Source organism: Lathyrus oleraceus, chromosome 5 (genome assembly GCF_024323335.1).
Source record: "Lathyrus oleraceus cultivar Zhongwan6 chromosome 5, CAAS_Psat_ZW6_1.0, whole genome shotgun sequence".
Lineage (NCBI taxonomy): Eukaryota > Viridiplantae > Streptophyta > Magnoliopsida > Fabales > Fabaceae > Lathyrus > Lathyrus oleraceus.
This window is the reverse complement of record NC_066583.1, coordinates 490,668,599-490,812,777: the sequence shown is the minus strand read 5'-3', so window position 1 is coordinate 490,812,777 and position 144,179 is coordinate 490,668,599. Positions and strand designations below refer to the sequence as shown.

Sequence of the window (144,179 nt, the reverse complement as noted above, 5' to 3'; positions counted from 1 at the left end):
AAATCCAAATGATGCCAAATTTGAGTCCAAATTGATTGTCTTGAAAATATCTACAACTGTTATGTTGAAGGTTTTGTCATTTGGAGCTTGCATCATCCAAACAGAAGGGCTTGAAGTTGGTCCATTTTGGAAAATTTCACATGCACATGTTTTGCACCTTGAACTTTATGACCAATTTTCATTAATTTCCCAATTACAAATGGAGTTTTGTTCAACATAACAATTGATCCTCATGTCAAGACCTTTCCAACCATTACCCACAAGGCCATGTTTCACTTTAGTAAGAGGTAGTTTCGAAGAGGAGAAGATTCATGTGCATTTTTAGAAACCATTTAAAAGCCTTATGCACACTCATTTGCAATCATATATGCACGTCCATTTCAGATTAATATGACTTAAGCTTGCATTTCCAATTGGATTTGGGCCCTCCATGCGCCTGTACAGGCCCATGCATGGAGGCCCTCATCATTCATGCACATGAAATTCCCATGCTTCCATTGCCTTTTGCTATAAATAGAGCTGCATACCTTCATCAGAAATAAACCTTAAGGCGCCTCATATGTTGCAGAAATCAATCCAAACCTCACTCTAAAGGAATTGTGCAATTTCACTTTCATTTTTCAGATCCAATTTTCAACTTCATTGGTTGATTATTGGACTTAAAATTCCTTGGCCTTACTTCATCTTCATCTCAAGAGCAAACTGCAATCAAGAATTGTGAAGGATCGTGCTCTATAGATCTACATTTCAGAGGTGGATGTTCAAACTTTTTTCAATCAAAAGTCACTGATTCTTGATTATTTCTTGTGTTTATTGGCTTGGCTGAAGTCCTCTCATAAGAGGCATTTGAACTGTGTTCTTAATTTTGCAAATCCATGAAGTTCAAATTGAACACCATGATTTTCTCTCTCTAATTTTGTTGATTCTAAGTCTTGGCAGCAATTTTGGTAAAACAAAGAGTGTTCACAAGATGTTATATGTGATGTCTTAACATGAGATATCCTATGTACCTGCTGGAGTTCAAGAACATGTGCATGCAGGATTGTTTCAGATGACATACACAAGGTCATGGCATCTGATATGGTTGTACCTGCTGGAGCTTAAATGAAAGACATGTTCATGCAGGATTGTTTCAGATGACATACATAAGGTCATGGCAGCTGATATGGTTGTACCTGCTGGAAGTTATAAAAGGAATTATTGGATTATGCAGGATTTTTCCAGGATGTCAGACCTGATGTCATGACATCCTGTACACAGAACATTCAGTGTGAATGTCTGGTGTTTTGTGATTGCACAATTAATGGCAATCTTTTATGATTGAAGATCTGATTAGCTGGCGCATTCAATCATGGATTACAACCTGATTTACTTATTTTCCAAGGAGATCTAACCAGCTGTTATAAAAAGATTTAATTGGAAAATAGATTTAGGGTTTTCAAGATGTCCAAGCCCAGCTAAAAGCTTCTATAAAAAGGGACTTAGAAAACCTGTTTGTACACACAACCAATACTGAGCGAAATATAGAGAGAGAGCTAGGGTTTGTGTCTGTTTAGTCGTGAGACTTATAGGTCATTCAAGTCATCCATTGATGATTGAATTGGACTGATTTGTGGTTATAATTTGTCACTCTAAAGCTATTAAGCAAGAGTGTGTGTCTTCTTGATCAAAGCTCTGAAGCAAGATCAAGAGTGTGTCTTCTTGATTGAAACTGTGAAGTAAAATCAAGAGTGTGTAATTGAAAAGCATTTTCTTTTCTCAAGGGATTGTTGTTTAAAATCACAGGTGTGATTATAGGGAAGTGAGTGGGTTCTCATATCTAAGAGTGCTTAGGTAGAAATTGCACGGGTAGAGATTAGGTGAGAAAGTTTATAACTTGTTGAAGTGTATAAAGAGTCTTTGAACTAATTCTATTTTAGTGAATTTCCTTCCTGGCTTGGTAGCCTCCAGACGTAGGTGAGTTGCACCGAACTGGGTTAACAATTACTTGTGTCATTTGCTTTACCATTCTGTATCTTTATCCTATTTGTGTTAACAGATATTAGTGTCGTGACATTACCTTCGACATCTTATATCTGATACCAGAATTTCAATTGGTATCAGAGCAAGCATCCTGCTCTGTTTCTGGGTGAGATCTAGGGACAATACTTTCTGGTACAATGGAGAGAGATGGAGGATCTGTTCATAGGCCCCCAATTTTGGATGGTTCTAACTATGACTATTGGAAACCTAGAATGGTAGCATTTTTAAAATCTCTTGATAACAAAGCTTGGAAGGTTGTGTTGACAGGCTGGGTGCACCCTGTAGTTACTAAAGAAGGAGAAGCCACTGTTGAGAAAAAGCCTGAAGAACAATGGTCCAAGGAGGAGGACGACCTAGCCCTTGGAAATTCTAAAGCATTGAATGCCATCTTCAATGGACTGGACAAGAACATCTTCAGATTAGTAAACACCTGTGAAGTAGCTAAAGATGCTTGGGACATTCTCAAAACCACTCATGAAGGTACCTCTAGAGTGAAAATGTCTAGACTACAGCTGCTCACCACCAAGTTTGAAAACTTAAGGATGAAAGAAGATGAGAATATTCATGAATTCTAAATGAGTATCCTTGAAATTGCCAATGCCTCTGGAGCTTTGGGTGAGAAGATGTCAGATGAAAAGTTAGTAAGAAAAATACTCAGATCACTCCCCAAGAGATTTGCTATGAAAGTAACAGCCATAGAAGAATCTCAAGACATATCAAATATGAGAGTTGATGAGATAATTGGATCCCTCCAAACATTTAAGATGGGCATATATGATGGAGCTGAAAAGAAAGCCAAGAGCATAGCATTTATGTCAAACACTGAAGAGGAAGATAAGGAAGGTGGTCAAGATATTGATGAAGACCTGGCAAATGAGATAACAATGTTGGGAAGACAGTTCAACAGACTGATGAAAAAGGTAGATGTGAGAGCAAAGGGAAATGTCAAGAACATCACATCCGACATCAGTAAATCCAACAGCTTTGGCAAGAAAACAAAGTCTGAAGAAAAGCCCAAAGAAGTTCAGTGCTATGAGTGTAATGGGTATGGTCATATTAAAACTGAATGTGGGACCTACCTCAAGAAACAAAAGAGGAGTCTTGTGGCCTCTTGGTCTGATGGAAGTGAAACAGAAGAAGCTACAAACCATGTAACTGCATTGACAGGAAGATGGGAGTCTGAGGAAGAGTTAATTGATGATGAAAGAACCTTTAAAGAGATGTGTCACAGAAGTGCAGGAGTGTGCAGACAAGTTGAAAGCCAGAAGAAAGTGATAGCTCAGCTGGAAAATGAAAAGGAAGAGTTTGTGGAAACCATCTCAAAATTGAAGACTAAAGCTGTATTCTTGAATTCCAAACTAGATGAGATGACTAAGTATGTAAGAATGCTTAACAATGGATCTGCCATCCTAGACAAGATTCTCCAGACTGGCCAAATAACAGGAAACAAATCTGGCATTGGATTCAAGGCTGAGTGCAGTTACACTAGTTGCAAACCAAAATCCAAATCTAAGTACAGCCATGTTAAAAGCAAACCTGAGATGTCACATCAGATGTCACAACAGCAAAAAGGGAAGCATCAAAGATGGAAATGCCAATACTGTGGAAAATTTGGCCACCTGAAGCCCTTCTGCTATAAGCTATGTGGCTATCCGAGCCCTGTTCAGTCTCAATACCAATCAAGGACCAAGAATCACAAGACTGTCAACAAAAAGCAATGGGTTCCTAAGACAAAGATCACAAGTCTAATAGCTCACACTTCCCTCAGAGTATCAGCCAAAGAAGATTGGTATTTTGACAATGGTTGCTCCAGACATATGACTGGGAACAAAAATCTGATAACTGAACTTCATCCTCATGCCATGAGTTATGTTACCTTTGGTGATGGTGCAAAGGGTGAAATCAAGGGAATGGGTAGGTTGGATTGCCCTGGAGTTCCTGACCTTGATGATGTCCTACTGGTTAAAGGATTAACTGCTAATCTTATAAGCATTAGTCAACTGTGTGATCAAGGTCTGAATGTAAACTTCACCAGAACTGAATGTCTGATTACTAACAAAGAAAATAAAGTAATCATGAAGGGAGTTAGGTCCAAAGACAACTGCTACATGTGGAGCTCTCAAGAAACTGGATACTCTTCGATGTGTACCTTAGCCAAAGAAGAAGAAGTGAAGATATGGCATCAAAGATTGGGCCATCTGCACCTTAAAGGTATGAAGAGGATCATATCAGTTGAAGCTGTTAGAGGAATTCCCAACTTAAAGATTGATGAGGGAAAAATCTATGGAGAATGTCAGATTGTAAAACAAACAAGGATGTCACATCAAAGGCTCAGACATGACACAACTACCAAAGTTCTGGAACTCCTTCATATGGACTTGATGGGACCCATGCAAGTAGAAAGCCTTGGTGGGAAGAAATATGCATATGTGGTGGTAGATGATTTCTCCTGATACACCTGGATCAATTTTATAAGAGAAAAATCTGATGTATTTGAAGTCTTTAAGGAGCTTTGTCTGAAACTTCAAAGGGAAAAAGACAGTGATGTTGTCAAAATTAGAAGTGATCATGGGAAGGAGTTTGAGAACAACAAATTTGCTGAATTCTGCTCTTCAGAAGGAATTCATCATGAGTTCTCATCTCCCATCACTCCCCAGCAAAATGGTGTGGTGGAAAGAAAAAATAGGACTCTTCAAGAATCAGCCAGAGCTATGATTCATGCTAAGAAATTGCCCTATCATTTTTGGGCTGAAGCCATGAACACAGCCTGCTATGTTCACAACATGGTGACATTAAAGAAAGGGACTCCCACAACCCTTTATGAAGTTTGGAAAGGAAGAAAACCTACAGTAAAATACTTCCATGTCTTTGGTAGCAAATGCTATATCCTGGCTGATCGTGAGCAAAGAAGGAAGATGGATCCCAAAAGTGATGAAGGAATATTTCTGGGCTATTCAACAAACAGCAGAGCTTACAGGGTCTTTAATTCCAGAACTAATGTATTGATGGAATCCATTAATGTTGTGGTTGATGACCAATAGACGGATGTCACAGACGATATCGAGACATCTCTGAATGATTCTTCAGCTGACTTCTCAGACAAAAATAAGGAAGAAGAACCTCCTCAAACTGAACCTGAAGATGACAAAATCAACAAGGGACCCTCTATCAGAATTCAGAAGGATCATCCCAAAGATCTTATCATAGGAGATCCAGATAAAGGAGTCACTACTAGATCAAGGGAAGTGATCTCACATGGCTGCTTTGTGTCAAAAATTGAACCCAGAAATATCAAGGAAGCCTTGACTGATGAGTTCTGGATCAATGCCATGCAAGAGGAGTTAGGCCAATTCAAGAGAAATGAAGTATGGGAATTGGTTCCTAGACCTGAAGGAGTAAATGTCATAGGAACAAAGTGGGTATATAAGAATAAATCTGATGAACAAGGGGTTGTTACTAAAAACAAAGCTAGATTAGTAGCTCAAGGATATACTCAAGTTGAAGGCATAGACTTTGATGAAACATTTGCTCCTGTAGCTCGCCTTGAGTCCATTAGACTATTGCTTGGAGTAGCATGTATTCTGAAATTCAAGCTGTTTCAAATGGATGTAAAAAGTGCCTTCCTGAATGGCTACTTAAATGAAGAAGTACATGTTGAACAACCTAAAGGATTCACAGATCCAAATCTTCCACAACATGTGTACAGATTAAAGAAAGCCCTCTATGGGGCGAAGCAGGCTCCCAGGGCTTGGTATGAGAGATTCACAGTGTTCCTCACTGATAATGGATACAGGAAAGAAGGTATTGACAAAACTCTGTTTGTGAAGAATGAAGGAGGAAATCTCATGGTGGCACAAATATATGTAGATGACATTGTATTTGGTGGGATGTCAGAACAGATGGTTGAACATTTTGTTAGACAAATGCAATCTGACTTTGAGATGAGCCTTGTTGGAGAACTGACCTACTTTCCTGGGCTACAAGTCAAACAGATGGAAGAATCTATCTTTCTATCTCAAAGAAAGTATGCCAAGAACATTTTGAAGAAGTTTGGGATGGAAAGTGCAAGCCATAAAAGGACGCCTGCTCCTACTCATGTGAAAATCTCCAAAGACGAAAATGGTGTCAGTGTAGATCAAAGTCTATACAGAAGCATGATAGGAAGTCTGCTATATCTCACATCAAGCAGACCTAACATTGCATTTGCTGTAGGTGTTTGTGCTAGGTATCAAGCTGAACCAAAAGTCAGTCACATAAACCAAGTGAAGAGAATACTGAAATATGTCAATGGCACCAGTGGCTATAGGATGCCGTATACTCATGGATCTGAATCCATGTTGACTGGTTACTGTGATGGTGACTGGGCTGGAAGTGCTGATAATAGGAAAAGCACATCTGGGGGATGCTTCTTTTTGGTGAACAATCTGATTTCATGGTTTAGCAAGAAACAAAATTGTGTATCTCTATCCATTGCTGAAGCTGAATACATAGCAGCTGGGAGTAGCTGTTCTCAACTGGTCTGGATGAAGCAGATGTTGTCTGAATACAATGTGACACAAGAAGTCATGACATTATATTGTGATAACCTGAGTGCCATAAATATTTCCAAAAATCCTATTCAACATAGCAGGACAAAGCACATTGACATTCGTCATCACTTCATCAGAGAACTTGTAGAAGAGAAGATCATAACTCTAGAGCATGTTACTACTGAAAAGCAATTAGCAGACATTTTCACTAAAGCTTTGGATGCCAATCAATTTGAATGTTTAAGGGGGAAGTTGGGGATCTGTGTTTATGAGAACCTATGAAAAGTAAAGGAGTTTATGGTTATCCTAGAGGATATTTCTGACTAGGTAAACTGTGTTATGGCGAGAACTAGACTGTGTGGCTGGAAGCTATTCTGATGCTGATGTTTGAAATATTGAAGTTCTATTAATTTTTGAAAAAGGTCACCTTTGGTCAATTTTGACTAAAAATGGGGAGAAGTGTTGATATGGAAGTTGTTGTGGAAGTTGTGAGATGTATATAGCTGGAGGATAACTATTATTAAAAGAAGTGCATAGGTGTTAAAACAGAATGTTGTTCTGTTTACAGATGTCAAAGAAGATGTCTGATATAGTGCACATGTGTTGTTGTTGAAGCAGATGTCAGAATGACATTCTGGCTGGTACAGGTGTTGGAGTTACAGTAGCTGTTATGTTCATGGAGACTGTTTGTTGTGTGCACAGAGTTAGGGGGAGAAGGAGTACCCTTGTGCATTTGTTTGTCTTATTAGTTGCATCCATAACTAGTAATTCTGTTTTGTTGCACAGTTTTAGGGGGAGGAGAAGTACCCTTGTTCATGTGTGTATTACTAGTAGCCATAGCTAGTAATTGTTTGTGCTTCAGTTGCTGATTAAACCAATGTTAAGTTGTTTAACTGTTGATAGTTTAACTTGTGAACAAAAAGGACAAATCTATGTTTTAGCCAAAATTTGCCAAAGGGGGAGTTTGTTGGTTCTAAGTGTTGGCAACAATTTTGGTAAAACAAAGAGTGTTCACAAGATGTTATGTGTGATGTCTTAACATGAGATATCCTATGTACCTGCTGGAGTTCAAGAACATGTGCATGCAGGATTGTTTCAGATGACATACACAAGGTCATGGCATCTGATATGGCTGTACCTGCTGGAGCTTAAATGAAAGACATGTTCATGCAGGATTGTTTCAGATGACATACACAAGGTCATGGCATCTGATATGGTTGCACCTGCTGAAAGTTATAAAAGGAATTATTGGATTATGCAGGATTTTTCCAGAATGTCAGACCCGATGTCATGACATCTTGTACACAGAATATTCAGTGTGAATGTCTGGTGTTTTGTGATTGCACAATTAATGGAAATCTTTGTATGATTGAAGATCTGATTAGCTGGCGCATTCAATCATGGATTACAACCAGATTTACTTATTTTCCAAGGAGATCTAACCAGCTGTTATAAAAAGATTTAATTAGAAAATAGATTTAGGGTTTTCAAGATGTCCAAGCCCAGCTGAAAGCTTCTATAAAAAGAGACTTAGAAAACCTGTTTGTACACACAACCAATACTGAGCAAAATATAGAGAGAGAGCTAGGGTTTGTGTCTGTTTAGTCGTGAGACTTGTAGGTCATTCAAGTCATCCATTAATGATTGAATTGGACTGATTTGTGGTTGTAATTTGTCACTCTAAAGCTGTTAAGCAAGAGTCTGTGTCTTCTTGATCAAAGCTGTGAAGCAAGATCAAGAGTGTGTCTTCTTGATTGAAACTGTGAAGTAAAATCACGAGTGTGTAATTGAAAAGTATTTTCTTTTCTCAAGGGATTGTTGTTTAAAATCACAGGTGTGATTGTAGGGAAGTGAGTGGGTTCTCATATCTAAGAGTGCTTAGGTAGAAATTGCATGGGTAGATATTAGGTGAGAAAGACTGTAACTTGTTGAAGTGTACGGAGAGTCTTTGAACTAATTCTATTTTAGTGAATTTCCTTCCTTGCTCGGTAGCCCCCAGACGTAGGTGAGTTGCACCGAACTGGGTTAACAATTACTTGTGTCATTTGCTTTACCATTATGTATCTTTATCCTATTTGTGTTAACAGATATTAGTGTCGTGACATTACCTTCGACATCTTATATCTGATACCAGAATTTCAGATTCCTCTCTCTATGAGGATCTAGAGGAGAAACCAATGGTACAGGGGTGATGTACATCACCCCAGCTTTCCAATGATATGAGGATTGGTTCATTTGGTTAAGTTTCCATACCTGCAACTTCCACCGGCGCTGGTGAACTCGCCGGAGAAGACGGTGGTGTACACCACCGTCTCTTTTCCAGATTAAATGTGAGCCATTGGATTGTGTCTCCAGATCTAATCTCCACCTTTCCTTGTTATGACTTTTAATAAATCCTGGTGTTACTCAGTTGACTCATGCCTTTAGGGAGCACGCGCCTGTAAGCCACTTGATGTGCTAGGTCATTTAATGAGATTCAATCCAACGCGCGTGGTTTTTTTCTTATTTCTGAATTAATTCATTTTATTTTCTTAATTCCAATTTATTTCAAAAATTATATCTCTCTCATTTTAATTCCAAAAAATATGGGACCAATTGCATTATTTCTCTTTTTAATTCTAGTTTCTGAAAATGATTTTTAATATTTTTTTATTTTGTCATTTGATATTTTTTGTGAATTTTCTCTTTTTTGGTTATTTTTAATTCATTTTAAATAGTTTCCAATATTAAAAAAATGCAAAAATATTTTCTTAACCTCTTTGAATGATGATGGATCTATGAAAAATATTCTCATCAATTTATTAATTGATTTGAGATTTATTTGAGATTTTAGTACAATTAGGTTATTTTTTATTCATTTTTAATTGTTTAAAAATAGTTTCTGGTTTCTAAAAATGCTGAATATTTTTGTCAAACTTTGTTTGACCTTGTTGAACTTAGGATGATCCATTTGGACTTTTCAAAGTTGATTTGAAATGGATTTGAAGTTTGACCTTTAATTGTTTATTTTAATTCAAGTATTATTTTAATTTTTAAAAATACCAAAAATATTTTATTTGTTTCTTGACTTCTAAGTTTCATTTTGCTTTTGTTTACTATTGTTTGACCTTGATCCCATTCATCTTTGGTCAATGTACTTTGCTTATTTCATTTGAAGTTCAATTCATGTACATTCTTATCCATCTTCTTCTTCATCTTTTTTCTTTTCGATCAATGAGTTAAAGATTGGTGGTTAGCCTTGATATATGGGAGGTTTAACCTTTCTTGATTCAAATCTAATTCATCTTGATCAAAGATCAAGTGAATGACTTTGCATTAAGGATGGGTTGCTTCTTGATCAAGCAAAAAACCTAAATCAATACAAGATCATTCTTCTTTTCTTTTGGCATGGCAAGTTGTAGGAGCTTGGCTTACTAGTCAAGGTCTCTAACTTGTGTTTGTTGCCTATATTTTTATTGACCGACCTCAGATAGGTGTGACTACTACATTAGTCCACTTACGATTGCTTAACATAACGCTAAATTGCCTTATGGCACACTAACACTAACTATTGACCATTAACTTTTAATTCAAGTCATTTAATTCTTGCACTTTACATTAATGCAATTTAATATTCTTATACATTATTCATTTGCTTTTACCCTTTGCTCATTTGAGATCATGTTTATGTTAATGCAATTTTACTTTTGCTCACTTGAGCACATAATTGTGTATATATTATTGTGCTTGTTTTGTTTTGATTGTTGTGAACCAATTGCAAATGGACAAAAGGACTTAGACTTTAGGATATTCCTTATGCAAAGTGGAGTCAAAGAGCAACTAGGCCTCATGCCTTTAGAGTGCTATAAATGTCAAAGAGCAACTAGGCATCATGCCTTTAGAATGCTTAATGTTGAAGATGAATTGAAAGGACCTAATCCCTAAACTCACTCTTGTCCATTCTTTGTTTGCATTTTGGAACTTTTTGATGTGTGTGTTCTTGTGCTAAGGGATCTTAACTTGAGCAAAATAGAAGAACCATTGTCATGGGAATCCAAAGTGAGAGATACAAAAGCCATTGGAAGATTCCTAGGAGCTTGTTTGATTGTGTGCTTGATTTCTTGAGTATTTGCTTATTTGCTTGCTTATTCCAAAGGATAGGAGCTACTTGGATCATCACTATGATCTCAAGAAGGGAACTCCATTTGTGGTTTTGTTTCTCTTCCTTCATCTTTGTTTGCTTAGGACCTAGCCATTCTTCTTCTTCCCTCCACTCTAACCCAAGCCAAAACTTTGGTGCAAACATTAACATTTATTTTCAAAATTAGAAACCTAAGCACTATGCTTTTGATTTTCAAACTTTCTTTTCATAACACTTATTTTGAATTGAATCCTAAGTCAACTTTGACCATATTTTGGAAATACTTTTCATTGGTAAATATAACTCACTCAATTGTTTTTGTGGTTTCAATGGCCACTTTTGCCAAAGCTTTTCATAAACATTAGCTATTAGGTTTGAGTTATCCTTGAGGTTGATATAATACTCACCTATATCCTTAGTGATGGACAATGAGTCTTCCATGCTTATTATAGGGTTAACACCTCACTAGCATGTTGAAGCTATCCTCACATGTTGGATTTGTGGTTTTAGGTTGAGTTTTCTCCCTTTGATAACAAAAGACCTTAAGGATTTTAGACCAATCAATTCACCAACTTGTTTTGAGATTTTTACCCCGAACTACGAGGTTTTGATCCTACCTTTTTAAGATGGCACTTAGGCAATGGGTTTATCCATTCAAACACAAAATTGTAAATAATTTGTACATTCTTCTCTCATCCCCCCAATCATGTTTGCACAAATAATTTCTCACAAATACCAACCTACTTTACAACATTGTGAAAAGGGCTCCCTAGGAGTACCTAGGATGTTTTGGGTGCTTAAAACCTTCCCATTGCATAACCTACCCCCTTACCCAGATCTCTGACATTTTTATTAGTTTTTGATTTGATAAAGCTTCTCGGTTTTTGTTCGCTTTCTAACCTTTCCTTTGGATAAATAGAAGTGCGGTGGTGACTCGAATTGTATGATTTACTTTTGATTTAGTCCATAAATCTAAAGGTAACGATACCCCGCTACAGAAAAGTGGCAACTCTGCTGGGGATTTTTGCCTAGTGGGTTTTGCCTACTTTTCATATTTGTTGTATTGTATGTTTATATTATTTGTGACATATTTTTGTGCAAATTTGGGATTACTGTATTGTTTGTAATGTATGAATTGCTTGATATATCAATTGCTTGTGTGCTTCGTGGTCTCTTGTGAGATGAGTTCTATACCCGAACTCGAGTGCACTTATGATAGGAGAATGGCATAGTCTTGTTGACTTGGGTGGAGTTATTCCTTAGCAAGTTGACTTGCAAGCCCATTCACTTGGTGGAGGTCATGTTGGGATCAATAATGTCACACGAGTAGTCGTGGTTAGGCATTACTCTTTCTAATATAGACCTTAGAAGCCAAGGACCTTAGTTTACCAAGCCCATCTTGGCCTATTTTTAGGACGTAGTGCGAAGGTAGTTCAAGTGTAAGATTTGATACGATTGTTATGCGATACTACACTCATAAGAGTCTCTCTTGAGAATATTTTTGGAATATGAGTAGTCGTTTATCCGATAATATCCGAAAGATGGGATGATGACTATGGGAACCTCTTGTAGAACATGATTGGCAGGTTTAACCCTAGTACACTCCCTTTTGGGTGGTTCTTAACCGAGACTCCATGCTCGTGACTTGCAACAAACCCTTGATTCATGGTTGATCCGTTCTTGTATATCCTTAATATCAATGGAACTTGGGTGTTGATAAGGTGTAAACCATAATCCACCAAAATGGATGATTGATATTAAGGATGAATTGATCCATCAACAATGAGAAAATTTTCAAGGAACTTAAGAGGTCTATTTGCAAATTTTAAGACATGGATAGGCAAAGAAGGAATACGAAGAAGTACAGTTTCAGACAACCCGACTTGAAAGAGTTAAGGAGTTTGACATCCTATGTATTAGATCCCTTAGAGTTCAAGGCTCGTCATGGGAAGCTTCTGTCTATTCTTGTTACTCGGGTGGATGAAGGTCTGATGAGCGTGTTGGTACAGTTCAATGATCCCTTGTACTGTTGCTTCACATTTCCGGATTTCCAGCTTTTGCCTACGCTTGAGGAGTATGCCTATCTTGTGGGTATACCTATTCTAGATCAGTTGTCGTTCAGTGGCTTGGAGAGGGTTCCTACTCCTCAAGAGATTGTTGATCTGTTGCATATAGATGAATCTCTGGTTGGTACTTATATGACTACCAAAGGTGGAATTCAAGGTCTCCCATCTGATTTCCTCATTGCTCAATCTACTATGTATGGGAAGGACATGAGTGAGGACGCCTTTGAGGCCATATTTGTACTTCTCATATATGGGCTAGTGTTATTCCCCAACGTCGATAAGTTTGTGGATGTGACCGCTATTAGGATTTTCTCTACTCTTAATCTCGTTCTGACTCTGTTGGGTGACACTTATTTCTCTTTGCATATGAGGAATGCAAAGGGTGGTGGTACCATTGTGTGCTGTTTGCCTCTATTATACAAGTGGTTTATTTCGCACTTGCCACAGACGGTCGCCTTCAAGGAGAACAAAGGATGTCTACGGTGGTCCACGAGACTTATGTATCTCACTAATGATGATATCTTTTGGTACAACCGTGTATATGATGGTGTGCAGATTATCGACTCTTGTGGTGAATTCTCCAATGTGCCTCTTCTTGGTACATGTGGTGGGATTAACTACAACCCTATTTTAGCACGTCGTCAGATTGGGTTCCCCTTAAAGGATAAACCTATTAACATTTTGTTAGAAGGTGTGTTCTTTCAAGAGGGTAAAGATCCCCAAGGCTTGAAGGGCAGGATGGTCCGTGCTTGGCGCAAGATTCATAGGAAGGGAAGGAAAGAGCTTGGTCTGAAGAATTGTATTGCTTTGGAACCCTATACCTCGTGGGTTAGGAGGAGAGCTTCTGAGTACCTTATGCCTTATGACTATCCAAGACTTACACCTTTGGTTATGGCTGGGCCTTCAACCCTCCCTGACCAAGGAGTAGAGGCGTTGAGAGACGAAGACCGTTCACGTGCTTGGATTCGTGAGTGAGAGAAGCTACTTCAACAGCTTAGAGATAAGGATGCATTGATAGATTTCTTGAGCATCAGGTTATCGACAAGCCTGATGATGTGGTGACTTCTCTTCTTCCTCGGTCTTCCAAGTTTTGGAAGAGGAAGTACGATCGACTCGCCAAAGAGAAGGAGGATATGGAGGCAGCCTATGAGAGAGAGGTGAAGAGGCTTCGTGCAGTTTACCTTCCGGTCTCGAGAGCTTTGGATGATTGTTTCTAGGGTTCCATAGGATGTTCACTTTCCTTCTCTCTTGTATTATTTTGTTACCAAGATTGTACTTCTTTGGTGTAAAAATTTTTCCAGATATTATTGATGTGATATTTCCATATATGTCTAAATGATTAATATTCCCAATATTTGCGAATAGGACTCTAAAGTTCCTCTTATTAAAAAAAATAATCATATGCACAAGCATTGCATGCATCATGTGCATAAGCAGGTCTTTGTTCTAGGGCTTCTTGTCCAATGGTCTAACTCTGTGTTCTTCATTTATTTTGAAGACAAGCTGACGCACCGGTACTACACCAGAGCCAACTCTTCAAGACTAATGGATCACCTAGAACAAGAGAACAGAGAGCTGAAGGAGGAAGTGGCCAGATTGACTGCCCTGATGGAGTCTTTCATGGCCGCCCAAAGCTAGTCATCTCCAACGCCTTCAAGTCCTCCCTAGAGGACAGTCATTTCTGAGATCGCCTCTTCAACAGTGCTTGCTGCCAGTACCCATTTCGTGCCTACTGCTATGCCAGCCGGGTTTCCCTGGGGGATGCCCGCGAATTTTGTTCCTGAGGGTCTTGCCCCAACGTTTGCTTCTCTGCCGGCATCTAGCCTGGTCCTTGCTATGCCACCTCCGATCGTGCATACTATGCCGAGAGTAGATGACACCATTTATCACTCTGAGCCATCTGAGGGCCCAAACGTGTATAAAAAGATGGATGCTATGAATGATCAATTCCTTGAGCTTCGCAATGAACTCAAAACTCTCAGAGGGAAAAACCTCTTTGGCAAGTCTGCTGCTGAGCTTTGCCTGGTTCCAAACGTCAAGATTCCTGTAAAATTCAAAGTGCCTGACTTTGAAAAGTACAAGGGAAACACTTGCCCACTCAGCCACTTGGTTATGTATGCACGTAAAATGTCGACTCAGACCGACAATGATCAGCTCCTAATTCATTATTTCCAGGACAGCCTGTCTGGTGCCGCCCTGAGATGGTACATGGGTTTGGACAACGCGAACATCCGCTCCTTCAACGAACTTGGCGAAGCCTTCGTCAAGAAATACAAATATAACATGGATATGGCTCCCGATAGGGATAAATTGAGGGCCATGTCCTAGAAGGACAAGGAAACTTTTAAGGAGTACACCTAAAGGTGGCGAGAATTAGCTGCACAGATTATGCCTCCGCTGGAAGAGAAAGAGATGACACAGATCTTTCTGAAGACCTTGAGTTCATTCTATTATGAGCGGATGATTGTCAGCGCTCCTTCAGACTTCACCGAGATGGTGAATATGGGGATACGTCTGGAAGAAGGAGTCAGGGAAGGGCGCCTGACTAGAGAAGAAGGCTCTTCTAACGTTATAGGGCGTTTGCGAAGAAGAAAGATGGTGAGGCACATGATGTGACCTCCCATGTCAAATCCATAAGACCCTATGTGAAGAGGAAGACCGTGTGTCCCGCCGGTAATCAGCACCAGGTGGCTCATATAGCACCTGTTTTCAGAGAAAATCAGCAATATCAGCATCACAACCAGAACCAACAACAACAACATCAACAGTATCAGCAACAACAGCATCGTCCTCAACAGCAGGCCTACCATCCTCAAAACAATAATCAGACCAGTACAAGCTATGATAGGAAAATGGTCACTTTTGATCCTATCCCCATGACCTATGCAGATCTATATCCTTCTTTAATAGAAAGGAAACTGATCACTCCACGTGACCCACCTGCTATACCTACCAACCCTCATTGGTGGTATAAGCCTAAGCTTCATTGTGTTTATCATTCAGATGCTCCCGGACATGATGTGGAGAACTGCTACCCGTTGAAGACCAAGGTTCAAGACCTTGTGAGACGCGGTATTCTGTTTTTCGAGGACGTGGGTCCTAACGTCAAAAAGAACCCATTGCCCGAGCATGGGAAATCTGCTGTCAACATGGTCCAGGGTTGCCCTGGAAAATATAAGGTCCGATATGTCAGCCATATCCGACAATCTTTGGTCAAGATGCACAGATTGTTGTGTGAATACAGTCATTATGAGCATGACTATGACAGTTGACGTGTTTGCACAGTCAATGAGAGGGGATGTCGTCAAGTTAGAAAAGACATCCAAGAAATGCTGGATCAAGGTGTAATAGAGATACTTCAGAATCGCGATGAGGATGATGAAGTGAATGTGATATCACCAGTATTCAGGATTCCTGAGCTTGTCGTTGTCCGATATGATGGAAGCAAGCAGAAGGCTTCTCTTACTCTCATAATCAAACCATCCGGCCCTGTGCCATATTCTTCTGACAAAGCTGTTCCCTATCATTATAATGTTGTGGCATTGGAAGATGGGAAGGAGGTGCCCCTACCCTCCACCTCTGTTGTTAATATTGCTGATGTCAGTGGTCTGACCCGTAGTGGTCGTGTTTTCTCGGCGCCGCCGAAACCCCAAGCTGACACCAGAAGGGATGATATTGCTGATAGTGTCGTTCGTCCGGTTGGGAATTCTGTTGTTTCTCCGAATCTGGCACTTGCTGTTAATAGACCTGCCACAGCTATTAAAACTCATGTCCCTGCTGGCCAGAATGGAATGATGAAAGACGACTGTGATGAGATGCTGATGCTCATCAAGAGGAGTGAATACAACGTTGTAGATCAGCTTCTACAAACTCCTTCAAAGATATTTTTGCTATCTTTGTTAATGAACTCTGAGCCACACCGAGAAGCTCTGCAAAAGGTGTTAGACGTGGCGTATGTAGATCATGATGTCATAATAGAGCAATTTGATAGTATTGTTGTAAACATTACTGCTTGTAACAATCTGAGTTTCTGTGATGCTGATCTCCCTGAGGAGGGAAGAGACCATAATTTGGCACTTCACATCTCCATGAACTGCAAGAATGATGCCATGTCTAATGTGTTGGTAGACACTGGATCATCACTGAATGTATTACCAAAGTCCACTCTGTCAAGATTGTCATACCAGGGGCCTCCCATGAGGAAGAGTGGAGTGGTCGTCAAAGCTTTTGATGGATCCCGCAAGACTGTGATTGGTGAGGTTGAACTCCCAGTCAAGATAGGACCTAGTGATTTCCATATCACTTTTCAGGTCATGGATATCCACCCATCATATAGTTGTTTGTTGGGCAGACCATGGATTCACGAGGCAGGCGCCGTGACATCCACCCTACACCAAAAGTTGAAGTTCGTTAAGAATAAAAAGTTGGTGGTAGTAGGGGGAGAGAATGCTCTCCTAGTTAGCCATCTGTCTTCCTTTTCTTACATAGATGTTGAGGACGAGGTTGGGATGCCGTTCCAAGCTTTGTCTATTGCTGAGCCTTCTAAGAAAGGAACTTCTTCATTTGCATCCTACAATGATGCTAAGTTGGCCATTGAGCATGGCACAACTACAGGTTTGGGACAAATGATCAAGATGGAAGACAATAAATCCCGGGCTGGCATAGGGTATTCTTCTGGCACTTTCAACAAGCATGGGTTGTTTCAGAATGGTGGGTTCATTCACACCGTCGAAGACGAGGAAGTTGCTGTTGTTGTGGGAGATGATGCAGAGGAATATTCTGGCAACTTTGTCATCCCTGGAGGGGTCTGTAATAATTGGGTCGTTGTTGATGTTCCAACAGTTGTCCATAAGTCAACGTAATGTTCATTTTTGTTTAAAAACCCTTCTCCCATGCCAAAAGGAGAAGTGATGACATTGTTGGCCCTTAAATACAATGATATTCATTCAATAAATTCATGTTAAATGTTTGTTTTTCCAAATTATTTTCACTTTTTGCTTTTTGCATGAAATTGGTGATCACATAAAACCCTAAAAAGAGAATAAAATCAATATTTTCATCTGCATAATGGTTTACCTTGTTTGAATTCTAAAATCTCTTTTATATCCAAAATCATTATGCAAATTGATCAAACCCATTGAACATAATGATCCAACACCATCTCCCAACTTTGAGTTCCCTGTATTCGAAGCCGAAGAAGATGATGTTGAAGAGATTCCTGACGAGATTACCCGTATACTTGAGCACGAAGAGAAGATCATTCAGCCACATCTTAAGAATCTGGAAACAGTTAACTTGGGGTCTGAAGATTGTGTTCGTGAGGTGAAGATTGGGGCACTCCTAGAAGAATCTGTAAAGAAGAGGTTGATTGAGTTGCTACGAGAATATGTCGACGTCTTTGCCTGGTCATATGAAGACATGCCTGGTCTGGATACTGATATCGTGCAACATTTTCTGCATTTGAAGCCTGAGTGCATGTCTGTGAAGCAGAAGCTCAGAAGAACTCATCCTGATATGGTAGTGAAGATTAAAGAAGAAGTTCAGAAGAAAATTGATGTGGGGTTTTTGGTGACTTCTACATATCCTCAATGGGTGGCTAATATTGTGCCCGTGCCTAAGAAAGATGGAAAAGTCCGAATGTGTGTGGACTATAGAGACTTGAATAAAGCTAGTCTGAAAGATGATTTTCCTCTACCACATATTGATATGTTGGTAGATAATACAGCTAAATTCAATGTCTTCTCATTTATGGACGGATTTTCCGGATATAATCAGATCAAAATGGCACCCGAGGATATGGAGAAGACAACATTCATCACACCTTGGGGAACATTCTGTTATCGAGTGATGCCCTTCAGTTTGAAGAACTCTGGAGCCACGTATCAACGTGCTATGACTACCTTGTTTCACGATATGATGCACAAGGAGATCGAGGTGTATGTTGACGATATGACTGCAAAGTCAAGAACGGAAGTTGAACATGTTGAGCACTTGTTGAAACTTTTTCAGCATTTGAGGAAGTATAAGCTTCGTCTGATTCCTAACAAGTGTACATTTGGAGTCCGTTCCGGCAAGTGTACATGTGCGCCAATATTCAAGCTCCTCCAGAAAGATCAGCGTCATGATTGGACCGAGGATTTCCAAAAAGCCTTTGACAGTATTAAAGAGTATATGTCAGAGCCTCCGATTCTGTCTCCGCCTGTGGAAGGGAGACCCTTAATTAGGTATCTGACAGTTCTTGAAGACTCTATGCGTTGTGTCCTTGGTCAGGAAGATGAAACAGGGAAGAAAGAATATGCTATCTACTACCTGAGTAAGAAGTTCACTGATTGTGAGTCTCGATACTCAATACTTGAGAAAACATGTGCTTTGGCTTGGGCTTCTAAGCGCTTACTGTAACAACCCAATTTTTAGTATTGAATTATTATACTATTATTATTATAATTTTAATTTAATTATGTGGAGTGTTAATAAATTAATTAGCTTGGTTGCATAGTGAGTGGTAATTATTTGAATTTAAATAGAGATATTTAAATATTAGGTATTATTGGACCTAGTGATTAAATTAGATGAGTTAAGCCCAACTAGAATACTATTATAAATACTAAAGGCAATAGAGTAAGAGGAGAGGAAAAGTAAAGAGGAGTCAAGGTTTTCATCAGAGTTACAAGGTAAGGGGGGAAATCCTTATTATTATGGGCTAAAACTATGAATGAATATATATTTGGATGAGTCATAATTTTTTGAACGTGTAGCTTTTTACGGAATTGAAATCGGAGGTCCGGAAGTCCTCCAACGATGAAAAATGCGGAGAATTCTGCATTCTGTTTCGTTGTTAGCGCAGGAACAGCTTTCTGTTTGTTACTTTTCTATCTGTACAGAATTTGTCACCAGTGGGGTTCGAACCCAGGACCTCCCTAAAACTGTACATTCCTTACCATTAGGCTAGAGAGGTTGTTGTTGAATACTTATGCAATGAATAAATATTAATCTAAATCTTGATTAAGATAGATTAATGAATTAATTGAGCATTATAGCTCCGTTTTGGATGCGGACGGATGCATTAGCAAGATAATGAAAAAGGCTATTATTATGATATCATATTATAGTGTATTATGCGTCGTACAAATTCTATGAATTTTATTTTGATGGGTGTTAAACATGGTTGATATGTTTGATTGTGAAAGAACATGACTAAAGATAACGTAAAGGATTATTATTATTGTTCCATGTTATAAAATATTATGTGATTTATAAATGCCATGAATTTTATCATGATGAAAATAAAATATTGTATGAATGTGTATGTATACCATTATTGGATTGTGAATGATTTATGGTTATGGATGTGCATATGTAATCGTAATTGATGAGTTGTGATGAATGTGTATATGTACCAATTGTGAGTCATGGTGATATGTGGGATGTTAAGACGGCATAGAAGGTCTTAATTGCATATGCGTTGGTATGTGTGCATTCATTCATAGCATGGTTGACTTCATTGTGGAAGTGGTGAAACTGTGGGTTCACATGAGCAGACATTGATTCTCAAATTTAATCAGGCGTAGTATTAAGCGGTGATCCTTCATTGGAAACAGACGTAGCAGACGTTAATCCTTAATTGGGATTAGGCGTAGTTTTAAGCGGTGATCCTTCATTGGAAACAGACGTAGGGCTTTGGTCTTGTTCGGATCGGAAGTGTGGCTTGGATTCTAGATATTGAATCGGAAAGCGGTGAAACTTTGAGTTCACATTGAGGTACCACATGCATGGGGTCACATTGTCTTGCATAGAGTCGTCTATAGTTATGTGATCATTGAATGCATGTATTGATGTGAGTGTGATGTACATTTGAAATATGTGGAATGATTGTCTGTTAATATCATTGATATAATAATACAAAGTGTAATGAATTCTTTAATTGTATTTTAATTCATTGTGCCTTATTATGCTATTTCATAATGATTTGGAATTCTCACCCTTTCTGTTTGAATGTTACCTTTACATGGGTATCGTGCAGATACTACAGAGTAGTATTGCTGGAGTAGGTGGACGGTAGCTCGCTCAAGAATAGCTGGAGAGTTTCCGTATTTAGTTTTAAATTGGGTAACGAGTCAATGCTCTGGGCATGTAACACTGGGTAGATTAGTGGTATTGAACTCGTATCTTATTTGGATGTGCTTTATGTTATTAATTGTTTTATTTTATTTGATCATGGTATGGGACATGGATCATCTTATGAAATACATGAGTATTCTTTATTTTCCGCTGCGAACGCATATTGCTTGAATATTCATGATGAGTAAAATGTGTTATTTTGAATGACCAGGTGTATTGTTGGTTTTTGAAAGTTTTAAGTTTCGAAAACGTCGATGTGACGCCCTTTTCTTTATATGCGTGCTTATTTACTCTGATTATATGCTAATAATTTGGGGTAGAAAAAGGGGTGTTACATTAGTGGTATCAGAGCATGGTCGACCAGTTGGTCAATAGTAGTAGGTTTCCCGTAGTATTTGATTTGTGTATCTGACACGATCGATATTGTTGTTTGATGTTTCGGGTTGTTCAGGACAATGGTTGCAGGCAGGAATGACGATGCCATTGCTGAGGCGCTGAGGATGCTGGCGGAATCCATGGGTCAGATCCATCAAGCGAATGCCAATCAAGCGAATGCGAATGCCGGTAACCACAAGGGAGATGATGATGAGTTCCGTGCTTTGGGGAGATTCCAGTGGAACAATCCTCCTATCTTTGAGGGTGAGCATGCACCTGAGAAAGCTCAAGCTTGGCTGAAAGCAATTGAGAAGATCTTCAGAGTCATGAACTGTACGGATGCTCAGAAAGTGCAGTTTGGTACCCATATGCTTGAGAAGGAAGCTGAAGATTGGTGGAATAACACTCTTTAGAGGTTCGAAGAAGACAACATTGAAGTTACTTGGACTCTTTTCCGTGATACCTTCTTGGAGAACTATTTCCCAGAAGATTTTCATGGGAAGAAGGAGGTGGAGTTCCTTGAATTGAAGCAAGGAAATGGTACCATTGCTGATTATGCGGCTAGATTTCAGGAGCTTATCAAGTATTGCCCTCATTACAATACTGCTAATGCTGAGAGATCTAAATGTTTGAAGTTTGTGAATGGCTTGAGACATGATATCAAGAAGGCCATTAGTTACCAACAAATTACTCGTTTTACAGAATTGGTTAACAAGACCCGAATTTATGACGAAGATAGTAGGGAGAGTGCTTCTGTCTACAAGAGTCTGAAGGGGAAAAACCAAGATCGGGGAAAACCATATGATGACAAGAGGAGACAATCTAGTGTTGGTAAGAAGCCAAGTGGGGGAGTATCTTCTAATCCACTTAAGTGCTTCAAATGTGGTGTGGAAGGCCATCGTGCTACGGAGTGTAGCAGAGATTCTGGGAAGTGTTTCAATTGTGGCAGGATGGGTCACAGAGCAAACCAGTGTAGGGCGAACGTAACTTGTTTCAACTGTGGTGAGAAAGGTCACATTAGTCCGCAATGTGATAAGCCGAAGAAGGAGCAAGTGAAGGGAAAGGTATTTGCATTGTCTGGTGCGGAGACCACTATCGATGATAGACTAATCCAATGTACGTGCTTTATTAATGGTACACCTTTGATTGCCATTATTGATACCGGTGCAACACATTCTTTCATTTCTTTGGATTGTGCTAAGGAGCTGAATCTCACATTATCTGATATGCGTAGAAGTATGATTAGTGATACACCTGCTATGGGTTCTGTTTCTACTTCCTATGTGTGTTTGAATTGTCCGTTGAGTATATTTGGTAGGGATTTTGGAATTGATTTAGTTTGTCTTCCGTTAGAGCAACTCGACGTGATTTTGGGTATGAATTGGTTAAAAGTTAACCGGGTGTATATCAACTGTTTCGAGAAGACGGTTAATTTTCCTGAGGTTGATGCTAAGGAAGATTGGGGTGTGTCTGCTAAGCAAGTTGATGAATCGGTGCAAGATGGTGCCGAGTTGTTTATATTGTTGGCAACTTTGGATATTCGGGAGAAGAGGACGATCGAAGAACTGCCAATAGTTTGTGAATTTGCGGAAGTATTTCCGGAAGATATAAGTGATTTACCGCCGGAACGAGAGGTCGAGTTTTTGATTGATTTAGTTCCTGGAACTAGTCCTATATCGATGGCTCCCTATCGAATGTCCGCTTCTGAGTTGAAAGAGTTGAAGAGTCAACTTGAAGACTTACTCGAGAAGAAGTTTATTCGTCCTAGTGTGTCGCCGTGGGGTGCACCTGTGCTATTGGTCAAGAAGAAAGAAGGTTCTATGAGATTATGTGTTGATTATAGACAACTGAATAAAGTGACGATTAAGAACAAGTATCCACTCCCAAGGATTGACGATCTGATGGATCAGCTGGTTGGAGCTTTTGTGTTTAGCAAAATTGATTTGAGATCTGGGTATCATCAGATTCGTGTAAAGGCTGAGGATATTCAGAAGACTGCTTTTAGGACAAGGTACGGTCACTACGAGTACTCCGTGATGCCTTTTGGGGTGACGAATGCACCTGGTGTGTTTATGGAGTATATGAATAGGATCTTTCATGATTATCTGGATAAGTTTGTAGTTGTGTTCATCGATGATATATTGATTTATTCCAAGGGCAAAGAGGATCATGCAGAGCATTTGAAGGTTGTGTTATCGGTGTTGAAAGAGAGGAAGTTGTTCGCTAAACTCTCTAAATGCGAATTTTGGTTGAGCGAAGTAAGTTTTCTTGGACATGTGATTTCGAGCGGTGGGATTTCTGTGGATCCTACGAAGATCGAAGTTGTATCTCAATGGGAAGCTCCTAAGTCTGTTGCTGAGATTCGAAGTTTCCTTGGTTTGGCTGGTTGTTATAGGAAGTTCATTGAGGGATTTTCTAAGTTGTCATTACCGTTGACGCAGTTGACTAGGAAGGGTCAAGCTTTCATTTGGACTTCGCAGTGTGAAGCGAATTTTCAAGAACTTAAGAGGAGATTGACTACGGCTCCTATTTTGATTTTACCGGATCCGTTAGAAACCTTCGTTGTGTATTGTGATGCTTCTTTGTTGGGTTTGGGAGGTGTTCTGATGCAAAAACGGCAAGTGGTAGCTTATGCTTCAAGGCAACTCAAGGTTCATGAGAAGAATTATCCGACGCATGATTTAGAGTTGGCCGCCGTTGTGTTTGTGTTGAAGCTTTGGAGACATTACTTGTTTGGATCGAGGTTTGATGTGTTTAGTGATCACAAGAGTTTGAAGTACTTGTTCGATCAGAAAGAATTGAATATGAGGCAAAGGAGATGGTTGGAATTCTTGAAGGATTATGATTTTGGTTTGAATTATCATCCTGGGAAGGCGAATGTTGTAGCCGATGCATTGAGTAGGAAGTCATTGCATATGTCTATGTTGATGATGCGAGAGTTTGAATTGTTGGAGCAATTTAGAGATTTGAGTTTGGTTTGTGAAGCGAAATCTTCGTGTGTTAAGCTTGGGATGTTGAAGGTTACGTGTGACATTCTTGACGAGATTAGAGAAGGTCAGAAGTCAGATTTGAAGTTAGTCGATGTTATGACATTGATTAACCAAGGTAAAGGTGGTGACTTTCGGATTGATGAGAATGGTATCATGAGGTGTCGTGATCGAGTGTGTGTTCCAGATGTTATGGATTTGAGAAAGAGGATTCTGGAGGAAGGGCATAGAAGTGGCCTGAGTATTCATCCTGGTGCTACTAAGATGTATCAAGACTTGAGGAAGATGTTTTGGTGGCAAGGTATGAAGAAGGATGTAGCGGAATTTGTGTTTTCATGTTTGACTTGTCAAAAGTCAAAGATTGAACATCAAAAGCCGTCTGGTTTGATGCAATCGTTATCTATTCCCGAGTGGAAGTGGGATAGTATCTCTATGGATTTTGTTTCGGGCTTACCAAGAACATCGAGTAATTGTGAGGCGATTTGGGTCGTGGTGGACAGACTGACGAAGTGTGCTCATTTTATTCCGATGAGAAGGATTATTCGATGGAGAGACTTGCTATGTTGTACATCGAGAGGATTGTGTGTTTGCATGGTATACCGTCGAGTATTGTTTCGGATAGAGATCCGAGGTTCACTTCGAGATTTTGGGAAGGTTTGCAAAGTGCTTTGGGTACGAAGTTGCGTTTGAGTTCGGCATATCATCCGCAAACTGATGGGAAAACGGAGAGGACTATTCAGTCACTTGAAGATCTTTTGAGGTCTTGTGTTTTGGAACAAGGAGGAAATTGGGATTGTTTCTTGCCTTTAATCGAGTTTACCTATAATAACAGTTTCCATTCGAGTATTGGAATGGCACCGTTTGAGGCCCTTTATGGCAGGAAGTGTAGAACTCCTTTATGTTGGTACGAATCGGGAGAGAGTGTTGTGGTTGGACCCGAGTTGATTCAAGAGACTACAGATAAGATTAAGATGATTCAGGGAAGATGAAGGCTTCTCAGAGTCGTCAAAAGAGTTACCATGATAAGAGAAGGAAAGCTCTTGAGTTTGAGAAGGGCAAGCATGTGTTTCTTCGAGTTACGCCAATAACGGGTGTTGGTAGAGCTTTGAAGTCGCGTAAGTTGACGCCGCGTTTCATTGGTCCTTATCAGATTTCCGAGAGGATAGGTGAAGTGGCATATCGGATTGCATTACCACCATCACTTTCTAATCTTCATGATGTATTCCATATGTCTCAATTGAGGAAGTACATTGCGGATCCGTCGCATGTTGTTCCATTAGATGATGTGCAAGTACGGGATAATTTGACGGTTGATACATCACCTGTGCGGATTGAAGATCGAGAAGTGAAGAAGCTTCATGGTAAGGAGATTGCATTGGTAAAAGTGATATGGGATGGAGTCGCCAATGGAAATATTACATGGGAACTCGAGGATAAGATGAGGGAATCATATCCGGAGTTGTTCGTTTGAGGTAAATTTTCGAGGACGAAAATCTTTTAAGTGGGGGAGAGTTGTAACAACCCAATTTTTAGTATTGAATTATTATACTATTATTATTATAATTTTAATTTAATTATGTGGAGTGGTAATTATTTGAATTTAAATAGAGATATTTAAATATTAAGTATTATTGGACCTAGTGATTAAATTAGATGAGTTAAGCCCAACTAGAATACTATTATAAATAGTAAGAGGTGAAGGGTGTGAGAAATATAATTCACCGGAGCACTAAAGGCAATAGAGAAAGAGGAGAGGAAAAGTAAAGAGGAGTCAGGGTTTTCTGCATTCTATTTCGTTGTTACAGAATTTGTCACCAGTGGGGTTCGAACCCAGGACCCCCCTAAAACTGTACATTCCTTACCACTAGGCTAGAGAGGTTGTTGTTGAATACTTATGCAATGAATAAATATTAATCTAAATCTTGATTAAGATAGATTAATGAATTAATTGAGCATTATAGCTCCGTTTTGGATGCGGACGGATGCATTAGCAAGATAATGAAAAAGGGTATTATTATGATATCATATTATAGTGTATTATGCGTCGTACAAATTCTATGAATTTTATTTTGATGGGTGTTAAACATGGTTGATATGTTTGATTGTGAAAGAACATGACTAAAGATAACGTAAAGGATTATTATTATTGTTCCATGTTATAAAATATTATGTGATTTATAAATGCCATGAATTTTATCATGATGAAAATAAAATATTGTATGAATGTGTATGTATACCATTATTGGATTGTGAATGATTTATGGTTATGGATGTGCATATGTAATCGTAATTGATGAGTTGTGATGAATGTGTATATGTAGCAATTGTGAGTCATGGTGATATGTGGGATGTTAAGACGGCATAAAAGGTCTTAATTGCATATGTGTTGGTATGTGTGCATTCATTCATAGCATGGTTTACTTCATTGTGGAAGTGGTGAAACTGTGGGTTCACATGAGCAGACGTTGATTCTCAATTGGAATCAGGCGTAGTATTAAGCGGCGATCCTTCATTGGAAACAGACGTAGCAGACGTTAATCCTTAATTAGGATTAGGCGTAGTTTTAAGCGGTGATCCTTCATTGGAAACAAACGTAGGGCTTTGGTCTTGTCCGGATCGGAAGCGTGGCATGGATTCTAGATATTGAATCGGAAAGCGGTGAAACTTTGAGTTCACATTGAGGTACCACATGCATGGGGTCACATTGTCTTGCATAGAGTCGTCTATAGTCATGTGATCATTGAATGCATGTATTGATGTGAGTGTGATGTAGATTTGAAATATGTGGAATGATTGTCTGTTAATATCATTGATATAATAATACAAAGTGTGATGAATTCTTTAATTGTATTTTAATTCATTGTGCCTTATTATGCTATTTCATAATGATTTGGAATTCTCACCCTTTCTGTTTGAATGTTACCTTTACATGGGTATCGTGCAGATACTACAGAGTAGTATTGCTGGAGTAGGTGGACGGTAGCTCGCTCAAGAATAGCTGGAGAGTTTCCGTATTTAGTTTTAAATTGGGTAACGAGTCAATGCTCTGGTCATGTAACACTGGGTAGATTAGTGGTATTGAACTCGTATCTTATTTGGATGTGTTTTATGTTATTAATTGTTTTATTTTATTTGATCATGGTATGGGACATGGATCATCTTATGAAATACATGAGTATTCTTTATTTTCCGCTGCGAACGCATATTGCTTGAATATTCATGATGAGTAAAATGTGTTATTTTGAATGACCAGGTGTATTGTTGGTTTTTGAAAGTTTTAAGTTTCGAAAACATCGATGTGACGCCCTTTTCTTTATATGCGTGCTTATTTACTCTGATTATCTGCTAATTATTTGGGGTAGAAAAAGGGGTGTTACACTTACGCCAGTATATGTTAAATCATACGACTTGGTTAACTGGGAGGATTGCCCATTGGCAAATGTTGTTGTATGAGTATGATATCGAGTATTGAGCTTAGAAGGCTATTAAAGGTAGTATCTAGGCTGACCACTTGGCACATCAACCAATTGAGGATTATCAGTCAGTTCAATACGACTTCCCAGATGAGAAGATTCTGTATTTGAAGATGAAAGATTGCGATGAGCCTACGCTCGATGAAGGGCCAGAGCCTGGTTCCTGATGGAGTATGGTGTTTGATGGCACTGTAAATCAATACGGAAATGGTATTAGGGCAGTGATTATTACTCCTCAGGGCACACATTTCCTTTTACAGCAAGGCTAACTTTCAAATGCACGAATAATATGGCGGAATATGAGGCTTGTATTATGGGTTTGGAAGAGTGTATTGATCTTAGGATCAAGCATCTCGATGTTTATTGTGATTCGGCCCTTGTTGTTAATCAGATTAAGGGTGAATGAGAGACGAATCAGCCCGCCTCATCCCATATAGAGACTATGCGAGGAGGATTTCAACGTTCTTTACTGAGGTTGACTTCTATCATATTCCTCGAGATGAGAATCGGATGGCAGATTCACTTGCTACACTTGCTTCAATGATCATGGTGAGACTCTGGAATGAGGTTCCCAATATCACTGTGATGCGCTTGGATAGACCAGCTCGTGTATTTGCAGTTGAAGAAGTGAAAGATGATAAGCCATGGTATTATGACATCAAATGTTTTCTTCAGAGTCAGATTTACCCGCCTGGGGCATCTGTTAAAGATAAGAAGACTTTGAGGAGATTATCTGGAAGTTTCTACCTCAATGGCGATGTGCTTTATAAGAGGAATTTTGACATGGTTTTGCTCATATGCGTGGATAGACACGAAGCAGACCTGTTGATGACTGAAGTCCGTGAGGGTTCATTTGGTACTCATTCCAATGGACATGCCATGGCTAGGAAGATGTTGAGAGCAGGCTACTATTGGCTAACAATGGAGTCTGACTGTTGCAAATATGTGAAGAAATGCCATAAGTGTCAGACTTATGCGGATAAGATTCATATTCCCCCGACACTTCTGAATGTGATTTCAGCACCATGGCCTTTCTCTATGTGGGGAATTGACATGATTAGCATGGTAGAGCCAAAGGCGTCCAACGGTCACAGGTTTATTCTCGTAGCAATTGATTACTTCACCAAGTGGGTTGAAGTGGCATCATATGCAAATGTGACCAGGCAGGTGGTTGTGAAGTTTATCAAGAATCAACTCATAAGCCGTTATGGTGTGCCAGATAAGATCATTACTGATAATGGATCTAACTTGAACAACAAGATGATGAAAGAGCTGTGTAGCGAGTTCAAGATAGCACATCATAATTCTTCTCCTTATAGACCCAAGATGAATGGGGTTGTTGAAGCTGCTAATAAGAACATCAAGAAGATTATCCAGAAGATGGTTGTTACGTACAAAGACTGGAATGAGATGCTGCCATTTGCTTTGCATGGTTATCGTACATCTGTCCGCACTTCAATAGAGGCAACCCCTTTCTCTCTTGTATATGGCATGGAGGTCGTACTCCTAGTAGAGGTGGAGATCCCATCAATGAGAGTCTTGATGGAAGCCAAGTTGACTGAGGCTGAATGGGTTCAGAGTCGTTATGACCAGCTGAATTTGATTGAAGAGAAGAGATTGACTGCCATGTGCCATGGTCATTTATATCAACAAAGGATGAATAAAGCCTTTGATAAGAAGGTCAAGCCTCGTGTGTTCCGAGAAGGTGACCTTGTGCTCAAGAAAGTTTTGTCTTTCGCGCCCGATTCCAGGGGCAAGTGGACTCTAAACTATGAAGGTCCATATGTTGTTAAGAGAGCCTATTCAGGCGGTGCTTTGATACTTACAACTATGGATGGGGAGGATTTCACTCGTCCTGTGAATTCAGATGCAGTCAAGAAATACTTCGCCTAAAATAAAAATAGAATAGCTCGCTAAGTTGAAAACCCGAAAGGGCGGCTTAGGCAAAAATGAGCGTCTCGGTGGATTGAAAACCCGAAAGGGCAATCCAGGCAAAAGTTAGAGAAATAAAAAATAAATATATATACCGTTAGATTGAGTACCTCACCTTGGGGAAATCTAGGCAAAAATTAGGGATTTGGCAAGTAACTGCATCCTGACAAGACTTTATTCTACAAGCCGTCTTCTGTCACAGAATTTTGCTCAGTCATCGTCAATTGAAGCTTCAAATACATCGGATTCAGAGTTGGTGGAGAAATGGTCATTATGTTCAATATAGCCCCTTTCTAAAATATATCACCAATTTCAAATTTCTAAAGATCCATGGAGTCTTGCCATTTGCAGACTACCATTCTATCAAATAAATTTGAGCCTTTATCCAGTTCTTTGCACTCTTATTTGTTTTTGTTCAACAAATATTTTGCATGTTTAATTGATAAATATCATTGTTTTAATAAAATTTTCGTAAATTGTTTTTAAACAAAGTGAACGTTCACAATGACAAAAAGGATAATTGGGACATCTTCACTGCTCTCCCAAGGATAGTATGATCTCCGAAAGGGTAAGACATTGGTTCATATTCCTAGCATACTTGTATCCTCTTCATCATCTTTCAAGTTGTCTCCTCCGCGAGCGCGAAAGAGGATTAAGCACCACCAAATCCCCAGAGAGTCTAGAGTTTGGTCTTAGTTTTCTAGCTCCCCAGTTGAGGTTGGATCTAGCATCTGTGTTATCAATTATATGGTTGTCATCCCTTGTGTGGATTGACTTAAAATCCCTTGTAGATTGATAAATTGACATGCTATCTTTTCGAGGAAGTTGGTCTTTCCTCATTCAGATTGGAATTCTCCCGCAGAGTGAACAGGAGATTCCCAGCATGAGTGGAATTCTCAACATTTGGTTTGTAGCTTGTCCCATGTGGACTCGTCTACATTAATCTCTAGTAGGTTTGGCTTTGTTCATCCTCAGTAGGGTTGATCCCATTTAACTCCCCAGTTCGGTCACCAGCAGTTTATCTCCAGCTGCTTTCCTACAGGTTGTTCCCGGTTCAGTCATCAGCAGTGTTTGCCCAATGGATTTGTCTGATCAGAGCCTGTTTGTTGATTCCTCCTAAGCAGAGCGGGTGATGAAAATGTTTATTTTCTACCCCCAGCGAAGTGGTGTTTCTCTTCTCCTCGACAAAGATGATTTGTCCAGCAGTACGAGGAAATATGTGGGTTTTGGAATTTTTGATTGATGGTTGTCCCCCACAGAGCTTCCTCTTTCTCCCTAATAATTTCCCCAGTAGAGTTACTTCTATAGTGGATCCTACTTGTATTAAGCTCCCTAGTGGTGTTTTAGTATATTCCCCAACTGAGACTTTGCCTGATTTCAGTTTGGCGTTGGAACTTTTGAGGAAGATGTTGATTCCTTCCTCATCAGAGTGACTGGTTCTCTTTCTCCTTAGCAAAGATATTTCCTTCCTTGAATAGAAGTGAATATTGTTGGATGTGCTTTTGTTTGGTGGTTGTCCCCCACAGGATTCTACATCACTTCTTGATAAGATCCCTAGTAGATTTCTTCTTTGACTGATCTTTGTCTCTGCATACTGTTGGAAGATCCCCAGCTTTGGTGATTGTGATCCCTTGCCTATCCCCAACAGTATTCTCTGATTCCCGGTGATCCTGCTTGTTTCCCTGGCAGTAGTCTTCGTCCCCTGCAGAGATCAGTGTTTCCTGGTAACTGTTGCCCCCATTAGATTGGGAGTTTCCCCAGTGGGCCTGGCTTTCTCTTTTGAGATGTAGTACTGGATGTTTGTCCATTGATCCTTGGACATGGTTGTGTTAGATATGTCTGTTTGTCAGCATCAATCATACATAAACCACGCATATACATGCATAATGATAACATTCAGATATTCATGTTGCATTCCTTGCCATATATCTTTGTTTGTTGTCTCCTTCTATTTGGTGGTATATATTTCCCCAAGCAGATGTTTGTGTCTGATTTCTCATTTTAGAGTCAGCCCTATAGGTAGAAAGTTGTAAGACCCCAATTTTGGGCCCTAAGATCCCTCATGGCCCATATCATTCATATCATAACCTCAAGGATCATTGCATGCCTTTGCTCCCCTCCTAGTGGGTAGATTGCCTTGTGGGTTGTTTCTTGATCACCAAGCATACTTTGCATTTGTATATCTTTGCTTTCATATGTTTATCATTCAAAAAGTACAAAAATATTGTCAGTCTAACCTTGTTGCTTGCAGTTGAAGCAATCATCAGCAATTAGGTCAAAGTCAGTCACAATCAATCAAAGCAATGGATGGTGGCCATTCTTGCAGAATTTGGGCATCATGATCAATAATCACAAGTTCATACATCTTGAGACATCATTTGAAGTCAAGTTCTCAAGGAATTAGGGTTTGGAATTCATCAGAAGTGGTCCAATCATCCAAAACCCTAGAAAAGTCAAACTTGGTCAACTGTTGATTTAATCAGTGATTTGATGGATAGAAGTGATCTGAAGGAGTTCATTCATGCTTGTACAAGCCTCATCTATCATGTCAAACCTCATCATGGAAGAATTTGAAGTAAAATCAGAAATTTTCCAGAAATAGAAAGTGGACCTGTAATTTCAACTGCCAAAAATGGAAACTTCTTGATCTTAAACTTACATCATGATACAAGCTTCAAATGAATTTTTGCCCAACATGAAAGTTGAAGATCTTGTTCTCCCATTTTCAAAAAGTCCAAGAACTCCCAAATCCCATGTGTGGTTGTCAAGATATGATCAAATCATTTTCACCAATTTTTGAACTTCAACAAGCCATATCTCTCAAACCATAAGGCCAAATTTGGTGGGGTTTTTTCCTACACACCACATTTTTCATCCTCTTTCCAAAAATATAAATTTCACTCATCAAAACCCTACCAATCAAAATGGCATTTTTGGACCTTTTTCATTTAAATTCAAAGTTTGACCAAACTTTGACTTTTTGAATTAGGACTTTTTTCACCATTTTGCCATTTGAGATTGCTTCCATACATCATTTGTGATTTGTCTAAAGCCTTAAACCATGTTCATTTCACCCTTATGCCATCATTTTTGGACCAAAATGCTAAAACTTGAAAATTGGCAATTGGCTTCAAATAAGTGAAAGCAAGTACAGCAGTCAAAAGCAACAACAAACAGCAGAGTTTTGGTCTGCTAGCAGCCTGATTGCAGGCCCATTCGACCAAGCATTGCACCTCCATTTTCCACATTTTCCAAATTGGCAAATTGTACAATCAGTTTCATTTAAGCAAGGCATTGTTAGTAGACCACAAACAGATGCAAAACAGCAAAAAAAACCTGGTCTGTGTACAGCCTGTCCAAGCCCAACTCGGGTACAGTTTTGCACCACCATTTTCATTTGTACACAATTAGCAAATTTGCAATTGGTCCATTTTAAACTAAGCTAGCTTACCATTTGATTAGTGGAGATTAAACAGCATATATAAAGTATTTTTCTGATGATTCACAACCCTAGCCACAACTTGGAAACCACAGAAAAACTGCATTCTCCTCATTCTTGCAATTTGGCATATTGGCATTTTCTGCTCGAAACACAAGAAACCCTTGAACAACTTGGATTGTTTCTTCACCTAGGCATCTTTGTGAGATCCTTGGAACCACTAAACCTCATCTGCACAGCCCTTTTCTTGGTCTGTTTTCAAAGAGCATAGCAATGGTGAAAGGAGATTTGGAGGGTTACAAGCTTTGCTGAGCTAAAGGGCCCCAAGGACTCATCATTCCAACACATTCTCTTCATCTGTTTGCATTCATAATCACCAAAACAACACTGCAGCTCGATTTTCTTCCAAAACAAGTAAGTAATCGACCTTCTCCTTGTTGCCTTGACTTTTTTCTTTCATCTTGGACCCTAGGCTAGTCCTAGTGGTCTTCTAAGCTTATGTTGAGTTCATCTGTTTCAGGTTAAGCACCAATGCCTTGAGGATCATTCAAATGTGTTTTAGTTTGATTGTTAAATGTGCTAACCTTTGTTTTGTAGGTGACTCATATGCTTGAGTCTTTGTGCCTTGCACAATTGGTCCCTCTGTGGTTGACTATTGGGTTATTTCCTTTTGATTTTGACTGTTGAGCTGTTTACTAATTGGTCTGACTTTTGCAGGTACTTTAGTTGCTTAAGTTCTCTGAACTTGCTTGCTTTGCTTTTTAGCATTTGCTTTGAGGTATAAATACTTCTTCTTCATGTAGTCTGGAGACCCGGTCTGTTATTTGACCGGGCAAACTGTCTGAAGTCCTCCTTAAGAGGCAATGCTTGTGTGTGTTTAAAATTGTCCCAAGCAGGAAAAGTCCTTCAAATAAGGCAATTGGTGGAAGGTAGGGATAAGCAATCTATCCCCCACTATTCAGTGTGTCCTCTCTTTGCTCCCATTACATGGTTGAAGCAATGAGATAAATACCCAAGATCTAATCGAGTCAATAATGTGGAGAGAGTTCCTACTTTCTGAACTCCCACACTTTCTTTGATGCTCTCTCTGATCTGAGATAGAAGCAATGAGGCACACCCCTCATCTCCTTTTCATCTGCTTCACCTGAGCCCCTCAATGGCCAGGTTAAGAGCGACCTTCACCTATTACAGTGGACTTTCAAAGTCAAACCCTCTTGTGTGAGCCCCCATTGTTTGGCTATAGAGTGTGCTGTTTGATATTCATTGACTGATTGCTTCATATGCACTTGTTTGCTTATATGTTATGCATTTATTATCATCATCAATTGCCATTAGTGCATGACCATATCATTTGTCTGTGTGGCTTTTATTATTGTTGTTGTTTGCCCATGGAGGACAATTGTAAGTCCATTGCTTTGGCATTTGCTCCTATGATATGGAAGGATAGAGTGTAAGACCTCATTGGTCACTCATATCTTCTGTTTATCTGTTTGTATGTGAGGATACAGTTATAAGTCCCTGTAAGTTGGCATCTGTTGTCCTATGATCATAATTTGATCTGTTTGATTTGTATGTGAGGTTGCAGTTATAAGTCCCTGTAAGTTGGCATCTGCTTTCCTGTGATCATAGTTTGTTCATCTGTTTGTATGAGAGGTTGCAATTATAAGTCCCTGTAAGTTGGCATTTGCATTCCTGTGATCATATTGTTGCTTTTGTTCTTGTATGTGAGGATCCATTGTAAGCCCCTGTGATGTGGCATTGGATTTCCTAGGACCATACTGTGGAGTTAACCTAAGTCCAGATAGATTGGCAGTTGACTTCCATATTTCATTCTTTGTTTTTTCTTTTTGAGGAGATTGGTATAAGTCCATTGAGTGGCTTCTGATATCCTATTCTGTTTTAGGAGATTGGTATAAGACCATTGATTGGCATCCGGTATCCGCTTTTATTTCTTTGCCTGTGGAGATTAGTGTAAGACCATTGAGTGGCTTCTGACATCCCGTTTTGTTTTAGGAGATTGGTATAAGACCATTGATTGGCATCCGGTATCCGCCTTTCTGTGCTTTGTTTGTTTATTATTATCCATTGCATTCCAAAGGACACACTTGAATCATCTTCAATATGATCTCAAGAAGTGAACCTTCTAAGAAGTTTTACTATCCATCCTTCATCCATTCATCATTCATTATGTCCTAGACTTTTCACACTTTATCTTTTAAACTTGACATAAGTGTTGTGCAAACAGTCTCATGTTTTCTAATAAAAAACCTGGACTCAAGTCCTTGACCTTCTTTTTAAAACTCCATTTCATAATACTTCTTTGAATTGATCTTAATTATACTTTGACTCCATTTTCATAATCATAATCAGTAACTTCACTCATTCACTTGTTTTGGCTTTGTCCATTAATCTTTTCATACATGAGCTATAGGTTTGATTTATCTTAGTGGTTGATGTTAATCTCACCTTCTGTCTTTAGTGATTGAATTGTAAGTCTTCCTTGCCTATTATAGGGTTAACCCCTCCCTGGCAAGTTGAAGCTTTTCTCACATGGTGGACGTTGTTGTTTGTATAAGGTTGAGTTTTCTCCCGTGGATAACGTAAGACCTAGGGTTTGTGTTTAAAATTGAACCTAACCCACTTTTGGAAATCTTTTAGCCGAACTACGGCGTTCTGATCCTTACCTTTGATGGAAGGTACGTAGGCAACGGGTTCATCCGTTCGAACCCAATAATCCAATAACTAACTTGTATATTCTTTTCTCATCATCCCAATCATGTTTGCACAATGTTTATGTCATAACAAATAATAATTTTTACAACAAGTGTGAAAAGGGCTCCCTAGGAGTACCTAGGACGTAGTGGGTGCCTAACACCTTCCCATTGCGTAATTTACCCCTTACCCAGAATCTCTGATCTTTTTATTAGTTTTCTACGTGTAAAACTTCTTAGGCTTTTGTTCGCTTTTTAGCCAGTCCTTTGGATAAATAAAAGTGCGGTGGCGACTCGAAATTTCACGTATCTCTTAGCTTATGGTTTAATCGATAAATCATATAGCGACGAATACACCGCTACAGAAAAGTGGCGACTCTGCTGGGGAAATCTCACCAGAATCCTTGGTGGTATTGCCTACTTTTCACCTTTGTTGTGCTATATGTTATTATTTGTCATTTCTGACATATTTTTGTACAATTTGGGATGAATGTATTGATTGTAATGTGTGAATTGCTTGATATACATTTGCTGTTTGCTTTGGTGATCTGTGAGATGAGTTCTATACCCGAACTCGAGTGCTCTCTAGGATAGGAGAATGGCATAGTCTTGTCGACTGGTGTGGAGTAGTCCTTAGCCAGTTGACTTGCGAGTCCATTCACTTGGTGGAGGTCATGTTGAACTAATAATGTCACACAAGTTATTTGTGGTTAGGCATTATTCTTTCAATCATGTTCCGCAGAAGCCAAGGACCTTAGTTTACCAAACCCATCTTGGCCTATTTTTAGGACCGTAGTGCGGAGGTCGTTCAGATGTCAGTTCTGATACGATTGTTACGCGATACTACACTCATAAGAGTTTCTCTTGAGAATATTCTTGGAATACGAGTATTCGTTCCTCCGATAATATTCGAAAGATGGAACGATGACTATGGGAACCTCTGATAGAACATGTCTGGCAGGTTTAAACCCTAGTACACTCCCTTTGGGTGGTTCTTAACCGAGACTCCATGCTCGTGACTCTCAACAAACCCGTGATTCGTGGTTGAGTCGTTCAAACATTGTTAATATCAATGGATCCCGGATCAGGTGTAAAACCTAAAATCCACCAAAGCGGCTGGTTGATATTAAGAATGTCTGAACCGGTTCACGTACCGTTAATATCAATGGAACTTGGGTGTCGATAAGGTGAAAACCTAAATCCACCAAAATGGATGATTGATATTAGGGATACATAGAGCTTTCCCACGACCTTTGTTTGGTGTGCTTTGTTTGATCCTTGAGTGTGTTTGTTGCATTCATGCATTCATGCATTCATCCGCATACATGTCATCATCAGAAAAAGAAAATTTTCAAGGAACTTAAAGGGTTATTTGCAAAATTTTCAGACATGGAAAGACCGAAAAGGCATACAAAGAAGTACAGCTTCAAGCAGCCCGATGTCAAAGAGTTAAGGAATCTGACATCGTATGTATTAGATCCCTTGGGTTTCAAAGCTCGCTATGGGAAGCTTCTACCGTTGCTGACTACTCAGGTGGATGAGGGATTGATGAGCACTCTTGCTCAGTTCTATGATCCACTCTATCATTGCTTCTTATTTCCGGACTTCCAGCTATTGCCGACTTTGGAAGAATACTCTCACCTTATTGGGATTCCGATTCTGGATCAAGTGTCGTTCAGTGGCTTAGAGAGTATTCCATCTGCTCGAGAGATTGCAAGTCTGTTGCACATAGATGAAGATCTGATTAGAGCTAATCTGACTACCAAAGGCGGAATTCAGGGTTTTCCTTCCGAGTTCCTCATTGCCCAAGCTAACTTTTATGGGAAGGCCATGAGTGAGGATGCCTTTGAGGCTCTATTCGTATTACTCATCTATGGATTGGTGCTGTTTCCCAACTTCGACAAGTTCGTCGACATGAACGCCATTAGGATCTTTTCAGTTCTTAATCCGGTTCCGACCTTGTTGGGTGATGCATATGTCTCCATGCACTTGAGGAATATGAAGAATGGAGGAGTCATTGTCTGCTGTTTACCCCTGCTGTACAAGTGGTTTATTTCGCACTTGCCGCAGACAGTTGCTTTCAAGGAGAACAAGGGATGTCTACGGTGGTCTCAGAGACTCATGTCTCTCACCAATGATGATATCACCTGGTATGATCGCGTGTATGATACCGTCCAGATCATTAATTCTTGTGGTGAATTCCCCAATGTGCCTCTTCTTGGTACATGTGGTGGGATTACCTACAACCCTGCGCTTGCACGTCGTCAGCTTGGGTTCCCCCTAAAGGATAAACCCCATAACATTCTGTTAGAAGGTGTGTTCTTTCAGGAGGGTAAAGATCCCCAAGGCCTGAAAGCCAGATTTGTCCGCGCTTGGCGCAATATTCGCATAAAGAGTAGGAATGAATTGGGTCCAAAGAACTGCATTGCTTTGGAGCCATACACCTCTTGGGTCAGACAGAGGGCTGCTACCTACCTGATGCCGTATGATCATCCGAGACCTACACTGTTGGATGTGGCTGGGCCTTCAACCCTCCCTACCCAACGTGTAGAGGAGTTGAGAGAAGAAGACCTTTCGCGTGCCTGGATCCGCGAGAGAGAGGAATTGCTGCAGCAGCTCAAGGAGAAGGATGCCATGATTGAATTTCTCGAGCACCGAGTGATCGACGATCCGAACGACACTTGGACTTCTCTGCTTCCTCAGTCTTCCAAATTCTGGAAGAGGAAGTATGATCGACTTGCAAAGGAGAAAGCTGATATGGAGGCTGCCTATGAGAGAGAGATCAAGAAGTTGTGCACTTCTCGTCTTCCAGCATCCCGAGCTGTTAGGGATCCATAGGATGTCATTTACCTTTTCTCTTTGTAATAATTGAATCAAAAATGCTGTACTTCTTTGTTTTGATATATTTTGAATGAAATATTTTCCATGAACAATTAAATTGTTTAAATATTCAAAATATTGCAAACAATACCCTAAGGGTTCCTTGAAAATCAAAGCATTTGCACAAGCATTTCATGCATCATTCCTGCATAAACAGGTACCCATTTTTCTGGTCTTCTGGTTCTAACCCTTTGATCTTCATTTATTTTGAAGACAAGCTGACTCACCGGTATTATACGAGGGTCAACTCTGCAAGGATTATGGAGCAGTTGGAACAAGAGAACCAGAGTTTGAGAGATGAAGTCGCCAGACTTGGCGCTCTGATGGAGCAACTCCTTGCTGCTCAGAATCAGCCTGCTCCTCAGCCAGCAACTCCGGTTCAGCGGACGGTTATCTCTGAAATAGCTACTTCATCGGTGCCTGTCAGTGCCCAGCAGCCAAACGCCATGCCTCCCGGTTTTCCTTGGGGGATGCCTCCAGGCTTTATGCCCGATCTGCCAGCTCCTACATTTGCTCAAATGCCGGCATCTAGCCCGGTCCCTATTCCTGTTCCTCCTGTCGTGCATACCATGCCTAGGGTAGACGACACCATCTATCACTCTGAGGCTTCTGAAGGCTCAGATGTTCATGAGAAGATGGACGCTATGAACGATCAATTCCTCGAGCTGAGAAAGGAATTGAGAACTCTTAGAGACAAAGATCTCTTCGGCAAGTCAGCAGCCGAACTTTGTCTAGTTCCCGGTGTGAAGATACCTGTTAAATTCAAGGTCCCAGACTTTGAAAAATATAAAGGGAACACTTGTCCTTTGGCACACTTGGTCATGTATGCCAGAAAGATGTCCACGCAGACCGACAACGATCAACTCTTGATCCACTATTTCCAAGACAGTTTGTCTGGTGCTGCCCTCCGTTGGTACATGAGCCTAGACAGCGTCAACATCCGCTCTTTCAATGATCTTGGCGAAGCTTTCGTCAAGCAATATAAATACAACGTTGACATGGCGCCTGACAGAGATCAACTCAGGTCTATGTCACAAAAGGACAAAGAGACGTTCAAGGAATACGCCCAGAGATGGCGTGAGCTGGCAGCTCAAATCACTCCACCATTAGAAGAGAAAGAGATGACCAAGATCTTTCTGAAGACTCTTGGGTCATTTTATTATGAGAGAATGGTGGCCAGCGCTCCCTCTGATTTCACCGAGATGGTGAACATGGGGATGCGTCTTGAAGAAGGTGTCCGCGAAGGACGGTTGGCAAAAGATGATGGTTCTTCCTCTAAACGATATGGAGCGTTTAAGAGGAAAGAAGGTGAAGCCCATGCCGTGCAGTCTCAGCCCAAGCATCGAAGACCCTCTGTTCAGAGGAAGCCTGCACATCGTGCCGGACATCAGCATCAGGTGGCTCATGTGGCACCTGTATTCAAGGATAATGCTCAACAGTATCAGCATCAGCAGCAATATCCACAACCGCAATACCAGCAACAGCAGCGTCCACAGCAACAAGCTTACCAGCCTCGTGGAAGTACAACCAATCAAGCAAATGTGAACTATGATAGGAAGAAGGTCAGTTTCGACCCAATTCCGATGTCATATGCTGAGCTTTATCCCTCTTTGTTGGAGAGGAAATTGGTTTCTCCCAGGGATCCTCCTGCTATTCCTGCCAATCCGCAATGGTGGTACAAACCAGACCAGCATTGTGTCTACCATTCCGGTGCTCCGGGCCACAACGTTGAGAATTGTTTCCCGCTGAAGAATAAGGTGCAAGACCTTATGAGAAGTGGAATTCTGAGTTTTGAGGACTCCAACCCAAATGTCACCAGGAACCCATTGCCTTCGCATGGGAAATCTGTAAACATGATTCAGGAGGACCTTGGGAAATACAAGGTGAAATACATCAGTCATATCCGGCAGTCGTTGGTTGGATTACATAAGATGCTGTGTCGGTGCAGCTATTTGGAGCATGACCACGATAAGTGCCGCGTCTGTTCTATTAACCGCTTGGGTTGTGATCAGGTTCGCCGAGAACTGCAGATGATGTTGAATGAAGGTACCATTGAGATTCTCCAGAATCGCAATGTTGATGTTGTCGAGCCCGAGGTGAGTGTCATCTCCCCGGTGTTCAAGCTTCCAGAGCCCGTTGTTATTCGGTACAATAGCAACAAACCAAAGGCTTCCTCTGCTTTGATCATCAAACCAGCCGGCCCTGTGCCGTATTCATCCGATAAAGCCGTACCTTTCCGGTACAATCCTGTTGCTATCCAGGATGGGGTTGAAGTACCTCTGCCGTCTACTTCCGTGACCACTATTGCTGATGTTAGTGGGTTGACCCGAAGCGGTCGTGTGTTTTCTGCACCTGCCAAAGCTCCTGCTGTTTCTTCTGAATCTGTTGAGCGCCCTGTAGGGAATGCTGTGAATGTTCAGAATCCGGCACTTGATGTTGCCAAACCCTCCTCCTCCGTACCAAAGACTCCCATTTCTTCAGTTGTTGGCCCGAGTGGCATTATTGATGAAGAATCTGATGAGATGCTGAGGCTCATCAGAAAGAGTGAGTACAACATTGTAGACCAGCTTCTACACACGCCCTCCAAGATCTCTATTCTTTCTCTATTGCTGAACTCAGAACCCCATCGGGAATCTCTTCAGAAAGTCTTGGACCTGGCATATGTCGATCACGACGTCACCCTGGAACAATTCGATAGCATTGTTGCAAACATTACCGCTTGCAACACTCTGAGCTTTTGTGACGCTGATCTCCCTGAGGAGGTAAGAGACCACAACATGGCCTTACATATATCCATGAACTGTAAATCTGATGCAATTTCCAATGTGTTGGTGGACACTGGATCGTCTCTTAATGTATTGCCAAAATCCACACTCTCACGTTTGTCATATCAAGGTCTTCCTATGAGGCAGAGTGGGGTTGTTGTTAAAGCTTTTGATGGGTCGCGCAAGACCGTGATTGGGGAAGTTGATCTCCCAATCAAGATTGGACCAAGTGATTTCCAGATCACTTTTCAAGTAATGGATATCCACCCATCTTACAGCTGTCTCTTAGGCAGACCATGGATTCACGAGGCTGGCGCCGTGACGTCTACCCTACACCAAAAGTTGAAGTTTGTGAAAAACAAGAAATTGGTTGTAGTAGGGGGAGAAAAGGCTCTACTGGTCAGTAACTTGTCTTCTTTCTCATACATTGATGCAGAGGATGAAGTTGGAACTCAGTTCCAAGCTTTATCTATTGATAAACCAATCGAGAAGAAGTCTCCTTCATTCACTTCCTACCGTGATGCGAAGCTGGCCATTGAATGTGGTGCAGTCGCTGGATTAGGGAAAGTGCTTGAACTTGAAGATAACCGATCCCGGGCTGGCATTGGCTATGGTTCTGGGGCATGCAACGAGCAAGGTCTGTTCACCAGTGGAGGATTCATCCATGCTGATCAACCTGCAGAAGAGGAAACTGCTGCTATCATCGAAGAAGAAGATGCAGAAGACTTGAACAATTTTGTTATTCCTGGTGGTGTCTGCCACAATTGGGTCGCTGTGGATGTTCCTACAGTTATCCATAGATCAGAGTAATTGTTCATTTTGTTTAAAACCCTTCTCCCATGCCAAAAGGAGAAGTGATGACATTGTTGGCAAAGCATATATACAATGATATTTTCATTCAATTTTTGCATTGTTAAACATTTGTTTTCCCTTTGTTTTCACTTTTTGCTTTTCTTTATGAAATCAGTGATCACAAAAAACCATAAAAACAAAAATAAAAGCTGTAAAAGCAACATTCTTTCATCTGCATAATGATTTGTTTGTTTAAATGCTGAATTTTTCTTAACCAAAATCATTATGCAGGTTGATCCTAAAACCCATTGAACATAATGATCCAACGCCATCTCCCAATTTTGAATTCCCTGTATTTGAGGCAGAGGAAGATGACGTTGAAGAGATTCCTGATGAGATCACCCGTCTCCTTGAGCACGAAGAGAAGATCATTCAGCCGCATCTCGAAGACTTGGAAACAGTCAACTTGGGATCTGAAGATTGTGTTCGCCTGGTGAAGATTGGGGCACTTCTTGAAGGGTCTGTTAAAGAAGATTTGATCAGCTTGCTACGAGAATATTCAGATATCTTTGCTTGGTCCTATCAAGACATGCCGGGTTTAGATACAGATATTGTGCAACATTTCCTGCCTTTGAAGCCTGAGTGCGTGCCTGTGAAGCAGAAGCTCAGAAGAACTCATCCAGATATGGCAGTGAAGATCAAAGAGGAAGTTCAGAAGCAAATTGATGCGGGGTTTCTGGTGACTTCTACATATCCTCAATGGGTGGCCAATATTGTGCCTGTTCCTAAGAAGGACGGAAAAGTCCGTATGTGCGTTGACTACAGAGATTTGAATAAAGCTAGCCCAAAAGATGATTTTCCTCTACCACACATTGACATGTTGGTAGACAATACAGCTAAATTCAAAGTCTTTTCCTTTATGGACGGATTTTCCGGATATAATCAAATCAAGATGGCACCAGAGGATATGGAGAAGACAACATTCATCACACCTTGGGGAACATTCTGTTATCGAGTGATGCCCTTCGGTTTGAAGAACGCCGGAGCCACGTATCAACGAGCTATGACTACCTTGTTTCATGATAATATGCACAAGGAGATATAAGTCTATGTTGATGATATGATTGCTAAGTCCCGAACGGAAGTTGAGCATATTGAGCATTTGTTGAAGCTTTTCCAGCGTTTGAGGAAGTTCCAGCTTCGTCTGAATCCGAACAAATGTACTTTTGGAGTCCGTTCCGGAAAGTTGTTGGGTTTTGTGGTAAGTGAAAGAGGTATTGAGGTTGATCCTGCAAAGGTCAAAGCAATACAAGAGATGCCCGCACCCAAAACTAAGAAGCAAGTCCGAGGTTTTCTTGGCCGCTTGAACTACATTTCCAGATTTATATCCCACATGACTGCCACATGTGCGCCGATATTCAAGCTCCTCCGGAAAGATCAGTCTCATGATTGGACCGAGGATTGCCAGAAAGCTTTCGACAGTATCAAGGATTATTTGTCTGAACCTCCGATTTTGTCTCCGCCTGTAGAAGGAAGACCTCTGATTATGTACTTAACAGTTCTTGAAGACTCGATGGGTTGTGTACTCGGTCAACAAGATGAATCAGGGAAGAAGGAGTTTGCTATTTACTACCTCAGTAAGAAGTTTACTGATTGTGAGTCTCGATACTCTATGCTTGAGAAGACGTGCTGTGCTTTAGCTTGGGCAGCTAAGCGTTTGCGCCAGTACATGATAAATCATACAACTTGGTTGATATCCAGAATGGATCCAATTAAGTATATCTTCGAGAAGCCTGCTTTAACTGGGAGGATTGCCCGTTGGCAGATGCTGTTGTCTGAGTATGATATCGAGTATCGAGCTCAGAAAGCTATCAAAGGTAGTATTTTGGCTGACCATCTAGCGCACCAGCCAATTGAAGATCATCAGTCTGTTCAGTATGACTTCCCTGACGAGGAAATTCTGTATTTGAAAATGAAAGATTGCGATGAGCCTATACTTGATGAAGGTCCAGAACCTGGTTCCAGATGGACGATGGTGTTTGATGGCGCTGTTAATCAATATGGAAATGGAATTGGGGCAGTGATTGTTAATCCCCAGGGATCGCACATTCCGTTTACAGCAAGGCTAACCTTCAAATGCACGAATAATATGGCGGAGTATGAAGCCTGTATAATGGGACTGGAAGAATGCATTGACTTAAGGATCAAATATCTTGATGTCTATGGTGATTCAGCTTTGGTTGTCAATCAGATCAAAGGTGAATGGGAGACAAATCAACCAGGTCTCATCCCATACAGAGATTATGCAAGGAGAATTTCAACTTTCTTCACAGAAGTTGAATTTTATCATATTCCTCGAGAGGATAATCGGATGGCAGATGCCCTTGCTACACTTGCTTCCATGATAGTAGTCAGATGGTGGAATGATGTCCCCAACATCACTGTGATGCGCTTGGACAGACCCGCTCACATATTTGCAATTGAAGACGTGAAAGATGACAAGCCTTGGTATTTTGATATCAAGAATTTCCTCCAGAACCAGGTCTACCCGCCTGGGGCATCTATGAAAGATAGGAAAACTTTGAGAAGGTTGTCAGGCAGTTTCTACCTCAGTGGTGAAGTGCTGTATAAAAGGAATTTTGATATGGTTTTGCTCAGATGCGTGGATAGACACGAAGCAAACCTATTGATGACTGAGGTCCATGAGGGTTCATTTGGTACTCATTCCAATGGACATGCCATGGCTAAGAAAATGTTGAGAGCAGGCTACTATTGGCTGACAATGGAGTCTGACTGTTGCAAGTATGTGAAAAAATGTCACAAGTGTCAAATTTATGCGGATAAGATTCATATTCCTCCGACACTCCTGAATGTGATTTCATCACCATGGCCTTTCTCCATGTGGGGAATCGACATGATCGGCATGATTGAGCCGAAAGCGTCCAACGGACATCGGTTTATTCTCGTAGCAATTGATTATTTCACCAAATGGGTTGAAGCCGCTTCGTACGCGAATGTAACCAGACAGGTGGTTGTGAAGTTTATCAAGAATCAGCTGATTTGTCGTTATGGTGTGCCAGAGAGGATCATTACTGATAATGGATCCAATCTGAACAACAAGATGATGGATGAGTTGTGCGCTGAATTCAAGATTGCACACCATAATTCCTCTCCTTACAGACCTAAGATGAATGGGGCTGTTGAAGCTGCTAACAAGAATATCAAGAGGATTATCCAGAAGATGACTGTCACCTACAAAGATTGGCATGAGATGCTGCCATTTGCTTTGCATGGATATCGTACGTCTGTACGCACTTCAACAGGGGCAACCCCTTTCTCTCTTGTTTATGGCATGGAAGCCGTTCTCCCAGTAGAGGTGGAGATCCCATCAATGCGAGTCTTGATGGAAGCCAAGTTGACTGATGCTGAATGGATTCAGAGTCGTTATGACCAGTTGAATTTGATTGAAGAGAAGCGATTAACTGCCATGTGCCATGGTCAGTTATATCAGCAGAGAATGAAGAAAGCATTCGACAAGAAGGTCAAGCCTCGCGTGTTCCGAGAAGGTGACCTTGTGCTCAAGAAAGTTTTGTCTTTCGCGCCTGATTCCAGGGGCAAGTGGACTCCAAACTACGAGGGTCCATATGTTGTTAAGAGAGCCTTTTCAGGCGGTGCTTTGATGCTTACAACAATGGATGGGGAGGATTTCACTCGTCCTGTGAATTCAGATGCCGTTAAGAGATACTTTGCCTAAAAAAAAAGTATATGCAAATAAAAAAACAGAATAGCTCGCTAAGTTGAAAACCCGAAAGGGCGGCTTAGGCAAAAATGAGCGTCTCGGTGGAGAACCCGCAAGGGTAATCCAGGCAAAAATTAGAGACTTGAAAAAAAGAGAATATTTGCATCCCGCTAGATTGAGTACCTCACTCTGGGGCAATCTAGGCAAAAATTAGGGATTTGGCAAATAACTGCATCCTGACAAGACTTTCTGGTTTATCAGCCGTCATTTCGTCAGAAGATTCTCGATTCGTCGTCAACTGAAGCTTCGGATACATCGAGATTCAAATTGGTAGAGAAAGGATCATTATGTTCAATGTAGCCCTCTTCCAATATATATCACTGATTTCAAATTTGTACAGATCTATGGAGTCTTGCCATTTGCAGACTACCATTCTATCAAATCAATTTGAGCTTTTTATCCAATTATTTGCACTCTTATTTGTTTCAATTCAACAAATGTTTTGCATGTTTTAAATTGATAAAAATGTCATTGTTTTAAACAAATCAAATTTTTCAAAATTTTTGTTTTAGACAAAGTGAACATTCACAAGATTGAAAGGATACTCAAGAATATCTCAGTGCTCTCCCGAGGGTGGCATGATTCCCAACAGGTAAGACATTGGTTCATATTCCTGGTTTGGTGGTATCTTCTTTCTTCAGATCTTTGTTGAGGTTGTTCCTCAAGCAAAGTTGTTGTTGGGACTGTTCCCCAGTACAGTCGCAAGTGATTTGTTGTTGAAGGCTTCGTCTCTCCAGCAGCAGTTTCCCCCATCATGGGTGTTTTATTGTGAAGTTTCGGCGGTTGATGTTTTGTCATCCTGGTGCCCCGTCACTTTATTCAGTGGGTCGTATGCCCCAGACTTTATTTGTCTCCTCAGCAGTCATGAGTATAACTGTTGATTGATACTCCCCTCGGAGTCGCGAGTAGAGCTGTTATTGATATCCCCACCAGGTTGGCAAGTGGAGTCGTTACCGCTTCTCCCCATGCAGTGTGCCAGCAGGATTGGTCTGTTCCCTCAGCATGATTTCTTTTTCTTTTGAAGACTCGGTAGGTCAGTGGTTTGATACCCGGTACTTTACCCTTTCCCCGACGAAGTCGTCTGTGGATTTGTTGCTATTTCTCCATCAGAGTTATTCTCTTCAGCAGAGCAGGATTTATTTTCCTACTCCGTGGTTGACTTGGGTTAACATCCCAGTATTGTAACCATCTTTTCCTCAGCATAGTCTGCAGAGTATTTGTTATGGCAGTTTTTGCCTGTTGATTGCTCTTTCAATCCCCGATATGGTCGGATGATGGCTCTAGCCTCCAGTGAACGGATTAATTTCCTGACTGTTTGTGATCCTCAGTAGAGTGGCTTGTATTGCAGAATCTACTTGTTGTGATCAGTTTGCTATGTGTATTTTCCTCAAGTAGAGTGGTTTGTTGCAGAATCTACTTGTTTGATCTGTCCTCCCTCAGTGGCTTGTTCCCAAGAGAGTAGCCGACAGTTTTCCCCAGTAGAGTTGCTTATGCGGTTAGATTCTATTTGGATGATATCATTCTCCCTCAGTGGGTTGTTCCCCCAACGGAGTTATGTGGAGTTGCTTCTACAGCAGTTCGTGCTTATGCTTATGCACCCTTTTGTTTCTCAGTTGACACTGGGATCCCCTGCAGATATACTTTGGGACCTCTCTTGTTCCCCTACAGATTTGTCTTGGTGGCTGTCTTGCCCGTTGTGACTTTCTGTACCCTGATTGGGTTGTTTCCCGATATCTCTGATTCTCTGCTTCTCCAGCAGTACTTGCAGATCTTTGCTTTACAGCATATAGATCTCCGCAGATTGGCTCTCCAGTTGGTTTTTTCCCCTGGAAGTATAATACCGGACGTTTGGGTTCCTGAACCTGTTTGTGTTAGAACTGTCTGTTTTGTCAGCATTCATCAAACATAAATCACGCATATTCATGCATATTCATAAACATTCAGATATTCATGTTGCATTTCTTGCCATATATCTTTTGTTTGTCGTGTCTCCTGCTATGGTGATATAGATCTCTTTACAGATCTCCCCAAGCAGATGTCGGGTGTTATAAATCTCTCCATATAAAGTCAACCCCATAAGCAGAAAATGTTGTCTTTCCTTCTGCAGTTCCCCACTGAGATATACCCTCGTGGATGACGGTTTCTTCCGTTTCCTCCCAACACATATATTGGGATGGATTTTCCTATTTGAGTTACATCCTCATTAGGACGTGTCTTGATTCAGTCCGTCTTTTCGGATCATTCCCGAATCGGCTATTTGTCAAATGTCTTATGTTTCCCAGTGGGTTGTTCCCCAGCGGAATGTTTTTGGGCCTCTACCCTCATACCCGGCAGTTGTAAGTCCTACTTTCCTGGCTTTCTTGACAGAATTTGTGGTTATACACCTTCTATTCTCCAGCCAGAGTTTTTGGTTTTCTACCTACTACCCGGTAGTTTTAAATCCTATTTTCCTGCTCTTCAGCAGTTTGTGGTTTGTTGTAAACCCTATTTTGGTTTCCCGTGCGGGTTTGTGATTTGTTCTATCCCCACGCGGAGTTGTTGGTCTTCTACCCCGTATTCGGTAGATGTAAACCCTAATTTTTGTGGTTATCTTCATCTAGTCTTTGATGATGATTTTCCTTTGCTTGTATAAGTTGCTCAGATCAGCACTTATGTCCTTAGCAAGTCTTTTGTGGATAATTGCCGTATGCTAGCAATTTTATCCCCAGTGGGTCTTTTCACCGTATGCTAGTGATTTGTTCCCCGGATCATTGGTTGTTTACCAGTGCATCCCCAGCTAGTCTTCTGCCGATAATTGCCGGATGCTTGCAATTTATCCTCAGCAGTTCGCCTTTCATTTACCCTTTCTGTTGGTAATGTCTGTTGCTCCTTTTGATTGGTTGTCATTATATACCTAATTTGGTATCCCGATGCCTTTCTTTTCGGTTGATTTATCCTTTATTAACCCAGTAACCGGTTGTGGATAATCTTCCATGCGAGTATATTATTCACGGTCTGCCGGTAATGAATAATATATCTCATGCACTCTTCAGTCGAAGCCTTTTGTGTTTCCCCAGTCGAGTAAGATCCGTTATTTCCCTTTGCGGAGTCGAATATTTCTTTGTTGTCGGATAATTGCCGGATGCTTGCAATTTATCCTTTGAGTTGTCTTTCGTTTACCCGTATGCTTGGTATCGATCGTCTCTCTGTTGTGGATAGTCACCTATTATATACCCAGTAACCGGTATCTCTGGTGTCTTTTCCTTTCGAGTGTATTATTCACGGTCTGCCGGTAATGAATGATATTTCTCATGCGCTCTTTAGTTGGAATCCTTTGTTGATTTTCCCCAACTGAGCAAGATTCGTATTCTTTGTAGAATCGAATATCCATCCTTTAACCAGTTTGTGTTTCGGATGATGAGTGTTTTGGAAGTGAAATCCAATTCACGTTTTCGGTAGATCACCTATTATATACCCAGTAACCGGTATCTCTGGTGTTTCTTACCATGCGAGTTTATTATCTACGTTCTGACGGTAATAGATAATATATCTCATGCGAGTTTCTTATCCACGGTCTGCCGGTAATGGATATTATATCTCATGCACTCTTTGGGTTTGTGTCCCCATTTGAGTAAGATTCGTTTTCCCGTTGGATTCGAATGTCCATCCTGTAAGTCGATTTGCTTTTTCAAGCCCTCCTTTCGGATGATGAGTGTTTTGGAAGTGAAAACCAATCCACGTCTTCGGATTTTATCCTATAAACAACCCAGTAACCGGTTCAGGATAATTTTCATTTCGAGTATATTATTCACGGTCTGCCGGTAATGAATAATATGTCTCATCTGAGTATTCTATCCACGTTCTGACGGTAATGGATATTATATCTCGTTCACTCTTGAGTCGATCTTTTGATTGTTTTCCCCTCAGAGTAAGATTCATATTCCTTGTGGAATTGAATATCCATCCTATAAACAAGTTTGCTTCTCTAGCTTTCTTCAGGATGATGAGTGTTTTGGAAGTGAAATCCAATTCACGCTTTGGTCGGTCACCTATTATATACCCAGTAACCGGTATCCTTGGTGTTCCCTCCTTTCTGCTCCCTATTATGACCTCGGTCCCCCTGTGGAGTCAGATTTTCCTGAGTTTGTTACCCGTATGCCTGGTAACATCTTGTTTTCTTTGTTACTTCCCTAGTGGAACCTTTTGTTGCTTCTCCTCAGGAGTCAGTTTGTGTCTCTCCAATGGATTTATTTTCCATTTGGAAATCTTTTACCAGTGTGAGTCCTTCACTCCCCAGTGAGTTCTCCAGTCTGTTTTTTCTGTTTTCCTTAATCAGAGTCGTGTTTTGTTCACGTTATGTCAGTTTTATCTTCCCCAGTCTGGAGTCGTGTCTTGTTCACACATCTCATTTCTTTTATTATCCCCATAGAGTCTTGTTAAAGTCTCTGTTCCTGGTGAGTGTATTACTCCGATGGATCGTCTTTTCTTCTGTGTGAATCATATTCCCCACAGAATTTGTGTCTTTTGCATGCATACATTTGCATCATGAGGTCTCTTAGGGACCAAAATTTGTCTCATTACTGTTATTTAAGTCCATTCTACCGCGTCGAGATGAAGATTTCTAAACTTCACTTCTCCGGCTAGAATGACCTTAAATAGGGGCATCTGTAAGACCCCAATTTTGGGCCCTAAGATCCCTCATGGCCCATATCATTCATATCATAACCTCAAGGATCATTGCATGCCTTTGCTCCCCTCCTAGTGGGTAGATTGCCTTGTGGGTTGTTTCTTGATCACCAAGCATACTTTGCATTTGTATATCTTTGCTTTCATATGTTTATCATTCAAAAAGTACAAAAATATTGTCAGTCTAACCTTGTTGCTTGCAGTTGAAGCAATCATCAGCAATTAGGTCAAAGTCAGTCACAGTCAATCAAAGCAATGGATGGTGGCCATTCTTGCAGAATTTGGGCATCATGATCAATAATCACAAGTTCATACATCTTGAGACATCATTTGAAGTCAAGTTCTCAAGGAATTAGGGTTTGGAATTCATCAGAAGTGGTCCAATCATCCAAAACCCTAGAAAAGTCAAACTTGGTCAACTGTTGATTTAATCAGTGATTTGATGGATAGAAGTGATCTGAAGGAGTTCATTCATGCTTGTACAAGCCTCATCTATCATGTCAAACCTCATCATGGAAGAATTTGAAGTAAAATCAGAAATTTTCCAGAAATAGAAAGTGGACCTGTAATTTCAACTGCCAAAAATGGAAACTTCTTGATCTTAAACTTACATCATGATACAAGCTTCAAATGATTTTTTGCCCAACATGAAAGTTGAAGATCTTGTTCTCCCATTTTCAAAAAGTCCAAGAACTCCCAAATCCCATGTGTGGTTGTCAAGATATGATCAAATCATTTTCACCAATTTTTGAACTTCAACAAGCCATATCTCTCAAACCATAAGGCCAAATTTGGTGGGGTTTTTCCTACACACCACATTTTTCATCCTCTTTCCAAAAATATAAATTTCACTCATCAAAACCCTACCAATCAAAATGGCATTTTTGGACCTTTTTCATTTAAATTCAAAGTTTGACCAAACTTTGACTTTTTGAATTAGGACTTTTTTCACCATTTTGCCATTTGAGATTGCTTCCATACATCATTTGTGATTTGTCTAAAGCCTTAAACCATGTTCATTTCACCCTTATGCCATCATTTTTGGACCAAAATGCTAAAACTTGAAAATTGGCAATTGGCTTCAAATAAGTGAAAGCAAGTACAGCAGTCAAAAGCAACAACAAACAGCAGAGTTTTGGTCTGCTAGCAGCCTGATTGCAGGCCCATTCGACCAAGCATTGCACCTCCATTTTCCACATTTTCCAAATTGGCAAATTGTACAATCAGTTTCATTTAAGCAAGGCATTGTTAGTAGACCACAAACAGATGCAAAACAGCAAAAAAAACCTGGTCTGTGTACAGCCTGTCCAAGCCCAACTCGGGTACAGTTTTGCACCACCATTTTCATTTGTACACAATTAGCAAATTTGCAATTGGTCCATTTTAAACTAAGCTAGCTTACCATTTGATTAGTGGAGATTAAACAGCATATATAAAGTATTTTTCTGATGATTCACAACCCTAGCCACAACTTGGAAACCACAGAAAAACTGCATTCTCCTCATTCTTGCAATTTGGCATATTGGCATTTTCTGCTCGAAACACAAGAAACCCTTGAACAACTTGGATTGTTTCTTCACCTAGGCATCTTTGTGAGATCCTTGGAACCACTAAACCTCATCTGCACAGCCCTTTTCTTGGTCTGTTTTCAAAGAGCATAGCAATGGTGAAAGGAGATTTGGAGGGTTACAAGCTTTGCTGAGCTAAAGGGCCCCAAGGACTCATCATTCCAACACATTCTCTTCATCTGTTTGCATTCATAATCACCAAAACAACACTGCAGCTCGATTTTCTTCCAAAACAAGTAAGTAATCGACCTTCTCCTTGTTGCCTTGACTTTTTTCTTTCATCTTGGACCCTAGGCTAGTCCTAGTGGTCTTCTAAGCTTATGTTGAGTTCATCTGTTTCAGGTTAAGCACCAATGCCTTGAGGATCATTCAAATGTGTTTTAGTTTGATTGTTAAATGTGCTAACCTTTGTTTTGTAGGTGACTCATATGCTTGAGTCTTTGTGCCTTGCACAATTGGTCCCTCTGTGGTTGACTATTGGGTTATTTCCTTTTGATTTTGACTGTTGAGCTGTTTACTAATTGGTCTGACTTTTGCAGGTACTTTAGTTGCTTAAGTTCTCTGAACTTGCTTGCTTTGCTTTTTAGCATTTGCTTTGAGGTATAAATACTTCTTCTTCATGTAGTCTGGAGACCCGGTCTGTTATTTGACCGGGCAAACTGTCTGAAGTCCTCCTTAAGAGGCAATGCCTGTGTGTGTTTAAAATTGTCCCAAGCAGGAAAAGTCCTTCAAATAAGGCAATTGGTGGAAGGTAGGGATAAGCAATCTATCCCCCACTATTCAGTGTGTCCTCTCTTTGCTCCCATTACATGGTTGAAGCAATGAGATAAATACCCAAGATCTAATCGAGTCAATAATGTGGAGAGAGTTCCTACTTTCTGAACTCCCACACTTTCTTTGATGCTCTCTCTGATCTGAGATAGAAGCAATGAGGCACACCCCTCATCTCCTTTTCATCTGCTTCACCTGAGCCCCTCAATGGCCAGGTTAAGAGCGACCTTCACCTATTACAGTGGACTTTCAAAGTCAACCCTCTTGTGTGAGCCCCCATTGTTTGGCTATAGAGTGTGCTGTTTGATATTCATTGACTGATTGCTTCATATGCACTTGTTTGCTTATATGTTATGCATTTATTATCATCATCAATTGCCATTAGTGCATGACCATATCATTTGTCTGTGTGGCTTTTATTATTGTTGTTGTTTGCCCATGGAGGACAATTGTAAGTCCATTGCTTTGGCATTTGCTCCTATGATATGGAAGGATAGAGTGTAAGACCTCATTGGTCACTCATATCTTCTGTTTATCTGTTTGTATGTGAGGATACAGTTATAAGTCCCTGTAAGTTGGCATCTGTTGTCCTATGATCATAATTTGATCTGTTTGATTTGTATGTGAGGTTGCAGTTATAAGTCCCTGTAAGTTGGCATCTGCTTTCCTGTGATCATAGTTTGTTCATCTGTTTGTATGAGAGGTTGCAATTATAAGTCCCTGTAAGTTGGCATTTGCATTCCTGTGATCATATTGTTGCTTTTGTTCTTGTATGTGAGGATCCATTGTAAGCCCCTGTGATGTGGCATTGGATTTCCTAGGACCATACTGTGGAGTTAACCTAAGTCCAGATAGATTGGCAGTTGACTTCCATATTTCATTCTTTGTTTTTTCTTTTTGAGGAGATTGGTATAAGTCCATTGAGTGGCTTCTGATATCCTATTCTGTTTTAGGAGATTGGTATAAGACCATTGATTGGCATCCGGTATCCGCTTTTATTTCTTTGCCTGTGGAGATTAGTGTAAGACCATTGAGTGGCTTCTGACATCCCGTTTTGTTTTAGGAGATTGGTATAAGACCATTGATTGGCATCCGGTATCCGCCTTTCTGTGCTTTGTTTGTTTATTATTATCCATTGCATTCCAAAGGACACACTTGAATCATCTTCAATATGATCTCAAGAAGTGAACCTTCTAAGAAGTTTTACTATCCATCCTTCATCCATTCATCATTCATTATGTCCTAGACTTTTCACACTTTATCTTTTAACTTGACATAAGTGTTGTGCAAACAGTCTCATGTTTTCTAATAAAAAACCTGGACTCAAGTCCTTGACCTTCTTTTTAAAACTCCATTTCATAATACTTCTTTGAATTGATCTTAATTATACTTTGACTCCATTTTCATAATCATAATCAGTAACTTCACTCATTCACTTGTTTTGGCTTTGTCCATTAATCTTTTCATACATGAGCTATAGGTTTGATTTATCTTAGTGGTTGATGTTAATCTCACCTTCTGTCTTTAGTGATTGAATTGTAAGTCTTCCTTGCCTATTATAGGGTTAACCCCTCCCTGGCAAGTTGAAGCTTTTCTCACATGGTGGACGTTGTTGTTTGTATAAGGTTGAGTTTTCTCCCGTGGATAACGTAAGACCTAGGGTTTGTGTTTAAAATTGAACCTAACCCACTTTTGGAAATCTTTTAGCCGAACTACGGCGTTCTGATCCTTACCTTTGATGGAAGGTACGTAGGCAACGGGTTCATCCGTTCGAACCCAATAATCCAATAACTAACTTGTATATTCTTTTCTCATCATCCCAATCATGTTTGCACAATGTTTATGTCATAACAAATAATAATTTTTACAACAAGTGTGAAAAGGGCTCCCTAGGAGTACCTAGGACGTAGTGGGTGCCTAACACCTTCCCATTGCGTAATTTACCCCTTACCCAGAATCTCTGATCTTTTTATTAGTTTTCTACGTGTAAAACTTCTTAGGCTTTTGTTCGCTTTTTAGCCAGTCCTTTGGATAAATAAAAGTGCGGTGGCGACTCGAAATTTCACGTATCTCTTAGCTTATGGTTTAATCGATAAATCATATAGCGACGAATACACCGCTACAAAAGTGTCCACCCTTTCTTCCATATTCCCCACTGAGTTATATCCTCGTGGATAATTGTTATTTCAGTTTCCTCCTAAAACTTATATTGGGATGGAATTACTCCCCTGAGTTATATCCTCATTGGGTTGTGTAAGACCCTAATTTTGACCCTAAGATCCCTCATGGCATCATATCATTGCACATTGCATTTGCCTCAAGGATCATAGCATCTTGGCTCCTTAACCCTAAGGTGGGAACTTTTGAGAGTTGGTTTGAGATCACCAAGCTTGCTTGAATTGTATATTATTTCTTTTCTTATATTGTTTACTAACCAAAAGCACAAAAAATATGTCACTAACATCTTTTGTTTGTAGCTTGAGCAGTCACAAGATCCAAAGCTTCTAGGAGATTCTATGCTCATTGATATGGCTAGGCGAAGATGAAAGCAAGAATGAAAATGGTTCCCAAAGCTCTCATCTATCCTATAGGCCTACCAAGTGTCTCAATTCATCATTTTGATCAAAGCAAACCAAGGGCTTGAGGATTGTTTCCCAAGGAAACCCTAATTCATTTGTTCATCAACTATGCCTTACTCATGAAGCAACCTCAACCCATGATCAAATACAATCAAGGGAAGTTCTTCCATTCATTATTTCATGCATATTTGAGCTTATTTTAGTGTCCTCAATCATCAATTCATCAAGATATGAGGTTTGGACTTGAGAAGTTGATCAGTCAATTCATCTGACTATTTTGAAGTACACTGAGACCTAACTTTTGATGTGTTTGTCAAATGAAGATGACCCCAAGAGCCAAAATGTTCTTAAGAACCATATGAAATACATGTGATAATGCAAAATATTATAGGTCACTTTAGACCAAAGGCATTGAAATGTGAAAAAGTCCAATTTCAAGTGCCCATAACTTCTTCATCAAAAATCCAAATGATGCAAGCGTTAAGTCGAAATTGATTGTCTTGAAAAGACCTACAACTTTGATGTTTAAGGTTTTATCATTTGGAGCTTTCATCATTGGAAAAGAAGGGCTTGAAGTTTGGCCATTTTTGAAATTTTCACATGTACATGTTTTGCACCTTACACTTCATGATCAATTTTCACCAATTCTCCATCTCCAAATGAAGTTTTGGTCAACATAACAATTGATCCTTATGCCAAGGGCTTTCCAACCATTACCCATAAGGCTATGGTTCACTTTTGGAAATACCATTTTCGAAGAGATAAACAATTTGGTGCATTTTTGGAAACCAAGTGAAATTGCATTGCATGAGCTCAGTACACATAATTTGCACGTCCATTTTGATTCTATTTGGTATCAGCTTGCAATTCCAAGTGGAATTGGGCCCTTCATGCGCCTGTACAGGCCCATGCATGGAGGCCCTTTCCATCCATGCACATGCTTTGATCATGCATACTAGCCATCCGTTGTTATAAATAAGTGCTCAATGCTTCTCATTTTCACAACCTAAGGGCACCTGTTATGCTGCATGAATCATTCCATAACCATACTCAAAGGAACTCACTCTTTCTTTCAAAAAAATTCAGATCTAAATTTCAATTTCCTTGATTGATTTTTAGATCTACAGTTCCTAAGCCTTGCTCACCTTGATCCATAGAATACACTGCAAGCATAAGCACCAAGAGATCGTGTTCTCAAGCTCCTCATTTCAGAGGTTTACATCCAAACTTGTTTTCTTCGAATCTCTTTGTATATAGCTTCTTTCTTATTGTTGTTGGGTTGTCTGAAGTCCTCTCCATAGAGGCAATCATTTTGTGCTTTGAATTTTTAAATTACATCAAGTTTCAGTTGAACACCGCGAAATTCAAGCTCTGATTTCTTTCTCCATGGAAGTCTAGAGTGAAATTGGTTGGTACAGGGGTGATGTACATCACCCCAGCTTTCATTTGGTACCTAGATCATGGCATTTGGTGGAGTTTTGATCTCTGCAACTTTTGGCCGGCGCCGGAAGTTTGGCCGGAGAAGACGGTGGTGTACACCACCGTCTGGTTCCCAGATTGAATCATGGTCGTGCATTCTTATTTCCAAATTAGATCTGTATCGTTCCATGTTATGACCTAATTAAAGGTTGTGTGTTATGCATTGACTGAAGTGCATGTTGGATGTGCGCATGTGGTCCATGAGATTTGCCAGCTCATTTAATGAGCTGAATCCAACGCTTCTCATTTTTTCGCATTTTTTAATTTCTGATTTCATTTTATTTTATTTCTTTTATTCTATTTCATTTCAAAAAATCATATCTCCTTCATTATTGATCCAAAAAATGTGAGACCAATTGCATTTTTCTTCTTTTAATTTCTAGTTTCTAAAAATGATTTTTAATATTTTTTATTTTATCATTTGATATTTTTTGTGAATTTTCTCTTTTCTGGTTATTTTTAATTCATTTTAAATAGTTTTTGATATTCAAAAAATATAAAAATATTTCCCAACCTCTTTGAATGGTGATGGATCTATGAAAAATATTCTCATCAATTTATTAATTGATTTGAGATTTATTTGAGATTTTAATTCAATTAGGTAATTTTTATGCATTTTTAATTGATTAAAAATAGTTTATGACTTCTAAAAATGCTGAAAATTTTTGTCAAACTTTGTTTGACCTTGTTGAACTTGGGATGATTCACTTGGACTTTTCAAAGTTGATTTGAAGTGAATTTGAAGTTTGACCTTTATTATTTTTATTCAAGTATGATTTTACTTTTGAAAAATACCAAAAAAAAATATTTATTTCTTGACTCATAATCTTCATTTTGCTTCTGTTTACTATTGTTTGACCTTGATCTCATCTATCCTTGGTCAATGCTTGTTGATTACCTCATTTCATCTCCATTAATGCACTTTAATATTCATCTTCTTCTTCTTCTCCTTCTTCTTCTTTTTCTTTTTTGATCAATGAGTTAAACATTGGTGGTTAGCCTTGATGTATGGGAGGTTTAACCTTCCTTGATTCAAATCTAATTCATCTTGATCATGGATCAAATGAATGGCTTTGCATTAAGGATAGGTTGCTTCCTAATCAAGCAAAGAACCTAAATCAATACAAGATCATTTCTCATCTTCTTTTGGCATGGCAAGTTGTAGGAGCTTGATTCACTAATCAAGATCTCTAACTTGTGTTGTTGCCTACATTTTATTGACCGGCCTCAAATAGTTGTGACTTCTACATAAGTCCAATTACGATTGCTTAACACAGCGCTAAATTGCCTTATGGCACACTAATACTAACACTAACCATTAACCTTTAACATTTAATTCTTGCACTTTACATTTATGCAATCTACTATTCTTGTACATATTATTCATTTGCTTTTGCCCTTTGCTCATTTGAGCACATGTTTATGTTAATGCAATTTGCCTTTTGCTCACTTGAGCACATAATTGTGTATATACTATTGTGCTTGTGTTTTTGTTTTGATTGTTGTGGAGCAAATGCAAAAATGGACAAAAAGGACTTAGATTCTAGGACATTCCCTATGCAAAATGGAGTAAAAAGGCCTTAGTGTTGAAGATGGATTAGAAGGACCCAATCTCTAAACTCACTCTTGTCCATTCTTGATTTGCTTCATGGAATTTTTTTGATGTGTGTGCTTTTTTGCTAGGGATTCCTATTTGAGCCAAATTGAAGAACCATTGTCATGTGCACCTAAAGTGAGAGATACAAGAGCCATTGGAAGATTCCTAAGAGCTTTGCTTGATTGATTGATTGCTTAAGTATACACTTATTTGCTTGCTTATTCCAAAGGATGGGAGCTACTTGGATCATCAATATGATCTCAAGAAAGGAACTCCATGTATGGTCTTATTTCTCCTCCTTCATCTCTTTGTATGATTAGGACTTAGCCATTCTTCTTCTTCTCTCCACTCTAACCCAAGCCAAAACTTTTGTGAAAACATTAACACTTGTTTTCAAACATTAGAAACCTAAGCATTATGCTTTTGATTTTCAAACATTCTTTTCATAACACTTATTTTGAATTGAATCTTTAAGTCAGCTTTGACCATATTTTGTAAATACTTTTCATTGGTAAACATAACTCATTCAAATGCTTTTGTGGTTTCAATTGCCACATTCTTATTAAAACTTTTCATAAACATTAGCTAATAGGTTTGAGTTATCCTTGAGGTTGATATAATACTCACCTATATCCTTAGTGATGGACAATGAGTCTTCCATGCTTATTATAGGGTTAACCCCTCACTAGCATGTTGAAGCTATCCTCATATGGTGGATTTATGGTTTTAGGTTGAGTTTTCTCCCTTTGATAACAAAAGACCTTAAGGCTTTTGGACCAATCAATTCACCAACTTGTTTTGAAATTTTTACCCCGAACTACGAGGTTTTGATCCTAATCTTTTTTAAGATGGTACGTAGGCAATGGGTTTATCCATTCAAACACAAAATTGTAAATAATTTGTACATTCTTCTCTCATCTCCCCAATCATGTTTGCACAAACAAATTTTCACAAAATACCAACCTTACAACAATTGTGAAAAGGGCTCCCTAGGAGTACCTAGGATGTTTTGGGTGCTTAAAACCTTCCCATTGCATAACCAACCCCCTTACCCAGATCTCTGACATTTTTATTAGTTTTTGATTCGATAAAACTTCTCGGTTTTTGTTCGCTTTCTAACCTTTCCTTTGGATAAATAGAAGTGCGGTGGCGACTCGACTTGTATGGTTTACTTTTGATTTAGTCAATAAATCTAAAGGTAACGAATACCCCGCTACAGGTTGAGTTATGTTCCGTTGTGTCTCTCTAGTTTGTTTCTAGATTGACTCTTATTGTTACTTCCCCTGCACTTCCTCGTAGTTTAGATGAATGATTGCTCATTAACCAGTAATTATCCCTTTTTTCCCCGGCGGAGTATTCCTGTGGCCTTCTACCCAGTAACCGGTAGTTATAAGTCCTATTTCTGTGGTTTTCTACCCTCATACCAGTAGTTGTAAACCCCATTTTATACCCTTGCAGAGTTAACCCTGGATTTTGTTCATCCTAACCGACGACGGTTACTCTCTTCTATGGTTTTCTACCTAGTATCTGGTAGATGTAATCCCCTATTTGTTGGTTATCTTTATCCAATATTCGGTATTGATATTCCTTCATCTTTTGAGTATATCTCCTAGTAACCGGTGATATATCTCCCGGATCATTGCTTTTGCCAATGTATCCCTAGCGAGTCATCTTTCATTTACCCTTGTTCGGTAATGATGGTTTCTCCCCTTTGGTTGGTCATCATTTTATACCCAGTAACCGGTATCCCGGTGTCCTTTCTTTTCGGTCGACTTATCCTTTATTAACCCAGTAACCAGTTGTGGATAATCTTCCATGCAAGTATGTTATCTACGTTCCGACGGTAATAGATAATATATCGCATGCGCTCTTCAGTCGAAGTCTTTTTTCTTCCCCAGTCGAGTAAGATTCTTACTTCCTTATGGAATCGAATGTCCATCCTGTAATTGAGTTTGCTTTTTCATCCCTCCTTTCGGATGATGAGTGTTTTGGAAATATTCCCCAATTCACGTTTGGTTGGTCACCTATTATATGCCCAGTAACTGGTATCCCTGGTGTTCCTTCCTTTTTGCTCCCTATTATGACTTGTTGTCCCCTGTGGAGTCAGATTTTCCTGAGTTGAAATATACCTTTTTAGGTCTTCTTCAGACGTTTTGGATGATTGATATATCTCACCCTTATACCAATCTTAGATATTCATTCTCCCCGAGCATGTTGTTCTCTCACCCTTATACCGGTGTTTGGATCACATGTCTCTTTGAGCTTATTACCCAATAGCCGGTAATACCTGTAAGACCCCAATTTTTTCCCTAAGATCCCTCATGGTTCATATCATATCATATCATGGCCTCAAGGATCATTGCATACCCTAGCTTCCCTCCTAGTGGGTGGGTTGTCTTGTGAGTGTGGTTCTTGATCACCAAGCATGTGTTGCATTTGTACATCATTGCTTTTCATATGTTTACTAACCAAAAGTACAAAAATATTGTCATCTAACCTTGTTGTTTGCAGATGAAGCAATCATCAGTTAATCAGTCAAAGGCAAGCCATTGAGCCATAGATGGTGGCCATTCTGAAGAATTTGGGCACCATGATCATCCATAAAGAGCTCATATAACTTGTGATGTCATTTGGAATAAAGATCTCATGTGAAAAAGGCTTGGAATTCATCAGAACATGGCCCAATCCACCAAAACCCTAGAAAAGTCAATTGTGGTCAACTGTGGTCAACTGTGCATTTAATCAGAAATTGGAAGGTGTGAGATGGTTAGAAAGACCTCATTCATGTCCATATAAGCCTCATTTGACATTTCAAAGATCAAGGTTGAAGGATTTGAAGTCAGACAAAAAGGTTTCCAAAAATGGAAATGACCTGTAATTCTCACCTGCCCAAAATGGAAAGTTTTTCTCCTCAAAATTACTTCATTATACAAGCTTCAAATGAAATTTTGTCCAACATGAAAGTTGAAGATCTTATTCTCACCTTTCCAAAAAGTCCAAGAACACTCAATTCCCATGTGTGGTTGGCAAGATATGGTCCAATCAATTTCAGAAAATGCCCGAATTCAAAGTGGCATAACTTGCACATGGAATGTCCAAATTGGATGGTTCTTCCTTGAGCAAACCACATTTGATATGTACTTTCATAATCCATCACCACATTTTGCCAAAAACCTTCACATAAAAAGGTCATTTTTCAAGTGCACTAATTAAAAACCAAGGGCAAAATGGTCCAAAACTCAAAGTACAAAGAATTTTGGCATGGGACCAATTCCAATAGCTTCTAAATGAAAATTATGACTTGTTTGAAGTGATAAATCACTGTTACATTGCATGGAACTCTCCAAGGGCAAAAATGCCAAATTGCTTACATGTGCTCATTTTGCTAATTATCATTTTTGTGCTAATCATGATTAGAGAGTGGATTAACTTGACATATAAAAGCTTAATGCTAACTGAATTCAAGAGAATAATCAATTTTTCAGATCTAAGATCAAAATCTCACAAATTCTCTCACTTTTTGACAATTTCACATAACCATTTTTTCACCATTTCATCAAAATTCATCATTGTTCTTGCAATTTCTTTGTCAATTCTTCATCTGCAGGTGTATTAGGATTGCTGTTTTTGGTAATTGAAGGGAGAAGCACGTGAAAAATCCAACTGTCCAAACCTTGAGCATCAATGGCAGTCGCGATTTCACACGGATTCAAGCACCTTTGAGCTGGAAAATCTTCATCATTCACCTTCCTAACTAGTATCCTTCATCTGTTTTCAACAATCAAGGCCAGAAATGCGAAGATTCCGCGGCTGCACTCCAAGAAGGTGAAATCTCGAAACCTTTAATTCTTGAAATCAATGCATGGCTTAGATAGATCGTTGAACATAGATCATTCTGCCGTTTGAATCGCGCGATTCCGTTAAGTATTGAGCTAGATATGTTGATCTGAATATTTGTGTGTGGATCTTCTTTCGATCGGTTCTTTTTGTACGTTAATCTTTAGACAAATTCGTTGACATATCCGTAACCTACATGGAGAGACGGTCACGACGGTATAGATTTTGCGCGATTTGGTGAAGAAATGCTCGTAACCGAAGCCGGCGGTGACGAGCTTGAAGAACGCGGATGAACGCTGGATTTCTGGAAAAATTTCTTCGTGTAGATCCATTTCCAGGCCGTGCCAATTTGAAATTCCGTTTCCCACCAAAAACTGTCCAATGAGGAGCCGCCACGGCATTAATGAAGCTGTACCACGTTTTGGAGTATTTACGAAAACGCCATTGCAGTTAATTAATTCATTTAACACATTAAATAAATATTTCAATAAATTTAACAATCTTAAAAAATTCATATAAAATCCAATATTAATCCAAATTAGGTGAGAGTTTTTTTGTTAGATCCCAAATTTTCTCTAGTTTGTTTTAGGCATAGTAGTGCATGTTGTGCCAGGTAGAATTTTGGATTGGTATATTGATCTTGATCATGTGTGCTATTTTCATATGTTTCACCATTTTGATCACCAAATAATCATGCTAGCTCCAAATTGAATGAAATTTCATATGATGATTATAGACTCATCCCTGGAGATTTTGGTATATGATTTGTAATTTTTGGACATCTGGTTTATTAGATATGATTTATTCTTTTTGAGTGTGACAATATGTGTCACACTATGCTATGCTGACTTCATGATTTATTTTTCCATGCTTCCCCTAGGCCTATGGCTCTGATTTTTTGCATGAGATGCCTTTTATATGTTAGGTTTCACCATGATTTTTTGTGGATTTAATTGATCCATTTTCTAGTTGATTTGGATTTTTGATTGCTGTTTAGCAATTTTGGGTTGTTTTATGAGTGACAAATGTACATGTGTTGTTAAATGCTCATCCCTTATCCTATGAATATGAAAATTGATGGAGTGCTTCCTAACATATTAAAATTTGATTTGGCTTTGGTCCCACTCATTTCTAATTTGATTTCACTGTTTTACAATGGATTGAAGTTGATACTCATGTTGTGACCTAGTTTTGGTTGTGTTTTTGCATGCCTTAACATGCTGATTTAATTGACATAGCTCCACTAGTCCAAATTGCATGAAAATTGATGTGTATCTCATTGAACATGTTCTGTTTAGGATATAATTTTTGTGGAATTTATTGTGCTGTTTTGATATTTTTTTGGATGTAATCATTCTGGTTATTCATATGTGATTCAACATTGCTTACTTTGCCTTAATTTGTGCATAAAATGAAATTAGTGCATAGTTTGGATATGAGGCCAATTGGGATCTCTTCTTATTGGAATTATCTTGACTTTGATCATGATTCACTTGCTGTTTCAAGTTTTTTCCTTCCTTTGGACCCTAGGCTTGGCCTAGTGGTCTTGTTACTTATGTTTGAGCTTGACTTTGACTTTTCAGGTTAAAAAGCTAATGCCTTAAGGAGGTGTATGCATATTTGAGTTGAATTCATTTGACTAATTGTTTGTTTTGTAGGATGCTTAGCTCATTTGAGCGTTGAGCCTTGTGCTTTGCACATGTTTGATTGTGATTGATTATTGGTTTATTACCTTGTCTGTTTGGTTTTGAATGGGTTGCTGATTATATTTGATTGATTTCAGGTACCCTTAGTTGCTCAGTTCTCTTAAGAACTTGCATTGCTTTGCTTGTATAGCATTTGCATTGAGGTCGACTCTCTTGTCTCCATGTAGTCTGGAAGACCTGGCTTGTTACTTAGCCAGGCAACTGTCTGAAGTCCTCCTTAAGAGGCGATGTTTGTGATTGTTTATGTTTGTCCCAAGCAGGAAAAGTCCTAATTTGAGGCAATTGGTGGATATAAGAGATATGTAGCCTATCTTCCACTATTCTGTGAGTCTTCTCCTTGCTCCCATTACATGGTTGTAGCATTAAGATCCTAACCCAAGATCTATCGAGTCTAATTTGTGGAGAGAGTTCCATCTTTCTGAACTCCCACACCTTCTGATATTCAATACTCTCCCTGACCAGGGATAAGAGTGATGAGGTACACCCCTCATATCCTTTCATCTGCTTCACCTTAGCCCCTCAATGGCAAGGTTAAGAGCGTCATTCACCTATTCCAGTGGACTTTTTAAGTCAAACCCTTCGATTGAGCCTCCTTGTTTGGTTATAGTGGGTGATAAATGACTTTGTTTGCTTAATTGATTGTTGCATTTGTACATGCTTACTTGCCATTGTGCATTCATCATTATTGATTGTTAATTCTTGTATGATCATTATTGTATACCCTTGTGGTTTGTTTGTGTACCCATTGAGGACAATTGTAAGACCATGTTCTTTGGCTTTTGTTCCCATGATATGGAAGGATAGAGTGTAAGACCTCATTGGTCACTCATATCTTCTTTGTTCTTGTTTGTTGTATGAGAGGATGCAATTGTAAGTCCCCGTGGTGTCGCATTTGTATTCCTATAACCATACTTTGGAGGTTGGTTTAAGTCCAGATAGATTGGCATCCGACTTCCAAGTTTTGTTTTACTTTAGGAGGTTGGTATAAACCCAGTTATTGGTATCCGACATCCGCTTTTTTTGCTTTTGTGAGATCGGTATAAGACCATTGATGGCATCCGGTATCATTGTTTTATTTTAGGAGGTTGGTGTAAACCCAGTTATTGGTATCTGACATCCGATTTTGTTGTGAGATTGGTATAAGACCATTGATGGCATCCGGTATCACCTTGCTTTTATGTTGCTTACTTATTTTGTTGCCTCACTCCTAAGGACACACTTGAATCATCTTCTATATGATTTCAAGAGGTGAACTTCTAGGAAGTTTTACACTTCACCCACACTTTTGTTTCAAAACCCCTTTCCACTTGTTAACTTTTAAGAACTTGTAAATGCTTGTTGTGCAAACATCTCACTCCTTTCAAATTAGAAACTTGGACCCTAAGTCCATGACTTTTCAAACTCTTTTCATAACACTTCTTTGAATCAATCTAATCATACTTTGACCATCCTTTTGTGAATAATCATAATCCATTAATCCAACTCACTCAATGATTTTGTGGCTTTGTCCATGCTTGTTAAGTTTTCATACATTAGCCATAGGTTTGATTTATCCTAGTTGGTTGATGTTAACCTCACCTATTTGTCCTTAGTTGATTGAATTGTAAGTCTTCCTCGCTTATTATAGGGTTAACCCCTCACTAGCGAGTGGAAGCTTTTCTCACATGGTGGACGTGTTGTTTCATAAGGTTGAGTTTTCTCCCGTGGATAACGTAAAGCCTTAGTGCTATTGTTTCAAAATAAACTCACAAATGTTTTGGAAATCTTTTAGCCGAACTACGGCGTTTTGATCCTTACCTTTGATGGAAGGTACGTAGGCAACGGGTTCATCCGTTCGAACACAAAAATAATTAACTTGTACATTCTTTTCTCATCATCCCATTCGTGTTTGCGCAATATGTCAAAACAAATAAACATTTTTTATACAACAAGTGTGAAAAGGGCTCCCTAGGAGTACCTAGGACGGGATGGGTGCCTAACACCTTCCCATTGCGTAATTTACCCCTTATCCAGACTCTCTGATCTTTTATTGGTTTTCTACGTGTAAAACTTCTTAGGTTTTTGTTCGCTTTTTAACCAGTCCTTAGGATAAATAAAAGTGCGGTGGCGAATCGAATTCATTGTATACATTGCTTATGATTTAACCAATAAATCATATAGCGACGAATACACCGCTACAGAAAAGTGGCGACTCTGCTGGGGATCATTAGACCTTCCCTGGCGGTATTGCCTACTTTTCACCCTTGTTGTATGATATTTGTTTATTTGTTATATGACATATTTTTGTACAATTTGGGATAACTGTATTGATTGTAATGCTTGAATTGCTTGATATACAATTGTTGTTTGCTTTGGTGATCTCTGTGAGATGAGTTCTATACCCGAACTTGAGTGCACTCTAGGATAGGAGAATGGCATAGTCTTGTTGACTGGTGTGGAGTATTCCTTAGCCAGTTGACTTGCGAGTCCATTCACTTGGTGGAGGTCATGTTGGATTGATAATGTCGCACAAGTTATTTGTGGTTAGGCATTATTCGTTCAATCATGTGCCTTAGAAGCCAAGGACCTTAGTTTACCAAACCCATCTTGGCCTATTTTTAGGACGTAGTGCGGAGGTTGTTCAGATGTAAGATCTGATGCGATTGTTACGTGATACTACACTCATAAGAGTCTCTCTCGAGAATATTCTTGGAATACGAGTATTCGTTCCTCCGATAATATCCGAGAGATGGGACGATGATTATGGGAACCTCTGGTAGAACATGTCTGGCAGGTTTAAACCCTAGTACACTCCCTTTGGGTGGTTCTTAACCAAGACTCCATGCTCGTGGCTCTCAGCAAACCCGTGATTCGTGGTTGAGTCGTTCAAACATCGTTAATATCAATGGAACTTGGGTATTGATAAGGTGTAAAACCTAAACCTACCAAAATGGATGATTGATATTAAGGATGTTAGAGCCGGTTCATGTACCGTTAATATCAATGGAACTTGGGTGTTGATAAGGTGAAAACCTAAATCCACCAAAATGGATGATTGATATTAGGGATACAATGAGCTTTTCCAAGACCTTTGTTCGGTGTGCTTTGCTTGATCCTTGAGTGTGATTGTTGCATTCATACATTCATGCATTCATCTGCATTTCATGTCATCAGAAAAAAGAAAATTTTCAAGGAACTTAAAAGGGTTTATTTGCAAAATTTTCAGACATGGAAAGACCAAAGAGGCATACGAAGAAGTACAGTTTCAAACAGCCCGATGTGAAAGAGTTAAGGAATCTGACATCTTATGTACTAGATCCCTTGGGTTTCAAAGCTCGCTCTGGGAAGCTTCTACCTCTGCTGACTACTCAGGTTGATGAGGGATTGATGAGCACTCTTGCTCAATTCTATGATCCGCTGTATCACTGCTTCTTATTTCCGGACTTCCAGCTGTTGCCTACCTTGGAAGAATACTCTTACCTCATTGGGATCCCGATTCTGGATCAGGTGTCGTTCAGTGGCTTAGAGAGTATTCCATCTACTCGAGAGATTGCTAGTCTGTTGCATATAGATGAAGATCTGATCAAAGCTAATCTGATTACCAAAGGGGGAATTCAAGGATTTTCTTCCGAGTTCCTCGTCGCTCAAGCTACCTTCTATGGAGAAGCCAGGAGTGAGGATGCCTTTGAGGCTCTGTTTGTATTGCTCATCTATGGGTTGGTTTTATTTCCCAACTTCGACAAATTCGTGGACATGAATGCTATTAGGATCTTCTCGGTTCTTAATCCCGTCCCGACTTTGTTGGGTGATGCCTATGTCTCTCTGCACCTAAGGAATATGAAGGGTGGTGGAGTTATTGTCTGCTGTCTGCCGTTGCTGTACAAGTGGTTTATTTCGCACTTGCCGCAGACACTTGCTTTCAAGGAGAACAAGGGATGTCTACGGTGGTCTCAGAGACTTATGTCTCTCACCAATGATGATATCACCTGGTATGATTGTGTGTATGATACTGTGCAGATTATTGATTATTGTGGTGAATTCCCGAATGTGCCTCTTCTTGGTACATGTGGTGGAATAAGCTACAATCCTATACTCGCACGTCGTCAGCTTGGGTTCCCCTTAAAGGATAAACCTCATAACATTCTGTTAGAAGGTGTGTTCTTTCAGGAGGGTAAAGATCCCCAAGGCCTGAAAGCCAGATTTGTCCGCACTTGGCGCAAGATTTGCAAGAAGAGTAGGAATGAGCTAGGTCCGAAGAATTGCATTGCTTTGGAACCATACACTTCTTGGGTCCGACAGAGAGCTGCCACTTACTTGATGCCATACGACCATCCGAAGCCTACACCGTTGGATGTGGCTGGGCCTTCAACCCTCCCTACCCAACGTGTAGAGGAGTTGAGAGAAGAAGACCTTTCACGTGCTTGGATCCGTGAAAGAGAAGAATTACTGCAGCAGCTTAAGGAGAAGGACGCTCTGATTGAGTTTCTCGAGCATCAGGTGATCGACGATCCCAATGATACTTGGACTTCTTTGCTTCCTCAGTCTTCCAAGTTCTGGAAGAGGAAGTATGATCAGCTTGCTAAGGCAAAAGCAGATATGGAAGCAGCTTATGAGAGAGAGATCAAGAAGCTGTGCACTTCTCGTCTTCCGGCATCCCGAGCTAATAGGGATCCATAGGATGTTGTTTTCCTTTCCTCTTTGTAATAATCAAATTGCTGTACTCCTTTGTCCAATATATTGAATGAGATATTTTCCATGTGAAATATAAAATGCTTTTAAATGTTCAAAATATTGCAAATAATACCCTAAGGGTTCCTTGAAAATAAAACAAGCATATGCACAAGCACTTCATGCATCATTCTGCATAAGTAGGTACCTTGTTTCTGGTCTTCTTGTGCTGACTCTGTGTTCTTCATTTATTTTGAAGACAAGCTGACTCACCGGTACTATACCAGAGCCAATTCTGCCAGAGTTATGGATCAGCTAGAGCAAGAGAACCGTGAACTGAGAGATGAAGTCACCAGACTTGGCGCTCTGATGGAGCAACTTCTCGCTGCTCAGAATCAGCCTGCTCTACCGCCTGCAACTCCTGTCCAGAGGACTGTGGTCTCTGAGGTTGCCACTTCCGTTGTGCCTGCCGCCAGTGTTCCTTATATGCCCAATGTTATGCCAGTCGGGTTCCCGTGGGGTATGCCTCCAGGCTTCATGCCTGATATCCCACATGCCGGCATCTAGCCCGGTCATTACTGCTATCCCTCCTGTTGTACATGCCATGCCAAGGGCAGAGGACCCCATCTATCATTCCGAGCCATCTGAGGGCCCGGATGTCAATGAAAAAATGGATGCTGTGAATGACTAATTCCTTGAGCTGAGGAAGGAATTGAAGACCCTCAGAGGTAAAGATCTGTTCGGCAAGTCTGCTGCCGAGCTCTGCCTAGTTCCTGGAGTCAAAATACCAATCAAATTCAAAGTTCCTGACTTTGAAAAATACAAAGGGAACACCTATCCACTAGCTCACCTGGTCATGTACGCCAGGAAGATGTCTACTGAGACTGACAATGATCAGCTATTGATCCACTACTTCCAAGACAGCCTGTCTGGTGCTGCGCTCCGTTGGTATATGAGTCTGGACAGTGCCAACATCAGATCCTTCAACGACCTTGGCGAGGCTTTCGTCAAGCAATATAAATATAACGTCGATATGGCGCCTGACAGAGATCAACTCAGGTCCATGTCGCAGAAGGACAAAGAAACTTTCAAAGAGTACGCCCAGAGGTGGCGAGAGCTTGCTGCTCAGATTACTCCACCACTCGAGGAGAAAGAAATGACTAAGATCTTCTTGAAGACTCTTAGCTCATTTTATTATGAGCGAATGGTGGCTAGTGCTCCCTCAGACTTCACCGAAATGGTGAATATGGGGATGAGACTTGAAGAGGGTGTCCGCGAGGGACGTTTGGCCAAAGATGAAGGCTCTTCTAGCAAGAGGTATGGCTCATTTGCTAAGAAGAAAGAGGGGGAAGCACATGCTGTGCAGTCCCATAAATCGAGGAAGCCTCCGGTTCAGAGGAAACCAGCACGCCGTGCCGGTCATCAACACCAGGTGGCTCATATAGCACCTGTATTCAGGGATAGTCAACCTCAGCAACAGTATCAACAACCTCAATATCCGCAACAGCAACGTCCACAGCAACAGGCCTACCAGCCTCGTGGAAGTACAACCAATCAAGCTAATTTGGGTTATGACCGGAAAAAGATCAGTTTCGATCCTATCCCCATGTCATACGCAGAGCTTTATCCTTCCTTGTTGGAGAGAAAATTGGTAACTCCCAGGGATCCTCCTGCTATTCCTGCAAATCCACAGTGGTGGTACAAGCCAGATCAGCATTGTGTGTATCACTCCGGTGCTCCGAGCCATAATATTGAAAATTGTTATCCACTCAAGACTAAGGTTCAGGACCTTATGAGATGTGGGATTTTGAGCTTCGAAGATTCGGGCCCAAACGTCACCAAGAACCCATTGCCTTCGCATGGGAAATCTGTGAATATGGTCCAGGGATGCCCTGGTAAATATAAGGTCAAATATGTGAGTCATATTCGACAATTGTTGGTGGAGTTACATCGGTTGCTGTGTCAGTACAGCCACATGGAGCATGACCACGACAAATGCCGCATTTGCTCGGTGAATCGCTTGGGTTGCAACCAGGTCCGCAGAGAATTGCAAGAGTTATTAGACGAAGGAACCATTGAGATTCTGCAGAATCGCAATGTCGATGAGGACGAAGCGGAGGTTAATGTTATATCCCCTGTGTTCAAATTACCTGAGCCTGTTGTTATTCGCTATGATAGCAACAAGCCGAATACTTCCCCTTCCTTGGTGATTAAACCTGCCGGCCCTGTGCCTTACTCATCTGATAAAGCTGTGCCATTCAGATACAACCTAGTTGCTGTGCAAGATGGGGTAGAAGTGCCTTTGCCTTCAACTGCTGTGACCAACATCGCCGATGTAAGCGGCTTGACCCGGAGTGGTCGAGTTTTCTCTGCGCCTGTTAAGGCTCCTGTTGTTTCTGAATCTGCTGAGTGTCCGGTTGGGACCGCTGTTAACATTCAGAATCCGGCACTTGATGTTGCCAGACCCTCCTCCGTACAAAAAACTCCTACTTCTTCAGTTGGCCCGAGTGGCATTATGAATGAAGAATCAGATGAGATGCTGAGGCTCATCAAGAAAAGTGAGTATAACGTTGTAGACCAGCTTCTACAAACGCCTTCCAAAATCTCCATACTATCCTTGCTGTTGCATTCAGAACCCCATAGGGAGGCTCTGCAGAAAGTCCTGGATTTGGCGTACGTTGATCACGACGTCACTATCGAACAATTTGACAGTATAGTTGCAAACATCACTGCTTGCAACACTTTGAGTTTCAGTGACGCTGATCTCCCCGAGGAGGGAAGAGACCACAACATGGCTTTACACATATCTCTGAACTGCAAATCTGATGCTATGTCCAACGTGTTGGTGGACACTGGATCATCTCTTAATGTGTTGCCTAAATCCACACTCTCTCGATTGTCATATCAAGGTCCTTGTATGAGGCAAAGTGGGGTCGTTGTGAAAGCTTTTGATGGGTCGCGCAAGACCGTGATTGGGGAAGTTGACCTCCCTATCAAAATCGGACCAAGTGATTTCCAAGTTACCTTCCAAGTAATGGACATCCACCCATCTTATAGCTGTCTCTTAGGCAGACCATGGATTCACGAGGCTGGCGCCGTGACATCCACCCTACACCAGAAGCTGAAATTTGTGAAAAATAAGAAACTGGTCGTGGTAGGGGGAGAAAAGGCTCTCCTGGTTAGCCACTTGTCTTCTTTCTCGTATATCGATGCAGAGGATGAAGTTGGAACCCCGTTCCAAGCTTTGTCTATTGATGAACCGATTGAGAAGAAGTCTCCTTCATTCGCTTCCTACCGTGATGCAAAACTGGCCATTGAATATGGTGCAGTTGCTGGTTTAGGGAAAGTGATTGAGCTGGAAGATAATAAATCCCGGGCTGGCATTGGCTACTGTTCTGGGGCATATAATGAGCAAGGTTTGTTCACGAGTGGGGGATTCATCCATGACAATCAGCCTGTTGAAGAGGAAGCTGATGCTATCTTGGAAGAAGATGCAGAGGATATGAGCAATTTTGTTATTCCTGGTGGTGCCTGCCACAATTGGGTCGCTGTGGATGTTCCAACAGTTATCCGTAGATCAGAGTAATAATGCTCACTTTGTTTAAAACCCTTCTCCCATGCCAAAAGGAGAAGTGATGACATTGTTGGCTCATATATACAATGATATTTCATTCAATTAATGCAGTGTTAAACATTTGTTTTTCCTTTGTTTTCACTTTTTGCCTTTTGCATGAAATCAGTGATCACAAAAGACCCGTAAAAACAAGAATAAAAGCAATCTTTTTCATCTGCATAATGATTTGCTTGTTTAAATTCTAAAGTTTTTCATTAACCAAAATCATTATGCAGGTTGATCTTAAAACCCATTGAACATAATGATCCAACGCCATCTCCCAATTTTGAATCCCCTGTATTCGAAGCAGAGGAAGATGATGTTGAAGGAATTCCTGATGAGATCACCCGTCTCCTTGAGCACGAGAAGAAGATCATTCAGCCGCACCTGGAAGATTTGGAAACAGTCAACTTGGGGTCTGAGGATTGTGTTCGTATGGTGAAGATTGGGGCACTTCTTGAAGAGTCTGTCAAGAAGGATTTGATTAAATTGCTACGAGAATATTCAGATATCTTCGCTTGGTCATATGAGGACATGCCGGGTTTAGATACAGATATTGTGCAACATTTCCTGCCTTTGAAGCCTGAGTGCGTGCCTGTGAAGCAGAAGCTCAGAAGAACTCATCCAGATATGGCAGTGAAGATCAAAGAGGAAGTTCAGAAGCAAATTGATGTGGGGTTTCTGGTGACTTCTGTATATCCTCAATGGGTGGCCAACATTGTGCCTGTTCCTAAGAAGGACGGAAAAGTCCGTATGTGCGTTGATTACAGAGATTTGAATAAAGCTAGTCCGAAAGATGATTTTCCTCTACCACACATCGATATGTTGGTAGACAATACAGCTAAATTCAAAGTCTTTTCCTTTATGGACGGATTTTCTGGATATAATCAAATCAAGATGGCACCCGAAGATATGGAGAAGACAACATTCATCACACCTTGGGGAACATTCTGTTATCGAGTGATGCCCTTCAGTTTGAAGAACGCCGGAGCCACGTATCAACGAGCTATGACTACCTTGTTTCATGACATGATGCACAAGGAGATAGAGGTCTATGTTGATGATATGATTGCTAAGTCTCGAACGGAAGTTGAGCATGTTGAGCATTTGTTGAAGCTTTTTCAGCATCTGAGGAATTTCAGACTTCGTTTGAATCCGAACAAATGTACCTTTGGAGTCCGTTCCGGCAAGTTGTTGGGTTTTATAGTCAGTGAAAAAGGTATTGAGGTTGATCCTGCAAAGGTCAAAGCAATACAAGAGATGCCTGCACCCAAAACTGAGAAGCAAGTCCGAGGTTTTCTTGGCCGCTTGAATTATATTTCCAGATTTATATCCCACATGACTGCCACATGTGCGCCGATATTCAAGCTCCTTCGGAAAGATCAGTCTCATGATTGGACCGAGGATTGCCAGAAAGCTTTCGACAGTATCAAAGAATATCTGTCTGAACCTCCGATTTTGTCTCCGCCTGTGGAAGGAAGACCTCTGATTATGTATTTGACAGTTCTTGAAGACTCGATGGGTTGTGTACTCGGTCAACAAGATGAATCAGGGAAGAAAGAATTTGCTATATACTACCTCAGTAAGAAGTTTACTGATTGTGAGTCTCGGTACTCCATGCTTGAGAAGACGTGTTGTGCTTTAGCTTGGGCCGCTAAGCGATTGCGCCAGTACATGATAAATCATACAACTTGGTTGATATCCAGAATGGATCCAATTAAGTATATCTTCGAGAAGCCTGCTTTAACTGGGAGGATTGCCCGTTGGCAGATGCTGTTGTCTGAGTATGATATTGAGTATCGAGCTCAGAAAGCTATTAAAGGTAGTATCTTGGCTGACCATTTAGCGCACCAGCCGATTGAAGATCATCAGTCTGTTCAGTATGACTTCCCTGATGAGGAAATTCTGTATTTGAAAATGAAAGATTGTGATGAGCCTATACTTGATGAAGGTCCAGAACCTGGTTCCAGATGGACGATGGTGTTTGATGGCGCTGTAAATCAGTACGGAAATGGTATTGGGGCAGTGATTGTTACTCCTCACGGCACTCATATTCCGCTTACAGCAAGGCTAACTTTCAAATGCACGAATAATATGGCTGAGTATGAGGCCTGTATTATGGGACTAGAAGAATGTATTGATTTGAGAATCAAACATCTTGATGTTTATGGTGATTCGGCCCTGGTTGTCAATCAGATCAAGGGTGAATGGGAGACGAATCAGCCAAGTCTCATTCCGTACAGAGATTATGCAAGGAGGATTTCAACATTCTTTACAGAAGTTGACTTTCATCATATTCCTCGAGAGGATAATCGGATGGCAGATGCTCTTGCAACGCTCGCTTCCATGATTGTTGTCAAATATTGGAATGAAGTTCCTAATATTACCGTGATGCGCTTGGATAGACCAGCTCACATATTTGCAATTGAAGAAGTGAATGATGACAAGCCTTGGTACTTTGATATCAAGAATTTCCTCCAGAACCAGGTCTACCCGCCTGGGGCATCTGTGAAAGATAGGAAAACCCTGAGGAGGTTGTCAGGCAGTTTCTACCTCAGTGGTGAAGTGCTGTATAAAAGGAATTTTGATATGGTTTTGCTCAGATGCGTGGATAGACACGAAGCAAACCTGTTAATGACTGAGGTCCATGAGGGTTCATTTGGTACTCATTCCAATGGACATGCCATGGCTAAGAAGATGTTGAGAGCAGGCTACTATTGGCTGACAATGGAGTCTGACTGTTGCAAATATGTGAAGAAATGTCACAAGTGTCAGATTTATGCGGATAAGATTCATATTCCTCCGACACTCCTGAATGTGATTTCATCACCATGGCCTTTCTCTATGTGGGGAATTGACATGATTGGCATGATTGAGCCGAAAGCGTCCAACGGACACAGGTTTATTCTCGTAGCAATTGACTACTTCACCAAATGGGTTGAAGCCGCTTCGTACGCGAATGTAACCAGACAGGTGGTTGTGAAGTTTATCAAGAACCAGCTGATTTGCCGTTATGGTGTGCCAGAGAGAATCATTACTGATAATGGATCTAATCTGAATAATAAGATGATGGATGAGTTGTGCGCTGAATTCAAGATTGTACACCATAACTCTTCTCCCTACAGACCTAAGATGAATGGGGCTGTTGAAGCTGCTAATAAGAATATCAAGAAGATCATCCAGAAGATGACAGTTACGTACAAAGATTGGCATGAGATGTTGCCATTTGCTTTGCATGGATATCGTACGTCTGTACGCACTTCAACAGGGGCAACCCCTTTTTCTCTTGTTTACGGCATGGAAGCTGTTCTCCCAGTAGAGGTGGAGATCCCATCAATGAGAGTCTTGATGGAAGCCAAGTTGACTGATGCTGAATGGATTCAGAGTCGTTATGACCAGTTGAATTTGATTGAAGAGAAGCGACTAACTGCCATGTGCCATGGTCAGTTATACCAGCAGAGAATGAAGAAAGCATTCGACAAGAAGGTCAAGCCTCGTGTGTTCCGAGAAGGAGACCTCGTGCTCAAGAAAGTTTTGTCTTTCGTGCCCGATTCCAGGGGCAAGTGGACTCCAAACTACGAGGGTCCATATGTTGTTAAGAGAGCCTTTTCAGGCGGTGCTTTGATGCTTACAACAATGGATGGGGAGGATTTCACTCGTCTTGTGAATTCAGATGCAGTCCAGAAATACTTTGCTTAAAAAAAAAGTATATGCAAATGAAAAACAGAATAGCTCGCTAAGTTGAAAACCCGAAAGGGCGGCTTAGGCATAAATGAGCGTCTCGGTGGAGAACCCGCTAGGGTAATCCAGGCAAAAATTAGAGACTTGAAAAAAAGAGTATATTTGCATCCCGCTAGATTGAGTACCTCACCCTGGGGCAATCTAGGCAAAAATTAGGGATTCGGCAAGTACCTGCATCCTGATAAGACTTTCTGGTCACCAGCTGTCATTTCGTCAGAAGATTCTCGATTCGTCGCCGACTAAAGCTTCGCATACATCGAGATTCAAATTGGTAGAGAAAGGATCATTACGTTCAATGTAGCCCTCTTCCAATATATATCACTGATTTCAAATTTGTACAGATCTATGGAGTCTCGCCATTTGCAGGCTACCATTCCATCAAATAAATCTGAGCTTTTATCCAATTATTGGCACTCTTATTTGTTTCAATTCAACAAATGTTTTGCATGTTTTAATTGATAAAATGTCATTGTTTTAAACAAATAAATTTTTCAAAATTGTTGTTTTAAACAAAGTGAATATTCACAATGACAAAAGGATACTCAGGGATGTCTCAGTGCTCTCCCGAGGGTGGTATGATTCCCAACAGGTAAGACATTAGTTCATATTCCTGGCATTTGATTGTATCCTCTTTCTCCCGCTTTATTGTTGGGGTTGTTCCCTAAGCAGAGGTGGTTGTTGAAGACTTCGCATTCTTCTCCAGCAGTAATCTCTCCCCAGTGCAATTGCCAGCGGAGTTGTTGTGTATCTCCTCAGCATGGTTGCTTTCCATTTTTCCCAGCTTAGTCTGCAGAATGGTTTGTTGTGGCAGTTTCTGCCTGTTGAAAGCTATCTCAATCCCCAGTAGGCCGGTTGGTGGCTCTAGCATCCCAAGATTGGATTGATTTCCTGATTACCTTTTGATCCTCAGTAGAGTGGTTTATTGCAGAATCTACTTGTGTGATCCGTCGGATGTATGTTCTCCCCGAGTAGAGTGGCTTGTTGCAGAATCTACTTGTGTGGTGCCTTCTCCCTCAGTGGGTTATTCCCCAAGAGAGCAGTTGACAACTTTCCCCAGTAGAGTTGCTTGTGCAGTTAGATTCTACTTGGATGTTTCTCCTTCAGTGGGTTGTTCCCCAGAGTTGTTTGAAGTTGCTTTTGCGGCAGTTTGTGGTTGAGCCATGAATTCTTGTTTCTCAGTTGATGTTGAGATCCCCTGCAGATATCCTCAGGATTCTCCCGATCCCCTACAGATTGGTCTTGGTGGCAGTTTTGCCTGTTGTGACTTTCTGTACCCTGTCTGGGTTGTCTTGCTGATTCTCTTGCATCTGCTTCCCCAGCCGTACCCGCAGATCTTTGCTTTACAGCATGTGGATATCTAGCAGATTGGCTTTCCAGTTGGTTTTTCCCCTGGAAGTATAGTACCGGGTGTTTGATTCCTGGACCTGTTGTGTTAGATATGTCTGTTTTGTCAGCATTCATCAAACATAAATCACGCATATTCATGCATATTCATAAACATTCAGATATACATGTTGCATTGGTTGCCATATATCTTTTGTTTATTGTCTCCTGCTATGGGTGATATAGATCTCTTTATAGATCTTCCCAAGCAGATGTCGGGTGGTTAATCTCTCCATATAGAGTCAGCCCATAAGCAGAAAGTGTCTGTTTTTCCTTCTGCGGTTCCCCACTGAGATTATCCTCGTGGATGACGGTTTCTTCCGTTTCCTCCCAACACATATATTGGGATGGATTTTCCTATTGAGTTATATCCTCATAGGACGTGTTTTGAATCAGTCTGTCTTTTCGGATCAATCCCGAATCGGCGTTTTGTCAGTTGTTTCTTGTGCTTCCCTGTGGAAGAAATGAATGGTTTGCCCAGTAACCGGCATCAATTCATTTGTCCCCAGTAGAGTCGATTTGGCCTCTGCCCTCATACCGGTAGTTGTAAGTCCTGTTTTCCTTGCCCTTTTGACGGAATTGGTGGTTATATACCTTGTATTCCTCGGCAAGAGTTGTTGGTTTTCTGCCTAATATCGGGTAGTCGTAAATCCTGTTTGCCTGCTCTCCAGCAGTTTGTGGTTTGTTGTAAACCCTATTTTGTTTCCCGTGCGAATTTGTGATTTTTTCCCATCCCCGCGCGGAGTTGTTGGTTTTCTACCCAATATTCGGTAGATGTAAACCCTAATTTGTGGTTATTCCCACCAGAGTATGGCTACTACCCCGTATTCGGTAGTTGTAAGTCCTATCTCTTTTCCCCTAGCAGAGGTAACCTTTGTGGTTCGTTCTGGTCGATGGTGGATTTTCTGTTGTTGTGGTTTTTATCCCCACACAGAGTTTGCGTTTCCCTGCGATATAAGTTGAATAAGTGCTCAGTATTTGGCCTTTATTCACCCTATCCCCAGTGGAATTTGTGGTCTTCTACCCCGTATTCGGTAGTTGTAAATCCCATGTTGTGATTTTTGTCTCCCCATCGGAGTTTGTACCTTATGGTACGAGTGGATAATTGCCGGTTGCTTGCAATTTTATCCCAGCTGAGTCTTTGGTTTCTACCCAGTAGTCGGTATTGTTAACCTCTTGTTTCCTCAGCCAGATTTTTGGTATTCTACCCCGTATTCGGTAGTTGTAAACCCTAATTTCTCCTTTGCAGAGTTAACCTTGTTGTTCATCCTAACCGATGACGGTTACTCTTTGTGGTTATCTTCATTCGTTGTTCGATGATTGATATTACCTCCTTGCTCATGGATAATTGTCGGAGGCTAGCAATTTATCCCCAGCAAGTTGTCTTCTGGATCGTTGCCGTATGCTTGCAATGTTATCCCTTTGAAGTTGCCAGTGGGTCTTTTCACCGTTTGCTAGTGATTTGTTCCCCGGATTATTGATTGTTTATCAATATATCCCCAGCCAGTCCCTGTGGATAATTGCCGGATGCTTGCAATTCATTCTCAGCGGATCGCCTTTCATTTACCCGTCTGCTCGGTAATGATCGTTACTTCGTTGATTGGTCATCATTATATACCTAGTTTTGGTATCCCGATGCCTTTCTTTTCGGCCGATTTATCCTTTGTTAACCCTTATACCGGTTGTGGATAATCTTCCATGCGAGTGTGTTATCCACGTTCTGACGGTAATGGATAATATATCTCATGCGCTCTTCAGTCGAAACCTTTCGTATTTCCCTGGTCGAGTAAGATTCGTTGTTTCCCTTTTGCGGAGTCGAATATTTGTTGTTTCGGATAATTGCCGGATGCTTGCAATTTATCCCCTTTGAGTTGTCTTTCGTTTACCCGGATGCTTGGTATCGATAGTCTCTCTTTTTGGTTAGTCACCTATTGTATACTTCGGTAACTCTGGTGTCTTTTCCTTTCGAGTGTATTATTCACGGTCTGCCGGTAATGAATAATATATCTCTTTCACTCTTTGGTTGGAATCCTTTGTTGATCTTCCCCAGTAGAGTAAGATTCGTATTCTTTGTAGAATCGAATATCCATCCTTTAACCAGTTTGTGTTTCGGATGATGTGTGTTTTGGCATATATACCAATTCACGTTTTCGATAGATCACCTATTATATACCCAGTAACCGGTATCCTTGGTGTTTCTTACCATGCGAGTTTATTATCTACGGTCTGCCGGTAATAGATAATATGTCTCATACGAGTATTCTATCCACGTTCTGACGGTAATGGATATTATATCTCATGCACTCTTTGGGTTTGTGTCCCCAGTCGAGTAAGATTCGTTTTCCTGTTATGGATTCGAATGTACATCCTGTAAGTCGATCTGCTTTTTCAAGCCCTCCTTTCGGATGCTGAGTGTTTTGGCATATATACCAATTCACGTCTTTGGTTAGTCACCTATTATATACTTCGGTATCTCAGGTGTCTCTTCCTTTTCCAGTATATTATTCACGGTCTGCCGGTAATGAATAATATGTCTCATGCGCTCTTGGGTCAATCTTTTGATTGTTTTCTCCGCAGAGTAAGATTCATATTCCTTGTGGAATTGAATATCCATCCTATAAACAAGTCTGTTTTTCTAGCTTTCTTCAGGATGATGAGTGTCTTGGCGTATATACCAATTTACATCTTTGGTCGGTCACCTATTATATACTTCGGTATCCCTGGTGTTCCTTCCTTTTTGCTCCCTATTATGACCATGGTCCCCTGCGGAGTCAGATTTTCCTGAGTTTATGTACCTTTTTCAGGTCTTTCTCAGATGTTTGGTTGATTGATATCTCTCACCCTTATACCGGTCTTAGATATTCATTCTTCCTGAGTTTGTTGCCCTTATACCGGTGACATATCATCCTTTGGTTTCCTCTGGAAAGTCTTTTTCTAGATTTCCCCAGCGGATTTGTTGCTATTTGTGTTGCTGTATTGGTGTTATCCCCAGTACATGCATCTTTGAGTCAGCTTGAGTCTTTTCCAATAGGAGTGTTTTCCTTTGGAATTGCTTCTTTCCCCAGTTCGAGTCCTTTACTTCCCCAGTAAGGTCTCCGGTCTGATTTCTGTTGTGTCCCCTAATCAGAGTCGTGTCTCGCACACGTTGTGTCAGTTTTGTTTTCCCCAACTCCAAGTCGTGTCCTGCTCACGCATTCTTTTTCTTTATTATCCCCAATAAGAATCCCCATAAGAGTCCTGTTAGAGTCTCTGTTCCTGGTGAGTGTATTACTCCGATGGATCTTCTTTTCTTCTGTGTGAACCATATTCCCCACAGAGTTTGTGTCTTTTACACGCATACATCTGCATCATGAGGTCTCTTAGGGACCAAAAATTTTCTCATTACTGTTATTTAAGCCCATTCTACAACGTCGAGATGAAGATTTCTAAACTTCACTTCTCCGGCTAGAATGACCTTAAATAGGGGCATCTGTAAGACCCCAATTTTTGCCCTAAGATCCCTCATGGCTCATATCATATCATGGCCTCAAGGATCATTGCATACCCTAGCTTCCCTCCTAGTGAGTGGGTTGTCTTGTGAGTGTGGTTCTTGATCACCAAGCATGTATTGCATTTGTACATCATTGCTTTTCATATGTTTACTAACCAAAAGTACAAAAATATTGTCATCTAACCTTGTTGTTTGCAGATGAAGCAATCATCAGTTAATCAGTCAAAGGCAAGCCATTGAGCCATAGATGGTGGCCATTCTGAAGAATTTGGGCACCATGATCATCCATAAAGAGTTCATATAACTTGTGATGTCATTTGGAATAAAGATCTCAGGTGAAAAAGGCTTGGAATTCATCAGAACATGGCCCAGTCCACCAAAACCCTAGAAAAGTCAACTGTGGTCAACTGTGCATTTAATCAGAAATTGGAAGGTGTGAGATGGTTAGAAAGACCTCATTCATGTCCATACAAGCCTCATTTGGCATTTCAAAGATCAAGGTTGAAGGATTTGAAGTCAGACAAAAAGGTTTCCAAAAATGGAAATGACCTGTAATTCTCACCTGCCCAAAATGGAAAGTTTTTCTCCTCAAAATTACTTCATCATACAAGCTTCAAATGAAATTTTGTCCAACATGAAAGTTGAAGATCTTGTTCTTACCTTTCCAAAAAGTCCAAGAACACTCAATTCCCATGTGTGGTTGGCAAGATATGGTCCAATCAATTTCAGAAAATGCCTGAATTCAAAGTGGCATAACTTGCACATGGAATGTCCAAATTGGATGGTTCTTCCTTGAGCAAACCACATTTGATATGTACTTTCATAATCCATCACCACATTTTGCCAAAAACCTTCACATAAAAAGGTCATTTTTCAAGTGCACTAATTAAAAACCAAAGGCAAAATGGTCCAAAACTCAAAGTACAAAGAATTTTGGCATGGAACCAATTCCAATAGCTTCTAAATGAAAATTATGACTTGTTTGAAGTGATAAATCACTGTTACATTGCATGGAACTCTCCAAGGGCAAAAATGCCAAATTGCTTACATGTGCTCATTTTGCTAATTATCATTTTTGTGCTAATCATGATTAGAGAGTGGATTAACTTGACATATAAAAGCTTAATGCTAACTGAATTCAAGAGAATAATCACTTTTTCAGATCTAAGATCAAAATCTCACAAATTCTCTCACTTTTTGACAATTTCACATAACCATTTTTTCACCATTTCATCAAAATTCATCATTGTTCTTGCAATTTCTTTGTCAATTCTTCATCTGCAGGTGTATTAGGATTGCTGTTTTTGGTAATTGAAGGGAGAAGCACGTGAAAACTCCAACTGTCCAAACCTTGAGCATCAATCGCAGTCGCGATTTCACACGGATTCAAGCACCTTTGAGCTGGAAAATCTTCATCATTCACCTTCCTAACTAGTATCCTTCATCTGTTTTCAACAATCAAGGCCAGAAACGCGAAGATTCCGCGGCTGCACTCCAAGAAGGTGAAATCTCGAAACCTTTAATTCTTGAAATCAATGCATGGCTTAGATAGATCGTTGAACATAGATCATTCTGCCGTTTGAATCGCGCGATTCCGTTAAGTATTGAGTTAGATATGTTGATCTGAATATTTGTGTGTGGATCTTCTTTCGATCGGTTCTTTTTGTACGTTAATCTTTAGACAAATTCGTTGACATATCCGTAACCTACATGGAGAGACGGTCACGACGGTATAGAGTTTGCGCGATTTGGTGAAGAAATGCTCGTAACCGAAGCCGGCGGTGACGAGCTTGAAGAACGCGGATGAACGCTGGATTTCTGGAAAAATTTCTTCGTGTAGATCCATTTCCAGGCCGTGCCAATTTGAAATTCCGTTTCCCACCAAAAACTGTCCAATGAGGAGCCGCCACGGCATTAATGAGGCTGTACCACGTTTTGGAGTATTTACGAAAACGCCATTGCAGTTAATTAATTCATTTAACACATTAAATAAATATTTCAATAAATTTAACAATCTTAAAAAATTCATATAAAATCCAATATTAATCCAAATTAGGTGGGAGTTTTTTTGTTAGATCCCAAATTTTCTCTAGTTTTTTTAGGCATAGTAGTGCATGTTGTGCCAGGTAGAATTTTGGATTGGTATATTGATCTTGATCATGTGTGCTATTTTCATATGTTTCACCATTTTGATCACCAAATAATCATGCTAGCTCCAAATTGAATGAAATTTCATATGATGATTATAGACTCATCCGTGGAGATTTTGGTATATGATTTGTAATTTTTGGACATCTGGTTTGATAGATATGATTTATTCTTTTTGAGTGTGACAATATGTGTCACATTATGCTATGCTGACTTCATGATTTATTTTTCCATGCTTCCCCTAGGCCTATGGCTCTGATTTTTTGCATGAGATGCCTTTTATATGTTAGGTTTCACCATGATTTTTTGTGGATTTAATTGATCCATTTTCTAATTGATTTGGATTTTTGATTGCTGTTTAGAAATTTTGGGTTGTTTTATGAGTGACAAATGTACATGTGTTGTTAAATGCTCATCCCTTATCCTATGAATATGAAAATTGATGGAGTGCTTCCTAACATATTAAACTTTGATTTGGCTTTGGTCCCACTCATTTCTAATTTGATTTCACTGTTTTACAATGGATTGAAGTTGATACTCATGTTGTGACCTAGTTTTGGTTGTGTTTTTGCATGCCTTAACATGCTGATTTAATTGACATAGCTCCACTAGTCCAAATTGCATGAAAATTGATTTGTAGCTCATTGAACATGTTCTGTTTAGGATATAATTTTTGTGGAATTTATTGTGCTGTTTTGATATTTTTTTGGATGTAATCATTCTGGTTGTTCATATGTGATTCAACATTGCTTACTTTGCCTTAATTTGTGCATAAAATGAAATTAGTGCATAATTTGGATATGAGGCCAATTGAGATCTCTTCTTATTGGAATTATCTTGACTTTGATCATGATTCACTTGCTGTTTCAAGTTTTTTCCTTCCTTTGGACCCTAGGCTTGGCCTAGTGGTCTTGTTACTTATGTTTGAGCTTGACTTTGACTTTTCAGGTTAAAAAGCTAATTCCTTAAGGAGGTGGATGCATATTTGAGTTGAATTCATTTGACTAATTGTTTGTTTTGTAGGATGCTTAGCTCATTTGAGCGTTGAGCCTTGTGCTTTGCACATGTTTGATTGTGATTGATTATTGGTTTATTACCTTGTCTGTTTGGTTTTGAATGGGATGCTGATTATATTTGATTGATTTCAGGTACCCTTAGTTGCTCAGTTCTCTTAAGAACTTGCATTGCTTTGCTTGTATAGCATTTGCATTGAGGTCGACTCTCTTGTCTCCATGTAGTCTGGAAGACCTGGCTTGTTACTTAGCCAGGCAACTGTCTGAAGTCCTCCTTAAGAGGCGATGTTTGTGATTGTTTATGTTTGTCCCAAGCAGGAAAAGTCCTCATTTGAGGCAATTGGTGGATATAAGAGATATGTAGCCTATCTCCCACTATTCTGTGAGTCTTCTCCTTGCTCCCATTACATGGTTGTAGCATTGAGATCCTAACCCAAGATCTATCGAGTCTAATTTGTGGAGAGAGTTCCATCTTTCTGAACTCTCACACCTTCTGATATTCAATACTCTCCCTGACCAGGGATAAGAGTGATGAGGTACACCCCTCATATCCTTTCATCTGCTTCACCTTAGCCCCTCAATGGCAAGGTTAAGAGCGCCATTCACCTATTCCAGTGGACTTTTTAAGTCAAACCCTTTGATTGAGCCTCCTTGTTTGGTTATAGTGGGTGATAAATGACTTTGTTTGCTTAATTGATTGTTGCATTTGTACATGCTTACTTGCCATTGTGCATTCATCATTATTGATTGTTAATTCTTGTATGATCATTATTGTATACCCTTGTGGTTTGTTTGTGTACCCATTGAGGACAATTATAAGACCATGTTCTTTGGCTTTTGTTCCCATGATATGGAAGGATAGAGTGTAAGACCTCATTGGTCACTCATATCTTCTTTGTTCTTGTTTGTTGTATGAGAGGATGCAATTGTAAGTCCTCGTGGTGTGGCATTTGTATTCCTATAACCATACTTTGGAGGTTGGTTTAAGTCCAGATAGATTGGCATCCGACTTCCAAGTTTTGTTTTACTTTAGGAGGTTGGTATAAACCCAGTTATTGGTATCCGACATCCGCTTTTTTTGCTTTTGTGAGATCGGTATAAGACCATTGATGGCATCCGGTATCATTGTTTTATTTTAGGAGGTTGGTGTAAACCCAGTTATTGGTATCCGACATCCGATTTTGTTGTGAGATTGGTATAAGACCATTGATGGCATCCGGTATCACCTTGCTTTTATGTTGCTTACTTATTTTTGTTGCCTCACTCCTAAGGACACACTTGAATCATCTTCTATATGATTTAAAGAGGTGAACTTCTAGGAAGTTTTACACTTCACCCACACTTTTGTTTCAAGACCCCTTTCCACTTGTTAACTTTTAAGAACTTGTAAATGCTTGTTGTGCAAACATCTCACTCCTTTCAAATTAGAAACTTGGACCCTAAGTCCATGACTTTTCAAACTCTTTTCATAACACTTCTTTGAATCAATCTAATCATACTTTGACCATCCTTTTGTGAATAATCATAATCCATTAATCCAACTCACTCAATGATTTTGTGGCTTTGTCCATGCTTGTTAAGTTTTCATACATTAGCCATAGGTTTGATTTATCCTAGTTGGTTGATGTTAACCTCACCTATTTGTCCTTAGTTGATTGAATTGTAAGTCTTCCTCGCTTATTATAGGGTTAACCCCTCACTAGCGAGTGGAAGCTTTTCTCACATGGTGGACGTGTTGTTTCATAAGGTTGAGTTTTCTCCCGTGGATAACGTAAGCCTTAGTGCTATTGTTTTAAAATAAACTCACAAATGTTTTGGAAATCTTTTAGCCGAACTACGACGTTTTGATCCTTACCTTTGATGGAAGGTACGTAGGCAACGGGTTCATCCGTTCGAACACAAAAATAATTAACTTGTACATTCTTTTCTCATCATCCCATTCGTGTTTGCGCAATATGTCAAAACAAATAAACATTTTTTATACAACAAGTGTGAAAAGGGCTCCCTAGGAGTACCTAGGACGGGATGGGTGCCTAACACCTTCCCATTGCGTAATTTACCCCTTATCCAGACTCTCTGATCTTTTATTGGTTTTCTACGTGTAAAACTTCTTAGGTTTTTGTTCGCTTTTTAACCAGTCCTTAGGATAAATAAAAGTGCGGTGGCGACTCGAATTCATTGTATACATTGCTTATGATTTAACCAATAAATCATATAGCGACGAATACACCGCTACAATACCTCATTTGTTGTTTCCTCAGCTGGGTCCTTCATGGATTTTCCCCAGCGAAGTCCCCTAGTGGATTTTCCCCACCTGAGTCCGGATTTTTATCTGAAGTATCCCTTGTGGATAGTTTTGTTGTATTGGCATATTCCCCAATACATGCATTTTTGCGTCAACTCAAGTCTTTCCATTGATTTATTTTCATGGAATTCCTTCTTGTCTCTCAACATGTTTTAAGTCGTGACCGACTCACGCATTTTATTCCCCTTTACTCCCCAGAGTCTCTGTCCCATTTATGAGTGTATTACTCATGTGGATTTTCAGTTTCTCCCGATTTCTTTTTCCTTTGTGGACATATATCCCCATAGAGTATTGACTTTTGCATACATACATTTGCATCATGAGGTCTCTTAGGGACCAAAATTCGTCTCTTTGTTATTATTTAAGCCCATTCTACCTCGTCGAGACAAAGATTTTAACCTTCATAGCTTCGGCTAGAATGACCTTAAATAGGGGCATCTGTAAGACCCTGATTTTGACCCTAAGATCCCTCATGGCATCATATCATTGCATTTGCATTTGCCTCAAGGATCATAGCATCTTGGCTCCTTAACCTTTGGGTGGAAACTTGTGAGAGTTGGTTTGAGACCACCAAGCATGCTTGAATTATATATTATTGATTTTCATACTTTTTTACTAACCAAAAGCACAAAAAATATGTCATAACATATTTTGTTTTGTAGCTAGAGCAATCATGTGATCCAAGGCTCCTTGGAGGCCCCTATGATCATTAATGTGGCCAGATGAAGATGAAAGCAAGCATGACAATGGTTCCCAAAGCTCTCATTCATCATATATGCCTCCCAAAGTTCTCAATTTGTCAATTTGATCAAAGCAAACCAAGGGGCTTGAGGATTGTTTCCCAAGGAAACCCTAATTCATATGTGCATCAACTGTGCCTTGCTCATGAAGCATCCTCAAACCCATGATCAAATAAAATCAAGGGAAGTTATTTAATTCATCATTTTATGCATATATGAGCTTATTTGAGTGTCCTCAATCATCCATTCACCAAGATTTGAAGTTTGGACTTGAGAAGTTGATCAGTCAATTCATTTGACTATTTTGAAATCCACTGAGACCTAACTTTTGATGTGTTTGTCAAATGAAGATTACCACAAGAGAAACAATGTTCTTAAGAACCATATGAACAACTTTCATGTTCATCAAAAATTTATTTTAAGCTTTGAAGGTCATCATCCATTTCAAAACATTATAGGTCAATTTGACTAAAACTCTAATTTTGGGTCAACTTCCCAAGGACATAAATCATTCATTTTTCATGATTTTGAGGTGGGATCAAATGCATTGGAAAGTTTAATATGTCTAATTAATTTGTTATATTTAACAAATTTTCATAATCCTAAAAGAAGTACATGTGATAATACAAAACATTATAGGTCACTTTGGACCAAAGGCATTGAAATGTGAAAAAGTCCAACTTCAAGTTCCCATAACTTTCTCATAAAAATCCAAATGATGCCAAATTTGAGTCCAAATTTATTTTCTTGAAAATATATACAACTTTGATGTTGAAGGTTTCGTCATTTGGAGCTTGCATCGTTCAAACAGAAGGGCTTGACTTTGGTGCATTTTGGAAAATTTCACATGCACATGTTTTGCACCTTGAACTTTATGACCAATTTTCATTAATTTCCCAATTCCAAATGGAGTTTTGTTCAACATAACAATTGATCCTCATGTCAAGAACTTTCCAACCATTACCCACAACGCCATGTTTCACTTTGGTAAGAGGTAGTTTCGAAGAGGAGAAGATTCATGTGCATTTTTAGAAACCATTTAAAAACTTCATGCACACTCATTTGCAATCATATATGCACGTCCATTTCAGATTAATATGACTTAAGCTTGCATTTCAATTGGATTTGGGCCCTCCATGCGCCTGTACAGGCCCATGCATGGAGGCCCTCATCATTCATGCACATGAAATTCCCATGTTTCCATTGCCTTTTGCTATAAATAGAGCTGCATACCTTCATCAGAAATCAACCTTAAGGCGCCTCATATGCTACAGAAATCAATCCAAACCTCACTCTAAAGGAATTGTGCAATTTCACTTTCATTTTTCAGATCCAATTTTCAACTTCATTGGTTGATTATTGGACTTAAAATTCCTTGGCCTTGCTTCATCTTCATCTCAAGAGCAAACTGCAATCAAGAGTTGTGAAGGATCGTGCTCCATAGATCTACATTTCAGAGGTGGATGTTCAAACCTTTTTCAATCGAAACTCACTGATTCTTACTTATTTTTTGTGTTTATTGGCTTGGCTGAAGTCCTCTCATAAGAGGCATTTGAATTGTGTTCTTAATTTTGCAAATCCATGAAGTTCAGATTGAACACCATGATTTTCTCTCTCTGATTTCTCTCTCTATGAGGATCTAGAGGAGAAACCAATGGTACAGGGGTGATGTACATCACCCCAGCTTTCCAATGATATGAGGATCACTTCATTTGGTTAAGTTTCCATACCTGCAATTTCCACCGACGTTGGTGAACTCGCCGGAGAAGACGGTGGTGTACACCACCGTCTCTTTTCCAGATTAAATTTCCATTGGATTGTGTCTCAAGATCTAATCTCCACCTTTCCTTGTTGTGACTTTTAATAAATCATGGTGTTGCTCAGTTAACGCATGCCTTTGGTGAGCGCGCGCCTGTAAGCCACTTGATGTGCCAGGTCATTTAATGAGATTCAATCCAACGCGCGTGGTTTTTTTGTTATTTCTGAATTAATTCATTTTATTTTCTTAATTCCATTTTATTTCAAAAATCGTATCTCTCTCATTTTAATTCCAAAAAATATGGGACCAATTGCATTATTTCTATTTTTAATTCTAGTTTCTGAAAATGATTTTTAATATTTTTTATTTTGTCATTTGATATTTTTTGTGAATTTTCTCTTTTCTGGTTATTTTAAATTCATTTTAAATAGTTTCCAATATTCAAAAAATGCAAAAATATTTTCTTAACCTCTTTGAATGATGATGGATCTATGAAAAATATTCTCATCAATTTATTAATTGATTTGAGATATATTTGAGATTTTAGTTCAATTAGGTTATTTTTTATTCATTTTTAATTGTTTAAAAATAGTTTCTGGTGTCTAAAAATGCTGAAATTTTTTGTCAAACTTTGTTTGACCTTGTTGAACTTAGGATGATCCATTTGGACTTTTCAAAGTTGATTTGAAATGGATTTGAAGTTTGACCTTTAATTGTTTATTTTAATTCAAGTATTATTTTAATTTTCAAAAATACCAAAAATATTTTATTTGTTTCTTGAATTCTAAGTTTCATTTTGCTTCTGTTTACTATTGTTTGACCTTGATCCCATTCATCTTTGGTCAATGTACTTTTCTTATTTCATTTGAAGTTCAATTCATGTACATTCTTATCCATCTTTTTTCTTTTTGATCAATGAGTTAAAGATTGGTGGTTAGCCTTGATATATGGGAGGTTTAACCTTCCTTGATTCAAATCGAATTCATCTTGATCAAAGATCAAGTGAATGGCTTTGCATTAAGGATATTTTGCTTCTTGATCAAGCAAAAAACCTAAATCAATACAAGATCATTCTTCTTTTCTTTTGGCATGGCAAGTTGTAGGAGCTTGACTTACTAGTCAAGGTCTCTAACTTGTGTTTGTTGCCTATATTTTTATTGACCGGCCTTAGATAGGTGTGACTACTACATTAGTCCACTTACGATTGCTTAACATAACGCTAAATTGCCTTATGGCACACTAACACTAACTATTGGCCATTAACTTTTAATTCAGTCATTTAATTCGTGCACTTTACATTACTGCAATTTAATATTCTCGTACATTATTCATTTGCTTTTACCCTTTGCTCATTTGAGCTCGTGTTTATGTTAATGCAATTTGCCTTTTGCTCACTTGAGCACATAATTGTGTATATATTATTGTGCTTGTTTTGTTTTGATTGTTGTGAACCAATTGCAAATGGACAAAAGGACTTAGACTTTAGGACATTCCTTATGCAAAGTGGAGTCAAAGAGCAACTAGGTCTCATGCCTTTAGAGTGCTATAAATGTCAAAGAGCAACTAGGCCTCATGCCTTTAGAATGCTTAATGTTGAAGATGAATTGAAAGGACCTAATCCCTAAACTCACTCTTGTCCATTCTTTGTTTGCATTGTGGAACTTTTTGATGTGTGTGTTTTTGTGATAAGGGATCTTAACTTGAGCCAAATAGAAGAACCATTGTCATGGGCATCCAAAGTAAGAGATACAAAAGCCATTGGAAGATTCCTAGGAGCTTGTTTGATTGTGTGCTTGATTGATTAAGTATTTGCTTATTTGCTTGCTTATTCCAAAGGATGGGAGCTACTTGGATCATCACTATGATCTCAAGAAGGGAACTACATTTGTGGTTTTGTTTCTCTTCCTTCATCTTTGTTTGCTTAGGACCTAGCCATTCTTCTTCTTCCCTCCACTCTAACCCAAGCCAAAACTTTTGTGCAAACATTAACATTTGTTTTCAAAATTAGAAACCTAAGCACTCTGCTTTTGATTTTCAAACTTTCTTTTCATAACACTTATTTTGAATTGAATCCTAAGTCAACTTTGACCATATTTTGTAAATACTTTTCATTGGTAAATATAACTCACGCAATTGTTTTTGTGGTTTCAATGGCCACTTTTGCCAAAGCTTTTCATAAACATTAGCTAATAGGTTTGAGTTATCCTTGAGGTTGATATAATACTCACCTATATCCTTAGTGATGGACAATGAGTCTTCCATGCTTATTATAGGGTTAACCCCTCACTAGCATGTTGAAGCTATCCTCATATGGTGGATTTATGGTTTTAGGTTGAGTTTTCTCCCTTTGATAACAAAAGACCTTAAGGCTTTTGGACCAATCAATTCACCAACTTGTTTTGATATTTTTACCCCGAACTACGAGGTTTTGATCCTACCTTTTTAAGATGGTACGTAGGCAATGGGTTTATCCATTCAAACACAAAATTGTAAATACTTTGTACATTCTTCTCTCATCCCCCAAATCATGTTTGCACAAATAATTTCTCACAAATACCAACCTACTTTACAACATTGTGAAAAGGGCTCCCTATGAGTACCTAGGATGTTTTGGGTGCTTAAAACCTTCCCATTGCATAACCAACCCCCTTACCCAGATCTCTGACATTTTTATTAGTTTTTGATTTGATAAAACTTCTCGGTTTTTGTTCGCTTTCTAACCTTTCCTTTAGATAAATAGAAGTGTGGTGGCGACTCGAATTGTATGATTTACTTTTGATTTAGTCCATAAATCTAAAGGTAACGAATACCCCACTACACTATCAAATGTTTCATGGGAACCTATATCTACATTGAAATAACCTATCATGCACCAATGGCTAGGATTAACTGTTGAAGATTGGTAGGTTCATTCCATAATTGTCTCTGAATCACATGGGAGTTACTTTCATATACAGCTATAATGAAGAATTTAGTTGATCCATTTCTATAGATAAATTTACATGTTTAAAAAAATTAACATATAGGGATTCATATCTATTGCACAAAAAGCCCATGTGTTTGAATTATGATTTGGTTTAAAATGTAATGCAAATCTCTTAAGTTTGATTTGTTCAAGACACTTAGCAGGAAGATATGTATAAGGAATCATTGGTTCAACAATCAAAAGCAAATCAGGCTTCTATTGATCATAAATATTTTTAATAGCTAGCTTAGTATCTAAGTTTCCTACTTCTCTAGCATTCCAATGAATGGCTTCCATTTAATGGTGTTGTGTATACTTGACATGGCTCGGGTAATGATTTTCATTATATCCTAAGTAAGTTTATTCCTCCTTCGTACCTCTTTTCTTAACCAAATTAAATTCTTCCTAATGTGACTCAGGATGATTATCTTCATCGCCCACATAAGTTATTATTCTTCTCCAAATGCAAACCATCACAAGGATCTCACACCAGATGCTTACCACTATTTTCGACAACCATAAGATCATGTTTCTCCCTTCTATCATTAGCTATATCTTTTTCAATCACAAAATCCTTATTCAAATCATTATAAGTGTCTCATATTATTTATTCTTCATTCAGAGAGCTTTTTTATGATAAATGTTCCTCATTAGCATTAACTTCACTCTCTCCCTGAATGACCACAACAAAGTCATCCTTCTATATGTCATTCTTATGAGTATTATTGTTTGCCTTATTAAATCTACATAGTCATCATTCATTCTGTCTTTCATTATTAACACATGTATTCTAATTAAAAAAACACATAACAGTCTCGTTCCACCAAGATACGATCATGGAGAGTATCTGACATGTTAAGGTCTATTTGCACACGTGCAAAATTCACCCAAGTTCTTTTTCTTATAAGCTCATCAATTGGAAAGGAATGTTGATACTATAAACAATTACAAATAAAATATATTTTTTCAATCCTCTAAGGGAAACCATGCATCCTTAACCACACTTGAGCATGCGTAATCTTCAAATTTCCAGGTCTAAAATTTGGTGTCCACACAGACAAAAGTAGGAGCGAGGGCTTAACGTTCATGTCCCTACATTCCAAATTTTGTCGAGATCCTCCCTTGATTCACTACTACGAAAATACATGTAACCTCAAATGTGAAGTTGATTTAACCTAGGTTATAGAGGCGAGGTAACGAAGGGTGTCGTGAAAAACTGTCACTTTACCCCTCGATTTTTGAATAACTAATGACGTTAGTTGAAATGGCCATTGGTTCGATCCCCGACACTATATTTTTTATATTTTCAAAACTAGCATCATATACCTCTCGATTTATTAACAAAAATGAGGGGAAAGACATATATATATATATATATATATATATATATATATATATATATATATATATATATATATATATATATATATATATAATAAATTAATTTGTGTACAAACTACATTGTTTACATAAAATATTACATTTATTCTTCATCGTCATCATTGTCGATAAAGAACAAATGTTGGATATATTGGGGAAGAGCAAATGTTAGGGATCCTCGTCTCATTGATCTTGAGGAAGATCAAATGTCTGATATAAAACAAAAAGGGTTAGATAAATCAAATAAATATTTATTTATATGATAGTAATTTAAGAACACAAACCTTGAACCCAAATAATTTTCTACTCTTACAATCTATCTTAGAGAAACTCTCCCAGATAAAATTAACGTTTTTTTAAGTTTCAAAGTTTTCATCTAAAATGTTTCATTATCAAATTTGAATATTCATCATACTTTTATAATGGCATTATGTTGAGCGTTGATACTCATTAAATGGACGACAAATATTTGTTTAAGGATGGTGAAGAAACTGAATAAACACACTCATATTTTACATTGGTTATTCCTTAAAACCGAGGTAAAATGTGGTTCTTTTTTTTTATAAAAATACAATAAAATATGTTTCATCTCGAGCGTCATATATCTCTCAGTTTCAATAAAACACCGAGGGGCAAAACCTTTATTTTTTTTAATTATATTGTTTACACAGAATATTAAAATAAATTGTTTAAACAAATTCAGATTTTGACAATGGATTCTTGGAGAACAACCAATCTTTTTAAATTTCAGATAAGTTATCTATTCCAACCAAGAGAATTTTTTCTGTACTTGCAATCCATCCCAGAGAGATTTAATTATCTTGAGCAAATATTTTCGTGGAAAATGTTTTCACATGAAAGAGAACAAAATGATTGTGTTTAGGAATAAATTTCTCAATATTCTTAATCGAGAAAAATAATAAATTTCTCAATGTTTTCTTTGATTGACAACATAAGAAGGTTATTCCAAAAATACAACAACAACATCAACACTATTATGTTGGGATGGATTGCAAGAGTAGAAAAACGGTTTTGTTCTAGATAGAAGAACGTTGAAGATTTTCTTTTTCTGTCTTGCAATCCATCCCAAAGAATGACGTGTACAAGTTTGGAGCGACTACATATAATAAGTTAGGTGTAGGGTAAAATCAAATTAACGAGAGATTTTATAGTAAAATCTGATAATCTAACTCAGTTATTAAATATAACTGAAGCAATAGATTATTAATTTAAAAATAAAATAAAAATAAAGACGCATTTTAAAGAAATAAAAACATAAACTTCTATTACTGGGATTCCAAGCATATCCTGAATTATTTTTTCCCTCGGTTATATTTAGAAACTGAGGGAATATGTGGTATTTATTAAAGAATAAATAAAATATTGTGTGCTTTGACCTTTTAGTTAAGAAACAAGTGTGAGTTATGTTGAGAAACAAGTGTGAGTTTTAAGTCCCATATTGTTTAGAAAAATGGAGGTTGAGCATTTTATAAGTAAAAAGACTCATACACCTATCTCCTTAAGGTTTTGGATGAATATGTGGTGTCTCTCTCACTTGTTTGGGTGATTCTTTGACCTTTAGGTGCGTTTTTGATCCTATATAAATTCTTCCCCCTCAAGATGATCCATCAGTGGTATTAGAGTCGATGGTTCGAGTAAGGGATCGACTCCTTGTGTTGAAATTCTTCTTGACATGGTGGTCAGACGACGTGTTCCATTGAAGTGCCCATGACGAGATAAAGGTGTCTCTCAATGGCGGTACAAGCATATGGATGAAAGAGCTTCTGCTTGAGGGGGAGCATAGTGGATGGGCTAACACTTGAGGGAGAGATTATTGAGAAATAAGTGTGAGTTGTATTGAGAAACACATGTGAATTCTAAGTCCCACATTGTTTAGAAAAATGGAGGTTGAGCGCTTTATAAGTAAAAATACTCATACACCTATCATCTTAAGGTTTTTGGTGTATATGTGGTGTCTCTCTCACTTGTTTGGGTGAATCTTTTGCCTTTAGGTGAGTGTTTGACCAAATGTGAATGTTTTGCCATCACGATGACCCCTCACTTTTACCTCGGATTTTGGTTGGATAAGATGAAAGATTTATCATGAAATGTATTATTTGTAGTGGTGATTTAAATGAAAAATCACTACTAAGTCATCCTTCTCTGTGTCATTATCAAGAGTATGATTGTTTGCCTTATTAAATCTACAAAGTCATAATTTATTATGTCATTCACTATTAACACATGTATTCCAATTCAACATAGAACACATAACACATTTTGTCATTCATTATTAAATATAAAGAGGTAAATTCTTGCATTCCAATTCAACAAAGAACACATAACACTCGTTCAACCAAAATATGATCATGGAGAGTATCGAGCATGTCTCACGAAAAATTAGCTCATTCTAGCCGTTAACGAATTCATAATTACTATTTTTCCAAAATCAATTAGAGAAAAATGAGAATCTCTGACCTTAAATTTCAAATTTCTTTTTTCTCTCCCAAATCCTCTTTTTTCTCAAACTCAATAACTAATTAGAAGCAGTAATGTTCCTATAAATAGGACTTATATTTCTTAATATTTTTCACCAAATTATATGTTTGCCTATCTCCCTAAGTTAGTCTCATTTTTATGTGACTTTTATCAATATCAATTATTTATATTTCACATGTATCATTGTTTTATGACTGAATAAGTAAGATATTAGTATTTTCATTTTTATTATATATATATATATATATATATATATATATATATATATATATATATATATATATATATATATATATATATATATATATATATATATATATATATATATATATATATATATATATATACTACATTGTCCTATCCGATTTTCATTTAAAACTAAATTAGAAAGAACCATATGCGTAAGAAAGAAGTAGTTATTCAACTTAGGGGTGTGCAAAAATATGGTTAATCAAACCATATGACTAAACTGAATTGCATTGCATCATAAAATAACTAAACCACTTGAATGGTTAATGAACTGAACCATTTAAATTAACCAATTATAATTCAGTTTAAATTATTGAGAGTGAAAAAAATGGAAATTAAAAATATTTATAATTATGAAAAGTAAAAAATATTTTATTGAAAATTAAAATTAAAATTATAAAAAAAATATAATTTATTTAGAAAAATAATCTGAATATAAAATATTTTGTATTCCTTAAAATAAAAAATAATTTGTTTCTGAAAATAATTTTTTTTATCCATTAAAAAAATATAATATAATTTGAAATAAAAAAAAATATTTTTTCAGAAAAATAAAAAATTATTGTTTTTTGAAATAAAAAAATTCTGAAAAAAAAATTTTTTTTGAAAAATAATTTTTTTTGAATAAAATAATTTTTATAGTGAAATTTTTTCCCAAAATTTTTGAAATATAAAATTAAAAATTGGTACTTATAAGTTGGGGCTTATAAGTTAGAGAAATGACGATACTTGTAGAGTATCAATTCATTGGGGCTTATAAGTTGTTTGATGCAACAAATAAGAGAGTTGTGATCAGCCGAGACATCGTTTTCAACCAGATAAAGCAATTGGAGCAGCCTGTAACCAGTTACATAAAAACTGTAACTAATTACAGCTTTGAAAATTCAGATTCTGTATTGTCTGTCGTGGTGGTTGATTTGTGAATGAGTACTCCCATCACTTTTAAAGCAAACAAGTTTCAAAAGCATTGTCTATGCAAAGTGTATCAAATTGGTCAAAATAACATCATCCACCCTCCCATTACTATTATAAATAAATTTGACTTTTTTGGTACGTTTGATGTACTAGATACATTGACGGTCAAATATACCAAAAAAAAGAAAATCAAATTTACTTATAATAGTGATCGGAGGGTGTATTGATTTCAGTACAGCTATGAGCTTTAATGCTCATTTTTCACAATCACCTCTCAGTCCATTATTACATGGACCCACATGGAGCATATATAACTTATATCAATAACCATTCCTTTGCATCAATGATTGAATCAGTCCGTATTCACATCACATGTATCTCTTGCTTTACTATTACCACAGCCAACCATTCAAGAAAACCATTAACATACCACTCTTTGCTATCAATTCACACAGATCTTGATTTCCTTCAATCTTTTGCTAATATAACATGGCTGCAACTATGATTGGAAGTGCTTTCCTCTCTGCAACTGTTCAGACCTTAGTTGAGAAACTTGCTTCCAAAGAGTTTCTTGATTACTTCAAAAAAACCAAGTTCGATGACTCACTCTTGGAACAGTTAGGACAATCACTACTCACTATTCAACCTGTGCTAGATGCTGCAGAGGAGAAGCAGATCAACACTCCTTCTGTCAAACAATGGCTTGATGGCTTGAAAGATGCTCTCTACGATGCTGAAGATTTGCTCAACCAAATTAGCTATGATTCCCTTCGATGCCAGATGGAGAACACGCAAGCTGCAAGCAAAACTAAACAGGTCTGGAACTTCTTTTTTTCCCCTTCTACAAATAAGTATGAAGAGATCAATTCCCAAATGAAAAAAATGTGCTTAAACCTCAAACATTTTGCTGAAAATAAAGATATCATTAGTTTGCAAACTAAAAGTGTGGGAGTTTCTCGTAGAACACCTTCAACTCCTATGTTCAATGAATCTGTCATGGTTGGTAGGAAAGATGACAAAGACAAAGTAATGAACATGTTGCTATCACAAAGCAATACTAGCCAGAACAATATGGGCGTAGTTGCAATTGTAGGCATGGGAGGTATCGGAAAAACAACACTTGCACAACTTGCTTACAATGATGAAAAAGTTGAACATCACTTTGATCTCAAAGCATGGGCTTGTGTATCCGAGGATTTTGATGTTTTTAGAGTAACCAAAACTCTCCTTGAATCTGTCACTTCAAAAACATGGGAAACCAGTAATCTTGATATTCTTCGAGTTGAGTTAAAGAAAAATTTGAGGGACAAAAGATTTTTCATTGTGTTGGATGACTTATGGAATGACAGTTATTCTGATTGGGATGAACTTGCATCTCCGTTGATATATGGAAAAAATGGAAGCAGAATGATCATCACAACACGCCACAAAAAAGTGGCAGATGTTGCACGCACATTTCCTATTTTTTCATTAGATCCTCTATCCCATGAAGACAGTTGGTTTTTACTCTCCAAACATGCATTTGGAAGTGGAGACTTTTCTGAAACTCAACGCCGAAACCTAGAACCAATTGGCAGGAAGATTGCCAGAAAGTGTGGTGGATTGCCAATCGCTGCAAAATCACTTGGAGGACTATTGCGTTCAAAAGTAGATACTGAAGAGTGGATTGAAGTTCTGAACAACGACATATGGAACTTACAGAATGATAATATTTTGCCTGCATTGCGCTTGAGTTATCAATATCTTTCGTCTCAATTGAAAAGATGTTTTTCCTATTGCTCTATTTTTCCAAAGGACTATCCGCTTGATAGGAAGCAATTGGTTTTGTTGTGGATGGCAGAAGGCTTCCTTGATCATTCTCAAGACAAAAAAACCATGGAAGAAGTAGGTGATGAGTGTTTTGCTGAATTGTTATCCAAATCATTGATTCAACAATTGCATGATGATTATGGAAAACAAATATTTGTCATGCATGACCTTGTTAATGATTTAGCTACTGCTGTATCTGGAAGAAGTTGTTACAGACATGAACTTGGCGCTAAGAGCTATGAAAATGTTCGTCACTTGTCATATAATAAAGAAACATACGACGTTTTCAAGAAGTTTAAGACTTTCGACAAATTCAAACGCTTGAGAAGCTTCCTTGCCATTGGATTTGGACGGGCAGAATATAATTTATCAAGAAACGTGGTCAATTATTTGCTACCCACATTTGGAAGGTTGCGTGTGTTATCGTTGTCAAAATATAGAAACATCACCACGCTACCCGTTACAGTTGGCAATTTAGTGCAGTTGCGCTATCTAGATCTCTCTCATACTGAAATCACAAGCTTGCCTGACACCATATGCAACCTCTACTACTTGCAAACCTTGATTTTATCTGAGTGCTCAAAACTGACAGAATTGCCAGAACATGTTGGCAAATTAATTAATTTGCGTCATCTTTATATTGATTGGACAAGCATAATAGAGATGCCGAAGCAAATTTCTGAACTAGAAAACCTTCAAACTCTAAATGTTTTTGTAGTAGGCAAGAAAAATATTGGTTCAACTGTTAGAGAGCTTGGGAAGTTTCCTAAGCTACGGGGAAAATTATTCATCAAGAACCTGCAAAATGTCATTGATATCATGGAGGCAAGTGATACCAACTTGAAGAGCAAAGAACATATTGAGGAATTGACGCTAGAGTGGGGCAAGGAAACGGATGACACACTTAATGAAAGAAATGTGCTTGATATGTTACAACCATCTGCAAACCTTAAGAAATTGAGCATTGACTGGTATGGTGGGACACATTTTCCTCGTTGGTTGGGAGATCCATCATTTTTTAACATGGTGTCCCTCTGTATTGATGAATGTGTGAATTGCACGACACTTCCACCACTAGGGCAGCTACCTTCTCTCAAGGACTTGCAAATTGGTAGGATGACAATTTTGGAGACAATTGGGCCGCAGTTCTATGGCATGGCAGCAGGAGGTTCCAATTCTTCGTTCCAACCATTTCAATCCCTTGAGAATTTGTTCTTTTTGTTCATGGAAAATTGGAAGGAATGGCATCCTTTTCCAGACAACTTGTCTCCTTTTCCTCGTCTGAAAACTCTAAGGTTAGTAAGTTGTCCCAAATTGAAGGGACCTTTACCTAGTTATCTTCCTTCCATAGAAGTGATTCAAGTATATGGTTGTGATCATCTCTTGGCAACACCACCTACTCAACATTGGCTCTCTTCAATAAAAAATATTTGTATTAGGGGAGATTCGAATTCAGAAAGCAATACTGAAAGGACCCAATACTCATTGCTCGAGAGTGATTCTCCATGTCTGCTGCAAACAATAGACATATCGAGGTGTCATATGCTAAAATTTGTACCTAAAATGATTATCAACAGCACCTATCTTCGACGCTTGGATCTCTATGATATTAGTTCTCTCAATGCGTTTCCAACAAACGGTTTACCCACTTCTTTGCAATCACTTTGTATTTCAGAATGTGAGAATTTAACATTCCTACCTCCTGAAACGTGGAGCAATTACACATCACTTGTGTCTCTTGAATTAGAAAAGAGCTGCAGTTCTCTTACCTCCTTCCCATTGAATTGTTTTCCTATGCTCCAAAATCTTTCCATCAGCCAATGTAGGTGTTTGGAATCTATTTTTATTTCAGAAACTCTGCCTTGTAGCCCAGCAACCCTCCGATATTTTGTTGTCAATGATTGCGAGGCACTTAGATCACTACCTCAACGGATGGACACACTCACCGCTCTTGATGATCTCTGTCTCTCCAATCTTCCAAATTTGAATTTATCATTATGTGAAGGAGCTTTCCTACCTCCGAATTTACAATCAATTACAGTTTATTCTGTGAGGATAACAAAGCCGGTAACAGAGTGGGGTCTCCAAGGCCTTACTCGTGTTCGTTCAATGAAGATCAGAGGTGCTGACATTGTTAAGATGTTGCTCAAGGAGCCGTTGTTGCCCATTTCCCTTGTGTCTCTAGAATTCGAAAGTCTCTTTGAAATGAAATCCTTAGAAGCAAATGGACTTCGACACCTCTCCTCTCTAGAACACCTTTACTTTATGGATTGTCCAAAGCTTGTTTCATTGTCAGAAAAAGCCTTTCCCTCCTCCCTGAAAACACTTTATTTCAGGAACTGTCCAAGACTAAACTCATTGTCAGAAAAAGTCTTTCCCTCCTCGCTGAAAACACTTATTTTCTGCGAGTGTCCAAGACTAGAGTCATTGCCAGAAGACAGCCTCCCTACCTTTCTTGAGGAACTGACCATTATAAGTTGTCCATTGTTAGAAGAAAGATATAAACGGAACGAATATTGGTCCAAAATTGCTCACATCCCGGTCATAAAAATAAATGACCAACTCACAATATGAGCCATGACCGTTGAGAAGCCTAGAGAATGAAGAATTCCCATCATGTTTCAGGTATGAATGTTACTTCTTGTTTGTTTTATGTAAAATTATTATTATTTAGTTATAAGGTATATACTTGTGCTCATTAATATTGTCAAGTTCCATAGCAATCAAATGAGATTTTTAATTCTTCATGCAATGATTTGTCTGCCATTTCCAGACTCCAGGTAATTCGGTAAGGTGTATACTCTGTTGTTGTGGCTGACATTGATTGCTAAAAGACTAAGATGAAAAGGAGAGCTGAATTTGGTTGCTTGAGAAGGTTATTGTCTGTTCTCTTCTCCAACACTTTCTGATGAATGCAGTGCTTAGTTTTATCTTAATGTACTCTTTCTATCTTAATCATGTGCAATAATAACCATTTGTTAGTTCTATGACTCATTACATCATTAAATAAATTATAAAAGAGCTTTTGTAACTCACACAACTAACTCTGCAAATCTTTGGCTGCATTATTCATCTTTTCATTTCCTTTACACCCTCATTAGCAAGATATCTACCAAAACATTCTGATGGTTGAATTGCTTTCAAATACATTCTAGCCGAAGAATGTGACTTTTCCTTTTCCACCAAAGTTAAATTCAAACCATGACTTAGAGAAAGCATAGTTTGGCCAAAGAGATGAATAATAGGAAAACTAAAAACACGGTGAATGAAGAATTGGTTCCACTTAATCATTGCTTCAATCAAGTACAAGGTAACGCTGAATAGAAATTTTTTAGGCATCAAATATGTCATACTCATTCATGCCTTTCTACAAAATGAAGTGGCGTGTGTATTATCATCATTTTGCTAATTAATTACACGTTTCACATTAATACGGACATAATAAAACATACGATGATTTGGATCTGCATAGAATTTAAAATAATTTAAGAGCTAAATTTTACGATCCTTCTGTATTTAGTTATAACATCATTTTCTTTTTTTCCTTTGTTATTTAATATAAGATTATTTTCAAAATTTCTCATGTATTAATGATTTATCGGTTAAAAAAGTTCATATTAAGACTAGTATTGGTCAGCTCGACGAAAAACAAATGTTTATATTGTAATAGGCTCGACGTTTGTTAGATTGTGAACATAGATGTAGGACCAGAAAACTCATAATATTTTAATTTAAATAAGTAGATCCTACCTGAATACTAGTTTGTTTGTCTAAGTCATGCTTACTCACATACGTGAATATTGATATTCACCGTGGAGCAACACAAAAAAGTTCAACAATTTGACTTCATTTTCAACCAACTCACCATTATGTATGTACCTCATGGAGAGAATCCACTAGCCTAACACCTAAGATTTTCTAACCATTCTAACAAAGGTCCTAAGAATTTTTATATAAAATCATATTTGGGAGTCCTTTATCGACTCTTATGATGGGATAATTGAACCTTAGAGCCATGTCTCAACGTTTCAGATAAGAATGTTTTGATTTGTTTGATGTTCAACAACGCCTAACCGAATCTATGAAGAGTTACTTGGCCAAATTTAACAGTGTCAATCTCAAAGTATACATCGGCTAGTTTAAGTTGGGTTTGACCAAACCCAATATCTAATCTATATTGAACATTCTAGTTTATGTGAGGTAAAATAACCACTTGTTGCACCAATAAGTCGGTTTAGATAAACCCATTAATTTTTGGTTGGATTGGGTTGTCCAAATAATTTTTATGTTTTTTTAATATTAAATTACTAAATGATGAGTTATCGTATTTTTTTCATAAAAATTATTCAATATATTTATCTCTTTTTTTAAAATTAGATAACCTATTTTTAATATCTTTTAGCATCATTAAAAAATAAATAATAATATGAACTAATAAAAATTATCATAAAATACTAGCAACAAATTAAAGTTGCATGATATAAAATTGTATTAGTCTCAGAAAAACCAATGAATGAAACATTCAAAATTAGTTAAAGTCATGGTTTGGGTCTAATTAATGTTCATCAACTAAGTTAATATCTTTAAGCGAATAAAATTGTAACAACTAAGTTAATATTCATCAAAATCATTAAAATTTTAATAATAAATGTTTGATTAGCAGGTCAGTGGATTTTTTAGGTTTGGGTCTAATTTTACTTGACACCCGATTATTCTAATCGGTTTTTTAATTTTTAAACACATATCTATATAACTACCCAAATCAACCCACTTTTTTGGATTTTATTGAGTGAATTTGACATAGTTTTGTAGGTTGACCCAACTCATATACATTTTAATTAAGATATTCATGTCATAGTCTTCAAAAAAGTTCAAAACCTGGGTGACACCTTAATGCAATGAGAGTTCTATGAACGTGATCAGAATAACTCTCGAAAAACACATGGAGACCGAAGAAATCACTTGAGATAAGGGGTCCAAGGTGGTCCAAAATAGTAATCGATTGTGTGGATTAAAGAGGTGTCTGAGAAGACTAGGAAAAAAGTTCTAACCTTTTGAAAAGTAATTAACTTAGTATTTAATTAGTCTTTTGGTCCTTGTAAGTTGGCGGTTTTTTATTTTGGTCCCTAGTTTTTTTATGGAGTCCCTATATTTTACTTTCTCGTTGGTGTTAGTCTCTGACATCAAAGTTTTGTTAAAAAATAGCATATGTGGCTAACGTTGTTAACTTGACTTTTATTTTATAATTTTCCATTCTAACACTTTTTAAACACGTGGTTCAAATATTTTCCACCAAAAAAATATCCTAAAAATTCATTTTACAATTTTAGTATTAGTCCCTGTAAATTAGCGTTTCAGAAGAGAAAACATTTTTGAGCTTCATGGGAGGAGATTGCGAGGAATATGACGTATGTGGGCGACGAATGTGCTAGACGAATCAAATACGCGTTTGAGCATGGCGATCTATTCAACAAGGTATGACTTTTACTGTGAACTTTCATTACGGGAGAAAATTTGTTAGGGAGAATGTAATATATTACCTAGGTGGGCATGCACATATAGTAGACATTGATCCTGATAAGTGGAACTTCTTTGAAGCTATTTGTATCGTGAAAGACCTTTGTCAGCTTGAGCATTCAAAATATTGGTTATGGTGGTATAACAATGAATCAAACAGACACAATAGAATGGTTAGTGATAGTGATGCTAATGAGGTTTATAAATTTACAGTTAAAATGAAATGTGTAGTGGACATATATGTCGAGCATAAAGTAGTTCATATTGGTGTTGTTAATGTTGAGGAAGAAGGTGGTGTTAATGATGATGATGAAGTTAATGTTAATATTGAGGATGGTTGTGTTGTTAATATTAATGTGGATGATGGTGGTGTTAATGTTGAGGATGAGAGTGGTGTTAATCTTAAGGATGATTGGGATGTTAATATTAACGATGATGATGATGGTGGTGGTAATGATGAAGGTGTTATTAATTTTGAAGAAGATGAACATGAGAATAATTATGACAATGATGATAGTGGTTTTGAAGCTAATGTTATATCATTTGGTGATAGTGAGGATGATAGGACTCTTGAGTTGGATGATGATAGATTTGAGATTTTATAAGTTATGTTTACAAAGAATGCTTCTAAGAAAGCAGATTAACACAAGTTAATACAATGAATATTTCTCACACAGTAACGAGCAAAATCTCTTGTGTGTTTACAAAACTATACACATAAATAATATGACTTTAGCAAAAGCGTGTGTAATAGCGTAGTTATGAGCACGGTGAATTATCAGCTTCTTCCAATCTTAAAGTATCCTTTATATATGCATATAAAAGAACTGTTAGTGGGTAGAATTGGAATACAAAATTGCATATGGCTCTTTCATAACGCTTTTCATATAGAAGGAGAAATGGTACAATAGTATTATCGTTAGCCCACAAAATCAGGTTAGTGGCAGAAAGGGTGATCTTGTACTGTGTACTATCTTCCTGAGGCAAAACCATTTGATCTTATATTTTAATCTTCAGAGAATTCTATTGTAATGATGTTGAGACATTCTTAGAAGGATCAAGATACAAGTTGACAGAATCTTCAGACCCTTGGTCTTTAGAGTCTTGACACAATTCCTTATAATCTGGTCTTCAGAGTCTTCAGATCTTGTTCTTCAGAATATTCAGAACTTGAGCGCAGAATCTTAAAGGCACACAAACCTTTAGAGGATCTTCAATCAGAGTCACAGTCAGAAGCTTTAACATGAACGTTCATCAGAATCGTTGTCTAAGAGCTTTCTAGAATTTAACAACATCTTGTAAAGGACTTGTATCTCCTCAGAGTTAGAGTGTGTTGATTCCAGAATCTGATGATGTCATACGTCAATGCTTCAGAGTGAAAATCTTTTAGCAAAAGCTACACACTAGATAAAAACCATTTGTGTAAAAAATTATTCTCTAAGAAACAACACATTATTATAATTAAAACTAAAGGTCATGTGCAATACCAAATCTTGTTCTAATAGGTTTAAGATGGAGGAGTTAGACAAGAATTACAAGTTCAAAGTGGGATTGAAATTTATATCACTAAGGAGGCAATTAATGAATGGTCGATATTAAATGGTAGAGAGATAAAGTATGTGAAAAATGATAAAGTTAGAGTAAAGGTATTTTGCAAGGGCAAATGTGGTTTTGGCACTTGTTAGTAAGGTTGGGAATAAGCACACGTATAAAATGAAGAGATGGGTCGGTATTCACACATGTGGTAGGGTATTGAATAATAGTTCATCCATTTCCAAGTGGATTACTAAAACCGTGGCGGCTAGGATGACATCTTTTGATGGAATCAAGATTCTTGATATTGTTTATGAGATTATGAGTAATTACTCAATTGGTATATGATCAGTGCATTTTGATGCACAATCTTCTATAATTATACTTAGGCACTTATCTAGTTTATTTTTCTTATTTTACTATGTTATTATGTTTTTAGTTTTAAGTTCATGTTTGCCTTTAATCTATTTTCGTTTGCTATTTTCAGTTTTAGCGGTTATTTGATACCTTTCCACTGTTCGGATCATAACTTGAGCTACGGGGTGCCATTTTGCAAGTTCTGACATGTGTTGGAAAGCTAAGAGAAAGAGCTAAAACTTTGGTGTTGAAGCCAAAAGCTGATTCTGAGGGAAGACGTCCCAAATAATTCGTTAAAGTTTCGTACTTTAGGAAATATTTTCTTTTAGGCCATTTGTTGGGCTGAATTTAGGTTTTTCGGTCCAGTTTGAATTATAAGTGAAATCCTTATTCTGTTTAAAAGGGAAGCCGCGGTACTGTAGAAAAGAGAGATTATTCACGTTAACTTTTTGCTTTTGTGCGATCATGAAGAGGAACTAATCTTCTAGAGTCAATCTGCTGTAACCGAATTTCCAAGGCTTTGAGGTTTTTATTCTATCAATTTAATTTTGTTCTCTTTCAATTCTATTCTATGAAATTTCATTTGCTTAATCTGTATTTTGTGGAATGGTTTTGATTAAATTCGTATGATTGCATTCCTAACTATTAATCGCCGTTTTCGTCGCTTTGTCGTTAAATTGCGTTTGTAAATCGTGTTTGCTTAATTCACGATTGTATTTATCCGTTTGCTTAATTCAGAATATAGGAATATAAATATTTCATATATCTATTGCGCTTGTCAATCGAATTTGAATCGAATAGAGATCGAAGTCGCTTAGGGAACTTGTAGGTAAAAAACCAGTGATTAGCCGGAAACCAAAAATAGTAGATTGACTTATTTTATAACCACTCGTGCTTTTCCTATCTGATTTGCAGCCAGCAAAATCAGAATCGGAGTAACCTACTAAACTACAATCACTTTCTTTGGAATACCAAAGCCCATATTTAGGTGTTCCATGAAGATATCTAAATATGCGCTTAACAGCTTTTAAGTGTGATTCCTTAGGATTTGATTGATATCGTGCACACATACAAATGTAATACCCCAAAATTTACCCTTCATTTTTCCTGGAAAAAAAAATAAAAAAAAATAAAAAAAAATAAAAAAAAAACGAAAAAAATAAAAAAAATAAAAAAATTTAATTAATTAATTAATTAAATAAATAAAATAAATAAATAAAATAAATAAATAAAATATAACAAATTATTTTGGACTTGGGTCTCCCTCATTTGAGCCCACTACCCACGAAAATCAGTCTATAAATACTGAAGTTTCAGTAGAGGAGTTACAGTTGGAGTTACACTGGGAGATTCACTGGAGAAAGATAGTGAGAGAAAGAAGACAGAACAAAGGGGGATTTTGAGGAGAAACAAAATACTCTGAGGTTTCTTTGGAACAAAACCCTGAGGAAAAAGATAGTGAGAGAAGACCTGACAGAGAACTCAGAGCAGCCTCCAAACCCTGAAGGGAACTCAACTTGTAAACCTCACGAGTGCAACTCAATTTCAATCAAGCTCTCCAATCAGGTTTGCCCTATATCCATCATCTTTATGCCTTTAATTTGAATGCTCTAAATGTATGAGGTATTATGGGTGAATTTGATACCTTTTTTGTGAGCCTTTTGTGAATTTTGATGGAATTATTCATGTGGTTACATTTTGATTTAGGGGCAACTCTGGGTTACCCTATTTTGTTTCTCTAACCTGTCTTTGTGTTGCCATGGCATTGTTTTCCCTGGATTTCACCTTGTTTGTCTAACCTTTCTGTTGAGTTTTCGTGAGGGCTCACATACTCTTGCAGGGATACCATCCGGAGGTTTATCCTGATTAATCGTATTGACTGATTTTCTTTGATGGTCTAGCTGGAGAGATCTCAGGGTTGCTAATCCTTTAATTGCTGTAACTTCGGATCTTTATCCGTGTGGTAATTTTTTCCTTTTCTCGTACTTTATCGCTTTCTTAGCTGGAAGACCTCGATAAGAGGCAATGTTTGGGCCCCTTGGTGGCATTTTACTTTGAGATACATGTTTTGTGTTTTGTATTCATATCCCCACATGTAGCGCGGTTCCTTTGTCAAGGACTGCCTGTTTGCCCTCGATCATCCCAAACCCTAAAACCCAAAGCAACACGTTTAGTCCTTCTACTACAGGCGAGTAAGTCTCCAAAGGTCGAGCATCCGGTAGATTGCGTAGTGACGTCGTTCGTCCAAAACCCAATCCATAACCCCGTAGTTAGCCGAACTACGGCTTGCTCTGATTCTCATTCCAGATGAGATACGTAGGCATAAGACGTGATGTCTTAGCGAGCACACATCCCCCCAACCCATAGGTCAGCCGAGCTACGAAGACTCTGATTCTCATATTCAGATGAGATACGTATGCAGTGGATGCGACATCCGCGCGAGTCATTTTCATTTAACCCTTTTTTTTTGGTAAACAACACAAGATAAACCCACACCCTTTAGACAAGAATCACAAAAGTGGATCCCGTAGAGTACTACGGATGCGTAGGGGTGCTAATACCTTCCCTTCGCATAACCGACTCCCGAACCCAAGATTTGGTTGCGAGACCCCGTCTTTACCTTTCCTTTTTCAGGTTTACTTCGAGCGTTTCCTTTCCCTCCTTTGGGATGAATAACGCACGGTGGCGACTATTTTGTCATTTTCTTTCGCCGGTTGCTTTTTCGCGCACTGTATTTTTCAGGTTGCGACAGCTGGCGACTCCACTGGGGACATTAAGAAGTTGACCTCTTGCTGGTCCACCTTCCCTAAGCGAGTCCCTCCTAGCTTTTTTAGTTTGTTTGTTTATTGGGTGTTCATGCTTTTGTACAGTTATTTATTTACCTGCTTTACCTTATTGCATGGTGTACATATCATTGTTGTATCTGTTGGCTGGATATGGCTTCTTGGTGATCTTTGTGAGATGAGTTCTATACCCGAACTCGAGTGCACTTAAGATAGGAGAATGGCATAGTCCTGTCAACTTGTGTGGAGTTATTCCTTAGCGAGTTGACTTGCAAGCCCATTCACTTGGTGGAGGTCATGTTGAGATCAATAATGTCACATAAGTAAGTTGTGGTTAGACATTACTTGTTCTAATATAGACCTAAGAAGCCAAGGACCTTAGTTTACCAAACCCATCTTGGCCTATTTGTAGGACGTAGTGTGAAAGTCGTTCAAGTGTAAGATTTGATACAATTGTTACGCGATACTACACTCATAAGAGTCTCTCTTGAGAATATTGTTGGAATACGAGTAGTCGTTCCTCCGATAATATCCGAAAGATGGGATTATGACTATGAGAACCTTTTGTAGAACATGTTTGGCAGGTTTGAACCTTAGTACACTCCTTTTGGGTGGTTCTTAACCTAAACTCTATGCTCGTGACTTACGACAAACCCTTGATTCATGGTTGATCCGATCAGGTATCCTTAATATCAATGAAACTCGGGTGTTGATAAGGTGTAAACCATAATCCACCAAAATGGGTGGTTGATATTAAGGATAACATGACCCATCCCATGACCTTTGTTTGGTGTACTCTTAATTTCTCTCCAGACAGTGCAACCTGACAGATGTTCAAGCAGATACAGCAATCCTGATTGACATGCCACTGCATTGCATTCACATCATCACATCATTTGCATTCACATCACTTAACACATGTTTATCCTTTTCAAGGGGGTTTAAATCTTCTTCTTGATTCTAGTCGGGGTTTTCTTCTTACACTGTTTATCAAATGTGAGACTGGAATCAAGGGGGTAGAATACTTTTGGAATTGATAAACATGTCATTGCATTTGCATAGTCATCCGCATGTCTTGCATAACAGGTACCGCCACAGTGTTCTCAGTTTGTTTGGTGTCCCACTAGCAGGATAGCTGACTCAGGCATTCACCGATACGGTACCCGGAGGAACCAACGGAGAGTAATGGAAAGCCTACAGGCAGAGCTCGCCGAGATGAAGATTCGCATGAATCAATTCATGGATTTGGTTCAAGGGGTGGCTCAAGGACAGCAGAAGCTTAGATTGTTGGTACAGAGGGATCCCCCTATTACTCAACCGGAGACGTTGGCTGATCCTCCAGCTGGAGAGGCTAATGGTCCCAATGGACCGGGGCCTATCCCAATCCTACATGTCACCTCCGGTCAACAACCCATTCAGGATGGTCAGGATGATCAGTTCCCCTTGCTTCAGGAAGACTTTGGCATGGACCCCATGTTTAGAAGATTGGAAGAGAGACTGAAAGTTGTGGAAGGACAGAATCCTCTGGGAGTAGATGTTGCTGACCTGGGGCTGGTCCCAGGTGTGAGGGTGCCACCGAAATTCAAGGTCCCGATATTTGACAAATACAATGGCAGCTCTTGCCCCAAAACTCACGTGCAAGCCTATTTCCGTAAAATGGTTGCGTACTCTGACGACGAGAAGCTACTTATGTACTTCTTCCAGGATAGCCTAGCTGGGGTATCCTTGGAATGGTATATGAGGCTGGACAGAGCCCACATCCGTTGCTGGAGGGATTTGGCAGAGGCTTTCGTGAAGCAGTATCAGTATAATGCAGACATGGCTCCGGACAAAACTCAACTTCAGAATCTGTATCTTAAAAGCAATGAGTGCTTCAGGGAATACGCTCAACGCTGGAGGGATACAGCTTCCCGTGTTTAGCCTCCCATGTTGGAAAAGGAAATGGCCAACATGTTCATGAATACGCTGCCTGGACCTTATCTGGAGCGTCTGGTAGGTTGCAATGCTTCCAACTTTGCTAATGTGGTCTCTACTGGAGAAAGGGTGGAGAATTACCTAAAGACCTATAAGAGCCAGAGTGGAGGTGGATCCTCATCAAGGGTGAAGAAGCCGTTCATTCAGGGACAGAAGAGGAGAGAAGGGGATGCGAATGTCATATCTTCTTATCATAACAGGGATAACCGAAGGAATAATTTTCAGAATTATCATCAGCAACCGTATGTTGCGGCTGTGACCATTCCAGCTGCAGCACCACTACAACAACAACAATCACAACGTCAACCAGCTCAGTATCAACAGCAGCAACAACCGGGTAACAGACCCGCTTATCAACAGAGGCAAAGGATGATGGACCGGCGTTTCGACACCCTTCCAATGTCGTACGCCCAGTTACTTTCTAGTCTTCAACAACTACAACTTGTGCAACTGCGCACTCTGGCTCCTCCTGTTGGTAGACTTCCGGTGGGTTACGACGCCAACGCTAGGTGTAGCTTCCACTCTGGGGCACCTGGCCATGACATTGAGAACTGCAAAGCTTTTAAGCACGTAGTTCAGGACCTCATAGATTCAAAGGCCATCGACCTTGCACCAGCTCCGAATGTCGTCAACAATCCCATGCCCCAGCATGATGGTGTGAACGTTAATTTGGTAGAGGGAGAAGCCAAGTCCATTAAGGATGTGTTGAAGTTGAAGACTCCATTGTTGGATATCAAAGGATGCTTGCTGAAGGCCGATGTCTTCCCCGGTTGTGGGAAGGGTTGTTTGGATTGTGCCACTCAGAGTGGAGGTTGTTTGAAACTACAACAGGGTATTCAGGCCTTGCTCGACAAAGGTATCCTCCAGGTTGAGGGTCTGTCTGTCCAAGAGTCTGCGGAAGGGGTTGAGGAAGAAGGGTTTGAAGATGCTACTAATGAATTCCCAGATGTTGTTCCTACTGATTCTGTAATCCATGATGTAACTGAAATGGATTCCGATGTTTCGGATGTGTGTACTTCAACGCCTCAGACTCATCAGGGGCCGATTACTTTCTCCAGCGCTGGCATCATTCAGTATGATCAAGTCTCTGCAGTCAACGAAGAAGATGGGGATAGTGATGTGACATTGACAACTGGGTGCGTCCGAGGATCCCGGGTGAAGTCATCAACAATTGGTCTTCTGAAGAGATTATCCAAGTCACTCTTCTTGAAGAGTAATTTTCTTTGTTTATTCATGCATATCCAAGTCTTACGTTCCGCCCAGGGCGTAATGACTCATTGTAGGGTCCGTCTATGTGACACTTGCATTTTTATCATAAATAAAGGACGTATTTTTGCATTCAAATATTTCGTTCCATGTCTTTCTATTTTTGCAGTTTTTCAAAATAAAAAAATGGCAATGTTTTGTTTAGTTTTCACTTCTTGTTCACACTCATAAGCACATACCATCACTCATGCAGATGCACATCACCGGATCCTATTGATAACGTTTCTGCTACGGCTCGCTTCGACTTTGAAAATCCAATCTTTCAAGCTGAAAAAGAGGGTGATGAAGACTGTGAACTCCCCGAAGAGCTTACCAGGTTATTAAAACAAGAGGAAAGGGTTATTCAACCGCATCAAGAGTCCGTTGAAGTGATTAATCTCGGCACCGAGGACGCCAAGAGAGAAATCAAGATAGGGGCTGCTTTAGAAGACAATGTGAAGAAAGGGCTGATTGAATTGCTGCAAGAATACGTTGACATCTTCGCCTGGTCTTATCAGGACATGCCCGGGCTGGACACAGACATCGTGGTACACCGCTTGCCTCTCAAAGAAGGTTGTCCTCCGGTCAAGCAGACACTCAGAAGAACAAGACCAGAGATGGCTGTCAAGATAAAGGAAGAAGTACAAAAGCAGTTGGATGCAGGGTTTCTAGCAGTCACCAATTATCCGCCATGGGTTGCAAACATCGTCCCAGTACCTAAGAAGGATGGAAAGGTACGGATGTGTGTCGACTACCGGGACCTGAACAGAGCTAGCCCTAAAGATGATTTCCCATTACCTCACATTGACGTTTTGGTGGATAATACAGCTCAGTTCTCGGTATTCTCCTTCATGGATGGCTTTTCTGGCTATAACCAAATCAAGATGGCACCAGAAGACATGGAAAAGACAACTTTCATAACCCCATGGGGCACCTTCTGCTACAAGGTAATGCCGTTTGGTCTGAAAAATGCCGGAGCAACATATCAACGAGCTATGGTAACTCTGTTCCATGATATGATTCATCATGAAATCGAGGTTTATGTGGATGATATGATTGCCAAATCTCAGACAGAAGAAGAACATTTGGTGAATTTGCAGAAACTGTTTGAGCGTTTGAGGAAATTCAAACTAAGACTTAATCCGAACAAGTGCACTTTCGGGGTGAGATCGGGAAAATTGCTGGGTTTCATTGTTAGCGGAAAAGGGATTGAGGTGGATCCTGACAAAGTGAAAGCAATACAGGAAATGCCTGAGCCAAGAACAGAGAAGCAAGTCCGTAGTTTCTTAGGGAGGTTGAACTACATTGCAAGGTTCATCTCTCACCTAACAACCACGTGTGAGCCAATTTTCAAATTGCTGAGGAAAGATCAGACTATCAGGTGGAATGAAGATTGTCAAAGGGCTTTTGAGAAGATAAAAGAGTATTTGCAGAAACCTCCAATCCTTATACCTCCAGTTCCTGGGAGACCTCTGATAATGTACTTATCAGTGACTGAGAACTCGATGGGGTGTGTATTGGGACAGCATGACGAGTCTGGTCGAAAAGAGCATGCCATATACTACCTTAGCAAAAAGTTTACCGACTGTGAAGTCAAATATTCGCAGCTTGAGAAAACTTGTTGTGTTTTGGCCTGGGCTGCTCGCCGACTGAGGCAGTATATGTTGAACCATACTACCTTGTTGATTTCTAAGATGGATCCAGTGAAATACATATTCGAGAAGCCAGCTCTCACCGGAAGGGTCGCTCGTTGGCAAATGATTTTAATAGGGTATGATATTCAGTACACGTCACAGAAGGCCATCAAAGGGAGTATTCTGTCAGACTATCTTGCTCAGTAGCCGATTGATGATTATGAGCCGATGAAGTTTGATTTTCCAGATGAAGACATCATGTTCCTCAAGATGAAAGACTGTGAAGAGCCAGTTGTTGAGGAGGGACCTGATCCAAACGAAAAGTGGACTTTGTTGTTTGATGGGACTGTCAATGCTAGAGGAAGTGGAATTGGCGCTGTCATCACAACTCCGAAAGGTGCCCACATGCCTTTCACCGCTCGTCTGACTTTCGAGTGCACCAATAATGAAGCTGAGTACGAGGCCTGTATCTTGGGCATTGAGCAAGCCATTGATCTGAGAATCAAGACTCTGACATCTTCGGAGATTCAGCTCTGGTGATTAATCAAGTGAATGATGATTGGAATACTCTCCAGCCCACTCTGGTCCCCTACAGAGATTACACGAGAAGACTGTTGACTTTCTTCACAACAGTAAAATTGTATCATATACCTCGTGATGAAAACCAGATGGCAGACGCACTTGCTACTCTATCCTCCATGATCAAGGTAATTCGTTGGAACCATGCTCCCAGGATCGATGTGATGCGCCTTGACAGGGCCGCGTATGTGTTTGCTGCTGAACTGGTAGTCGATGACAAGACCTGGTATCACGATATCAAGTGCTTTCTGAAGAATCAAGAGTACCCTGCAGGGGCATCCAACAATGACAGAAAGACTTTGAGAAGATTGGCAGGCAGTTTCTTCTTAAACAAAGACGATGTGTTGTATAAGAGGAACTTCGACATGGTTTTGCTCAGATGTGTGGACAGACACGAGGCGGACATATTAATACAGGAAGTTCATGAAGGTTCCTTCGGTACTCATGCCGGCGGACATGCAATGGCTAAGAAATTGTTGAGAGCGGGTTATTATTGGATGACCATGGAATCTGATTGTTTCAAGTATGCTCGGAAGTGTCATAAATGCCAGATTTATGCTGATAAGGTGCATGTACCGCCGAATCCTCTGAATGTGATGGCTTCGCCGTGGCCGTTTGCTATGTGGGGTATTGACATGATTGGAAAGATTGAGCCGACTGCTTCCAATGGGCATCGTTTCATCCTCGTTGCCATCGACTATTTCACCAAGTGGGTCGAAGCAGCGTCGTTCGCGAATGTCACCAGGCATGTGATTGCCCGTTTTATCAAGAAAGAAATCATTTGTCGCTATGGGATTCCCGAAAGAATCATTACTGATAATGGTTCTAATCTCAACAACAAAATGATGAAGGAGTTGTGTCAGAACTTCAACATTCAGCATCACAATTCTTCCCCTTACCGCCCTAAGATGAACGGCGTTGTTGAGGCGGCAAATAAGAACATAAAGAAGATTGTGCAGAAGATGGTCGTCACGTACAGAGATTGGCATGAGATGCTACCCTTCGCCTTGCATGGGTACCGTACTTCAGTACGTACATCGACCGGGGCAACCCCTTACTCCCTGGTGTATGGTATGGAAGTAGTCCTACCTGTTGAAGTGGAGATTCCTTCTCTAAGAGTCCTGTTGGATGTCAAGTTAGATGAAGCTGAATGGATTCGGACAAGGTTCAATGAGTTGAGTCTTATCGAAGAGAAGCGAATGGCAGCCATTTGTCATGGGCAGTTGTATCAGAGTCGGATGAAGAGAGCTTTTGATCAGAAGGTGCGTCCTCGTTGTTTCCAAGTCGGAGATTTAGTGTTGAAAAGGATCCTTCCTCCACAGACAGATCACAGGGGCAAGTGGACTCCTAACTATGATGGACCGTATATTGTCACCAAGGTTTTTGATTGTGGGGCCTTAATGCTTGCAACTATGGATGGTGAAAACTTCACTTCCCCTGTGAACTCAGACGCAGTTAAAAAATACTTCGCATAAAATAGACCCGCTGGACAGTAAAAAAGAGTAGTCCAGGCAAAAATGGACGTTCCGGCGAACCAAGAAAATGAAAGGGTTCGGGCAAAAATTAGGGACAAAAATAAAAAAAGATTGTACACCCGGTAAGTTGAAAACCTGAAAAGGCAACTTAGGCAAAAATGGGTATCCCGGTGGATCGAAAACCAGAAAAGGGAGATCCAGGCAAAAGTTAGGGATTAAGCGAGTGACTGCGTTCTAAGTAGTTCTGAATCTCATCTCGTGCCAATGACTGGAAATTTTTGAAGGATAGGAAACAGTCCAATCACTCTTTCAGAAAGCTGATCATCTGGAGGATCTTGAAGACGGGCAAGTCATAGCAGAATTGGAACCCAATAGAAATCCATTTCACATTGCCATTAGATTAATTTCTGTTTTTATCTATTGTGCGATTACCTCTTTCCAGGGATTGCTTCTTAATGTAAATGCCTATTCAGAGGCCATTCAATCAATAAAATCATGTTATTCAGTATATCTCTGTTTTCATTTTCATTTTACTGTTTTGTTGGCAAAAATGACATCCGAATTTTTGATAAACATTGCATCATGACACATAAGGGCTTTACAGGTACATGCTTAATAAACATTTAAAATTGCTGTAAATTTTAAGTGCTTTGGATCGTCTATTCAGAACAGATACCCTTGGGGCATTTCCTTAAAATTCCCTGCAGATGATCGTGAATATCTTCCTCAGTGAAGTCACCAACAGACAAATTCGGTGTCTTATCCCTGCAGAGCTGATCAGAGCGTTGGATTCTTCAATCCCCAGCAGTTTCTCACCACCGCACTTCCCCAAGCGGTTGTTTCAGGACATACACTCCCCAGCGGAGTTGACAGTGCCAGACTGTATCTTCCCAGCAGAAGTGGCTGCTCCTTAGAGTTCGAGGCCAGATCGATAATCCCAATGCCAGATCCATGGTTTCTTTCCTTGAAGCAGAACCTCGGTACCGTATCAGTGTTTGCTCCCCTTGCTGAGTCATCTCTCGCAAATCGTGGTTACCAGAACCATGGTAGCTTTCCTCAGCAGCAGGCTTCCAATGCCATTCTTTCCCCAATCAGAGTCTCGGTATGGCCAGAACACCGCATGGCTAGTCATCTCCCCACAGAGTTCATTGTGGTGTGTATCTCCAGCAGCCTGGCCGGAGCCCAGAGGATGGTAATCATTTCCCCAGCAGATCCCCTTGCCTCGGCTTGGCATTCTACCCAGCATTTCGCATCCCTGCATGTAGAATCATATTGCATTGCATCCTTCCAAATCACGTAGCATTTCCATTTTCATGGAGCATTACGCCATTGAAAAATTCAAACATACGCATGTAAGCATAAAACATTCTCGGTATCCCAAGTGATAAGCTAGAAGTTGTTTCCAGTACTCAGACTGAAGATTGTTCATGACTTACCTTTGTTATCCCCAGCAAGTGTCATTGGCCCATGCGCCGCCTCTATTATCATTCCCTATTTTTGCCAATGCTGACAGGCATGAAGTTTTCCGATGTTCAGATCGAAGAAGTTTCCGACGTTCAGGTCGATGCAACTTGTGGCATTCAGGCCAGTTTTCCGGTATCCAGACCGAAGTGGCATTCAGGCCAGTTTTCCGGTATCCAGACCGAAGTGGCATTCAGGCCAGTTTTCCGATATTCAGATCGAAGTGGCATTCAGGCCAAGTCTTTCCGATGTTCAGATCGAAGAAGTTTCCGACGTTCAGGTCGATGCAACTTGTGGCATTCAGGCCAGTTTTTCGGTATCCAGACCGAAGTGGCATTCAGGCCAATTTTCCGATATTCAGATCGAAGTGGCATTCAGGCCAAGTCTTTCCGATGTTCAGATCGAAGAAGTTTCCGACGTTCAGGTCGATGCAACTTGTGGCATTCAGTCCAGTTTTCCGGTATCCAGACCGAAGTGGCATTCAGGCCAGTTTCCGGTATCCAGACCGAAGTGGCATTCAGGCCAGTTTTCCGGTATCCAGACCGAAGTGGCATTCAGGCCAATTTTCCGATATTCAGATCGAAGTGGCATTCAGGCCAAGTCTTTCCGATGTTCAGATCGAAGAAGTTTCCGACGTTCAGGTCGATGCGACTTGTGGCATTCAGGCCAATTTTCCGATGTTCAGATCGAAGAAGTTTCCGACGTTCAGGTCGATGCGACTTGTGGCATTCAGGCCAAGTTTCCGATGTTCAGATCGAAATCCTTTCCAGTATTCAGACTGATGAGCGGCATTCAGGCCATGGTTATTTCTGTGTTACCATTTATGTTGGTATCCAGTTTAACATTCTTTTTCGATATTCAGACTGACTTTCACCGTACCAGACGGATTCTTCTTTCAAGACCACCTCTTTGCCGATTCTGACAGACATTGTTACTTCACTTCACTTCAGTGCAAATTTTTGGGCTTTTATTGTATTCAATCCCTTGATACCTCGAAAGCACGAAAGCAGCTGCCATCTTCTTTCCGGGTCTCCAGTTGATTGAATAGGGGCAGCTGTAATACCCCAAAATTTACCCTTCATTTTTCCTGGAAAAAAAAATGAAAATTTTTTTTTTAATTAATTAATTAATTAATTAAATAAATAAATAAAAAAAATAAATAAAATATAACAAATTATTTTGGACTTGGGTCTCCCTCATTTGAGCCCACTACCCACGAAAATCAGTCTATAAATACTGAAGTTTCAGTAGAGGAGTTACAGTTGGAGTTACACTGGGAGATTCACTGGAGAAAGATAGTGAGAGAAAGAAGACAGAACAAAGGGGGATTTTGAGGAGAAACAAAACACTTTGAGGTTTCTTTGGAACAAAACCCTAAGGAAAAAGATAGTGAGAGAAGACCTGACAGAGAACTCAGAGCAGCCTCTAAACCCTGAAGGGAACTCAACTTGTAAACCTCACGGGTGCAACTCAATTTGAATCAAGCTCTCCAATCAGGTTTGCCTAATATCTATCATCTTTATGCCTTTAATTTGAATGCTTTAAATGTATGAGGTATTATGGGTGAATTTGATACCTTTTTGTGAGCCTTTTGTGAATTTTGATGGAATTATTCATGTGGTTACATTTTGATTTAGGGGCAACTCTGGGTTACCCTATTTTGTTTCTCTAACCTGTCTTTGTGTTGCCATGGCATTGTTTTCCCTGGATTTCACCTTGTTTGTCTAACCTTTCTGTTGAGTTTTCGTGAGGGCTCACATACTCTTGCAGGGATACCATCCGGAGGTTTATCCTGATTAATCGTATTGACTGATTTTCTTTGATGGTCTAGCTGGAGAGATCTCAGGGTTGCTAATCCTTTAATTGCTGTAACTTCGGATCTTTATCCGTGTGGTAATTTTTTCCTTTTCTCGTACTTTATCGCTTTCTTAGCTGGAAGACCTCGATAAGAGGCAATGTTTGGGCCCCTTGGTGGCATTTTACTTTGAGATACATGTTTTGTGTTTTGTATTCATATCCCCACATGTAGCGCGGTTCCTTCGTCAAGGACTGCCTGTATGCCCTCGAGCATCCCAAACCCTAAAACCCAAAGCAACACGTTTACTCCTTCTACTACAGGCGAGTAAGTCTCCAAAGGTCGAGCATCCGGTAGATTGCGTAGTGACGTCGTTCGTCCAAAACCCAATCCATAACCTCGTAGTTAGCCGAACTACGGCTTGCTCTGATTCTCATTCCAGATGAGATACGTATGCATAAGACGCGATGTCTTAGCGAGCATACATCCCCCCAACCCATAGGTCAGCTGAGCTACGAAGACTCTGATTCTCATATTCAGATGAGATACGTATGCAGTGGATGCGACATCCGCGCGAGTTATTTTTATTTAACCCTTTTTTTTTGGTAAACAGCACAAGATAAACCCACACCCTTTAGACAAGAATCACAAAAGTGGATCCCGTAGAGTACTACGGATGCGTAGGGGTGCTAATACCTACCCTTCGCATAACCGACTCCCGAACCCAAGATTTGGGTGCGAGACCCCGTCTTGTCCTTTCCTTTTTCAGGTTTACTTCGAGCGTTTCCTTTCCCTCCTTTGGGATGAATAACGCACGGTGGAGACTCTTCTGTCATTTTCTTTCGCTGGTTGTTTTTTCGCGCACTGTATTTTTCAGGTTGCGACAACAAACACTAAACATGATGTCGGGTCTAGAAGCAGAAAGATACAAGAGAGATCCAATCATACCTCTGAACTTTTTGACATCTACACACTTACCATGCTCATCCTTATCTAAATTTCCGTTGGTAGGCATAGGGGTGTCAATTGATTTTGAGTCATTCATTCCAAAGCGCTTGAGTCGTTCTCTGCAGTATTTTGTTTGACATACTGTTGTACCCTCATCAAGTTGCTTTATTTGCAGTCCTAGGAAGTAATTCAGCTCCCCCATGAGACTCATCTCAAATTCACCATGCATAACCTTAGAAAATTCTTTGACCAAGTGTATGTTAGTTGAACCAAAAATTATATCGTCTACATAAACTTGAACTAAAAGAATGTGCTTTCCCTTGTGTTTAATAAAGAGAGTATTATCCACTTTACCTCTTGAATATCCATGATCAATTAGAAATTTGCTAAGCCTTTCATACCAAACCCGAGGGGCTTGTTTAAGACCATACAAAGCTCGTTTTAATTTGTAAACATAATATGGATTTTCAGCATTCTCAAAACCGGGAGGTTGTGAGACATACACCTCTTCATTTATGACACCATTTAGAAACGCACTCTTTACGTCCATTTGGTAAAGCTTAAAATCGTTGGAACACGCATAGGCAAGCAAGAGACGTATAGCTTCAAGGCGAGCAACTGGAGCATAAGTTTCCTCATAGTCTATGCCCTTCTCTTGGTCATACCCTTGTGCTACTAAACGTGCCTTGTTCCTAGTTATCACTCCGTTTTCATCAAGCTTATTTCTAAAAACCCATTTAGTACCTATGATATGATGATCTCGCGGACGAGGTACAAGTTCCCAAACGTCATTTCTTTTAAATTGATTAAGCTCTTCTTGCATGGCCATTAGCCAAAATTCATCAATCAAGGCCTCTTTGGCATTTTTAGGTTCTACTTGTGAAACAAAAGCGAAGTGAGAACAAAAATTACTTATCTTAGAACGGGTCATTACTCCCTTTGAAATGTCTCCCAAGATGTTGTCGATAGGATGGTCTTTTGAGGACTTCCAAGCTGTTGGAAGATCATTCACTTCAGCTGTCTTTTCTTCCTCATCTTCTTCATGACTAGTATCTTCCTCCTTCTCATGGGCAGCTGTTTTGGACTGATCAGTTTCCTTAACAGCTTCCTTGAGTATGTCTTCTGTAGATACACCTGCGTCATCAAAGGAAATACCTTTTCCGACATTTTTCGAATAAGACTCAACAAAAGAAACATGGACAGATTCTTCAACAGTAAGTAAACGCTTATTATACACTCTATATGCTTTACTTGATAGTGAGTATCCAAGAAAGATACCTTCATCTGCTTTTGCATCAAACTTCCCAATATTTTCCTTACCATTATTCAATACAAAACATTTACAACCGAACACGTGAAGATGTGACAAGTTTGGCTTTCTTCCTTTTAAAAGATCATAAGGGGTTTTATTTAACATAGGACGGATTAAGATCCTGTTTAAAACATAACAAGCTGTGCTAACAGCATCAGCCCAAAAGTATTTTGGTAATCCACCCTCATTTAGCATTGTTCTTGCCAACTCCTCTAAAACACGATTTTTACGCTCCACAACGCCATTTTGTTGTGGAGTTCGAGGAGCTGAAAAGTTATGCTCAATACCATACTTGTCACAGTACTTATCAAAGTGATAATTTTGAAATTCACCACCATGATCGCTACGGATTGTAACTATTTTGGAATTCATTTTGTTTTGGGACAGATTTGCAAAAATTTTAAAAGCAGAAAAAGTTTCATCTTTGCTATGAAGGAATATAGTCCAAGTAAATCTAGAATAGTCGTCAACAATTACAAAACCAGAGTAATTTCCACCTAAGCTCTTTGTCCTAGAAGGTCCAAAGAGATCCATATGGAGAAGCTCAAGGGGTCGAGAAGTTGAAATTATATTTTTTGATTTAAAGGAGACCCTCGTTTGCTTTCCCATTTGGCACGCGTCACTACCTTTGCCGAGTATAGCTCCTTTGTTATTGTCTCCATAAGTAACATATCCCTTCTTCTTTGCCTTGAATTCTATAAAAAGTGATATGTCACCGGTCATGTGCCTTGAGCAACCGCTGTCAAGAAACCACCTTCTATCTACGGAAGCAAGGCACTCATCCTACAATATCAAAAGAGAGAAGTTGGTACCCAATTTTCATTGGGTCCAAGTGGGTAAGTGCTAACATGGTTGCCTTTTGGCTTCCATTGATAAATACCTTTAGGAACAAGAAATCTCCTAAACTTGCATTTCTCAATGGTATGGCCAACACGACAACAATAATGACATAAACCATGATGATGTGGTTGTTTATTCTTGTTCATTAAATCCTTTGGAATGAAAGAGTATTTTGCATATGGTGGATTTAACGACTTCTTAAACAACCTAGAGTCAACGGCATAAGTAACCTTAGGTTGTAACGCTTTTTCTAATTTGACCTTGAGAGTGTTTACCTCTTTTTGCCAAATATGACAAGCGTCACAATACCTAACTTTACTACATCCATCAATGTCAATATCTTTTGAATTTTCTGCAATACTAGCTTTTAACGATTCTAAATCATTTTCAGCTTTGTATACTTTACCTTCCAGAAATGAAAAAATTTGTTTATCGGAAGATAGTCTTTTAAAAGCATCTACAGCTACGTTATGCAGTTTTTCAAAAGCTACTTTCAGTTCAGAAAAAGACATAGAGGAGAAATTATTGTAATAGGCTTGTTTTACCTTTTTGTCATTGATTTTCTTCTTGTGGTAGGACAGATTTTTGGTGTGAGCCATAAGGCACAGATTTGCAGTTTCATCACTATCACTTGAGCTTTGTGTGCTTGATGAATCACTATCACTTTCCCATGCAATGTAAGCTCTTCTTTGTTTGTTGTACCCTTTTGGTGAAGCTTTTCTTTGATCCTTATATTTCATAGGACAGTTTGTTTTATAATGTCCAGATTTTCCACAATTAAAACAAGATCCTCTTCCTCTACTCTTCTTATTCTCTTCCTGTTTCGCATCTGTAGATTGTCTTCGAAACTTCATGAGGTTTATGTCGGAATGCTTGACTCCATTCTTTCGAATGAATCTATTATATCTCCTTACAAACAGTCCAATTTCCTCATCATCCGAATCTTTGTCACTACTAGAATCATTTTCACTTTGCTCTTTTCGTGAGGACTTAGAGCTAGAGGCCACAAGAGCTATTGGCTTCTTCTCTCCCTTTTTGTCTCTTTTCTTCTCCTTTTCCTTCTTACTTTTGTTCTCAAACTTTTCAAGACTTTCTAGTGCTTGCTGATGTTCTTCCAGCTTTCCAAACAGAGTTGTAATTGTAAGTCTCGTAAGGTCGTTTGCTTCCTTAATTGTTGTTACTTTAGGTTGCCAACTACCTGCTAAGACACCTCAGAATTTTATTAGTAGCAATTTCATTGGAAACAGTTTTTCCAAGTGCATTCAACCTATTAGTGAGATGAGTGAATCTCTTTTGCATGTCAGAGATAGATTCTCCTTGTTTCATGCGAAAGAGCTCAAACTCTTGATTGAGAGTGTTAATATGGGACTGTTTTACTTCATTAGTACCCTCATGGGCAACTTCTAAAGCATCCCATATTTCATTAGCTTTCGTGCAATGGGATACCCGATAATACTCATCAACACCAAGTGCTGAAATTAGCATGTTTCGAGCTCTCCAATCACACGACCACTTTTTCTCATCTTTCTCATTCCAATCAGCTTCTGGTTTAGGAACTATGGCACCAGCCACATTTGTCATGGTGATTTGAAAAGGACCATTTTCAATGGCAGCCCATACTAACCTATCCACAGAATTTATATGAACTCGCATGCAGTCTTTCCAGTAGCCGTAATTTTCACCGTTGAAAATAGGCGCTCTATTATACGCCCCCTTTGGTTCAGAATCCATACTGTTACAGGCAGCCATAGAGCTCCAGCGAACCGGCGCTCTGATACCACTTGTTAGACGGTGTGGCTAGTGATCGAGAGGGGGGTGAATAGATCACCTCTTTAAAAATAAACGGATTTAAAATTTTATCAGAGTTTTTTAACTTGGCAGAAAATTTCAGTCCCGAATCGACTTCCGTCTATTCTGAACCGCTACTAGAAAACCGGACACGCGAATTTAATGCTGGATTTGAATTAGAATGACATAAAATATTAACACTAGAATCTTATTAAATTGAATGCACTTATCACTAAATCCTAATTCCAATGAATAAAATTCAGCAAACAGTTTTGTCAAACAGTTGGTGTGTATGTGATCAATAATGAACAACAGTGGACTTTAGTTAAAGAAGTTTTCTTGCCACTATTGTATCGCAAAAATTGCAGCCACAACACACTATCTGAAATTGCGAAACTGTTGAAAACGTGAAGAGAGATAAGGAAAGAATACGATACGCAGAGATTTGGTAAGGAAGTTCCCCACGTCGTCCTCGCGTGTGGGTACGTCTCCCTCTCAATTTCAAATGAAATTGAGAACTGTAATTATCAATAATGTCGAATTCGTTGATACAAGGTTTCAATACACAGACAGAATTCTAAGTCCCAAGATCATCTTCTTGTATAAAACCTTCACTTGATCTGAGCTCGATCAAGAATTTCCTGCAAGAAATTGCAAACAATTCACCGGTTCCACGACCTGTTTGCGAAATCCCCCGATTTCCAAACGCAACGCTGCGGCTGAATCTGTTCTGCAAACGTGACTAACAAACCCGCAAGAACACTCCAGTTCTTGAAGGACAAACCAGTAGGTTTTTCCTCGAAACCCCCTTCAATCTTCAACTCAGCTAGATCCTCGATCGTTCCACTGAAAACCTCAGCTAGATCCTTAATCGTACCACTGAACGTTATCTCGTTGATCCTTTAATCCAAAGAACAAGAATGATTATGTGTTGATGTTCTTGAAGAAAAGAGATTGAGAAGATGAAGAAGATGAAGTCTCTTTCAGGTTTCTAACTGCTCAAAACAATTGCTGCTACACACTCCTTTGATTGGTGTCTCAACTGTTTTTCCCTCTCAGAATTCGTTCAGTTTGCACTGCTGTCACAACATTTCTTATATATGCAAAACAAAAGCTGTTAGAACATAAAACAGACTTATGTATTGATACATGAGGTTATGCATCGATACATACTGTAAGATTAATGAGTTTTTGGGGAATTTAAGTAAGCATGGATCGATGCATAATTTGTATGTATTGATACATAGGACATTTCAACTAACATGGATCGATGCATAATTCGTATGTATTGACACATAGGACATTTAACTAACATGGATCGATGCATAATTCGTATATATTGATACATAGGACATTTCAACTAACATGGATCGATGCAAGGCTCGTATGGATCGATCCATAGAGCATTTTTCCTGTCCATGTATCGATACATGACTCGTATGGATCGATACATACTGAACAAAAGAATTTTGTGGTTTACAACATACTGTATGGATCGATGCATAGGATCATGTGTTGATACATACTGACACAAAATAGATTTTATGAGTTCTTTTAAGAGATGTATCAATGTGGGTCTTTATGTACAGTCATGCAACAATAGAATGGGATAAAAACACAAATGAATCATGTAAGATAATGTACAACCAACATTTGGATGATGATCACACAATTTGCTATCATTCAAAATTTATTCAAAGTAAAGAATTTGCTCACAAACTCCCCCTTTTTGATGATGGCAAATTTTTGGCAAGATGTGTGATACTCCCCCTGAGTTTGTGCATATCTGCATTTCTTCCCCTTTGTCAACATCAAAAAGAGGAAGAAACAGGTTTATCAAGGCAACATGTTGTAGCAGGACATGGCAAAAAAAATGAAAAAAAAAAGATAGCAATCACAAAGAAGGAAGCTTCAAAGTAAAGAATCACTCACAAAGAATGACAAATAAGGGCAATAACAATAGAGGTAAACAGAAAGTGAAAAGCATTTAAGGAGTAGAACGAGTTTAAGAATTACATAAGCTAAACCATATATTGTGCAACAATTCAAATAAAACTAGAGCAGCATGAGATGAAATGCAGTGAAATGAAATGATGATGGGTTAATGGGGATTGTGGCCACCACAGGATTCCTCATCATCTCTATCAGGATCTCTGAAGCTTGGCGGAAGCGGAGGAGGAGGCATTGTGTCTGGATTTTGGCCCATGAAGGAGTAGTGCCTAAACCGGTCCTGAACTTCAATACTTCTAAATCTGTCCATAATACCAGGATTTTCACGGCAGTCGTCCATAAAGCCAGACATCTCATTGTAGAAAACTTGGTGCCACTTAACCAAGTCTAGGTGCCAAGAGTGTTGATTCTGATACGTCCGTGTATGTGCATTTAATTCAATTTGCAGTCAGTATGTGTCGATGCATATGGCCATGAATCGATCCATATTATGCATTTTTTATTTTAAAGGGTCTATGTATCGATGCAAACGACGGATGGATCGACACATCCTGAACCAGTTTTGACAAATTTGAAATGCAGAAGACATGAATCGATGCATACATGTTTGGATCGATACATACTGATGCCAAACCAGATTTTAATGAATTTTGGTGCAGTATGGCTATGCATTAATGAAGTATGTCATGATAATTATGCCCAAGTATGATTCACAAATCAGAGTTTTAATGTTCAATCAATATAAGTAAAGATATTCACATAAACAAAAACTTTTGTTCTAACATACACAATCATATAGTTCTAGATGAGATATAGAAAGGAGTGATATTACCTCTGTTGGTGTAACCTTGTGAGGAATAAGTGTAATCTAAAACAAATCTCATCAACCATGGTGAGGCGTAATATAAATAAGAAGAAACATGCTTAAGACATCAATTGAGAGAGATCTAAGATTCCTAATTCGCGACGAATGTTGAAGAACGGTTCCGTTGCCAAAGGTTTAGTGAATATATCAGCAAGCTGATTTTTAGAATCAACATGCTCAAATACAACGTCTTCTTTTTCAACATGGTCGCGAAGAAAGTGATGTCTAATCTCTATGTGTTTAGTGCGTGAGTGTAAAACAGGGTTTTTAGTAAGGTTTATGGCACTCGTGTTGTCACATTTTATTGGAATACGTTTGAGTTGAATGTTAAAGTCTTGTAGTTGTTGCTTTAGCCACAAAATCTGAGCGCAACAACTACCGGCTGCAACGTATTCAGCCTCTGCAGTTGACAAAGCCACAGATACCTGCTTTTTGCTATGCCAACTTACCAAGGAGTTTGAAAACAGGTGACATGTACCACTCGTGCTTTTCCTATCTGATTTGCAGCCAGCAAAATCAGAATCGGAGTAACCTACTAAACTACAATCACTTCCTTTGGAATACCAAAGCCCATATTTCGGTGTTCGATGAAGATATCTAAATATGCGCTTAACAGCTTTTAGGTGTGATTCCTTAGGATTTGATTGATATCGTGCACACATACAAACACTAAACATGATGTCGGGTCTAGAAGCAGAAAGATACAAGAGAGATCCAATCATACCTCTGAACTTTTTGACATCTACACGCTTACCATGCTTATCCTTATCTAAATTTCCGTTGGTAGGCATAGGGGTGTCAATTGATTTTGAGTCATTCATTCCAAAGCGCTTGAGTAGTTCTCTGCAGTATTTTGTTTGACATACTGTTGTACCCTCATCAAGTTGCTTTATTTGCAGTCCTAGGAAGTAATTCAGCTCCCCCATGAGACTCATCTCAAATTCACCCTGCATAACCTTAGAAAATTCTTTGACCAAGTGTATGTTAGTTGAACCAAAAATTATATCGTCTACATAAACTTGAACTAAAAGAATGTGCTTTCCCTTGTGTTTAATAAAGAGAGTATTATCCACTTTACCTCTTGAATATCCATGATCAATTAGAAATTTGCTAAGCCTTTCATACCAAACCCGAGGGGCTTGTTTAAGACCATACAAAGCTCGTTTTAATTTGTAAACATAATCTGGATTTTCAGCATTCTCAAAACCGGGAGGTTGTGAGACATACACCTCTTCATTTATGACACCATTTAGAAACGCACTCTTTACGTCCATTTGGTAAAGCTTAAAATCGTTGGAACACGCATAGGCAAGCAAGAGACGTATAGCTTCAAGGCGAGCAACTGGAGCATAAGTTTCCTCATAGTCTATGCCCTCCTCTTGGTTATACCCTTGTGTTACTAAACGTGCCTTGTTCCTAGTTATCACTCCGTTTTCATCAAGCTTATTTCTAAAAACCCATTTAGTACCTATGATATGATGATCTCGCGGACGAGGGACAAGTTCCCAAACGTCATTTCTTTTAAATTGATTAAGCTCTTCTTGCATGGTCATTAGCCAAAATTCATCAATCAAGGCCTCTTTGGCATTTTTAGGTTCTACTTGTGAAACAAAAGCGAAGTGAGAACAAAAATTACTTATCTTAGAACGGGTCATTACTCCCTTTGAAATGTCTCCCAAGATGTTGTCGATAGGATGGTCTTTTGAGGACTTCCAAGCTGTTGGAAGATCATTCACTTCAGCTGTCTTTTCTTCCTCATCTTCTTCATGACTAGTATCTTCCTCCTTCTCATGGGCAGCTGTTTTGGACTGATCAGTTTCCTTAACAGCTTCCTTGAGTATGTCTTCTGTAGATACACCTGCGTCATCAAAAGAAATACCTTTTCCGACATTTTTCGGATAAGACTCATCAAAAGAAACATGGACAGATTCTTCAACAGTAAGTAAACGCTTATTATACACTCTATATGCTTTACTTGATAGTGAGTATCCAAGAAAGATACCTTCATCTGCTTTTGCATCAAACTTCCCAATATTTTCCTTACCATTATTCAATACAAAACATTTACAACCGAACACGTGAAGATGTGACAAGTTTGGCTTTCTTCCTTTTAAAAGCTCATAAGGGGTTTTATTTAACATAGGACGGATTAAGATCCTGTTTAAAACATAACAAGCTGTGCTAACAGCATCAACCCAAAAGTATTTTGGTAATCCACCCTCATTTAGCATTGTTCTTGCCAACTCCTCTAAAACACGATTTTTACGCTCCACAACGCCATTTTGTTGTGGAGTTCGAGGAGCTGAAAACTTATGCTCAATACCATACTTGTCACAGTACTTATCAAAGTGATAATTTTGAAATTCACCACCATGATCGCTACGGATTGTAACTATTTTGGAATTCATTTTGTTTTGGGACAGATTTGCAAAATTTTTAAAAGCAGAAAAAGTTTCATCTTTGCTATGAAGGAATATAGTCCAAGTAAATCTAGAATAGTCGTCAACAATTACAAAACCATAGTAATTTCCACCTAAGCTCTTTGTCCTAGAAGGTCCAAAGAGATCCATATGGAGAAGCTCAAGGGGTCGAGAAGTTGAAATTATATTTTTTGATTTAAAGGAGACCCTCGTTTGCTTTCCCATTTGGCACGCGTCACATAGGTGGTCTTTTGAAAATTTTATTTTTGGAAGACCGACTACTAGATCCTTAGATACAACCTTATTAAGCAAATCGAAATTAACATGTGCTAAACGTCTATGCCAAAGCCAAGAATCATCATTCAAGGTAACTAGACATTTAGTACTTGTTAAAGATACATCAAAAAGGTCAAGCATATAGATGTTGTTTACTCTTACACCCTTAAACACAACGTTCTGTTCAGCATGTTCAATTATGCAGCAACTTTTTGTGAAGGAAACTTTATAGCCCATGTCACATAATTGACTTATGCTTAACAAATTGTGTTTAAGTCCCTCTACTAGATGGACATTAGAAATAGTAGTGGTGGAGGGATTACCTACACTACCTTTGCCGAGTATAGCTCCTTTGTTATTGTCTCCATAAGTAACATATCCCTTCTTCTTTGCCTTGAAGTCTATAAAAAGCGATATGTCACCGGTCATGTGCCTTGAGCAACCGCTGTCAAGAAACCACCTTCTATCTACGGAAGCAAGGCACTCATCCTACAATATCAAAAGAGAGAAGTTGGTACCCAATTTTCATTGGGTCCAAGTGGGTAAGTGCTAACATGGTTGCCTTTTGGCTTCCATTGATAAATACCTTTAGGAACAAGAAATCTCCTAAACTTGCATTTCTCAATGGTATGGCCAGCACGACAACAATAATGACATAAACCATGATGATGTGGTTGTTTATTCTTGTTCATTAAATCCTTTGGAATGAAAGAGTATTTTGCATATGGTGGATTTAACGACTTCTTAAACAACCTAGAGTCAACGGCATAAGTAACCTTAGGTTGTAACGCTTTTTCTAATTTGACCTTGAGAGTGTTTACCTCTTTTTGCCAAATATGACAAGCGTCACAATACCTAACTTTACTACATCCATCAATGCCAATATCTTTTGAATTTTCTGCAATACTAGCTTTTAACGATTCTAAATCATTTTCAGCTTTGTATACTTTACCTTCCAGAAATGAAAAAATTTGTTTATCGGAAGATAGTCTTTTAAAAGCATCTACAGCTTCGTTATGCAGTTTTTCAAAAGCTACTTTCAGTTCAGAAAAAGACATAGAGGAGAAATTATTGTAATAGGCTTGTTTTACCTTTTTGTCATTGATTTTCTTCTTGTGGTAGGACAGATTTTTGGTGTGAGCCATAAGGCACAAATTTGCAGTTTCATCACTATCACTTGAGCTTTGTGTGCTTGATGAATCACTATCACTTTCCCATGCAATGTAAGCTCTTCTTTGTTTGTTGTACCCTTTTGGTGAAGCTTTTCTTTGATCCTTATATTTCATAGGACAGTCTGTTTTATAATGTCCAGATTTTCCACAATTAAAACAAGATCCTCTTCCTCTACTCTTCTTATTCTCTTCCTGTTTCGCATCTGTAGATTGTCTTCGAAACATCATGAGGTTTTTGTCGGAATGCTTGACTCCATTCTTTCGAATGAATCTATTATATCTCCTTACAAACAGTCCCATTTCCTCATCATCCGAATCTTTGTCACTACTAGAATCATTTTCACTTTGCTCTTTTCGTGAGGACTTAGAGCTAGAGGCCACAAGAGCTATTGGCTTCTTCTCTCCCTCTTTGTCTCTTTTCTTCTCCTTTTCCTTCTTACTTTTGTTCTCAAACTTTTCAAGACTTTCTAGTGCTTGCTGATGTTCTTCCAGCTTTCCAAACAGAGTTGTAATTGTAAGTCTCGTAAGGTCGTTTGCTTCCTTAATTGCTGTTACTTTAGGTTGCCACTCCCTGCTAAGACACCTCAGAATTTTATTAGTGGCAATTTCATTGGAAACAGTTTTTCCAAGTGCATTCAACCTATTAGTGAGATGAGTGAATCTCTTTTGCATGTCGGAGATAGATTCTCCTTGTTTGCTGCGAAAGAGCTCAAACTCTTGATTGAGAGTGTTAATATGTGACTGTTTTACTTCAGTAGTACCCTCATGGGCAACTTCTAAAGCATCCCACATTTCTTTAGCTGTCGTGCAATGGGATACCCGATAATACTCATCAACACCAAGTGTTGAAATTAGCATGTTTCGAGCTCTCCAATCACACGACCACTTTTTCTCATCTTTCTCATTCCAATCAGCTTCTGGTTTAGGAACTATGGCGCCAGCCGCATTTGTCATGGTGATTTGAAAAGGACCATTTTCAATGGCAGCCCATACTAACCTATCCACAGAATTTATATGAACTCACATGCAGTCTTTCCAGTAGCCGTAATTTTCACCGTTGAAAATAGGCGCTCTATTATACGCCCCCTTTGGTTCAGAATCCATACTGTTACAGGAAGCCACAGAGCACCAGCGAACCAGCGCTCTGATACCACTTGTTAGACGGTGTGGCTAGTGATCGAGACGGGGGGTGAATAGATCACCTCTTTAAAAATAAACGGATTTAAAATTTTATCAGAGTTTTTAAACTTGGCGGAAAATTTCAGTCCCGAATCGACTTCCGTCTATTCTGAACCGCTACTAGAAAACCGGACACGCGAATTTAATGCTGGATTTGAATTAGAATGACAGAAAATATTAACACTAGAATCTTATTAAATTGAATGCACTTATCACTAAATCCTAATTCCAATGAATAAAATTCAGCAAACAGTTTTGTCAAACAGTTGGTGTGTATGTGATCAATAATGAACAACAGTGGACTTTAGTTAAAGAAGTTTTCTTGCCACTATTGTATCGCAAAAATTGCAGCCACAACACACTATTTGAAATTACGAAACTGTTGAAAACATAAAGAGAGATAAGGAAAGAATACGATACGCAGAGATTTGGTAAGGAAGTTCCCCACGTCGTCCTCGCGTGTGGGTACGTCTCCCTCTCAATTTCAAATGAAATTGAGAACTGTAATTATCAATAATGCCGAATTCGTTGATACAAGGTTTCAATACACAGACAGAATTCTAAGTCCCAAGATCTTCTTCTTGTATAAAACCTTCACTTGATCTGAGCTCGATCAAGAATTTCCTGCAAGAAATTGCAAACAATTCACCGGTTCCACGACCTGTTTGCGAAATCCCCCGATTTCCAAACGCAACGCTGCGGATGAATCTGTTCTGCAAACGTGACTAACAAACCCGCAAGAAAACTCCAGTTCTTGAAGGACAAACCAGTAGGTTTTTCCTCGAAACCCCCTTCAATCTTCAACTTAGCTAGATCCGCGATCGTTCCACTGAAAACCTCAGCTAGATCCTTAATCGTACCACTGAACGTTATCTCGTTGATCCTTTAATCCAAAGAACAAGAATGATTATGTGTTGATGTTCTTGAAGAAAAGAGATTGAGAAGATGAAGAAGATGAAGTCTCTTTCAGGTTTCTAACTGCTCAAAACAATTGCTGCTACACACTTCTTTGATTGGTGTCTCAACTGTTTTTCCCTCTCAGAATTCGTTCAGTTTGCACTGCTGTCACAACATTTCTTATATATGCAAAATAAAAGCTGTTAGAACATAAAACAGACTTATGTATTGATACATGAGGTTATGCATCGATACATACTGTAAGATTAATGAGTTTTTGGGGAATTTAAGTAAGCATGGATTGATGCATAATTCGTATGTATTGATACATAGGACATTTCAACTAACATGGATCGATGCATAATTCGTATGTATTGACACATAGGAAATTTCAACTAACATGGATCGATGCATAATTCGTATGTATTGATACATAGGACATTTCAACTAACATGGATCGATGCAAGGCTCGTATGGATCGATCCATAGAGCATTTTGCCTGTCCATGTATCGATACATGACTCGTATGGATCGATAAATACTGAACAAAAGAATTTTGTGGTTTACAACATACTGTATGGATCGATGCATAGGATCATGTGTTGATACATACTGACACAAAATAGATTTTATGAGTTCTTTTAAGAGATGTATCAATGTGGGTCTTTATGTACAGTCATGCAACAATAGAATGGGATAAAAACACAAATGAATCATGGAAGATAATGCACAGCCAACATTTGGATGATGATCACACAATTTGCTATCATTCAAAATTTATTCAAAGTAAAGAATTTGCTCACAGAAAATTGTGTCGCTGACGTGTCAAGGTTTTAGTGAAAATGCCATCTATTTGAACAGATGTTGATACATGTGGTAGATTGACGACTCTTCTATCATAGGCTTCCCGAATAGAGTAACAATCGACTTCATATGTTTTGTCCGTTCATGGTAAATTGGATTTGCTGCAATCTGAATGGCACTGGTATTATCAGCATGCAACGGAGTTAGTTGTTGTTGAGAGAATCCAAGCTCAATAAAAAGACCACGCAACCATATTATTTCAGAACAAGCGACAAACATTGCGTGATATTCTGCTTCTGTGGAAACTTTGAGACTGAATCATATTTCTTACATTTCCATGAAATAGGAGCATTCCCTAGGAACATACACTAGCCAGTAGTAGATTTTCTTGTGTCTGGACATCCAGCCCAATCAGCATCATTATCTGCTTGGAGTTTGATTGATGAATTAACAGGAAAAAATAAACCACGCTTTAGGGTACCAAGAAGATATATAATGATTCGTTGTACCGCTGAAAGATGGAAATGTCGTGGAGCTGGCATGAACTTACTAACTGTGTGTACAACGAAAGAAATATTTGGGTGAGTGATAGTTACATAGATAAGACTTCCTACCAGTTTAGGACATTGAGTGGGATCATCAAGAAGGTCACCTTCATCTCTTCTATATTTAACATTAACTTACATGGGAGTGTCTACAAGGGTTGCATTTGTGAATCCAGCCAGTTGTACCAAGTCTTAAATGTACTTTTGTTGATTTAGAAAAACACCCTCATGATGATAATGCACCTCCAAACCCAAGAAATAAGTGAGATAGCATACCTCTTTCATTTGAAAAGTTAAATTCAACAAGTGTTTGATTCTAGAAATAACATCATTATCAGAACCCGTCACGACAATGTCATCCACATAAACAAGAAGCACCATTATGCCTCTAGGAGTCCTTTGTAGGAAAAGCAGTTAAGCAAGAGTGTGTGTCTACTTGATCAAAGCTGTGAGGCAAGATCAAGTGGGTGTCGTCTTGATCAACGCTACAAAACAAGATCAAGAGTGTGTCGTCTTGATTGAAACTGTGAAGTAAAATCAAGATTGTGTGTCTGATAATTGCTTGTATTTTTGTTTGTGTTGGTCTGTAATATTAAGTGTTGCTTTGGCAACATTTTTGACAAAAAGGGGGAGTAACACATGTACCCCAGGACAACAGATTCCTTTGAAGTTGAAGATCCTCTAAACAAGAGGTTATGTTGCTGTTTGCTATCTACTTGTGCTGCTACTGTTTGAAGTTTAACCTCTATGTTTGCTAAGTGTATTAGCTAATTTGATTCTCTGCTTGGATGTGTGCTTTCTGCTGCTGTGAACTCTGTTGTGATGCCAAGTTGTTTTAGCCAAAAATTTGCCAAAGGGGGAGTTTGTAGATGTTTTTGATTGGCTGCATTTTGTGTTAAAACACTTATTGTACTTAGATGTCTTGACTGATGTCATGACATGCTTAAGTAGTATGCTGCAGGATTAACTAATACAGGATTTACTGGATGTCAAACTGAATGTTATGACATTCATCCCTGACAGCAGATGCTAAAGTATAGGCTAGTTAGTTTTTCTGTTATGTTTCAGTATTTATCTCAGACTGATTTTCAGGAAACTAACAGCTGTGCTAAAATTAAGAGACCTAGCATATAGCCTATTTTCTGGATGTCAAACTGAATGTTATGACATTCATCCTTGACAGCAGATGCTAAAGTATAGACTAGTTAGTTTTTCTGTTATGTTTCAGTATTTATCTCAGGCTGTTTTTCAGGAAACTAACAGTTGAGCTAAAATTAAGAGACCTAACATATAGCCTATTTGTTAGCACCCTAATGTGTGGAAATTAGGTTAACTTGCTTTACCTTAATTTTAGGAAATTCAAGTACAAGACCCAAGTACTGCATTATAAAAGGATGGCAATTCTACTTTCAGCATTTTGAGGGATTTGAAGCGTGAAGAATTAAATATATCATTATATATCCTTGCTGTACTTTTATTGTGTCTTGAATTGGGTTTTACTTGTGAGCCAATCAATTATCACCTAGATGATTGCATTGGACTAGGGTGTTTATTGAGTTGTAATTGTTGTGTCACTCTAAGCTTTTAAGCGTGAGTGATGTGTTTCTTGATTAAAGCTTTTAAGCACAATCAAGAGTTGTTTGAAGTATATCTTTATCATTGACTTTAAAATTATTAATGGTTGTAATCACTGTTGTGATTGAGGGGGAGTGAGTAGGTACTCAGGTCTTAGTTTAGATTGAAATTGCATTGGGTAGGTCTTAAGTGATAGGATTAAACTGGTGGTTTAAGTCCTGAGTTAATACCTCTTATAGTGGATTTTCTCCCTGGCTTGGTAGCCCCCAGAGTAGGTGTGTTTGTCACCGAACTAGGTAAATAATTCTCTGTGTCATTTACTGCTTTTTACATTTACTTTCTGCATACATTACCTGTCTGCGCAGAATTGGATGTCATAACATCCAGTGTGACATCGATAGTCTGTTACTAGAATTTCACTTATATCAATAACCATTCCTTTGCATCAATTATTGAATCAGTATTCACATCACATGTATCTCTTGCTTTACTATTACCACTGCCAACCATTCAAGAAAACCATTGACATACCACTCTTTGCTATCAATTCACACCGATCTTGATTTCCTTCAGTTTAATTTTTCGAGCACTTTGGCGCCCGATTTTTATTCATAATCAGTTGTTTTATTTTTATTCTTTTGTCATAGTATTCAAATTAAATAAATGGAATTTTCCTATTCTTATTTTTTTTTATCATACTCATTTTAGAAATTGAGAATTTTATTTGATTCAATTGATTTAAATTGTTTTAAATCGATTAAATCATCTAGAAGGGGTATTTTAGGCATTTTAAATTATCTAACAATTTGTGTGTCTTTGTGTGTTTCTTTGAGTTAATCGTGATCGTTAGATCAGGATTAATCAATGGTTAATGTTAGCAATCCATACTCATTTCCATTATCCAATCAAATTAAAAATTTAAATAATTAAATTACATAATAAAATCTGAAAAAATAAAAAATACTTTTTAATTAACCACTCAGGGCAAGACACGTGGACCATCTCTCAATTGTCTCGATCGGATACCTTCACTTACAATTTAGTTTTTTCTAAGTGACCAAAAGAGGGGACCGATGGGTAGATAAATTTTTTTTTGGAGGAGCAACACATCTTTCACCCACTCACATGATTCAATTGGAGGAGGAATTCTGATGACAGCTCAAGAAGACCTCTCTCTCATTCCACACCTTCAAAAAAGAGAATAAAAACACCTCTGAAAACAAAACAAGAGAAAGAAAATGATTGATATTTTTCTCTGAAAACCACTACCCCTTTCTTCTCCAATCCATTCACCTTCACACCTACCCTCTTTCACATATATAATTGTTTTATGACTAAATAAATAAGACATTCGTCCTTCCATTTTTTATTTATATATATATATATATATATATATATATATATATATATATATATATATATATATATATATATATATATATATATATATATATATTACATTGTCCTACCCGGTTTTTCATTACAAACTAAACTAGAAAGAAGCATATGCGTAAGAAAGAAGTAGTTATGTATTCAACTATTTGTATTTTAATATTGAGTCAAACAGATTCCTAATCAATGCTTAAGTAGTCAGCTAGCCTTCCCGAATATGCTTAAGATGCCAAATGAGAAGAGCTTGACTATGCTCCCATCAGTTTTGAAGCAAACAAGTTGCAAAATAACAATTATTATATGCATTGTTTTAATGCTCACTTGTCACAATCATCTTGATTGTACTACTAATATCCAATTACTATTCCTTTGCATTCACATCTTGATTGTACTAATATCTAGTTACCATTGACATATCATTCTTTGCTCTCCATTCACACAGATCTTGATTTCCTTCCATCTTTTGCTAATACAAAATGGCTGCAACTATGATTGGAAGTGCTTTCCTCTCTGCAACTGTTCAAACCTTAGTTGAGAAACTTGCTTCCAAAGAGTTTCTTGATTACTTCAAACAAACCAAGTTCGATGACTCACTCTTGGAACAGTTAGGACAAACACTACTCACTATTCAACCTGTGCTAGATGCTGCAGAGGAGAAGCAGATCAACACTCCTTCTATCAAACAATGGCTTGATGGCTTGAAAGATGCTCTCTACGATGCTGAAGATCTGCTCAACCATATTAGCTATCATTCCCTTCAATGCCAGATGGAGAACACGCAAGCTGCAAGCAAAACTAAACAGGTCTGGAACTTCTTTTTTTCTCCTTCTACAAATAACTATGAAGAGATCAATTCCCAAATGAAAAAAATGTGCTTAAACCTCAAACATTTTGCTGAAAATAAAGATATCATTAGTTTGCAAACTAAAAGTGTCGGAGTATCTCGTAGAACACCTTCAACTCCTATGTTCAATGAATCTGTCATGGTTGGTAGGAAAGATGACAAAGACAAAGTAATGAACATGTTGCTATCACAAAGCAATACTAGCCAGAACAATATGGGCGTAGTTGCAATTGTAGGCATGGGAGGTGTCGGAAAAACAACACTTGCACAACTTGCTTACAATGATGAAAAAGTTGAACATCACTTTGATCTCAAAGCATGGGCTTGTGTATCGGAGGATTTTGATGTTTTTAGAGTAACCAAAGCTCTCCTTGAATCTGTCACTTCAAAAACATGGAATGACAGTAATCTTGATATTCTTCGAGTTGAGTTAAAGAAAAATTTGAGGGACAAAAGATTTTTCATTGTGCTGGATGACTTATGGAATGACAGTTATTCTGATTGGGATGAACTTGCAGCTCCGTTGATATATGGAAAAAATGGAAGCAGAATGATCATCACAACACGCCACAAAAAAGTGGCAGATGTTGCACGCACATTTCCTATTTTTTCATTAGATCCTCTATCCCATGAAGACAGTTGGTTTTTACTCTCCAAACATGCATTTGGAAGTGGAGACTTTTCTGAAACTCAACGCCGAAACCTAGAACCAATTGGCAGGAAGATTGCCAGAAAGTGTGGTGGATTGCCAATCGCTGCAAAATCACTTGGAGGACTATTGCGTTCGAAAGTAGATACTGAAGAGTGGATTGAAGTTCTGAACAACGACATATGGAACTTACAGAATGATAATATTTTGCCTGCATTGCGCTTGAGTTATCAATATCTTTCGTCTCAATTGAAAAGATGTTTTTCCTATTGCTCTATTTTTCCAAAGGACTATCCGCTTGATAGGAAGCAATTGGTTTTGTTGTGGATGGCAGAAGGCTTCCTTGATCATTCTCAAGACAGAAAAACAATGGAAGAAGTAGGTGATGAGTTTTTTGCTGAATTGTTATCCAGATCATTGATTCAACAATTGCATGATAATTATGGAAAACAAATATTTGTCATGCATGACCTTGTTAATGATTTAGCTACTGCTGTATCTGGAAGAAGTTGTTACAGACATGAATTTGGCGCTAAGAGCTATGAAAATGTTCGTCACTTGTCATATAATAAAGAAACATGCGACGTTTTCAAGAAGTTTAAGACTTTCGACAAATTCAAACGCTTGAGAAGCTTCCTTGCCATTGGATTTGGATGGGCAGAATATAATTTATCAAGCAACGTCGTCAATTATTTGCTACCCACATTTGAAAGGTTGCGTGTGTTATCGTTGTCAAAATATAGAAACATCACCACGTTACCCGTTACAGTTGGCAATTTAGTGCAGTTGCGCTATCTAGATCTCTCTGACACGAATATTGCAAGCTTGCCTGACACCATATGCAACCTCTACTACTTGCAAACCTTGATTTTATCTAAGTGCTATAAACTCACAGAATTGCCAGAACATGTTGGAAAATTAATTAATTTGCGTCATCTTTATATTGATAGGACAAGCATAATAGAGATGCCGAAGCAAATTGCTGAACTAGAAAACCTTCAAACTCTAAATGTTTTTGTAGTAGGCAAGAAAAATATTGGTTCAACTGTTAGAGAGCTTGGGAAGTTTCCTAATCTACGGGGAGAATTATTCATCAAGAACCTGCAAAATGTCATTGATGTCATGGAGGCAAGTGATACCAACTTGAAGAGCAAAGAACATATTGAGGAATTGACGCTACAGTGGGGTGAGGAAACGGATGACACACTTAATGAAAGAAATGTGCTTGATATGTTACAACCATATGCAAGCCTTAAGAAATTGAGAATTGAATCGTATGGTGGGACACATTTTCCTAGTTGGTTGGGAGATCCATCATTTTTTAACATGGTGTCCCTCTATATTCATGAATGTATGAATTGCACGACACTTCCACCACTAGGGCAGCTACCTTCTCTCAAGGACTTGTGCATTGAAGACATGACAAATTTGGAGACAATTGGGCAGCAGTTCTATGGCTTGGCAGCAGGAGGTTCCAATTCTTCGTTCCAACCATTTCAATCCCTTGAGAATTTGGAATTTTCGTACATGGGAAATTGGGAGGAATGGTGTCCTTTCCAAGACAACATGTTTCCTTTTCCTCGTCTGAAAACTCTGAGGTTAGTATGGTGTCCCAAATTAAAGGGACATTTACCTACTCATCTTCCTTTCATAGAAAAGATTGAAATAGATGGTTGCGACCATCTCTTGGCAACACCACCTACTCAACATTGGCTCTCCTCAATAAAAAATATTCGTATTAGGGGATATTCGAATTCAGAAAGCAATACTGAAAGGACTCAATACTCATTGCTCGAGAGTGATTCTCCATATCTGCTGCAAACAATAGACACATCGAGCTGTCATATGCTAAAATCTGTACCTAAAATGATTATAAACAGCACCTCTCTTCAACGCTTGGATCTCTATGGTATTAGTTCTCTCAATGCGTTTCCAACAAACGGTTTACCCACTTCTTTGCAATCACTTTGTATTTCAGAATGTGAGAATTTAACATTCCTACCTCCTGAAACGTGGAGCAATTACACATCACTTGTGACTCTTAAATTAGAAAACAGCTGCAGTGCACTTACCTCCTTCCCATTGAATTGTTTTCCTGTTCTCCAAGATCTTTCCATCTGGAGATGTAGGAGTTTGGAATCTATTTTTATTTCAGAAACTTCTTCTTGTAGCTCGTCAACCCTCCGATCTTTTGTTGTCAATGATTGCGAGGCACTTAGATCACTACCTCAACGGATGGACACACTCACCGCTCTTGAATCGATAACTCTATGCATTCTTCCAAATTTGAATTTATCATTATGTGAAGGAGCTTTCCTACCTCCGAATTTACAATCAATTATAGTTTATTCTGTGAGGATAACAAAGCCGGTAACAGAGTGGGGTCTCCAAGGCCTTACTCGTGTTCGTTCAATGGATATCAGAGGTGATGACATTGTTAAGATGTTGCTCAAGGAGCCGTTGTTGCCCATTTCCCTTGTGTCTCTAGAATTCAAAAATCTCTTTGAAATGAAATCCTTAGAAGCAAATGGACTTCGACACCTCTCCTCGCTGAAAAATCTTTATTTCTGGGGCTGTCTAAGACTAAACTCATTGCCAGAAAAAGCCTTTCCCTCCTCACTGAAAACACTTTTTTTCTGGGAGTGTCCAAGACTAGAGTCATTGCCAGAAGACAGCCTCCCTACCTTTCTTGAGGAACTGACCATTTCAAGATGTCCATTGTTAGAAGAAAGGTATAAACGGAACGAATGTTGGTCCAAAATTGCTCACATCCCGGTCATAAGAATAAATGAGCAACTCACAATATGAGCCATGACCATAGAGAAGCCAGGAGAATGAAGAATTCCCATCATGTTTCAGGTATGAATGTTACTTTTTGTTTGTTTTATGTCACTGGCCAATAAAATTATTATTATTTAGTTATAAGGTATATATTTATGTTCGTTAATATTTTCAAGTTCCACAGTAATCAAATGAGATTTTTAATTCTTCATGCAATGGTTTTTAGTCAAACTAAGGCAAATTATTAACTAGATTTGTCTGCCATTTCCAGAGTCCAGGTAATTCGGTAATTCGGTGAGGTGTATACTCTGTTGTTGTGGCTGACATTGATTGCTAAAAGACTGAGATGAAAAGGAGAGCTGAATTTGGTTGGTTGAGAAGGTTATTTTCTGATGAATGCAGTGCTTAGTTTTATCTTAATGTACTCTTTCTATCTTAATCATGTGCAATAATAACCATTTGTTAGTTCTATGACTCATTACATCATTAAATAAATTATCAAAGAGCTTTTGTAACTCACACAACTAACTCTGCAAATCTTTGGCTGCATTATTCATCTTTTCATTTCCTTTACACCCTCATTAGCAAGATATCTACCAAAACATTCTGATGGTTGAATTGCTTTCAAATACATTCTAGCCGAAGAATGTGACTTTTCCTTTTCCACCAAAGTTAAATTCAAACCATGACTTAGAGAAAGCATAGCTTGGCCAAAGAGATGAATAATAGGAAAACTAAAAACACGGTGAATGAAGAATTGGTTCCACTTAGTCATTGCTTCAAGTAGAAGGTAACGTTGAATGGAAGTTTTTTAGGCATCAAATATGTCATTCTCATTCATGCCAACTTCTCACTGATTTGGAAATCAAGTGTTCCAACTAGAGAGTTTTCAACCTCACCAGCAATTTTTCTTAGTTCCATGTATGTCTTACAATCACTATATGTTGTAAAATATTTTACTGATATATTAAAAAGTTATTCTTACATGTTACATCTACATGCTTTAAATAAGAGAGAATAGAAAACCTAATGGACTTTGACTAATGGGCCTCATTACTAATAGAAATAATTACTATTTACAATCTAATATTTACAACATTCCCCCTCAAGCTGGTGAATGGATATCTATCATTCCCAGCTTGCAAGTAAGTTGCCTGAATCTTTCTGTTGGTAAGCCTTTTGTTAACACATCTGCCAGCTGATGCCCGGAAGAAACGTAAGATGTAGTTATCAGTCCACTATCCAACTTCTCTTTGATAAAATGTCGGTCAATCTCAATGTGTTTAGTCCTGTCATGCTGAACAGGATTATGAGCAATACTAATAGCCGATTTAGTGTCACAAAACAATTTCATAGGACCTTCACATTGTATCTTCAAGTCTTCTAGAATTTGTTTCATCCACAATAGCTCACAAATTCCTAGTGCCATAGCTCTAAATTTTGCCTCGGCGCTTGATCGAGTAACTACACTTTGCTTCTTACTCTTCCAAACTACAAGGTTACCACACAGAAAAGTACAATAGCCTGACGTAGATCTTCTGTCACTCACTGATCCGGCATAATCCGCATCAGTGTAAGTCTCCATAGTTAGATTTCCACCTCTTTTAAATAAAAGTCCTCTCCCTGAAGTTGCTTTAAGATATTGTAGAACGCGGTCTACAGCCTGCAAATGTCTCACCCTCAGATCATGCATGAATTGGCTCACCACACTGACTGCATATGCCAAATCTGGTCTAGTGTGTGCCAAGTAAATCAATTTTCCAACTAATCTCTGATATTGACCCTTGTCAACTTTGTCACTTTCCTCCTCAAAGCTTATCCTGTGATTTTGTTCAATGGGAACACTTGCAGGTTTGCATCCAAGTTTGCCAGTTTCCTGCAAAAGATCAAGCACATACTTCCTTTGAGAAATAAAGATGCCTTGCTTTGAGTAGGCTACCTCAATTCCCAAGAAATACTTGAGTTGCCCAAGGTCTTTCATCTCAAACTCTGCTGATAATTTCTCTTTGAGGAAATGTCTCTCAATCAAATCATCTCCTGTAACAATAATATCATCAACATACACAAGAAGTACAGTCAGTTTTCCTCCTTGTGAATGTTTAAAAAATAAAGTGTGGTCTCCTTGACTTTGCTTATAGCCCAAACACTTCATTGCCTTTGTGAATCTTCCAAACCATGCCCGAGGGGACTGCTTTAGTCCATATAAGGCTTTCTTCAATCTGCACACCTTGTTAGCTCCATTTGTTATGCCAACACCTGGTGGAATCTCCATATACACTTCTTCCTCTAAGTCTCCATGCAAGAACGCATTTTTAACATCAAACTGTTGCAATTCCCATCCACATGAAGCAGCAAGAGATAGTAAAATTCGAACAGTATTCATCTTTTCCACTGGGGCAAATGTCTCCTCATAATCAATACCATACGTCTGAGTATAACCTTTTGCCACTAGTCTTGCTTTGTATCGATCAAGTGTACCATCAGATTTGTACTTTACAGTATAGATCCATCTGCATCCAACTGGACTTTTGTCTCTTTTCCTTTCAATAATCTCCCAAGTACCATTTTTTTCAAGTGCTCTCATTTCCTCATCCATAGCTTGGACCCAATTTCTATTTTGCAATGCTTCTTCAACAGATGATGGGATTTTCACAGAATCAACAGCTGCAATAAAACTTTGATATTGTGTGGAAAGATGTTTAGTGGAGACATATTGAGAGATA

The 144,179-nt window shown here is 38.9% G+C and overlaps 1 protein-coding gene across 8 annotated transcripts; it reads left to right on the top strand.

The window, feature by feature from the left end:
- The first annotated feature begins 97,393 nt into the window (after positions 1-97,393).
- LOC127085663 (putative disease resistance RPP13-like protein 1) lies at positions 97,394-142,447 on the top strand. Of its 8 annotated transcripts, none has more exons than XM_051026159.1 (3): positions 97,394-100,401; positions 140,514-141,534; positions 141,728-142,447. In XM_051026159.1, the coding sequence occupies exons 1-2, from the start codon at positions 97,547-97,549 to the stop codon at positions 141,481-141,483; spliced, it is 3,825 nt and encodes a 1,274-aa protein (XP_050882116.1). In that variant the 5' UTR covers positions 97,394-97,546; the 3' UTR covers positions 141,484-141,534; positions 141,728-142,447. The 8 variants fall into 8 exon arrangements, with proteins under 8 accessions (XP_050882116.1, XP_050882118.1, XP_050882117.1 ...); XM_051026161.1 differs by having other exon boundaries at positions 97,394-100,424; positions 140,537-141,534; XM_051026160.1 differs by having other exon boundaries at positions 97,394-100,988; positions 141,101-141,534.
- The last annotated feature ends 1,732 nt before the right edge of the window (positions 142,448-144,179 follow it).

Coding starts and splice junctions, on each gene's coding strand:
- LOC127085663 (XM_051026156.1), top strand. CDS start 97,547: ATGGCTGCAACTATGATTGGAAGTGCTTTCCTCTCTGCAACTGTTCAG.